Genomic DNA, 104,333 nt, shown 5'->3' on the forward strand with positions numbered 1-104,333 from the left:
GCCAACATAGAAATAAACAACCTAGATTACCCACCCTAGTCACACCCCGACCTAACCAAAATAGAGAATTAAAAGCTCTCTCAGGTCAGGGCGTGACAGTACCCCCCGCCCAAAGGTGCGGACTCCGACAGCAAAACCTAACTGTATAGGTGAGGGTCCGGGTGGGCATTCAGCATCGGTGGCGGCTCCGGTGCGGGGCAAAGAACCCACTCAGCTCGCGAATCCGCCAGCATCGGTGGCGGCTCTGGTGCGGGACGAAGAACCCGCTCAGCTCGTGGATCCACCAGCATCGGTGGCGTCCCTGATGCGGGACGAAGAACCCACACAGCTCGTGGATCCACCAGCATCGGTGGTAGCTCTGGTGCGGGACGTAGTGCCCGATCATCCCGCGGATCCTGCTATGGACCCGGGCTGAACACTGTGCCTGTGACTGGAAGCTTCGGGCCATGGATCATTACTGAAGGCTCCGGGCCATGGATCATCACTGGAGGCTCCGGACTGCGAACCGTCGCTGGAGGTTCCGGACTGCAAACCATCGCTGGAGGTTCCGGACTGCAGACCGTCGCTGGAGACTCTGGACTGCAGACCGTCGCTGGCGGCTCTGGACTGTGAACTGGAACGATGACACACTTCACACGGAGTGTGGGAGCTGGCACAGAACGTACTGGGCTGTGAACCATACCAGGCCAACATAGAAATAAACAACCTAGATTACCCACCCTAGTCACACCCCGACCTAACCAAAATAGAGAATAAAAAGCTCTCTCAGGTCAGGGTGTGACATGTAGGTCTACCAGAGTTGCCTGACATAAAAAAATACGGAGAAAATGCATTTCAACATGGAAAAAGCTGTTCTGTCATTCAGCCTACATTAGCAGCCAATGTGTGGTGTTCAATGTACATGCCATGATACATTTGAAAAACACAAGCAGGGTTCAAATCAAATTGTATTTGTCACATGGGCTGAATACAACAGTGAAATACTTATTTACAGAAAAATAAGAGTTAATGCAAATAGTCCGGGTAGCTATTTGATTAGATGTTCAGCAGTCTTATGGCTTGGGGGTAGAAGCTGTTCAGAAGCCTCTTGGTCCTAGACTTGGTTCTCCGGTACCGCTTGTCGTGCGATAGCAGAGAGAACCGTCTATGACTAGGGTGGCTGGAGTCTTTGACCATTTGTAGGGCCTTCCTCTGACACCGCCTGGTATAGAGGTCCTGGATAGCAGGAGGCATGGCCCGAGTGATGTACTGGGCCGTACGCACTACCCTCTGTAGTACCTTGCGGTTGGAGGCCGAGCAGTTGCCATACCAAGCGTTGATGCAACCATGCTATCGATGGTGCAGCTGTATAATGTTTTGAAGATCTGAGGACCCATGCCAGATCTTTTCAGTCTCCTGAGAGAGAATAGGTGTTGTCGTGCCCTCTTCATGACTGTCTTGGTGTATTTGGACCATGATAGTTCATTGGTTATGTGGACACTAAGGAACTTGAAGCTCTCAACCTGCCCCACTACAGCCCTGTTGATGAGAATGGGAGCGTGCTCGGTCCTCCTTTTCCTGTAGTCCACAATACAGGACGGGACTGAGAACGCACCTCTGAGGGGCCCTCGTTTTGAGGAACAGCATTGCAGATGTGTTGTTCCCTATCCTTACCCCCTGGGGGCGGCCCATCAGGAAGTTCTGAATCCAGTTGCAGAGGAAGGTGTTTTGTCCCAGGGTCCTTAGGAATGAGCTTGTCCTCAACTGGCAGCTTCATTAAATAGTATCTGCAAACCTCCAATCTCAACGTCAACAGTGAAGAGGCGACTCCGGGATGCTGGCCTTCTAGGCAGAGTTGCAAAGAAAAAGCAATTTTTTACTTGCCAATAAAAATAAAAGATTAAGATGGGCAAAAGAACACAGACACTGGACAGAGGAACTCTGCCTAGAAGGCCAGCATCCCGGAGTCGCCTCTTCATTGTTGACGTTGAGACTGTTGTTTTGCGGGTACTATTTAATGAAGCTGCCATTTGAGGACTTGTGAGGCATCTGTTTCTCAAACTAGATACTCTAATGTAATTGTCTTCTTGCTCAGTTGTGCACCGGGGCCTCCCACTCCTCTTTCTATTCTGGTTAGAGTCAGTTTGCTCTGTTCTGTGAAGGGAGTAGTACACAGCGTTGTACGAGATCTTCAGTATCTTGGCAATTTCTCTCATGGAATAGCCTTTATTTCTCAGAACAAGAATAGACTGACGAGTTTCAGAAGAAAGTTATTTGTTTCTGGCCATTTTGAGCCTGTAATCGAACTCACAAATGCTGATGCTACAGATACTCAACAAGTCTAAAGAAGGCCAGTTGTATTGCTTCTTTGATCAGAACCACAGTTTTCAGCTGTGCTAACATAATTGCAAAAGGGTTTTATAATGATCAATTAGCCTTTTAAAATTATAAACTTGGATTAGCTAACACAACGTGCCATTGGTAATGGGCCTCTGTACGCCTATGTAGATATTCCATAAAAAATATCTACAGTTTCCAGCTACAATAGTCATTTACAACATTAACAATGTCTATACTGTATTTCTGATAAATGTTATGTTATTTTAATGGACAAAAAAATGTGCTTTTCTTTCAAAAAAAGGACATTTCTAAGTGACCCCAAACTTTTGAATGGTAGTGTATGTATTTATCACAAGTAGATTTTTTTCTATTTACAGTCATTTATTTTCTATTTTATTTTATTGTAATATTAGAGGCCATATGTTATGTACAGTAAAATGACTAGTTAAATACTCTCATGTGTCCCAAAGCTACAGGGATGCCTGTTACTCAAGGATTAGGCTTCAAAATAAGTGATTGTGTGTGGTTTTTGTAATCTGTTGAAAAAAATTATAATATACAGAATTTTAAGAAATTGATCATTGTTTACCTTTGGACAGCCCTGTCCTGCTTTTTTTTAAAGGTTAACCCCGCTTTTAAACTTTTTGCCTCACAGTGACTCCATAATACAGGATGCAAACAAGTTGAACAGAAATCCCGATTTACACCCGGAGATTCTTAAATTAGCAGTTTAGCTAACTGTGTTAATACTCTGTTTACCAAATTCCTAAATCCTTTATTAGTGAGTTGCTCTTCTTATTGGTGGGATGAAGTGAGCATTCCCCTCACAATATGTCTGTCTGGTTTGGCACCCTGTGACAGAGTGAGTGAGTGAGTGAGTGAGTGAGTGAGTGAGTGAGTGAGTGAGTGAGTGAGTGAGTGAGTGAGTGAGTGAGTGAGTGAGTGAGTGAGTGAGTGACAGACAGACAGACAGACCAATGATATACACATCATTGAGACAGACAGACCTGATGTTCAAAACTATATTTTGGGATTTAAACCCAATTTTCTTACAGTAAAATACATACTGTGAATGTTGTTGTTTTTTGTGTTTCTCAAATATATGACAAATGTTCAAATACTACTGATATATTTGTGGTAAATGTCAGCATTGGTGTGCATTGTTGTTTTGCATATCTTGAGGAATATGACTTATTTACATGCTTTGTGAGTGTGTGCGCCTGTCTGTGTGTGTGCATAAGCATAGCAACAGCGTAATGACCCTGAGTCTACTTAGCTCTGCCCGATCCTCATGCTCACTCCTAGACTGGGGTGAGAGAGAGAGAGGGGGGGGGGGGGGGATGCAAAAACACCCCCACCCCGGACCTCAATACAGCACACCTAGCTGTAGACTAATCCCACTTTATCCTTCCAGCATAAAAAAAAAACGTAATTCGAGGGGCCTCTGCTGTAAGCGGGTGGTGAGCACAAACTGTCAGATTAAGAAGTCTGAGAGGATGATCCCGGTCACACATTTAGCAGGATTTTATTTCCTACCAAATGACCAGCTTGCATGTTTTGCCAGAATCAACGTATTGAACTACGGGGAGTCTTAACAGTTGTGCCAAACCCAGAAACCTCACCAAAAAAAAACCATGGTTGTTCTTCCACATAACACAGTCCACATGGGCAACCTTCCCTGTACTGTTACTGGTCACCGAGTGGTAGTGACCAGTAACAGGCCTCGCCATCTGAAAAAAAGGAAGCTAAAGCATTTAGGTGTCTTAACTGCGGCCTAAAGTGCTAACAAGGGCTTAGTGGGGTAAATGTTAAAAGAGGTTTAGCTGCCCAACGCTTAAGGCAGAACTCCTGGGAGTAATTACTGTGTAGCGCCTGGTCCAGCCGGTGCGTAGTTGGACGAGAAGATCACCTCGATTTCAGTAAAGGGGGGGGGGGGGGGGGGCTTAACACTGGAGATAAATCCAGACTAATGGAGATGAGGCGAAGCAGTATTTAAAGTTATTTTTTGGTTAAGGCCTTTAGTTAGTCGTTAGCTATTGACACAGAACAAGGGTGTGGCTGATTGGCTGACCAGTTTGAGTTGTCACTTAATTTATCAGAGGTGTCTAGCTAGGCTACTATACCAAGGCACTAAGGAGTCTGTCACCATCAGATATTGTGAACTCCTGACCTGAAGATCGAGTGTAGCTTTAAGGTTTTGTACTGCTTTTTATTGAAATTCTATTCAGATTACCTTCTCGTACTGTCTACTTCGTTGGGACAAGCCAGTCACAAGCTCTTCTCATTGGTAGGAACTTGAAGGTGAGTTAATTGAACTTCTCTTTGTGTCCCCTTTCTCTCTGTTACTCTATTCTCTATTCTACTCTCTCATTCATTCATTCTAATGTGTTGCAAGAGCTAAACACTTTGAAATAAGATTTTATAGCATTTCATCATGTAAAGAACAGCAAATACCATTAAAAAAAAATATATATATATGTATACATACATACACACAGTATATTGATTCTATCTACGTTGACTCTACGTATTTCAAATTGGTCAAATGTCTACATCAACTTTGTATCCCCGAAATGTTATCCTTAAAGGGATAGTTCAGCAATTTATCAAAATACATGAGGTTTGGGTCCAAAATTGCTAGCTTTAGCATTTGTTGACAATGGCTAGTCTAAGCGTGGGTAACAAGTGTGGATTGCAGTCACTCCTTGTCTGTAGACTGCTTTCAAAGTAAGAAAATACATATCAAAATGACAAATTCGCTGAACTATCCCTTTAACTTGTTGCCTGTTTAGTTCATTTATGAGATTTTGGTAAAATATTTAGGTAATGATGCTTTGAACTATGCACCTGTCTGTAGCTCCGACACTTTCAAACATTTTCAAAAAATGTGAAACTTTATTTCTCAAACCTACCCAGTACTCTCACGTGTTAAATCTAAATTAAAATCTAACTAAATCCAAATGTAATTAAAATCTAAAGCTAATTGGTATCAAAATGGCTCAGGTTCATTCAAACATAATTACAAGGTATTTACGGTCTCAGCAAAAGTACGTCTAGCACTTGTTTGTCACTTAGAGGGATTAAAACGTTTCAGACAATTCTTCTGTCTTGTCTGATATGACCTCCCCAAATGCAAGGCTTCATGTAAGTCGTCAGCAATTTTCCCTTAGCTCATTCTTGTAATGAGATTAGCCCGGGCAGCCGCAAGTTCAGGTACCCAGAGCTCTAGGCTTAGATGCAGTATGGCTTCCACTTGTCACATGCATGCCAAAATCCCACTTGTTGTGTGGAAATATGCCAGACTGGATGGGGAGACTCCTAAGTCTCACTGTTTGAAACCTCAAGCTTTCTAATGTTTTAAAAAGGTAAGTGTTCATCCAATTGAATGGCGTTACTCTGATTGGCTACTGGGTAAAGTGGCCTGATTTCAAATATACCATAGAATCAGCTAGGTGCTTAGTTAGCAGAGATATAAAAAGTACTAAAATATCCTACTCAAGTAGAAGTATTGTTACTATAATGACATTTTACTCAAGTAGAAGTAAAACTACTACACTCAAGTTAAAGTCAAAAGTAGCTCATTTAAAAAGTACTCAAGAGTAAAAAGCAATTGAGTTACTTTTAAAATAAAACACTGACCTTGATAATTAGCTAATTTCCCTAAGGGTACCTGAACATTGTTACACGTGAATGAGAAAACCTTTAAGACACCGCTATAGATGTTGCAATAGATTGATAAACTACAGGCTTCATGTACAGAATACATTAGGTTATGTAGTGTTCCTTCAGCAAAAACAAAGGAGTTCTGTTCTACTGCCTTCACTTCTCTCTGAGCTTGCTGTTCAGATTCAGCAGGTGCTGATTTTCAAAGAGAATCAAGTCTATCCTGGCTCGCTTTGCAGTGAATAGAGGTCCAGCACAGCTAAAAAAGATTCTCACAGGTGGCAGAGGCAGGCAGGCCTGTGCTCAGTTTGAGAGACAGCTTGTTATGTATGGAAAGGAATGAAGCAAGTCCATCTTGTCTGACACACAGGAAAGGTACCCATCAAGGTCCCCTTTACCTTGTGACCTTTTGGGCATCAGTTATGAGAAGAAATCATCTTCATCAGATAAATACTCCCTCTGTTGCTCTGTCTCGTCTATACATTATGTTAACCTGTATAGTGGCAAATACACAATGAGTATTTCTGAAAATTCTGCTTTGTGGCAACTTAGTTCATCATATCACTGACATTACAATAACCCACGCAAACACAGACTTTCCATACTTGTTTTCAGTGGTGGTCACAGTCGTTTAATTTTTTTACATGAACATGGCCTTTTCTATTTCTATTTACAGCATATTGGATGACTGTCATTCATATTACATTCACCCAGCTCAATGTAACATCGATAGGTTTAGGCTACTACATGATACACACATTTTTCTCTGTATCAATAATGAGGTTGCTACAACCTAGCCTATGAATGTACTGTAGGTGCACAGGTCAAGAGAATTTTGAGTAATCAAGGTGACAGACAGTGACACATTCAATACCGCCTTGCACACTCTTGCCTGCATCCAGTTGATCTAGGGTGTAATCATTATTCCAACAGTTGCAAACTAGAGTTTCTATTGGACAAAGTCAGGTATATTTATCCCTGTTTTGTTACGTTTTTCAACTGAATCGGTGCAATGAATACACCCCTGATTACACGCAAACATAGTACACTTTAAAAGCAGCCACATACAAACAGCTCGTTGTATATTGTGGCGTACAGCAGGTTAGCCACCGGGGGAGACTTGTCGAGACCTGGTGACAGACGAGGTATACATCACGCGGCGATGGCACCCTCTGCTGAACGTTTCAGGTCTCAACGGGATCTCCGGTCAGGACTAATTGGGACTGATTGTGGTTGGTGAGTAATCAAGAGGCTGATTGCTCACCAGCTGGACGAGTCCCATAAAGCTGCCCGAAGGGCAGCACACGGGAGTGGGGACTGGGGGATAGGAGGTTATTCCCATATAGTCGTGCTCAGTACCAGAGATAATGGCGGGATCTCAGTTTTGTTCCCCATAGGATACAGCAAGACCCCGGAGCCCAGAAGACGGTATCCTGGAGGAGGTCTCCTTATTCTTTTTTCTTTGTTTGTTATTTAAATAAACACCCTTGAAACCGAGCTAATACAATTCTGTCCGTGTCTGATCTGTGTAAACGTCTTGACCAAACCACCTGGTCTGCCACAATATATAATTCCCTCTCGCATCTATCTCCGCGCTATTCTCCTCTCACCCTTTCCCTTCGCTTGTGGACTTCAGTGCACAACACATCAGCTGTCTGTGACCAGGTGAAAAAAATCTTTCCAAGCCAAACCTTCATATCATGACTGCTAACCGCTACACACAGCCTACATCGTTGTCACATCATGGTCAACATGTATTTAACATGTATTTTTAACCTCACACTTGACGTTAAGGAAATCCCCAAGTTAAGGAAATCTGCTTTTGTACGGCCTCTCCTGAAAGGTGGAGATCCTTCGCTACTTGACAACTATCGACCCATATCAAAACTGTCTGTACTGTCTAAGGTAATGGAATCCTTAGTTAGTAGGCAGCTGAAGGCCTACCTCCAAGAAGACAACATCTTAAATGGAATGCAATCGGGTTTTAGGTCTGGCCACAGCACTGTTTCAGCAACATTGAAGGTTTTAAATGACATCCACTGTGCTCTTGACAAGAAGTTACATTTTGTGTCTGACATTATTGATTTGTCAAAGCCATTTGACACCGTGGACCATGCTGTGTTGGTACAAAGGTTCAAATGTTGTGGTATAACTGGTCATGCTTTAGATTGGTTTATACCTATCAAAACGTACATAATGTGTAATGGTAGATGGTTATAAATCTGAGTCAATAGAGTTGTGCTCAGGTGTTCTGCAAGGTTCTATTTTGGGCCCACTGTTGTTCATTTTGTATATAAACAACATTGGGGATCATAGTCAAACAGTGGATGTTCATTTCTATGCAGGTGACACTGTTCTTTATTCAAGTGGTAGTAGTTTATCTTTAGAGCATCTTAAAGAGCATTTAACACCATACCACAGAATCTGTATGATTTGAAGCTGGTTCTGAATTCGGGTAAAACAAAATGCACAGTAATTTCAAATGCCAGGCATGTTACTAGTCATGTCATTGCTACATTGGATGGACATACCATAGAGCAAGTCAAAGTGTACAAATATTTGGGAGTGAGGGTGGATGACAAGCTGAGCTTCACTGTTCATGTGGAGAACTTGATAAGGAAGCTCAAGCTGAAAATGTGTATTTATTACCTGCATAAAGCTTATTTTTCTCTGGAAGCCAGGTAGGAGCTGGTTCGATTTACATTACTGGCGGCTTTAGATTTTAGTGATGTCATATAAACTCAGCAAAAAAAGAAACGTCCCTTTTTTAGGACCCTGTCTTTCAACGATAATTCATAAAAATCCAAATAACTTCACAGATCTTCCTTGTAAAGGGTTTGAACACTGTTTCCCATGCATGTTCAATGAACTATAAACAATTAATGAACATACACCCGTGGAACAGTCGTTAAGACACCCATTCTTATTTGCTTTTAACAATACCAAGAATTAGAACAGGACACGGTAGAAATAATTTTAGTTACTCAGCTCCGTGGTCCTGGAATTCTCTCCTCAACATTTTAAAATGTTATGATCTAGTCATGTTGGTGGAGTTTAAACACTTGGTCGATGTAAATATCATAGAAGAGTGTAATTGTCTTTAGGAGAGCTGTTTTTTAGTTATGACATTTGTGTTTCTTTACGTAATATGTAATTGTTGTACTGTATGTGTGTCTATAATTTTGTTCAATGTTGTGTTAGTGTATGAAAGTTGTTTCCCCTGCTGCTGTTGGACCAGGTGTCTCTTGAAAAACAGATTTAATCTCAATGAGAAAAATAAGATGTTAAATAAAACATTTAAACAAAGCTACTCGAACTAACGTGTTAGTAAACCCGCTACAATCATGTAGTACCATGAACAGTCAGCAGCAAGCAGTTTAGCAGTTACACCATCGGGCTCCGGTGGCAATAAATTCATAAAACCAAAGTTCCATTGTTGGAAAGCCACCTAGCTAACATGACACCCCTCTCTGTTTGAGCTGGGTGTTTGACTAGGCTAAACTAGCTAGCTGCATTCGACGCTAGCTAAGTAAGTAAAAGTGAAAAAATATATAGTACCAGTCAAAAGTTTGGACACACCTACTCATTCAAGGGTTTTGCTTTATTTTTTACAATTTTCTACATTGCAGAATAGTAGTGAAGACATCAATACTATGAAGTAACACATATGGAATCATGTAGTAAACAAAAAAGTGTTAAACAAATCAAAATCTATTTTATATTTGAGATTCTTCAAAGTCGAATACAATTTTATACAAGAATACAATTTTTCCCTTTCTATCTGATACTGGCTTTTAGGTGAATTCCTAATTTACATGGAGAAAGTACATAGCTAAAAATCCTAGCCAGGTCTCTCTAAATACTGTGTCATGACCATGCAAGCTAGCATTAGCAAGCTAGCATTAGCAAGCTAGCATAAGCCTAGCTAATGTTCTTAGCTAGCCCAGATGTCGTGCGTCACCACACATAGTGACAATGTCTTGCTAGCCACAATAACGGCTATTATGTAGCTAGCTAACTTAGTTGCAAGGATAGTTAGCTAACATTAGCATGCTAGACATGAAGCTGTTAAAGACATCCAGTTCAACATTTTTTATGATTTATATCTAGTTATCTTACCTCTACATGTTTCCTCAAGTTCGAGACAAGAGTTTTTGTATGAAGCCACCTCCGCCATTCTGGGTAAGGGTAGGGTTGACTAACTTTTTGTTTTTGCTTTCGGGAGGGTTGTGTGTTCTTTTATTGGGCACACGGTGCATTTTACTCCTTCTAGCCAAATTTCCTAAACCGCTTGCATGCATCTCCCCTATATCAAGGTGTTTTGATACTTTCCGTATGCACTACGCTTTTCCATGTGCTAAATTTGACTATACCACAGGTCAATATACTATAGTCTACCAGTCTTTCTATTCTGCCCTCTATCCACAATTCATAGTGACAATAGGGCTAGGTGGATCATTTGTCCAGATCTTAAATAGGCTAACTAGCAATCATACTGCACATAAAAGGATTGAAAGCTGCATCAATTTTCAATATGAGTCCAAAACAACAAAATAGCAATAGCTGATAGGCAGCAGAGAGGCCAGGTTCATAATTGCACATGAAAGAACAGTGAAGACATGAGACAGCTCAAAAAGCTCCCCTATTGTTTAGGGACAAAACAGTGACACTATCGAGATTAGCCTACAATGCAATAACTAATTGCGTTATTGTTTTCAAGTCCAAAATTCAACTCTAGGCTGCAGTGAAAATGTAATTTGAATAACTGTGCAAAAGCCCTATGATTTCAATGTTTGATTCCCTTTGGATCAGTTGTGGGTCCACTCTCAGCAGTTTATAAGGTCCAAAAAAAGGCACAGTAGCAGTTCAGTCTGGCTGTACTTCTGTTTTTACTTCTGATACTGAGATGTGCTGTATGTTGCGGATCATCATTATCCCAAGTCATTGCACCTAGTACCTAACGCGTCAATATAGCCTAAATATTTGTCATTGTAAAAAATAAATGTATTACGTTAAGCATGTGGCATAAACACAACCAGTATAGAACAAGAAGGACCGCACACTGTTAAAGCTCCCAATTCACCGCTTTATTGACAACGTTAAACACAACCAGTCACACATTCGTCCAAAATATAATTCCAACATACTAAAAATGGCTTGACATTAACCAGGTTCCCATTCAACCTTTTTATGCAAGTGAAGTACAGGAAAGTTGGTAAACTTTCCAAATGTCGACAAAACAAAATATGCTAGACAAGGTGGGATCATTTTGTGTCTGTAAAATTAATTATGCGAGAAATAGCGCTGAAAACGTTTTTTTATGCAAAAATATTGATATAATAACCATCATATTGAAGTCACGAGATGAAATAAATTATGATGAACTTCACAGGGTGGTGAAAGTGCACGGGGATGAGCTTGATGCTTCTATCAATAAATATGTAGTGTCTTATTCTGGTGATATGATGATCGATGCTTAGCTGCCGTTCGACAAATAAAAATGTGTCTTTTGCACTTTTGTCCATAATAAATCATGTAGGCTATACCTGCAATGTATCTGCTAGCTGTTGGCTAGAGCACATTTGCCAATACCAGAGTAGGCACATGTTTTCTTGTGACAAAAACACCAGTAGGCCTAGAGCTGAAAATGTGATTTAAACCCATTTAATTTATATTTTTTTATTCAGTACATGGGAATTTAACAACAAAAGTTATTTTTATGTGCAGTGCTTATTTACTCGCAGACTTTTATGCGCAACAAGCCAATTTGATGAAAACACAACAGTGATGAGCAAATGCGCATATTGTTTTCATGCAGATTTTTTTATATTCTTGTGAATTGGATGGAAACCTGGCTATAGACACCCTAAAGCGGGGTTCCAGCTCCCTGACCATCTGTTCGAGAACAAATTGGTCCACATCTGAATCTAGTTGATGATCCCTGCCTTAAAGATTCTGGCAAGTGCGAGAGTCCAGTGTCACTTTGATTATGCTTGCACATCATGGTTAACCAGCAGCCTCAAACATCTAAAAAAAGAACCTACAGACCAGCTAAAACAAGCTTGTAAGAATTGTACTCCCACCTCATACTCATCTGGGGGTCGAGCATCTGTGGAGTAGTATTAATTCAACTTGGTCTGGTCTACAGAATTATCAAGGATTTAGCCCCCAGGTACCAATCCAACTATTTTTAATTTGATAGAGATGTCCACCAGCATAAAACTAGAGCCAGAGAACACATTTTTATATACATGTGCTGTTGAGTGGAACAAACCACCACAGCAACTCAAAAGCCATATCAACCCTAACTACTTTTAAAAAATAATGTCAAAAGCTGGCTAATGTGTGAACGGTACAACCTTTTTTTGTATGTATCTATGTAATTGTATATGTATCAATGTAAAAATAAGGACCACAATGGAAATAAGACCTCAACTTCATTGTGAAATCCCGGTCACTTTTTAAATATGGCATCAAAATTTTGAAAATCTGATTTCCCCTAAGCTGATCATTGTCTGCAGCTGGCTCTAATCGTAGTGTGGGCCTAATGAAAGAAGCAGTGAGAGTGAGCTCGTCTGTGGCGGTCGGCAAACCATCAACCTTCTGGCCCATAGCCCTGCATGGCACCAACTGTGCCACAAAAGCATGCTGAAGTGGTAAAGTCAATTTCCACTTTTCTTAACATAGGTTCACTACAGTTGTTGTTATTTGTTGTCGTAAACATTATTTTGAGTTCATTCTGAGGGTGGAGGGAGTGCTTTTTTTCAGTAAAGTATTTTTTATGTTGTGGAAGTGATAAAAGAAATGCATCTTGATTGGACTGCCTTTAATTTCAAACTGTCCCTAAGCAGCTTTTATTGCATGATTACACTGTCACCTCTCCTATGCTTGAAGGAGAGCCAGTCACTGAAATGCGGCCAGGAATCAGTGTTGCCAGCTATTTTTCAGTGAGAAAAGCTATTGGCTCCTTGATTTGACGCTAGAAGAAGCTAATTGATGTTTTGCCGTTGCGGCGACAACGTCACATCACCAATTTGCCTTGCAGCGGCATAGCTGCTGTTCCCAACGTAGCGATTTCGCCTCCTCTCCTCTCCCACCACACACCCCCTTCCCTTCTGCGTCTCTGTCTGTCTGTTGCACAGACAGCTTCTCACACTCCTGTTTGCAGCAAAACTGAGTTGGAAAAGTCACTAAATGCTATCAAAACTGTAGAAACTAGTTGGAAAAACTCCCCGAATGCAGCCCGAAAAGTAGCAGAATTTGTCGCTAGCCTCTTTTAACAATTAAAGTTGCTGGATCGGTCTGAAAACTTGCTAAATAGAATGACAAGTGGCTAAATTGACAACACTACCAGGGATTCTCCTCCCCGTCCTCTTCAGAAGATGCAGACACTGGGGGATTTTCTTGTTTGGGGAACGTCCTCAACCCTCTCTCCTCCATGACCCGGAAACCGATACGCGAGTATGTTAATTGACAAGAAGTCGAGACGAGAGTATGCCACTGCTTATGCTACCATGCTGGAGTTATGCCAAGATGCCACCGGGCTGCTAGCAAATAAAATAAAATACAATTGTATTAGTCACATGCGCCAAATACAACAGGTGTAGACCTTACAGTGAAATGCTTACTTTCAAACCCCTTTTGAGAATCTGAGGACCAATGCCAAATCTTTCCTGAGGAGGAATAGGTTTTGTTGTTCCCTCTTTAGGACTGTCTTAGTGTGCATGGACCATGTTAGTTTGTTGGTGATGTGGACACCAAGGAACTTGAAGCTCTCAATCTGCTCCATTGCAGCCCTGTCAATGAGAATGGGCGCGTGCTCGGTCCTCTTTTTCCTGTAGTTCACAATCTTCTCCTTTGTCTTGATCACGTTGAGGGAGAGGTTGTTGTCTTGGCACCACATGGCCAGGTCTCTAACCTCTTCCCTATAGGCTGTCTCGTCGTTGGTGGTGATCAGGCCTACCACTGTTGTGTCATCGGCTAATTTAATGATGACAGCCCGTCACGATGTCCAGGATCCAGTTGCAGAGGGAGGTGTTTAGTCCCAGGGTCCTTAGCTTATTGATGAGCTTTGAGGGCACTATGGTGTTGAACGCTGCGCTGTAGTCAATGAATAGCATTCTCACATAGGTGTTCCTTTTTTCTAGGTGGGAAAGGGCAGTGTGGAGATTGCATCATCTGTGATTCTGTTGCAAATTGGAGTGGGTCTAGGGTTTCTGGGATAATGGTGTTGAAGTGAGCCATGATCAGCCTTTCAAAGCACTTCATGGCTACAGACGTGAGTGCTACGGGTTGGTAATCATTTACGCAGGTTACCTTCGTGTTCTTGGGCACAGGGACTATGGTGATCTGCTTAAAACATGTTGGTATCACAGACTTGGAAAGGGAAAGGTTGAAAATGTCAGTGAAGACATTTGCAGGTTGGTCAGCGCATACTCGCAGTACACGTCCTGGTAATCTGTCTGGCCCTGCGGCCTTGTGAATGTTGACCTGTTTAAAGGTCTTACTCACATCGGTTGCAGAGAGCATAATCACACAGTCTTCCGGAACAGCTGGTCCTCTCATGCGTGTTTCAGTGTTACTTGCCTCGAAGCGAGCATAGAAGTAGTTTAGCTCGTTTGGTAGGCTCGTGTCACTGGGCAGCTCTTGGCTGTGCTTCCCTTTCTAGTCTGTAATGGTGTGCAAGCCCTGCCACATCTGACAAGCTTCAGAGCCGGTGTAGTGCGATCCGATCTTAGTCCTGTATTGATACATTGCCTGTTTGATGGTTTGTCGGAGGGCATAGCAGGATTTCTTATAAGCTTCTGGTTTAGAGTGGCTTCTGGTTGGGGTATGTAAAGTACGGTCACTGTGAGGATGACGTCATCGATGCTCTTATTGATGAAGCCAATGACTGATGTGGTGTACTCCTCAATGCCATCGGAGGAATCCCGGAACATATTCCAGTCTGTGCTAGCAAAACAGTCCTGTAGCTTAGCATCTGCTTCATCTGACCACTTTTTTATTGATCAAGTCACTGGCATTTCCGGAGGATAGAATTATGGTCAGATTTGCCAAATGGAGGGTGAGGGAGAACTTTGTATGCGTCTCTGTGTGTGGAGTAAAGGTGGTCCAGAGTTGTTTTCTCTCTGGTTGCACATTTAACATACTGGTAGAAATTTGGTCAAACGGATTTAAGTTTCCCTGTATTAAAGTCCTCGGATACTTGGAGCGCCACCTCTGGGTGAGCGTTTTCTTGTTTGCTTATGGCGGAATACAGCTCATTCAATGCGGTATTAGTGCCAGCCTCTGTCTGTGGTGGTATGTACTGTAAACAGCTACAAAAAATACAGATTAAAACTCTCTAGGTAGATAGTGTGGTCTACAGCTTATCATGAGATACTCTACCCCAGGCAAGCAATAGCTTGAGACTTCCTTCGATATCTTGCACCAGCTGTTATTTACAAATATACATAGTCCACCGCCCCTTGTCTTACCAGATGCCACTGTTCTATACTGCCGGTACAGTGTATAACCAGCCAGCTGTATGTTCATAGTGTCTTTGTTCAGCCACGACGCCGTGAAGCATGAGATATTACAGTTTTGAATGTCTCGTTGGCAGCCACGACTCCATGAAGGACGGGAGAAGAGTAATATTGGGACAGGGACACTGAAAGGTTGATTTCAGTGGAGTAATGGAGGAGAAAAAATAGGAAGAAGAGAATGAGCAGAGGTTGAAGGTTGAGGTTGAAAGCAGAGATTGAATCTGAATTTGATGAAGATTAAAAAGGACATGGTGTGTCGAAGCAGACTGGGGTCAAGTACAAAAAGAGTGAGATGTCCGCCAGACCGAGCTTTGGAGGTGAAATGGAAGTGAATGAGGGAGATTTAAGTGAAGTGGAATTTGTGGTGAGGAGCTTCGAGCCCGAGCCTTGCATGGATGGACATGGTTATGATAAAGATGAGTTTGGTCAAGTGAGAGTGAGATTCTTAGAGAGAGTGGATATTTTGGCTGATTCATATGTGGTATCAGGTCGGGTGGAAAAGTACTGTAGGTGTGCCCATGTTTCTGAGGATCGGAAGTGTCCGGTGTGAGGGAGGCAGGTGTTGTTGTCACCAGAATCAGAGTAGTGCAGAAGGTGTCATATGCTGAGGCAGTGAAGATGGTAGATGAGGATGGGTCAAGGGTGAGGGATCCTGAGAGGATCCCTGTGAGTTGAAGATCTGTGCCACCACAGAGGTTGGCTTCTTAGTATTCATAGCAATGGCTATCAACGGTGCTGCATAAATGGAAAGTAAATCACAGAATATAGATGCTGTGGTGGCAGCTGCAGAGATGTACTTGGATGTACGAGATTTGACTTCGGAAGAGTTACAGGTTGTGTTGAGTGGTGGTGCCCCGTCGTCTAGGGTTAGTTGGAAGAGTGTTTTTTACCCCATTTTGTATCACAAGGTATAATTTATACTAAAGTCCAGTTGGGGACAGTGATGCAACATATTGAATGGCAACTGCCTTTAAACCCAGAAGAATAATAATAATAAGAAAGTCCTCAATAGCCTCCTTTGGGCGAGAAAGCACAAGTGTATCCTACCTGAGTCCTTTGCAGAAGAGTTTTGAAATCTGTCACGCACTCTTTGAATCAGCTATTGTTTTCAGGAAGGAGAAAGGCATGCCAACATTGAACAATGATGATATGCTACTTATCATCATTTATCCATAACATTTCTTGCACAACTAGCTTTAAAAAAAATCACTTTATACATTTATTTTGAGATTCCACCCTGTAAACGTAATTTGCCAGATAACACGCGATTGGAGAAGGAGAGTCTAATTTCATACCGCATTTTCAGCAACTTTCACTCTCCACCGCAACCTTTCTTAGATTACCTTTGACCTTTGTCAAAACGAGGCAAGTGAGGACGAAGGAGAGGATGCAGGAGTTTCTAATTGAGAAAAGTCCTGGGTCTGTGTCTCGATTGTTTCCTGACTCTTCAGTCTCCTCCGTCTCAATTGTTTTTCAGACACACCGCTTTGATGAAAAACCTTTCCCGATGCATCTCTCTCACAAAGTTATTTTTTTTTGTGGACAGCTTGATTTGATTGGCCTGTATGCGAGTGATGCAGCCCACAGAACCTTCCGTAGACTACTATTATGGATAGCTTACAAAATTGTACTCTGTAGTGGATGGTTTTAAAAGGTAGCGAAGTACAATACTTCATTAAAAATATACTTAGGTAAAATTACTGACTTTGAAAAATTCTCTGCAAAAGTACAAGTACTCGGAAAAGCTACTCAATTACATTAATGAGAGTATTTATAATTCATTACTTCCACCCATGTTAGTTAGTTAGTTAGTTAATTAGTAAATGAGGATTGACTAATTGTATCATTAGTCAGAAGTTACCCATTTAGGACTCAAGCTAAAGGTCATCTGCTACTCTGCTGGAATCAAACCCACAACCCTGGTGTTGCCGCCATTGTAACCAAAATGAAACAGGCATTTTACTGAATCAGAAGGTTGTACAGTAGTAGCTGCTTTGATATCAGGCAATTCTTACAGTCTGTGTTGCAATAGAGGCCAGGCCTTTCGGACTTACCCCAAACTTTTGGTTCAAGTTCATGCAAGCTCTACTCTTCCTGTATAAGATTAATTACTGAGTACAAGTAGTTTTTCCAGTTGAACTCTGTACCACAAAGACTAGGATTCCGTTCCTCTTCTGACTGGTAGTGCAGTAATGATATAGGTGTAACAGGCTTGAATGTACATTAGTCTGTTTGTTGTTTTGAAGCGTTGGTCTGGTCACTAACTGGGTGAGTTTTCATTTATTTATACACGCATAGACAAACATACATTGACATTCACACAGGCAAAATGACACAATGAAGCAACAGATTTTCTCACACCCATATTTGGTTGAATAGAGACATTTGACACACAAACTCCTAATACACAAAGTAAAGACTTGTGCAAATATACAGTCAGGCAACCTGAGGACATAAAAAACCTTGAACCACATCTTTTACAGTAATCCGGTATGGTTTATCTAATCTTTTTTAAATGTTCTCTCTTCTTACCTCTATCCGCCCCTGTGTATAATTGCTTAGTATAGTAGAAGAAAGATAAAATGTCGTGTGTAGAGTGCCATTGGTGGCAGGTACCAGGGTGACTATGCAGCCAGATATTTCCCCCATAAACTGTTTCTCTCACAGGTTTATCCCCCAAGGTGTTTTCAGGACATCTCAAGGGGCTGATGGAGGCTAATAGGTTTATCACTCAGGGTGTTTTGTCCGGTGTGCTTACAGACAAGGTTTTCTGAGGGTAAAACTCCTAAACGCCCGGATTACCTCCAACACATCCCTTTAAAAATGCTGTATAGCCAGGATTTAGGCTAATCGGATAGTAGGGGAGAGAGGGGGAGGATAAGGTGTTGGATCCTGCTGGCCCTGCCAATGCCCCCAGACCGGGTTGGAAGACATGCGGGTCAGCAGATGTTCTCTGGGCCTGGCAGACTGGGTGGGACTAACAGGAGGATTACTGGAGCCCAGATTAGATGTGTCTGAGGTAACTTTAGGGGACTGTGGGGTAATAACTGACTAAGGCTACGGGCTGCTAACGGTTAGGGTGAGGCTGGACCTTATGGCCGCAGATGAGAGGGGGGAGAGGGGGTAATAAACTCAGGGTGTATGGTTGGAGGGTATACTATATATGTATCTAGACATAGAGACATGCACACACACACACACATACCACACACAAAGTAAGAGAGACACCTAGTGATTTCAGTTCCCCCATGACCACGTTTATTTCTAAGTGCCCTCTGCTATTTCCCTTCATCTCCCATTTAGTTAGTGTTGTAATCTATATCTCCAATGTTGTGTAAATCTACTGCCCATACTGGCCCAGGATTATTATCCCTGGATTAAAGCACTGCCTGTTCTGTCTAATATTTAATAATGGGATTTATTCATAAGAGGCTAATCAGAGGTGTCTAAGTCAATCGGGTGTAATGACAATCTGCAGCGACGGCCAATGATATGCACTGTGTGTGCGTGTAATATAATGACATGGTCTGTTTGTTTACAATGACTGTAGAAGTGAGAAGGAGGTACTGGAGACAGTATTTTCCATTTGTGGAGTTCTCCTGTTCTCCTGTTCTGAGGTGAATGTTGAGACAGTATTCCTCGATATAGATTTGGTCCCTCCGCCAACTTAAATTCAGCCAACAGGTTTTTAAATCTCCACAGGAACACTTCATCTGTGGCTCTCTCCCTTAAATACTATTGATGAGCACATGCTTAGCAATGCCTAGTTATGTTTACATGCTCAACCTATTAATAAGTATAGTTATAGTGTAGTGGAGGGGTTTGTCGAACAGGCAAACGCTCATGTGATTACTGATGAGTAGCCTAATCTTTCTGAGACATGTAGACTAATGCTGCATCCCTCGTTGGCTATAGCTTTGCTCATTAGGCTAACACAGTCTTGTGTGAGACCAACAACCCAGGTTTGATATCTATCTGTTCAGTTACATTAGCGCTAGTCTCGCGCAACCATACCTCCAAATCGCGTTGTTGTCATGCCTCCTTTGGAGGCCTGGAGGATATTGTTGGCATTTTTATTGGCTGTTTTTATTGGCTGTTACATTTTTTTTGTTACAACCCTCCCCCCACATGCCCGTAGAAGGGGTGCTGCGTGTTATGTTCACTGTTATGTTCACTGTTTTCCAGGTCGATGAATGCATTACTGCTCCTCTGCTTGAACAGAAAACAACGTTATGGCGTGTCTACCTAAGGGCTATGGTATAAGTTTAGTGTATCAAGTGTGGCCGACAGTCTGCGATTTATTGAAATTGAAAGTCAGCACAAACATGGCATACATTAACACATTTTCAAGGGGTTTTAATCAGTGATTTCTTGTCCATCCTCTCGCACTCTTGCTTCTACGGCACTAATAGGCACATTTTGAACTCTGCCCAATCAAGGCATTTGACTTCACCGGGCTTTCAGATTAGGGAAGCCTGGTTCTCGAAGAGGCTACATTCGTGCATACAGTATTAACTGTGTAGCATCATCATCGTCATTGAGGGCCTTTGAATTTACAAGTCATGGGTGACTCCTAGTGGTGAAAGAGGAAAATTACAAGCCATTTAAAGAGGGTTGCCCTCTCCGAGCAAACAATAATCTGCTCACCACCACTCAACTGTTTTTGTTCCCGGGCAAATGTGATCTTTCCTGTACCAGGGATACGTAAGCTAGAGTGCTTCAGACCGATTTAAAACTAGTACTTGAAAACAGACTAAATTGCTGTCAGCTAACCAAGCCGAGATCCAGTCAGCAACATCCCAGAGACAGGTGCCGGTCCATGGACCACAGATTGAGAAACACTGGTCTGATATACTAATCTATACACTAATCTCCTCATCTCGGTTCCACAGAAAGGCCGGGTCATGACCCCAAGGGAGCAGCTGAGGAAGATGTCAGTGATGGGGGAGCAGGGGGCTCTTGACGAGAAACATTGGTACCGCCTGGTCAACGGCATGTCTGCTGGAGGTAAGGCTGACCCGCCTGGTTTGAATCTGTATGCTTCAAGACTTTGTTCGTCTGCTGAGTTAAAGCCATAGGTATTAGCTTGCAAATCCGTAGCCTTGCTTAGAAAATTCACTCTATATTTTTATGCTTTACAATCTTGGAGTCAGGAACTTTTCCTTAACCAAGTTAATTACTGGGGCCCAGAGCTTTTCCTGGTCAAGTCACATAGTCAGTAGAAACTTAGTAGTCTGTACGGCCCTAGTTCTGTAGACTTGTAACACATCTAACATTGTGTTTACTGTGTTGCGTTTCAGAGCTATGTCAGAGGCAGGAGATGATGATGAGGAACCAGATAGCCATGGCTCCTCAGATCCTGGCCCAAGGACAGCAGAGGGCACAGGGGGTGCCCACCCAGTTTGAGCCTCGCTTCATGGAACGAGAGCTAGTTCCACCCTCAGAGATGGTATCTTCCGAGGCCAGGCAGATGCACATTGGGGGTCACCTGGGTCCGCCCATGCCCCCACACCCTGGAATTTCTGTCAGGGGCTTCCCTGGAGTTGGTTACAGTTTCATGCCCTCAGAGCCCATGGAGACAGTTGCCCGGCGACAGGAGCTCATCCACAAGCAGAATATCGCCAGGTATTGTCTGACATTTACCTGCAGCTGCTTGTCACGGGGCTTGTCAAAGTACACGTCATGGACTATAGGGCTTTGGATATCCCAGCCTTCCTTTTATAGCCCCCTTCAACCTGATACCAAGGGTCTGTTCTATGCACTATGTTACAGAGCAGTTGGCAGATACGATTTGAATATATACAGAGCCCATATTCAGAGCCCATGTGACCTAGATAAGTTTATTGTTATGTCCTGTTGGTGTATTGCTATATCTAACTGGTTTATTTTGTTATGTCTTGATGTATTGTGTCTTATTGGTGTACATTGGTTGTTTTTCAGGATGGAGATGAATGCCATCCTCCACCAGAAGGAGATGGAGAACGCCCATCAGAAGGGTCTGATGGGTATGGATGCGCCCATGATTTACCAGTCCAACGCTATGGCACTCCGGGGGCGCCAGCGCCTCCCAGACGGCCACGACTTCTTTGTCCACCGTACCACCCTGGAGGAAATGCAGGCCAACAACCTCCTGATGTCCTCCAGCCCCTATCCACCAATCAGCACGCTGCAGAGGGAGAGGGGCCGCAGGGCTGGTCGCAGGGCAACTAATCACAAGAGTGCAGAGAGCCATGCGTCTGGACACAAGGGCCAATCGGAGGACAAGAGCGTGGAGCAGAGTCCCGGGGGTGCCTCTGGAGATGAGAAAGAGGCAGAGGGGAAAATGGACATGGGAGGGGAGGCAGTCGGCAAACAACATCAAGCCAAAATGGGCACAGAGCTCTCGTCGAATGGCAGAAAGAGCTACAAGGAGGCGACACAGGGCCTGCGAAAAGCCTGCATAAACAGTCAAGATGGCTGCCCTGACGTCACCAACTGCAACAGTGGCGCCAGCGACAAAGACAGGCCCAGTCAATGCTCTGCGTTCCAGTATCCCTCCGCCAGTGGACCTATCCCAGGCATGCCTTACATGTACCCTCCTGGTGAGGGTCTACTTTCTACAGTCTTGTTTTGATCAAACCATTCAGGGGATATGCTGCTGTCTTTGATTTGATTTCTATAATGTATATGAACAAGGACAGATGTGACAGATGTGAGCCGTATGTGTGCTAACACATTTTGTCTTTTGTTTTGATCAGGGCCACCCAATCTCTTTCTTAACGGACAAGATATGTCCTCTGTTGAAGACCTTAGGAAGTGGACAGTGAATGACGTGTACATCTTCATCAAAAACATGCCCAGCTGCTCTGAATATGCTCAGGTTGGTGTCATTTCCTAATAATTATCAAACAGAAGTGATTTCGTGCTTACAAATATACACTCATCTTTCCATGACATAGACTGACATAGCAACTCAATATTAAGGTGTTCCTAATGTTTTGTACACTAAGTGTAAATCAGCAACAAAATTCAAATTGGCTAGGACTGCCACTATTGACTCTTTCCAATTTGCACCCTACCTTGAGGCATTCGAACTTTGGAAGAGAGCATATAGAGGCCATGTTGGCAGATTTGAATTCTGTTGATAATTTATATAAGCAGGAAGTTGCATTGCTGTCATACTCCTGCGTCTGTCTTTAAGGAAATTGTCTTATGGATATGCATTACTATACTACTCCTCATCATACCTGATTATTCCCTGCAGACGTTCAAGGACCACATGATAGATGGAGAGACATTGCCATTCCTGACAGAAGACCATCTATTGGACACGATGGGACTGAAGCTGGGCCCGGCACTCAAGATACGATCACAGGTATACAAACCATCAAAAACAGTTAGCCTCACAAATTCGGACAGCAGACCAAAATCTTCTGGAGTGCTGTCTATTTAATTTCCAATGGATTATATTTACTATAACCTAGCACACAACCGTTTTCAGAAAAGAGTAATAATGAAATCAGCACATTGCTTATTAGAATATCTCATGGTATCGCTCTTTCTGTCCCACTCACCAGGTCTCGAGCCGGCTAGGCAGCATGTTCTACATGATGAGTCTCCCACTCTCCGCTGCCGCCACCCTACAGGCCACATCTGAGAAGGCAGGAGGAGACAGATCGTCAGAGATCAGCTCCCCTGTATACTGTAACAGTGTGGAGATGATGGGCAGCCCCTGTACCAGAGACCCAGAAGGACGGAAACCCACAGACCCCCTCCCAGAGACTGACAACCCCTCTCCCCCCTCGGCCAGCAGTGAAACTGCCTGAGGCATCAGTGAGGGAGGTACGAGTCCTCGGGCCAGTGACTCAGTTCCAAGTCGACCCCTAGCTCCTACCACATACTGTACATATAGACACAAACCCCCTAAGGACTTAATGTAGATCTTTAAGCATTGGGTGGGTATAAGTAATGGATGCATCTTGCCCTCTGATTGGCAAGGTGGATTGTTAATTTCATCTGTCCAATCCTTGCAAACAGTCAGAAGTGCATAGGTAGTAGGAAGTAGGGGTCAATTTGGAATTCAGCAAGTGTTTCAGCCCTAAGAGCTGTTTTTAAGCTGCTTACCATATCCATCAAGCTATTGTGTTCAAATCTAAATCAAATTGTATTTGTTACGTGCGCCGAATACAACAGGTATTACAGTGAAATGCTTACTTACAAGCCCTTAAACAACAATGCAGTTTTTAGAAAATACCTATAAAAACCGTAAGAATTAGAATAACAAATCATTAAAGAGCAGCAGTAAATAACAATAGCGGGGCTATATACAGGGGGTACCGGTACAGAGTCAATGTCAATGTGCGGGGGCAGGTGTCGAGGTAATTAAGATAATATGTACATGTAGGTAGAGTTATTAAAGTGACTATACATAGATAATAACAGAGTGTAGCAGGAGTGTTCCAATGCAAATAGTCTGGGTAGCCATTTGATTATCTGTTCAGGAGTCTTATGGCTTGAAGGTGGAAGCTATTTAGGAGCCTCTTGGACCTAGACTTGGCGCTCTGGTACCACTTACCGTGCGGTAGCAAAGAGAACAGTCTATGACTAGGGTGGCTGGAGTCTTTGACAATTTTTCGGGCCTTCCTCTGACCCCGCCTGGTATAGAGGTCCTGGATGGCAGGAAGCTTGGCCCCAGTGATTTACTGGACTGTATGCACTACCCTCTGTAGTGCCTTGCGGTCGGAGGCCGAGCAGTTGCCATACCAGGCAATGATGCACCCATGCTCTCGATGGTGCAGCTGTTGAACCTTTTGAGGATCTGAGGACCCATGCCAAATATTTTCAGTCTCCTGAGTGGGAATAGGTTTTAATGTGCCCTCTTCACGACTGTCTTGATGTGCTTGGACCATGTTAGTTTGTTGGTGATGTGGATGCCAAGGAACGTGTAGCTCTCAACCTGCTCCACTACAGCCCTGTCGATGAGAATGGGGGCGTGCCCGGTTCAGTTTTCTAGTGTGTGTCATACAGTGTTTAAACTGCTAAGAATATGATGGAATTGTTTTGTATGTACAGTATTTAGTTCTAGTTCAAATGTTTGGGACTTTTTTTTTTTCATCAACCAATGGTTGACTGTGCTGTTGGGAACCAGATTGCTATAACATATGATGTCGTTAGCTGATACGTAAAATACCTATCCAGGCGTTATAAGATCTGGCATGCGTCAGCAAAGTCTGAGCAGGGGAATACAACCCATGGGTCAGCTCCAGACTGTCTAGGCGCCTGCGCAGGTAGCCCTCCCTCGCATGCTGCCTGCCTCACCTAGAGATTCTTGTTTTTCTACAGTAAAAAGACTACAATAGCCACAAGGCTGTTGACAACCAAAGCAACCATTACTACAATTGTTTAACATAGCAGTCAACATATTTCCTATTGTCTCAAAATGATTAAATGTTTTGTTTCACGTGTTAAAGTTTACAAAGCACACAAGGAGCAGTGCAGTTAAATACGTTTTTTTTAAATGATATTTCCACACTTATAACCAGGTTTCCATCCAACCATTTAACGTGAGTAAAGTACATGTCGGATAGAAATGTTTATGACGGAAACATACAATTTGTCAGTAAACTTTCCAAATGTCGACATAACAAAATACGCTAGACAAGGTGGGATCTTTTTGTGTCTGTAAAATGAATTATGTGAGAAGTTTAGGTGGAAACGCTCTTATGCACATATATTGATAGAATAACCTTCATATCAAAGTAAAATTGGATTTGCACGATGACATGTGTGGTCCTCTCACTCCAACTCGTCAGGAAAGCATGCAGTTTATTAGGATACAGATTAAATAACTGATGATGAACTTCATAGTTTGGTGAAAGTGCAAGGTGATGAGCTTGATTCTCATTTCCCATAAATATCGAGGGTATTATTCTGGTGAAATGATCATCGATGCTTGGCTGCGTTTGACAAATAAAATAATCTCACTCTTTTGTCCATAATAATCTCATCATGTAGGCTATACTAGCACTGTATCTGTGAGCTGTCGACTAGAGAGCATGTGCCAATTGTCACGCCCTGACCTTAGAGATCCTTTTTATGTCTCTATTTTGGTTTGGTCAGGGCGTGAGTTGGGGTGGGCATTCTATGTTTTGTGTTCTATGTTTTTTATTTCTGTGTGTTTGGCCGGGTAAGGTTCTCAATCAGAGGCAGCTGCCTATCGTTGTCTCTGATTGAGAACCATACTTAGGTAGCTTTTTCCCACCTGTGTTTTGTGGGTAGTTATTTTCTGTCTGCACCAGACAGAACTGTTTCGTTCGTTCTCTTTGTTATTTCAGTGTTCAGTTTAATAAAAATTTAACACGTACCACGCTACATCTTGGTCCTCGTCTTCAAACAGTCGTTACACCAATACCAGAGTGGACACACTTGGTATATATAGTGTAATGGAAAAGTGTTTTGTGAGAACCATCAGTGAAGTAAAAAATGCGAATGAAACACATTTGACTTGTATTTTCTATATTCGGTACATGGGAATTGAACCGCAAAATGTATTTATGTGCACTACATCATATACACACAGCCTTTTATCCCTTTTATCAGGTGGGAAAATGCACATATTGTTTTCATGTGGATTTTAGAGTATTTGCATGAAAATCTGTCACCAAAATCTGAAACCTAGCTAGTGAGTTCGAAATAACGTTCTGAAATTGTGAAAATTATGAAAAAAATGCCTGGATTTTCAGCCTGTTCAGATGGGATGGAACTTTTGGCCCACCTCATGTCACAATGTGATCTGAATATAATAGAATAATGACTGTTCCTCTGGTTAAGGGGGTGGGCTCTAGATCATCCTTTCAACCAATCAGGGCTGTATATGTAAATATATTTACATTTGTTTTCTAAAGCCCAGAAGATTAGACCCGAGCATTTCAAAGGCCAAAGGAGGCTCAGCGAAATAAATGACAAAAAAATATATTTTGGACTTATTTTCCTTAAATAAACACACAGTGATTTATTTATTCGACATTCAGTAAACAAAGACTGCATGGGGGCTTTAATGACATGCATTAAATCATGTGAAATTATGTTATTAAAATAAGTTGACTCAGCCACAAAAGTATACCTGGATGCACATGTATCAACTTTGAAAGTTGAAACTTTCAACTCTCTGTTCATTATATATGCATAGTCACTTTAACCATATCTACAGTACATGTACATACGACCTCAATCAGCCCGACTAACCGGTGCCTGTATGTAGCCTCGCTACTGTATATAGCCTCGCTACTGTTATTTTTCACTGTCTTTTTACTGTTTTTATTTATTTAATTACCTGTTCACCTAATACCTTTTTTGCACTATTGGTTAGAGCCTGTAAGTAAGCATTTCACTGTAAAGGTCTACACCTGTTGTATTCGGCGCACGTGACAAATAAACTTTGATTTGATTTGATTTTGTTTTCTTTGTTTGGGCTAATGGCTAGGCTAATGTGGCTTCTACCTGACCACTTGGAAAGTGGTAACAGCCTGCAATTCACACCTCCCATGTAGATTGTGAAAATTAGAATAACTTTCAGTGCTCGGCCCCTCTTTCCTGTCAAACATTCCTTTGTTGATTGAGCAGCGTTGCAGTGCAGACCAACTAGTAGTGATGGGGAAACTAAGCTTCCTGAAGCATTGAGCTTTCCAGCCAATTGTGTCGAAAATAGGTACATTACTCAAGGCTTTGATCAACACAGTGTACACTAGTGGCACCTGCTGGTCAAAAGAATTTAGAGCAACCAAATTATTATAGATGACGTCCCACACGCTGCAGCGCGTGTAGAGAGTAGCCTTTCTATCTTCTACTGAAACCAATACAAAACCAATCAGGTGGTTGTTGGAAGAAACAAAACTTTGGACGTCATTGCTCACGTTCTTCTGATGAAGTGATAAAAGCACACTGCTTCGGCACACTGCTTCGATGTAAACTTCTTAGCGATTTCACCACATGCCCCGGAGCTCTGGTATTAAACATAACATCACTACCAACTACAGCGCTGTGCAAGTCGCTGCCATTTTGCCGATGCAGGCAGTGACTCTACTTCCGACGGTGGCGTCCACACAGCAGCCAAATTCTGATATTTTTTCCAATAATTGGTCTTTTGACCAAACACATCAGATCTTTTCGCACTCGATTTTTTCCGAGATGGTCTGATTTGTCAAAAAAACAACTGTAAGAATCAATGCAAGAGATGAGAAGCAGGTACAGGGATGGAAGTTTTAATAGCTGACGGACACGAAAAGGAACAGTAACAGCGTCTGGATAGGAACACAACAACAACTAATGCGGACACAGGGAACACCACCGAGGAACAAACAGATATACAGGGGTTAATCAACAACGTGTAGGAGTCCAGGTGAGTCCAATGAGCACTGTTGAGCGTAATGATGGTGACAGGTGCATGTAAAGAAGGGTAGCCTGGCGCCCTCGCGCGCCAGGGAGGGGGACGGGAGCAGGCGTGACACCAACTAGTGAAAAAGATATCCGAATTGGGCTGCCTGTCTAAATGCAGCCAATGAAATGTAGAACCTGTTTGGGAAAGATTAAAGAGTATTATTTAAATGCTAATACATTAATTTTGTTTTAGTAAAATCATTATTTCCAATGAATATTGCCCCTTTTTATGATTGAATATGAATGATTGATTTTAATTTCACAACAAAGTCTATCAAATCACAACTTTTGCACAAAAAAATCAGGAACATTCCTGGTCACTACGGGGACAGTTGTTACTCAATTTTGATGTAGCAATGGACACTGAATATCAATGATATAAATAATTTCTAGATAGCTACACATGATCTAAAAGTATTCAGTAAGCCTCCAGTTTATCTAGATTAGAATGAACCCTCTTTATCCATTTGAGATAAAGTGGTAAGGCTATTTTTAAAACACATAACAGTAGCCATATATTGGATTAAACATTATTACTACAAGGTGTTTAATTCGATTACATTTTTTGAAGATGGGTCTGTTGTTGAAAAAACTTAATCTTGGGTATTTGGGAATGTAGTGCTTTGATCCATTTTGCTCGCTCAAGGAGGATCATGGCGGAAGTGGATGTCGAGAGTGAAACGAGAAGCGAGGCGAGTGGAGTTAGAGAAGAGGAATGGAGAACGGTAGTATCAAAGAAGGGAATGAAAAAGAAGAAAACTTGAAGGGGATGATAAGTGTATGTCGGACAAGGACCACCTGAAGTGTCATGCTTCGAACTCTTGAGTAGGGCACCTGTTAAAGGAGTCATCTCTGGGGTGTTGGTGGAAATAAAGGAGGAAATCCTTGCAATGAGAATCCCAGGTGTGGTTAGGCCCATTGATTGACCCGCATAGTGAATGGAGGAATGGAAGAAAGTTTGTCAGTGCTATTGTTTTTGATAATGAATACCTCCCTACGCATGTAAGAGAACCAGACATGCTGTATGTAAATAAAGTGGATTTTGTGCCGTTCATTTGCAAATGTGAAACTACACGGATCAAGTAGCAAGGAAGTCAAAGAAATTGGCCATCATTGTGGCTGCGGCAGGAAAGTATCTGGGGCATCAGGAATTCACAGCGGAAGAGTTGGGTGATATGCAACGGAAGATGTGTGCCCCCCCCCCCCCCCCCCCATCAGACATGGATCATTCATTTTAACAGTAGAGGCAAGGAGAATATTGAGGGACTTTCTGGTAGTCAGTATGAGTATTTTATCCACATATTTTTTGTCTTTTGTGATCTTTTATTTTAATCCCGAACAGTAGGTGGCAGCAATACAACTTTAAGATGTAGTCCGTTGTAAAACCCTAACGAATATAATTTTTGCTATCGCGATACTACCCGTACGTGAACACACGTCAGACGAGCAGTGTTGGAGGATCATGGCGGAGCGCAGGAGGCATAAGAAACGGATCCAGGTAAAGTCATTTTAACGCTAACTGGCAGAAGATAATATTTGGTTTGATATATTACAGAGTTGAAAACCGTTCTCATTTCGGACATGGCAATATGTATACGTTTCAGCAAAAGGCTAGTTTTATATGAAGGGAATCTTGCTGGTGAATCGATGCAGTTGATTGGCGAAAAGCTGCTAGTAGCAGGTAGCTAGCTAACGTTAGCTTGCTAGCCACTGAAATATTTTATTTTGCAGGAAGTAATGTTCTATGTAGACCGTTATCTGTAACCCGAATATTTCACTGTGTCAGGGTATCACAGAAACCAGGGGTGTAGTTTCGATTTCCGTTGCAAAACGTTTTGAACGAATTTATTGGGCAAATTCAGGTACGTCCCCCCCGTTACGTTTACTCTGTATGCTTCCGTTTTTCATCGGAAACATACTAATGAATACACCTCATGTATTGAACGCTCGCGCAAAACACGTAACCTACTTAACATCTTTTAGCGAAACTCGGTATCTTACTAGCTACCATCACCAATGACCGTAGCTAGCTGACTAAAAGCAGGCAAAGTTGCGGTTTTAACCAAATGTGCAGGCGTGTTTGAGTGTTTTGGTATGCATAAATACTGTTTAGCAAGCCAGTACATCCTCATTCATTAATGTTTGATGGCTGCACGAAAATAGCCAATTTCTAATTTTCCAATCGATGCCGTAACTTAACGTAGATAGTATCAGGATTTATTTTGAGATGTATTGGTCATTTGCTCAAATTGCAATACTTTTACCAGCAAGACTTGACAAGTGTACTGTGGGGGGTGAGTCCCTCTCAATTTTGTTTGAGACAAACTCATAACATGCTTCAACGCGACAAACCTGATGATGACGATAAAATACCACACAAACCTGATGATGACTATGAAATACCTCACTGCAGTGCTAAGATTACAAGCAAAATTTCATAAAATTGCAGCCCCATATCTCATTTATTTATGGCAGTTTTCTCCTGAAAGAACAGGACATGTCGTTATTATGCAACAGCTAGAATGCTATCAATTCCTTTACCACCGGTTTGCGTGCTCTCTCACTCATGGTATGGTAATAATATTCAGGAATAACTGCTTGTAATGTTGCTTTACCATGATGAGTGAAGTGAACGTAAAGCGAGCATAGCCAAAACAAACACACACGGTGATTTATTTGACATACAGTGAGCAAAAGCTGCACGGGGCTTTAATAACATGTATTAAATAATGTTATTAAAAATAAATTGACTCAGCCGCAAATGTATACCTGGATGCACATGTATCAACTTTGAAACATGGCTTCCTTTGTTTGTTGGGCTAATGGCTATGCTAATCTGGCTTCTATCTGATTATCCTCACCTGATTGTTCAGATTTGGACCTTTATTTATGTGGTCTGATAGACTTTTGTTTGGCTAGCTAGCAGGCAGATTACTGGGACTTGGCCAAGACGTTGGCTAGGGTTAGGCGGTATCCAGATTTTCATATCGTCATACCGTTTCTGTACCATACCAAGGTACATAGTATTACTGAATATGCACACAAGCGGAGCTATAAAAATAACGTGTGTGTATATATATATATATATATAGTACCAGTCAAAAGTTTGGACACATACTCATTCAAAGGTTTTGCTTTATTTGTACTATTTTCTACATTGTAGAATAATAGTGAAGACACCAAATCTATGTAATAACACATGAAATCATGTAGTAACCAAAAAAGTGTTAAACCCCTTAGAGCTACCCCCCTACTTTTTTCAATTCCCGCCTGAAGACATACCCAAATCTAACTGCCTGTAGCTCTGGCCCAGAAACAAGGATATGCATATTCTTGGTACCATTTGAAAGAAAACACTCTGAAGTTTGTGAAAATGTTAATTGAATGTAGGAGAATATAACACAATAGGTCTGGTTTAGATAATACAATGAAAAAAAACATATGTTTTTTTCTTATTGTTGTATCATCATCTTTAAAATGAACAAGATAAAACAAACATTCAGATAGGATGATGGGGACAATTTCAGTGAAAAACATAAGAGGACCAGTACTTGTGCAAAGTTTCAGAATGATAACTTCCAAAATGAGTGTGCTTATGTGACATTTATCATGAAGTCACCCAGGTGTCCCACACAAGTAGCCCAAATGTGGCCAAATTGGTGAAGTTATACATTTTGAAACAAGTAAATATAATGTATTCTAACATTATTTACAAAATAATATGGGTAACTATTTACACACTTTCAATATTTGGAAGACCCTCAGTCCTCTATCAAATCTAATTTATTTATATGGCCCTTCGTACATCAGCTAATATCTCAGAAACCCAGCCTAAAACCCCAAACAGCAAGCAATGCAGGTGTAGAAGCACAGTGGCTAGGAACAACTCCCTAGAAAGGAAGAAACCTAGAGAGGAACCAGGCTGTGAGGGGTGGCCAGTCCTCTTCTGGCTGTGCCGGGTGGAGATTGTAACAGAACATGGCCGAGATTTTCAAACGTTCATAGATGACCAGCAGGGTCAAATAATAATAATCACAGTAGTTGTAGAGGATGCAACAGGACAGCACCTCTAGAGTAAATATGAACAGTTTAGGGTTCCATTGCCGCAGGCTGAACAGTTGAAACTGGAACAGCAGCCAGGCCAGGTGGACTGGGGATAGCAAGGAGTCATCATGCCAGGTAGTCCTGACGCATGGTCCTAGGGCTCAGGTCCTCCGAGAGAGAGAAATAAAACTTCAATAGCGAATTACTCTCTTTACGCTGGAGTTTACGACATCGGTTGGTCTTCCAACACACAACCATTGCATATTGCATCTTTTTGCCCCATTCTCAAAACCCATTGGAGGAGAAGGTCAGAGAGGAGGGACCTCTGGCTTTCTCATCCAATAGGTTTTGAGAAGGGAGAAATTTTCCTGCTATGTGATCAGTAACGTTACCTTCTCTGGTGGCTGTGTCATCACTCACTGCACTTAACAAACTTTGTTCCTGATTTGGAATTTGGAATGCAACTCGGTAAGCATCCTGTGTTTGCAATAATGCTGCGGTTTATTGTTAAGAAGTGAAGTATAGTACCTGTCAAGTTTGGACACGTACTCATTCCAGGGTTTTTTACCATTCTCCATTGTAGAATAATAGTGAAGACATCAAAACAAAAATAACACATGGCATCAAATCAAAATATATTTTATATTCTTGAAAGTAGCTACACTTTGCCTTCACTCTTTTCCTACAGTCTTGAAGGAGTTCCCTCATATGCTGTGCACTTGTTGGCTGCTTTATCTTCACTCGGCGATCCAACTCATCCCAAACCATCACAATTGGGTTGAGGTCGGGTGATTGTGGAGGCCAGGCCATCTGCTGCAGCGCTCCATCATTCTCCTTCTTGGTCAAATAGCCCTTACACAGCCTGGAGTAGAGGTCGACCGATTAATCGGAATGGACGATTAATTAGGGCCTATTTCAAGTTTTCATAACAATCGGAAATCGGTATTTTTGGACACCGATTTGGCCGAATTAAAAATAAAAATATAGATTTTTTTACACCTTTATTTAACGAGGCAAGTCAGTTAAGAACACATTCTTATTTTCAATGACGGCCTAGGAATAGTGGGTTAACTGCCTTGTTCAGGGGCAGAACGACAGATTTTTACCATGTCAGCTCGGGGATTCAATCTTGCAACCTTACAGTTAACTAGTCCAATGCTCTAACCACCTGATTACATTGCACTCCACGAGGAGCCTGCCTGTTACGCGAATGCTAGCATTAAACTTATCTTATAAAATCAATCAATCATAATCACTAGTTAACTACACATGGTTGATGATATTACTAGTTTATCAAGCGTGTCCTGCGTTGCATATATGCGGTGCGTATTCGTGAAAAAGGACTGTCGTTGCTCCAACATGTACCTAACCATAAACATCAATGCCTTTCTTAAAATCAATAGACAGAAGTATGTATTTTTAAACCTACATATTTAGCTAAAAGAAATCTAGGTTAGCAGGCAATATTAACCAGGTGAAATTGTCACTTCTCTTGCTTTCATTGCACGCAGAGTCAGTGTATATGCAACAATTTGGGCCACCTAATTTGCCAGAATTTTACGTAATTATGACAACATTGAAGGTTGTGCAATGAACAAGAATATTTAGACTTATGGATGCCACCCGTTAGATAAAATACGGAACGGTTCCGTATTTCACTGAAAGAATAAACGTCTTGTTTTTGAGATGATAGTTTCCGGATTCGACCATATTAATGACCTAAGTCTCGTATTTCTGTGTGTTATTATGTTATAACTAAGTCTATGATTTGATAGAGCAGTCTGACTGAGCGGTGGTAGGCACCAGCAGGCTCGTAAGCATTCATTCAAACAGCACTTTCGTGCGTTTTGCCAGCAGCTGTTCACAATGCTTCAAGCATTGAGCTGTTTATGACTTCAAGCCTATCAACTCCCGAGATTAGGCTGGTGTAACCGATGTGAAATGTCTAGCTAGTTAGCGGGGTGCGCGCTAATAGCGTTTCAAACGTCACTCGCTCTGCGACTTGGAGTGGTTGTTCCCCTTGCTCTGCATGGGTAACGCTGTTTTGAGGGTGGCTGTTGTGGTTGTGTTCCTGGTTCGAGCCCAGGTAGGAGCGAGGACAGGGACGGAAGCTATACTGTTACACTGGCAATACTAAAGTGCCTATAAGAACATCCAATAGTCAAAGGTTAATGAAATACAAATGGTATAGAGAGAAATAGTCCTATAATTCCTATAACAACTACAACCTAAAACTTCTTACCTGGGAATATTGAAGACTCATGTTAAAAAGAACCACCAGCTTTCATATGTTCTCATGTTCTGAGCAAGGAACTTAAACGTTAGCTTTCTTACATGGCACACATTGCACTTTTACTTTCTTCTCCAACACTTTGTTTTTGCATTATTTAAACCAAATTGAACATGTTTTATTATTTATTTGAGGCTAAATTGAATTTATTGATGTATTATATTAAGTTAAAAGAAGTGTTAATTCAGTATTGTTGTAATTGTCATTATTACAAATAAATAAAGAAAATCATCCGATTAACCGGTATCGTCTTTTTTTGGTCCTCCAATTATCGGTATCGGCATTGAAAAATCATAATCGGTCGACCTCTAGCCTGGAGGTGTGTTGGGTCATTGTCCTGTTGAAAAACAAATGCAAACCAGATGGGATGGTGGGATACTGGTTAAGTTGCCTTGAATTCTAAATAAATCAGTGTCACCAGCAAAGCACCATCACACCTCCTCCATGCTTCACGGTGGGAACCACAGATGCAGAGATCTGTTCTCCTACTCTGTGTCTCGCAGCGGTTGGAACCAAACATCTCAAATTCAGACCCATCAGACCAAAGGACAGATTTCCACCAGTCTAATGTCCATTGTGAGTGTTTCTTGGCCCAAGCAAGGCTGTTCTTATTGGTTTCCTTTAGTAGTGGTTTCTTTGCAGGAATTTTACCATGGAGACCTGATTCTCATCTGAACAGTTGATGTTGAGATGTCTGTTACTTGAACACTGATGCATTTATTTGGGCTGCATTCTGAGGTGCAGTTAATTCTACTGAACTTATCCTCTGCTGCAGAGGTATCTCTGGGTTTTCCTTTCCTGTGGCGGTCCTCATGGGAGACAGTTTCATCATAGCGCTTGATGATGTCTTAAAGTAATGGACTGTTATTTCTCTTTGCTTATTTGTGCTGTTCTTGCCATAATATGGACTTGGTCTTTTACCAAATAGGGTTATGTTCTGTATACCACCCGTACCATGTCACAACACAACTGATTGGCTCAAAAGCATTCAGAAGGAAAGTTAATTCCACAAATTAACTTTTAACAAGGCACACCTGTTAATTGAAATGCATTCCAGGTGACTACCTCATGAAGTGTGTTGAGAAAAAGGCCACGAGTGTGCAAAGCGGTCATCAAGGCAAAGGGTGACTACTTTGAAGAATCTAAAATATATTTTGATTTGTTTAATACTTTTTTGGTTACTACATGATTTCATGTGTTATTTTGTTGTTTAGATGTCTTCGCTATTATTCTACAATGTATAAAATAATAAAATAAAGGCAAAACCCTGGAATGAGTAGGTGTGTCAACTTTTGACTGGTACTGTGTGTTTCAATAGCGCAAATTATTACACACACAATGTACGTTAGTTAGCAAGCATCTAAGTTGGCAATCTAACATTACCACCCCCAAATGGATAATTGTGTAAATTTCTCATATCGAAATGAATGACTGAGCACAGAATGCATTCTTACGAATCCTAAAAATAGAATATCAGACCAAGTCCAGAGTGTGATGTCCTATCAGAACGAGTTCTTCATCCAATATCACGCGTTCCCAAACCAGCCATTATCCTACCCAGCTGCTTCTCTCCGTCCGTTCGCATCTCCATCGGTTTTAAAATGTTATTTTGCCGCAATGGCGAGCTGAGGTGTGCAGACAGTGATGGGGTTCCTGTTTCTCTCAAGCCTATGTTTGTTATACTCTGGGTGTATTTGCATATATGCAACGTGGTGGAACAGGGCTGCAACCACAAACTTCCTCTGTGTAGGCCTACCGGCACTCACCTGCGCTGTCTAGACTGCCTCATTAATTACGGTTGTCACATTCTGTTGCATAATTCAACGTGTGTCAATAGCAGGATATCACCTGTGATATCCCAATACTACTCATTATCGTGATACTTGCTCTGGTATCACATCTTTAGTGAAATGTTGATATTGTGACAGCCTCATTCTGAAATGCAGTTTACACTTACGTTCCGCATGTTTCTGTGAAAAATCATTGTTACCTTTTTGGGCCCTCGCCAGCTTGCATATAACTCCAAACTAAGACTGTCTATAATGTTGACTAGATAGACAAGTAAGCGCTCTAACAATGGAAATACATGCCCTCAAAGATGGATCGCAGGCGGGAGGGGTCGAGATCAGATGGGACCATTCTAGCCAATGAAAGGGCAGATATTCGTGTGAACAGGCCATAGAGCTAGAGAACGCATATTTGGATGAGTGCCATTATAGTGTCCATTACGAAGCTTCTATTAGATTAAATAAGACTCGCGTAGCAAATGAGCAATTCTATTTTTTGTTGCCCAAATTCGACACTCATTGACCTCCATAAAAAAATCCTCACTTCGTGGGCATAATTTCGTGGATAGATTTTGGGATGAGTAAAACCTCTCGCTTCATCTCTTCCTCTTTGGTTCCACAAATGAGGATAATACAAAGAAGGAATCAACTGATTAGGGTGCAGGTGAGTCCAGTTAAGGTGTGCTGGGGAAGGAAGTCCCGACCCTGCAGGAACCTGGAAATGTATGCAACTGGTACTGGGTTGCGTGTGAGGAAGTGAGTGGGAGTTTCCTTCAACTTGACCTAAAGCCCACCCCTGCCCTGGGTTAACTGGCTGATCTGCTTCACTGGTCTGATATAGAAGTTATTTACTATGCTCTGTAGAAGTAGTGAAAGGACAACATTTAGGCCTACTTTATTTTGTGCCTTCCTCACGTGTCTGTGTGTGTGTGTGTAGGAGGTGAGCGAGCCCACCAAGGAGGAGAAGGCAGTGGCCAAGTTCCTCCGTTTCAACTGCCCCACCAAATCCACTAACATGATGGGCCATCGGGTGGACTACTTCATCGGTCAGTAAATATGTTTTCCATAAGCTTTTTTTGGTCGACATTTAGGAAGTTGGCATAGAAAATAGATGCGACTACTGCCTACTTGGTTGCGTTTCCATGTAACGATCTTGTCGATTTAAAACCAGCTGGACGTGATGAGCGCCACAAACACCCAGTGTCGCGAAAACCTAGCGTTGAATAAAAAGTAATGGTTGAAGTGTTTCCATTACCCATTTAGGCAAATTGCGCTTTAATAAATTGGCGACAGCCTGTATGCCCTCCCACCTATCTGTTTCATGTCTCAGGTATAGCCCGCGAAAACCAGCATGTATAGAATACAATAGACAAATATTTGCCTTAAGGTTACCGTGGCGATCTTGGGCACAGGGACTATGTGGTCTGCTTTAAACATTTAGGCATTACAGAGAGAGGTTGAAAATGTTGGAGGTCTTAGCGGGTTTTCTTAATGGCTTTGCCAACTTCCGTCTCTCTTGTCAGAACAGTTTGGGCTACACAATAGACTCTCACGAACACGTACATGTCGGTTGTTTTGCTCTAGGAAGCCCACAGGTCTCACAAGACTCGTCTGAAGGTCTCCCCGGTATCAGTTGAAAAAATTACTAGAAGTACAGTGCATTCAGAAAGTATTCAGACCCCTTCAATTTTTCAAAAATAGATTAATAATAAAAAAATACATCCTCATCAATCTACACACAATATCCTATATAGAAAAAGCAAAAACTGTTTTTTAGAAATTGTTGCAAATGTATTAAAAATAAACTGATACCTAAATAAGGTAAGTATTCAGACCCTTTGCTATGAGACTCTAAATTGAGCTCAGGCGCATCCAGTTTCCATTGATCATCCTTGATGTTTTTACAACTTGATTGGAGTCCACCTGTGGTAAATTCAATTGATTGGACATGATTTGGAAAGGCGCACCTTGTCTATATAAGGTCCCGCAGTTGACAGTGCATGTCACAGCAAAAACCATGTCGAAGCAATTGTCGGTAGACCTCAGAGACAGGATTGTGTTGATGCCAAGGTGCCAAAAAATGTCTACAGCATTGAAGGTCCCCAAGAACACAGTGGCCTCCTTCCTTCTTAAATGGTGGTTCAAAACGTTTTCCAACTCTTCCTAGAGCTGGCAACCCAGCCAAACTGAGCGATTAGGGGAGAAGTGCCTTGGTCAGAGAGCACTCCACTAATCAGGCTTTTATGGTAGAGTAGCCAGACGGAAGCCACTCCTCAGCAAAAAGCCCATGACCGCCCGCTTGGAGTTTGCCAAAAGGCACCTCAAGGGCTCTGGGCATGAGAAACAAGATTCTCTGCTCTGATGAAACCAAGATTGAGCACTTTGGCCTGAATGCCAAGCTTCATGTCTGGAGGAAACCAGGCACCGCTCATCACCTGGCCAATACCATCCCTACGGTGAAGCATGGTGGTGGCAGCATCGCGCTGTGGGGGTGTTTTTCAGCGGCAGGGACTGGGAGTCTAGTCAGGATCGAGGGCAAAGTACAGAGATCCTTGATGAAAACCTGCTCCAGAGCGCTCAGGACCTCAGCCTCGGGACCTGGAAATAGCTGTGCAGTGACGGTCCCCATCCAACCTGACATAGCTTGAGAGGATATGCAGAGAATAATGGGAGAAACTCTCCAAATACAGGTATGCCAAGCTTGTAGCGCAATACCCAAGAAGACTCGAGGCTGTAATCGCTGCCAAAGGTGCTTCAACAAGTACTGAGTAAAGGGTCTGAATACTTATGTAAATGTTATTTCAGTTTTTATTTCTAATAAATTAGCAAAACATTCTAAAAACCTGTTTTTGCTTTGTCATTATGGGGGTATTGTGTGTAGATTGAGGGGGGGGGGGCAATTTAATCCATTTTAGAATAAGGCTGTAATGTAAGAAAATGTGGAAAAAGTCAAAGGATCTGAATACTTTCCGAATGCACTGTTTTATATATTTTATATGACATACATGAGTTTTTGTTAACTAGTGAATAGTAGCCTACAGAAAAGTCCAATCAATCAAATGTATTTATAAAGCCCTTCTTACATCAGCAGATGTCACAAAGTGCTGTACAGAAACCCATGCTAAAACCCCAAACAGCAAGCAATGCAGGTGTAGAAGCATGGTGGCTAGGAAAAACTCCCTAGGAAGAAACCCAGAGAGGAACCAGGCTATGAGGGGTGGCCAGTACACTTCTGGCTGTGCCGGGTGGAGATTATAACAGAACATGGCCAAGATGTTTCTGATATTTCTGAATGTTCTTCGCCCAGCATACACCCCTCCAACCAGACATGCTCTATCTACTCATTTGCTGGATGCAGAGTTCAACAGAGTTCAAGTGAAGGTTAAGCAAATCATAGAGAAAGCAGACTGTATTGCAATCATCTCTGATGGGTGGTCAAATGTTTGTGGGCAAGGAATAATGAACTACATCTCCACCCCTCAACCAGTATTCTACAAGAGCACAGACACACTGGTCTCTACATTGCAGATGAGTTGAAGGCAGTCATCAATGACCTTGGACCACAGAAGGTATTTGCACTGGTGACAGACAATGCTGTGAACATCGAGGCTGCTTTTTCTAAAGTGGAGGGATCTTACCCTCACATCACACTCATTAGCAGCGCTGCTCATGCATTGAATCTGCTCCTCAAGGACGTCATGGCACTGAAAACAATGGATACACTCTACAAGAGAGCCAAGGAAATGGTTAGGCGTGTGAAGTGTCATCAAGTTATAGCAGCAATCTACCTCATCAAGCAGAGTGAGAAGAATAAGAGCACCGCATTGAAGCTGCCCAGCAACACCTGTTTTGGTGGTGTTGTCATCGTGTTTGACAGTTTCCTGGAGGGAAAGGAGTCTCTCCAATAAATGGCCATATCACAGTCTGCCGATATGGACAGCCCCATCAAGAGGATCCTCCTGGATCTTGTATTTTGGGAGAGCGTGGTAAGCCGCCTGAAGCTCCGGAAACCTATAGCAGTAGCCTTTGCAGGGATTGAGGGTGACAATCGCATCCTGTCTGATGTTCAGATTCTGCTTGTAAGAGAATATAAGAGAATAAATCTGTACTGCCCTGCCCACTTCACTGTTGCTCCAGTTCTGAAATACATCAAAAAGCGTGAAGACTTCTGCCTGAAGCCCTTACACGCCGCAGCGTACATGTTGGACCCCAAGTATGCTGGCAAGAGCATCCTGTCTGGTGCAGAGATCAACAAGGCCTATGGTGTCATCACTACCGTGTCTCGCCACCTTGGCCTGGCTGAGGGCAAGGTTCTTGGCAGTCTGGCGAAGGACACTTCCAAGCAAGGGCATTGGGATGGACATGCAATATGGCAGTCATGCTAACATATCTCATCAGCCACCTGATGGAAGGGACTTTGTGGATCTGAGGCTCTTTCCCCTGTTGCCTCCATCATCCTCCAAATCCCACCAACATCAGCCGCCTCAGTGCGCAACTGGTCCTTGTTTGGGAACACACACACCAAAGCATGCACCAGGCTGACCAATACAAGGGTTGAAAAATTGGTGGCCATCCGGGCAAATTTGAGGCTTTTTTGAGCCTGACAACGAAGTCATCCTCAACAAGGTTGGAAAGTGACAGTGAAGATGAGGCCTCAGTCTGTTCAAGAGGTGGACATTGAGGCGGTCCAGGGAGAAGCCTGAGAGGAAGACAACCCAAGCTTTAGTTTCCAGACTATCATTTTACAGATGATAGTCTGTTTTTGGGGAGATGCGATGGGGTCATTGGGGATCATTCAATATTCCCTTTTGTTGTTCAGTAAAATCATCCCATGTGAATAGTCAACTCATTTAATTAAAGTTCAATTCGTAACTAAATTGTTTTGTTTTTTATTGGTATTGGAAGGATTTAATCATTTGCAATTGTCTACTCACAAGGTAAAAGGTTAATGTTTCTGTCTCCATGTAATATGGTAAATATATCCAATACAAAAAACATATACATTTAAATGATATTAATTGCATATATTCCCGTTAATTCCCATATACTCCCGTTAATTCCCACAAAGTTTCCACCTGAATATTCCTCAAAATGTTCATCCCTAGTGTCCACATACTTTTGGTCAGTCTGTTTCCTCCTAATTAAGGAGAGGCATGATCTATTTATATAAAAGAAGCCTACTTTTAAATCTCATCATAACTAGCTAATTTGTTTTGGGGTTTTTTAAACATCAAATTATTGTAAATTAAAAAGCACATATATGTAGGTGGAACCTGCTCTATGAAAGAACCATCCAATGCATAAATGGGTAAGCCATCTGAAATATTTCTACAAGAATTAGACAAGAACAGCATACATTTATTTTTTCCCACATTAAGTACTAATTTGTAAAACAAGAAGGGCTTTCTGCAGGGCGACAAAATTGGTAGGGGCAATAGAGTACATAAATGTAATCTACATATAGATGAATGTTACACTTTTTGCAGATAGACCAATATTATTTATAATATAAATAGTAAAGAGGGCAGGTCCCAAAATTGACTCCTGCGGGACACCTTTAGTAATATCGAGGTGACTTGACACCATCAGAAAGCTCACATTGTGTCCTTTCTGACAGATGGCTCCCAAACCACTTGCAAGACACCTGGTCGAGGCCCATTTCAGACAACCTTTGAATGAGTAGGGGATGGTTGACAGTATTGAAGGCATTGGATAGGTCTATAAATATGGCAACATAGTGATTCTTATGATCTAAGCAATTTAATGTCATTTAAGACTGACACAGTGCTATGTCCAGTTCTAAAAACCAGACTGGTACACATTAAGAATATCATTTGAAGTTAAAAAGTTCTTAGCTGAGAGTTTGCAAGTGATTCCAATATTTTTGCAGGATAGTTTAGAAATTTGGGTGGTAGATGTCTAGGTCAGAAGCCTCTCAACCTTTTGTAAAAAGGGAGGACATGTAACCCCTTCCAGATATTATGGATTGCACCAGAGGCAATTGTTAAATAAAAAATGCGGGTCAAAGGTTCTACAAATATCTATTTGAATGAGGCAAAATGGTTAAGCAAAGCACCACAAATGTGGTCTATTTAGTCTGTTATATGGGACCAGAGGCTGTCTTAACCAATTTGAGGCCTCTCAGATACACAATTCAAGAGGTATGTTCACTTTGCTTTTCTGAACAGAGTAAGACATCTATTTCTTGAATATCTGAAGGACTGCCTTTGAAGTAGAATGTCAGTCTAGCCTTGGCCCAAGCTAAGTTTTTTTTTTCATGAAATCTTTCAGGCCAGTCATGTGTGAACCAAGGGTTATAGCGGTCTTTTACCCTTAATCTCTTATGGGGCATGCTTATCTGCATCAGAGTTAAACAGAGAGGTAAAACATTTCAGGGCCTGTTCCGAATCGGAGATAGAGGACAACACACCCTCCCGACCATGTCATACAGGAAATGTTGGTCATTGAAATGTCTCTTTGTAATAATGCATGGACACAATTTTAGATCGCTTAGTATCTTTAATTCAGGCAATGGGACAATGGTCACTGAGCTCGTTAAGCAAAGACTCCATTGGCTGTATACTTTTATAAGGGGTGTTTGTCAGAATGATTTCCAAAAGAGTAGATTTTTCATGGTGTTTTTAAGTTGGGGCGGGTTGGTTTAGTTATCAGTTGAGTTAATTTAGTTCAGTACAAATAGATTTTTGTCTGTCTGATACCGGCATCAACCAATCCAGGTTAAGATCACTTAATGTTAATCATTCAGATTCAGCGTAGTTAGACAGCAAGTCAGACAATTTGCTAAGATCTATTGGGAAGGGCGATAAATTGCCACTAATGTTAGTTGGGCACGAATACCCAGGCCTACATTTAGGACAAGATATTAAAATTGTTTGTGGACTGAGGTGGATGTACACACCGCAACATGCAAGTTGTTCTTTATGAATATGGTGACACCCACACCTCTGTCAGATCTATAAACATTGTATCCATTACAGAGACACATCAGCGCCCGGCACAGACTTTAACCAAGTATCAGTAGTTATCTAAATGTCTGGGTTAGTTTGAAAAGCCAGAATTACAATAAGATCTATTTTCAAAATCAAACTTGACATTTACATGAATCAGTTCATGGCCTCAGCTGTGGGATTTCAGATCAGACCGTCTCCAACACAAACATGCAATAATCAGTAGGTAACCCTCTACACTAAAAACATTAGGAACACCTGCTCTTTCCATGACAGATTGAACCAATGAATCCAGGTGACAGCTATGATCCCTTATTGATAAATCCACTTCAGTCAGTGTAGATGAATGGGGGAGGCAGGTTAAAGAAGGATTTTTAAGCCTGGACATGGATTGTCTATCTGCCATTCAGAGGGCGAATGGACAAGACAAAATATTTTAAGTGCCTTTGAACAGGGTCTGGTAGGAGGTGCCAGGCGCACCGGTTTGAGAGTCAAGAACTGCACCCCTGCTGGGCTTTTCACACTTAACAGTTTCTCCTGTTTATCACAAATGGTCCACCACCCAAAGGGCATTCAGCCAACTTCACACAACTGTGGGAAGCATGGGCCAGCATCCCTGTGGAAGGTTTTCGACACCCTGTAGTCTTATGCGCCAATGAATTGAGGCTGTTCTGAGAGTAAAAGGGGGTGCAACTCAATATTCGTAAGGTGTTCCTAATGTTTTGTACATTCAAGCCATGGGTTTAGATACAAGATGGCTTAGAACTGTGCCATGTGGTCTGCCTCAAATGAAGATGTGGATGAATACAATATTCAATGAGGGTTACTTGTTTTTGCCAAAGACTGATATCCAAGCACATTTTAGTACCTTTTCAATGTTAGCCCCATAGCAGAGCTGCTGCTCTCAGTAAATGTTGTTTGCACAGTTGTGGGTTAAATGTCTGTGTGAGCTTCTGTATCTGTTGGAGAGTAGTTTTTGTACACATCATATCCCCAGGGGCCAGGATTTCAGAATGTTCACCCAGAACAAAATAATTGTTTTCAGTGAGCCTATGCCCCCCCACCTTGCTTTTGGATGAGTCTTGACGACAAAACTAGACCAAAGCTCTATATACCACATCACATGCTACAACCAAGATATTGTCTATGATCCCACAACAATTGTTTGGAATATTTAATCATTGTCTCTTTATAAACAGAATTGAGACAACAAAGGATACTTTTGACCTGGATTGAGCCTTCTGATAACTGGTCCCACACATCAGCGTTTGACATGGCATGATAGCCATTGAGCTTCAACACTCCGTATCTCCATGTCTGTATGTTTGAACATGTTATCGGTTTCCCCATGTCAGCCTCCAAGGCAGTAGACTCTCTGCTGGACTCCAAGTGGGCCAAGGCCAAGAAGGGAGAGGAGGCTGTGTTCACCACCAGAGACTCTGTGGTGGACTACTGCAATAGGTGGGACCTGCAAATTAACGCTTTGAATGATCATTATATGGAAAATACCTTCAACAACATACCACACCAGACTAACTACCATCACTACCACTGTATACTAGACTAACTAATATCACTACCACGCTACACCACACTTACTACCACATTGACTATACACTTCACTATTTACCGTTAACTACCACCCTACCCTGACTAGCTAACGACAACTTTACACTAGACTAACTATCTACCACACTGTTTCTGCTCTCCTTGTTCAGGCTGCTGAAGAAACAGTTCTTCCACCGCGCTCTGAAAGTCATGAAGAAGAAGCCAGAGAAGGACATCAAGAAAGAGAAAGAGAAAGAAAAAGAGAAGGCTAAGGGCGACAGCGGCAAGGAGGAGGAGAAGAAGGGGAAGAAAGAGAAGAAGGATGCCAAGGATGCCGAGGCTTCAGATGCAAAGAAGGAGAAGAGTGTAAGTAAATTCTGTGAATATGTAGGCCATATGCATGTTATAAGTAGACCACTAAAGCAGTCTCATCATAGACATGGATCAGTCATATTTCTATAAAGACCATGGATCTGATCTTGCAGTCTATTTTTGTTCAGGATGATAGCCCCGGAATGCCAAAGAAGAAGAAAGATGCCAAGAAGAAGTTCAAACTGGAGCCTCATGAGGACCAGCTGTTCCTGGATGGGAATGAGGTGAGTTGGAACACAGGGTAACCTTAGAAAACAGGTTAGGTTAGGGAAATATGAAGGCAAGAATTTCTGGAAAAGTGAGCATGTTTCAGTTGACATGTAGATGAGAAACCTCTTTAGCCAGAGGTATTTGTAATATCCGCTTTGAAGGAAGGGGAAAGGGGGATACCTAGTCAGTTGTCCAACAATGTATTCAGCCGAAATGTGTCTTCTGCATTTAACCCAACCCCTCTGAATCAGAGAAATTGTACAGTTTGAGCGTTTTCGTATGTACAGTTTAGTCGGAAGTTTACATACACCTTAGCCAAATACATTTAAACTCAGTTTTTCACCATTCCTAACATTTAATCCCAGTAAAAATTCCTTGTCTTAGGTCAGTTAGGATCCCCACTTTATTTTAAGAATGTGAAATGTCAGAATGATAGTAGAGACAGTGATTTATTTCAGCTTGTATTTCTTTCATCACATTCCCAGTGGGTCACACGTTAACATACTCTCAATTAGTATTTGGTAGCATTGCCTTTAAATGGTTTAACTTGGGTCAAATGTTTTGGGTAGCCTTCCACAAGCTTCCCACAATAAGTTGGGTGAATTTTGGCCCATTCCTCCTGACATAGCTGGTGTAACTGAGTTAGGTTTGTAGGCCTCCTTGCTCGCACACACTTTTTCAGTTCTGCCCACACATTTTCTATGGGATTGAGGTCAGGACTTTGTGATGGCCACTCCAATACCTTGACTTTGTTGTCCTTAAGCCATTTTGCCACAACTTTGGAAGTTTGCTTGGTTTCGTTGTCCATTTGGAAGACCCATAGGCGGCCAAGCTTTAACTTCCTGCCTGATGTCTTGAGATCAAATCAAATGTATTTATATAGCCCTTTGTACATCAGCTGATATCTCAAAGTGCTGTACAGAAACCCAGCCTAAAACCCCAAACAGCAAGCAATGCAGGTGTAGAAGCACGGTTGAGATGTTGTTTTAATATATCCACATAATTTTATTTTCTCATGAAGCCATCTATTTTGTGCACCAGCCCCTCCTGCAGCAAAGCACTCCCACAACATGATGCTGCCACCCCGTGCTTCACAGTTGGGATGGTGTTCTTTGGCTTGCAAGCCTCCCCCTTTTTCCTTCAAACATAACGACAGTCATTATGGCCCAAAAGTTCCATTTTTGTTTCATTAGACCAGAGGACATTTCTCCAAAAAGTGCAATCTTTGTCCCCATGTGAAATTGCAAACTGTAGTCTGGCTTTTCTTTTATGGCGGTTTGGAGCAGTGGCTTCTTCCTTGCTGAGCGGCCATTCAGGTTATGTCGATATAGGACTCGTTTTACTGTGGATATAGATACCTTTGTACCTGTTTCCTCCAGCATCCTTTGCTGTTGTTCTGGGATTGATTTCCACTTTTCGCACCAAAGTACGTTCATCTCCAGGAGACAGAACGCGTCTCCTTCCTGAGCGGTATGACTGTTGCGTGGTCCCATGGTGTTTATACTTGCGTACTATTGTTTGTACAGATGAACGTGGTACCTTCAGGTGTTTATAAATTGCTCCCAAGGATGAACCAGACTTGTGGAGGTCTACAGTTTTTTTTCCTGATGTCTTTGCTGATTTCTTTTGATTTTCCCATGATGTCAAGCAAAGAGCCACTGAGTTTGAAGGTAGGCCTTGAAATACATCCACATGTACACCTCCAATTGACTCAAATTATGTCAATTAGCCTATTATCAGAAGCTTCTAAAGCCATGACATCATTTTCTGGAATTTTCCAAGCTGTTTAAAGGCACAGTCAACTTAGTGTATGTCAACTTCTGACCCACTGGAATTGTGATACAGTGAATTATAAGTGAAATAATCTGTCTGTAAACAATTGTTGGAAAAATTACTTGTCATGCACAAGGTAATGTCCTCACCGAATTGCCAAACTATAGTTTGTTAACAATAAATTTGTGGTGGTTGAAAAACAAGTTTTAATGACTCCAACCTAAGTGCATGTAAACTTCCGACTTCAACTGTGCATGAATTCAGCACTTTGGTGTTCGTGTTTCCATGTGGCATTTGAGAGAATTCCAAGAAAAAAGGTTATTTCACAAAATAACTGTGAGGGTGCACTTTACGAGACAAATTCTCCATGACATGTCATGATAAGACCCAAATTCTTTGCGGCGTCAGTTTGCCAGGCTAGCTTGTTTCCATATGATGGCAGATGGTTCAATGTGACATGCGCTGACTACACCATGTAATATCTGAAAATGGTGAATTGTGGTGCATTCAGATTTTCTTTCCCAAATAAACAAATATTTAAGGTGAAATGTAAAATTGACATTTACTCCACTTCCCAGGTGTTTGTTTGGATCTATGATCCGGTCCATTTTAAAACCTTTGCTATGGGACTGATTCTGGGTGAGTGGCATTGTAGTGTTAATTACCCAGAATATTTCATTTTGTTGACATTTTTTTAACTACCTGATTAAACAGTCATTCACACAAATGACTGAACTGCAACTGAATTGGTGAAGAAGAGAATAACAATGGTTATTTTGCACTCTACTAAGGCGTGTCTGTCTCTGTGTTTGTAGTAATTGCAGTGATTGCGGCCACTCTTTTCCCACTGTGGCCGGCTGAGATGCGTGTGGGTGTGTACTACCTGAGCGTGGCAGCAGGCTGTTTCGTGGCCAGTATACTGCTGTTAGCTGTTGGTAAGTGACAGAAAGAAAACACGCCTTTGAGGGGGGGGAGATTGGGCCTCAGCAGTTTCTCTTGTCAGTCACTCAATTAACCCATTTCAGCAGCAAAAAAAACAACATTTTGGATTCGTATTCACAGAATTCTCCAGTGTAAAAATTTACTCGCCTGAACTCATGCAATTCACTTTGAACCAAAACCACACCCATCATATTTCCCAGCAAGCTCTATTGCAGGTAGATGTTTTTATTGTTTCAATATCTGTTTGTGTTGACTGATGTAATTAATTAATCTTGTGCTACTCAAATATAAGGACCGAGTGTCTGCGGGTTTTCATTCCAGCCTTGATTGAACAACATTCCGCTTAATGCCCCCAACAGGCTAAGGCAGACTCTTGACTGCACGAGCCAATGAGCCCCCACCCGCATCAAAGTTGCCCATCCCTGCTCTAGACACTCGTGTACTCCCTGAAAAGATTGGTTAGTTTCAATCAATATGGTACTTTCAACATGTTCTCCTAATATGCTAGGTAGAATAAATCACAATCACACCTATCCAACCCTTTAATTAAATTCCAATAAAAAAATTGTTTTTTGTTCTTTACCCTTTTAATAGTTGATCTGGGCCCAATGGAACTTAGTGGAACCGACACCGTTTTAAGTACTTTACAGAAATGAAAAGCATAGATGATCACAATATCCGTCTAAAATATCATTCACAGTTTATGCCTTGACAACAAAAAAACATTACATACAATAAGGCACCGTTGGCAGAATTAAATGGATGCAGTCAATGCATGATTAACAAAATTCACCCATAAATCGTTAAGTAGTCTAAATATTGCTAACAGGTTGTAAATCACACCTAGTATATTGTCTGCTGCCTTCAGTCATTCAGGGGATGAACTGTTTCGCCCAATCTTTTGGTTAAAAACGGAGGTGATTGGGAGTCAACACAATCATATGCATTAACACTATATTTTATCTACAGTGCCTTCAGAAAGTATTCATACCCCTTTACATTTTGTTGTTACAACAAAATTCAAAATTGATTCAAGATGATTTCTCACCCATTACACAAATTACCCCATAATGACAAAATGAAAACATGATTTTAGTTATTTTTTTGCAAATGTATTGAAAATGAAATGCCTCATTTATACAAGTGTTCACACCCTTGAGTCAATACATGTTACAATCACCTTTGGCAGTGATTACAGCTGTGAGTCTTTCTGGGTAAGTCTCGAAGAGCTTTGCAGACTTGGATTGTAAATATTTGCCCATTTATTATTTTCAACATTCTTCAAGCTCTGTCAAATTGGTTGTTGATCATTGCAAGAGAACCATTTTCAGGTTTTGCCGTAGATTTAAGTCAAAACTGTAACTCGGACACTCAGGAATATTCATTGTCTTCTTGGTAGGCAACTCCAGTGTAGATTTGGTCATGCGTTTTTGGTTATTGTCCTGCTGAAACGTGAATTAATCTCCCAATGTCTGGTGGAAAGCCGACTGAACCAGTTTTTCCTCTAGGATTTTGCCTGTGCTTAGTTCTATTCCGTTTCTTTTTTTATCCTGAAACTCGCCGATCCGTAACGATTACAAGCATACTGATAACATGATGCAGCCACCGCTATGCTTGAAAATATGGAGAGTGGTACTCAGTAATGTGTTGTATTAGATTTGCCCCAAACACAACTATTTGTATTCAGAACAAAACGTGAATTTCTTTGCCACATTTTTTGCAGTATTACTTTAGTGCTTTATTGCAATCGGGATGCATGTTTTTGGAATAGTTTTATTCTGTACAGGCTTCCTTTCACTCTGTCAATTAGGTTATTATTGTGGAGTGAACTACAATGTTGTTGATCCATCCTCAGTTTTCTTCTATCTCAGCCATTTAAACCCTGTAACTGTTTTAACGTCACCATTGGCCTCATGGTGAAATCCCTGAGTGGTTTTCTTCCTCTCTTGAGCTAGGAAGGACGGCAGTATCTTTGTAGTGACTGGGTGTATTGATACAAAGTGTAGTTAATAACTTCACCATACTCAAAGGGATGTTCATAGTTTTTTTTGTTTTTTGTACCCATCTATCAATAGGTCCCCTTCTTTGCAAGGCTTTGGTAAAACATCCCTGGTGTTTGTGGTTGAATCTGTGTTTGAAATTCGCTGCTCAACTGAGGGACCTTACAGATAATTGTACTGGATGTGTGGGGTACAGAGATGAGGTCATTCAAAAATTATGTTAAAGCCTGTTACTGAGTGAGTCCATGCAACTTATTATGTGTTTTGTTCAGCAAATGTTTATTATTGGAAGTTGTTAGGCTTGCCATAACAAAGGGGATGAATACTTATACTCATTTTCATTTGTAATTCATTTTTTGAAAAACATAATTCCACTTTGACATTATCGCTATTTAATCCATTTTAAATTCAGGCTGTAACAACAATGTGAAACACGTCAAAGGGTGTGAATACTTTCTGAAGGCACTGTATTTACGCTAACTTTTGTGATATATATATATATATATATGTATATGTAGATATTTAATAAAAAATCATCCATTTCCAGCTACAATAGTCATTTACGACATTAACAATGTCTACACTGTATTTCTGATCAATTTGATGTTATTTTAATGGACCAAAAATTTGCTTTTCTTTCAAAAACAAGGACGTTTCTAAGTGACCCCAAACTTTTGAATAGTAGTGTACACACAAGTGTGGACAACCCTTGACAGGTGTAAAATTGAGCACACAGGCATCAAATATCCATAGACAAACATTGGCAGTAAAATGGCCTTACTGAAGGGCCTAGTGACTTTCAACGTGGCACCGTCATAGGATGCCACCTTTCCAACAAGTCAGTTCGTCAAGTTTCTGCCCTGCTAGAGCTGCCCCGGTCAACTGTAAGTGCTGTTATTGTTAAGTGGAAATGTCTAGGAGCAACACCGGCTCAGCTGTGAAGTGGTAGGCCTCACAAGCTCACAGAAAGGGAACGCTGAGTCCTGTAGTGCGTAAAAATAGTTTGTCCTCGGTTGCAACACTCATTACCGAGTTCCATAATTCCTCTGGAAGCAACGTCGGCACAAAAACTGTTAGTTGAAATTGAAATTCATGAAATTGTTTTTTATGGCCGTGTAGCCGCACACAAGCCTGAGATCACAATGCCAAGCGTTGGCTGTAGGGGTGTAAAGCTCGCCACCTTTGGACTCTGGAGCAGTGGAAACGCGTTCCCTGGAGTGCTGAATCACGCTTCACCATCTGTCAGTCCAACGGACTAATCTGGATTTGGTGGATGCCAGGAGAACGTTACCTGCCTCAGTGCATAGTGCCAACTGTAAAGTTTGGTGGAGGAGGAATAATGGTCTGGGAGTGTTTTTCATGATTCGGGCTAGGCCCCTTAGTTCCAGTGAAGGGAAATCTTGACGCTAAGCATACAATGACATTCTAGACAATTCCAACTTTGTGGCTACAGTTTGGGGAAGGCCTTTCCTGTTTCAGCATGACAATGCCCCCGTGCACAAAGTGAGGTTCATACAGAAATGGTTTGTTGAGATCTGTGTGGAAGAACTTGACTGGCTGGCTCAGAGCCCTAACCTCAACCTTATGGAACACATTTGGGATGGCTGACTGCAAAACAGGCATAATCGCCCACATCAGTGCTGGACCTCTCTAATGCTCTTGTGGCTGAATGGAAGCAAGTTCCGCAGCAATGTTCTAACGTCTAGTGGAAAGCCTTCCCAGAAGAGTGGAGGCTGTTATAGCAGCAAAGATGGGACCAACTCTATATTAATGCCCATGGTTTTGGATTGAGATGTTCGATGAGTAGGTGTCCACATACTTTTGGTAATGTAGTGTATATTATCAACCATATTGCTGCAAATATTGAGGCGGCTTATTCTCATGCTTACCCTATAATAATGCACTAAATTGTAGATTTGGCAAGTCATTGCGCATGTTACACATTATATACACACGCATATCGTTCTGAAGTTATCGGCGGTCACAAAAAGACCGATAAACATCTTGATTCTGTTTAGCGGAGGTCTTCTGTGAACAAAGGCAAATGATCTAACTTCTCGCTTAGCTATTGTACGAGTGGCCTGAGACAGTCGGTAAATAACGAGCGTTTTTAAGTGCAACTTCAGTAACAATGATTTTGGGGAACAGCTCGGAGATTTAGAAAGGTTCTTGCAACGAAGTTAGCCCTAAGATGCTTTTGGGAAACCCAGCCCTGGTAAGTTTACCACTTGTTTACCCTAGTCAAAACTGGTAACAATGCACCAAAGTTGACGTCATAGGACTTCATTACCTCCCCTCAGAACCAATGATGTTACTTCCAGGCTTTTACCTTAACATTACAATGCCATTTGACATGGTTTTTGTTTGTCTCCCATCAGCTCGCTGCATCCTGTTCCTGATCATCTGGCTGGTGACGGGCGGTCGCCACCACTTCTGGTTCCTGCCCAACCTGACTGCCGACGTGGGCTTCATCGACTCCTTCCGCCCGCTCTACACGCACGAGTACAAGGGCCCACGGGGCTACAGCAAGAAGAGCCCGGACAAGACGGAAGGCAAATCCACCGATGCAGACGCAGCCAAGGCCCAGAAGTCGGATAGCGAGGAGAAGGGTGATGGTGGGGAGGAAGAGGAGGAAGGAGAGGTGGAACAAGAAGATGAGGGCACAGCGCCGAAAGGGACGGAAGAAAGCGAGGTGACTGAGGCGGCGGGGACGTTGACGAGCGCCGCCGAGCGCCACTCAGACACGGACAGCGACCGCCGGGAGGACGAGGGCTCGCAGCACAGCAACGGAAACGACTTTGAGATGATCACCCGCGAAGAGCTGGAGCAGCACACGGAAGGGGAAGGACAGGGGGAAAGAGGAGTGGAGGAGAAGGGAGACGATGAGGCAAAGCCCTTGTCTGTTCAAACATAAACATTATCACTACCACCACCTCCTTCTCCTCCTCTGAAGGATCTCCTCCAGGTCCTCTCTCAACCTCGCTGAGGAGACACCTCCCCATCTTGTCTGCTCCGATCTTCCACTAACTATACTGTACCACGTCTGTCTTGGTATTGACACCGGTGAAACGAAGCAAACGGCTATGACAATGGAAAAGAGAAGAGAAAAAAAAAACGCCTTATTGTGGTTCTGAAATTATTTCAACTGAGAAATGCAAACTAACTTAACAGATGTGCTTGTCTGAGGAAGTTGTCACGATTGTTCTCCCCGATGTTTTCCCAATTTTTTGGTACTTATGTTATGACTTTATCCCATATCATCCTAGTTCAGAAAGACTCATCTGCTCTACATGTTATGTGTACAATGGTCCCTTGTATGTCTTGTTTTTGTACGTGAGGCAAAGATTTTAGTCAATCTCCACAGATGAGGGAATTATAGATCAATGGAATCCTTGTTTTGCCAGGATAAATACTGCCATCTTCTCTACCTGTCCCTCAAATCCTGACTTGTGGTCTTATGAAAGATGTGTGATTGGTACAATCAAAGTAAAGTTAAGCCCAGTGTTGTGTCCAGTAGGCACGTTTTCCCTACTCAAACCAAACCTTTCCTTTGGACCATTGTCACACAACTGGGTCAAGTGTCCTAGCAGCGGCAACTGGCCCTCTGTACACAGTTCAGCTCTTGTATTTGGACTAAAGCCAGAATCTGATCTCTCGTAGGCAGCCATCACGTTACAATTGACCAACCGCTGGCTGCGCCAATATAACTAATCTGGATGGACCAGAATCTGTAGTTTCTCCCCCAGCCTTGTTTTTTTTGCAGTGCTTTCTATTTTCAATGAGAAATGCTTGTTTGTATGGTTGATAATGATCATTGTGCAGTTCTGCACACACATAAAATCAGAGTTTCGCAAGAGTCATGTCCATTACATAAGAGTAGTGTCCATGAGCAGTGGCACTCATTTTAAGTGTAAAACTGATCATCTAAAATATTCCTTACTAGAATAACTTTATTTGAGGCCACACATGTGCAGGCAGCAAAGATAGAATGGGAAAACGGTTTGAGGTTTGTATGCACCATTTAGAAGGAGGCGTCAAAATGAAATAGTGCCAAACACGTAAATTGTTGTTGCAATGCATGCTGTTTTCATACGAGAAGACATGTCAAAAGTGTCAGCAAGGGATTTTGGTACAATTACTCTTTTTTTTAAAACTAGTGTCAAATTCCTAACCTTTTGAATGCAGAGCAGTATAGGAGCCAGGGCATTGGTTTGTAGACTTCGATCTCATTCTCTCTTCAGTTCTATTTAAGCCATGCAAAGCAGACAGTGTACTTAATACTATTATAACAAACTATCGTATAATGAAGATGGTAGGCTTGTTGTCAGTTCAACTCGGATGCCCATCCTTTCATGATTGCGTTTGTTGTGTTGCCTTCATTGGTATTCTAGTCAAGCTAACAGATGACGATGAAGACCCCTGTGAATGCATGGAGACTCGATTTGAAACCAAACGGGGTCGTGGTCCAATTCTACTCAATTGTTGCAATACGTGGGCTGTGGTCCAAGACTGTCCATTCGTACGGTCACATTTTTTACTCATAGTGAGGATAAAATAGATAAATGTATCATTTATATAATGATATCTATTGATATATCAAGTGTATGTATGTGTGTGTGTGTGTGTGTGTATATATATACATACATACATACATACATACATACATACATACATGCATACACACACACAAACTTAGTCTGAGAAATTCTGAACCTACTTTGTTCAACCTGAACAGAAACATTTTTGTTTAGGTTTTTGGTATCAAGACTTATTTTCATAATTTATTTGTATTTTTATTCAACTTTTTTTGCTATAATTTTGACCTCTAATAGGCATATTGTCAAGAGTGTACTGTACTCATTATTGGGTACCTTCAAACACTAGAAATGTGGATTATGTTATGTGTGGATCAGATGGGCTACCTAATTTTGTTTTATTTTCTATTGATCGATTTTACACTGTCATTTCTTTGAATGTGTGAAGAGTAATGTAGCTAGTTTGTCCATTTGGCTACTTACTGTAAGTCATGTAAGAATAGTGAATGATTAACTAGTGGTTGAGAAACTCATTGGCAGTGGTTTGCATAACATTTATATTGCTCTTCCACACAAAATGTTCTGAGTGGAATGTTCTCGACAGATCGACCCAATGTAGTCGACTGAGGAGTATCTTCGAGACACTCATATCACACTATTTTGTAGTGCCGTCTTGTTCCTGGAACTATGCTGGATGTGTAACCAGACAGGCGGCAGTACATCTCTGTTCAGGCTCACTAGTGTGAAAAGGGGTACAAGTACTCAGTCTTGCTTTCCTCTTCAAAGAGCATGTTAACCTCCGATTTTTAGGCCTCCAGCTGGTTTCTTCATCGACGTGTTTCCCTGAACTCTTCTCAACAGCGTGTAGCTCTTCTACAGGACACGTATACTACTAACAACTGCACAGCGTGTAGCTCTTCTACAGGACACGTATACTACTAACAACTGCACAGCGTGTAGCTCTTCTACAGGACACGTATACTACTAACAACTGCACATCGTGTAGCTTTTTTTGTCTTTTTCTAAGTATGTTTGTTTTAATTGCTTTTCTGTTTCCTGATGTCTTCTGGAAAGCGAGGTGCCAGTAGGTGTATTATGAATTTGGGCTTTTTCATGAAAATCTCTAATTGTTCTTTTGAGTGTTCTTCGTGCCCAGTCTGTTGTATATTGTAGTATTAAACTATGCTGCTTTTCCCCCATCAAAATACATGTTCTATCTGGTCAAAATGTCTTTAGTCATGTAGTTGTCCATATTTGGATCAATATCAGAGAGACTGTCTGTTGCAATATTGGAATATAATTTAATTGTATATCTGTATCTTATCATTGCAATAAATATAGAACGCAATTGAGTTTCCTGGCTTATTTGTATTAATTGTTAGTGCATGAAATTATGCATTTAAAAAAAAGTTTTTCATCTGCAGGTAACCCCAGGCTTCGAAAGAGCTCGCCAAAACTCGACTTGAAGTTAAGTACCTTCTCAAGTCGAAAAGCAGTACCTTCTCAAGTCGAAAAGCAGTACCTTCTCAAGTCGAAAAGCAGCTATCCCGTAATATTTGCATCGCTGTGACGAACCAGAGATATGGCTTGAAAACATACCTCAATCCAGGGATGAAAGGTGTCATTTGCTGCTGGGTTAATTATATCATTAGAAGATTGAAATTCTGTTAGTTTTTAATTAAAGGTCCAATGCAGCCAGTTTTCTCATTATCAAATTATTTCTGGTAACAATGAAGTACCTTACTGCGATTTGTTTTAAATTAAAATGGTAAAAAACAATAGCTTCTTAGCAAACACCAATTTCTCAAGCAATAATTTTGCTAGGACTGTCTGACAGTGGTTTGAGTGGGGAGGGGAAAATGGAAAACTAGCTGTTATTGGCAGAGTGGTTTGGAACTCTTTCTTATTGGTGTATTTACTAGTTTTACTGCCTGGTGATGTACCCAGGCAGACCAAAACAGGCTTAAAATTCAATCTGTCTTAATTCCCTTTTAGTGTAAGCTGTATCATAAAAAAAATAACATTTTTAAATCCACAGTATTATTCCAACTTCAGTGTGGAAATATATAAAACAAGGAAATCATGTTTGGCTGCACTTGGTCTTTAATCTGCCTTTTTGGTCAGCATGCTAGGCTAGCTATAGTCCGATTAATCAGGCTGTAATACAGAATGAATTGGTGTGTATGTACAGCCTGAGACATTTATTCCTTACAACCCATAATGTTGAATACAAATACATGTAGACTTACTCAACTGGTTGTCTGTGAAGTTTGTCCTTCTGCTGCTTGAAATTTGAGACAAAATATCCAGAGGGAAATATTTTCTACCCAACTTTTTATTAAGCCGGTAGGTATATGGTTCGGTTCGGGACCAAGGTAAAGTTGGTTGATATTGGACATTTGAATTTCAATCTTTAAAAGCTGTCATAAAGGCAAAGGGTGGATATTTGAAGAATCTCAAATATAAAATATATTTTGATTTGTTTAATACTTTTTTGGTTACTAAATGATTCCATACGTGTTATTTCATATTTTTGATGTCACTATTATTATACAATACAGAAAATAGTACAAATAATGAAAAACCCTTGAATGAGTAGGTGTGTTCAAACTTTTGACTGGTACTGTATAACAAGCTGGTCCAGGTGTCGTGGCATTTAGGTGCTTCCCTATTTGGCCACTAGATGGAGCCAACGCACAGTCACATATTGGTCTTCCAGCACTGTTGCCATAGCCTTTAGTGTGTACTGCTGAAATATAAATATAAATATTGGCCCCGTCGAAAAACTTGCTGCTTTGTCCAATACCTTCTCTCTCCAGTGCTGCCAGGTGCATTGTGGAGCCATGTCCGTGACATGCACACAGAAGTCAGCTTGTCAATATTGTATGCCTTGAGGGGAGAAAGAAGTTCAGGAGTAATATTACAGGTACAATCCGTAGCCTCAATTACTTGTCAACAGTTTGGCCAAATAACACTCGTTTGTTTGGGGGGACTGAGGGGGAGGGTCATTCCAAGTGAAAAATCAAAGAAGAGAGATATTGGAGGTTTTTCCTTTGATTCAGCCATGATTGTGTATGTGCTTGTACTGTATTTTTGTCTCGAAACAAGGAAAAGCTACTGAGTGAGTGCAGCCCTAAGGCTACGCGCTATATAGCTGCTCTTATACTACTGCTGCTGCTTCTGCTGATGATGGTAATCTTTACTGACCTTCAGGAGGAAATATGTTCCACAGCTACACAACAAGCATAACTCCCCCACCCCCCATTACTGATTGTAAAGACATATAGGTCAACAACGAAATCAAGGACATCTTCATACCACCATTTAACTCAACACGCAGAATATTTTCTATCATTGGTGGCCAATTTCTTTTTGACAATTTGAACAAGATATACCACGGGAAAAAAAACTGACTCTCTCAAATTACTTTTGAAAGATATTTTCACAGGTGCAATGTACTGTAGACATATTGGTGCTAACCTTTTGGATCAATGTACTGTAGACATATTGGTGCAAACCTTTTGGATCAATGTACTGTAGACATATTGGTGCAAACCTTTTGGATCAATGTACTGTAGACATATTGGTGCAAACCTTTTGGATCAATGTACTGTAGACATATTGGTGCAAACCATTTGGATCAATGTACTGTAGACATATTGGTGCAAACCATTTGGATCAATGTACTGTAGACATATTGGTGCAAACCTTTTGGATCAATGTACTGTAGACATATTGGTGCAAACCTTTTGGATCAAAAGACAAAGATGAGATCTGTGTTATGTCTGCACATCAAGCCTTCAGTCATGGTGAGTCAAAACATCACCTTCGTAAACAAATCCTGAGCAGAGAAAAACATCATGCATCAAAGTTGGGATCAAATGACTAAATCAAAGCATCTAGATACAGTCAGGTACAGTATGTTACAACAAGTGATGTATATAAACCCTGGTTTGCTGATGCTATGTATTGGCCATAGCCATTGTGGGCAGTAGTGTTCTGGTCTGCATCATCCCCCTGGAGTTTCTGTTATGGTAGTGATAAAGGATGTATGTTTACCAATGGCTAATTTGGGAAGAAGCGTGGACATATCAATAACTTTGCTCACTACTCGTGTGTTTGTTTGTTTGTTTGTTTCCGGGCATACAGTGCATATCATAAGTATTCACCACCTTGGGTTTTTTCACATTGTTGCATTACAAAGTGGGATTGAAATGTCAAATTTCTTGGTTACATAAGTATTTCGCCCCTTTGTTATAGCAAGCCTAAATAAGTTCAGGAGTCAACTTGTGCTTAAAAGATGATATAATAAGTTGCATGGACTCAATCTGTGTGCAATGATAGGGGTTAACAGCATTTTTTTTTATACCCCAGACATACAATTATCATTGTCGAGAAGGAACATACAAGTAAGCATTTCGTTGGACGATGTATACCATGTGTATCCTGTAAATAGGACTAATAAAACTTTACATTTGTAACCTTGAAACTATCTGAGGTCCCTCAATCAGGTAGTGTATTTGAAGCACAAATTCAACCGCAAAGGCCAGGGGGCTTTTCCAATGCATGGTAAAGTTATTGATTAGGCTTTTGATGGTGTATCAATACACCCAGTTACTATAAAGGGGCCAGCTGAGTATAAGACAGTATAATCTGTATATAAATGGATGAGAGAGCTTCCTACTGCCTGAGCTATGTTGTTGATGAAAATTGAGAAGAGCGTGGGGCCTAAGATTGAGCCTTGGGGTACTCCCTTGGTGACAGGCAGTGGCTGAGACAGTAGATTTTCTAACTTTATACACTGCACTCTTTGAGAGAGGTAGTTAGCAAACCAGGCCAAAGACCCCTCAGAGACACCAATATTCCTTAGCCGGCCCACAAGAATGGAATGGTCTACCGTATCAAAAGCTTTGGCCAAGTCAATAAAAATAGCAGCACAACATTGCTTATAATTAAGGGCAATGGTGACATCATTGAGGACCTTTAATGTTGCATTAACGCATCCATAACCTGAGCAGAAACCAGATTGCATACCAGAGAGAATACTATAGACATCAAGAAAGCCAGTCAGTTGATTTTTCCAACATGTTTGATAAACAGGGCAAAATAGAAATAGGCCAATAACAGTTAGGATCAGCTTGATCTCCCCATTTAAATAAAGGACGAACCGCAGCTGCCTTCCAAGCAATGGGAACCTCCCCAGAAAGGAGAGATGGGTTAAAGAGGTCGGAGATAGGCTTGGCGATGATAGGGCAGCAACCTTAAAGAAGAAAGGGTCTAAACCATCTGACCCACATGGTTTTATGGGGTCAAGTTTCAAGAGCTCCTCTAGCACATCAGACTCAGTGACTGCCTGCAGGGAGAAACTTTGTAACGGGGCAGGGGAAAAAGAGGGAGAAGCATCTGGGATAGTCGCATTAAAAGGGGTGGGAGATGAGGAAATGTTGGACGGGCAAGTAGGCATGGCTGAGTCAAATAGGAATCCTGACTTAATGATAGGGTGATTAGTGAGCTCAGCCATGTGCTTCTTGTCAGTAACAACCACATCCTCAACTTTAAGGGACATGGGCAGCTGTGAGGAGGGTTTATTGTCCAGGTCTTTAACTGTTTTCCAGAACTTCTTCGGGTTATACCCACAGAGAGAGAACTGCTCCTTAAAGTAACTAACTTTGGCCTTCCGGATAGCCTGAGTGCACTTATTTCTCATTTGCCTGAATGAGAGCCAGTCAGCCTGAGTATGCGTGTGCCGAGCCTTTCGCCAAATGCAATTCTTGCGGTGGAGTAACTCTGCAAGATCACGGTCAAACCTGTTTTTAATTATCTTTTTCTTTATGGGGGCGTGTTTAACAATAACACAGAAAATATCAAAAAAGAAAGTCCAAGCGGATCAAGTTGACTCTGTACCATTTTACAGAGACCAGTTCATGAAGGAAGGCTTGCTCATGAAAGTTTCTTAGCAAGCGTCTATGTCAAAGACATAGCTGCAGTTGTCACTGACTAGTTAGATATTCATTCCCCGGTGCACAAATCATTTTTGTACTTACAGCATTCATATAAATACATTTTTATCAGGTTTTTGCTTTTGGCAGAACTTATTTTTTTATTGTAATTTTTCCACAAAACTCAAGAATGCAACCGTTTATATGTCAAATTGTTTTGTGTTCTGGTAAAAGACTTCATTGGAAGGCTAAATATAAGGGTTGGACATGCAGATAAATGAAAGTCAGATAAATTAAAAGCCGATTTTTGCTGGGATCTCTGGACTGATAGAACAAGTCAACTCTGTGTCCCTTCTGGGGTGTACTGATTTAGAGGGTATGGAATGATAGAAAAAGACGGGGGTGTCTTGTAACATGTAATAGGTACGTCGTCATTTAAGCTAAATCTGGGCATATTCTCCGACATAAACAAACCTACTCATGTTTTGAGTCATTTTCACCCAATAACACGGACATTCCTAGCCTTGACAAGCAGGTATTTATTTAGCTTACCATCATGGTATTTTACCCCCTTTTCCTCCTCAATTTCGATCTTGTCTCATTGCTACAACTCCCCAATGAGCTCAGGAGGTGAAGGTCGAGTCATGCGTCCTCCAAAACAAGACCCGCCAAACCACGCTTCTTAAACTTCTTATGGCTGGGGGCAGTATTGAGTAGCTTGGATGAATAAGGTGCCCAGAGTAAACTGCCTGCTACTCAGGCCCAGTTGCTAATATATGCATATTATTAGTAGATTTGGATAGAAAACAATCTGAAGTTTCTAAAACTGTTTGAATGATGTCTGTGAGTATAACAGACCTCATATCCCATTTTACCTACATGACAGTTGGAAGGTGAACGTTGGCCCCAGTCTGAGGTCCTGAGCTCTCTGGAGTAGGTTTTCATCAAGGATCTCTCTGTACTTTGCTCTGTTAATCTTTCCCTCAATCCTGACAAGTCTCCCAGTCCATGCCACTGAAGAATCTGCACAGGATGATGCTGCCACCACCATGCTTCACCGTAGGGATGGTGCCAGGTTTCCTAGACGTGACAATTGGCATTCAGACCAAAGAGTTCAATATTGGTTCCATCAGACCTGAGAACCCTTTAGGTGCCTTTTGTCAAACTCAAAGCGGGCTATCATGTGCCTTTTACTGAGGAGTGGCTTCCGTCTGGCCACTCTACCATAAAGGCCTGATTGGTGGAGTGCTGCAGAGATGGTTGTCCTTCTGGAACATTCTCCCATCTCCACAGAGGAACTCTAGTGCTCTGTCAGAGTGACCATTGGGTTCTTGTTCACCTCCCTGACCAAGGCCCTTTTCCCCCAATTGTTCAGTTTGTCCGGATGGCCAGCTCTATGGAGAGTCTTGGTGGTTCCAAACTTCTTCCATTTAAGCATAATGGAGGCCACAGTGTTATTGGGGACCTTCAATGCTGCAGAAATCTTTGGGTACTCTTCCCCAGATCTGTGCCTCGACACAATCCTGTCTCGTAGCTCTTCGGGCAATTTCGTCCACGTCATGGTTTGATTTTGCTCTGCCATGCACGGTCAATTGTGGAACCTTATATAGACCGGTGTGTGCCTTTCCAAATCATGTCCAATCAATTGAATTGACCACAAGTGGACTCCAATGAAGTTGTAGAAACAGCTCAAGGATGATCAATGGAAACAGGATGCACCTGAGGTCAATTTCAAGTCTCATAGCAAAGGGTCTGAATACTTATGTAAATAAGGTATTTCTGAATAGTTTTTTTTTTTATACATTTGCAAAAAATTCTATAAAACGTTTTTTGTTTCGTCATTATGGGGTATTGAGTGTAATTGATGAGTGAAATGTTTTTATGTCATCCATTTTAGAATAAGGCTGTAACGTAACAAAATGTGGAAAAAGTCAAGGGGTCTGAATGCACTGTACCTATTATTGACACTCCATTTGAACCATCTCAAATGAATTCAAGGCATACAGAAATGGGTGCTTCAGCCAGCAAGTAATTTCCAAGGAAAATACTACTACTCTCCCCACTGAATCCATTATTATATATTTTTGTTATTGTACTTTCCCCCCCAAGTCCGTGATATCCAATTGGTAGTTACAGTCTTGTCCCATTGCCACAACTCCCCTATGGATTTGGGAGAGGCGAAGGTCCATGCGTCCTCCGAAACACGCTTCTTGACACTGCTCGCTTTACCCGGAAGCCAGCTGCGCCAATATGTTGGAGGAACACTGTCCAGCTGGCGACCGCTGTCAGCTTGCAGGCGCACGGCCCGCCACAAGGAGTCGCTAGAGCGTGATGGGACAAGGAAATGCCGGCCGGCCAAACCCTCCCCTACCCTAACGATACTGTGCCAATTGTGTGCCGCCTCATGGGTCTCTTGGTCACTGCCGGCTTTGACACAGCCTGGGATTGAACCCGGGTCTGTAGTGACGCCTCAAGACCGCTGCGTCACTCGAGAGCCCCACTGAATCCATTTAATACATTACAAAGCCAATTACCAGCACATTGTTGAGCCTTAAATAGCTGACTGAATTAAGGGACAGAGATAGGAATTAAGGAATGAATGACAAACCAAACCCAGTAATAAAGTTACTTATTAACTTTCTCTTTCTTAAGGCTATGTATGGAGCAGTCAGTGACACGTCCTTTAACCTTTAGCACAAGTCACAGTAGGCTATTTAAAGGCTAAACAAGGGGACAAAACACCTGTAAATCTTGAAGCTTCTGTAATCCACTTGGATATCAACAAATATTGTTTGTCAGGTATGTAATATAAATGATGTGTTAATATTAGTATGGAGAGGGAGTTAGCTATACTTTTGAGTCATGTCAGTTATAGGCATGCAGTGGTCATATGACCACGGTATATTGTTGACCTAGAAAGGACTTGATGTACCCTGTCTGTATCACGAGACTCAACATTTAATCTGGAGATTCCCTCTTTTATTTTCAGAATTTGTTTTGGAAAATGTTTATGAGCAATATTAAGATAATCAAAACAATACTTGTGGTGACAACCTTGATATAATGTAATTGTTACTGTCAACCTTGGTTGATTGTGGGTTGTTATTGAAAATGTGTCACCCCAGTGGTTGTTTTGTCACTGTGTTGAATATCATATTATTACTCTCATCTTGTTTTTATCAACAGGTGTAGTTGGTGCATTAGAATGAGTGTTAATTATGGATTGGACAGTATTGTGTAAATCCCATACTTTTCCTTAATTTTGTTAACTCTCATTCTTATGCATTAACTGTTTACGCTATTGAGTCCAAGAGACAACCCTTCAGTCTATCAATGTGTCCAATCCAAGAGCTAGAGTGGAACAGGGCAGATGAGTTTAGTATCTCTGTGTAACATGTAATATGACCATTTTTGTCCCACCTGACCAAATTCACTAAGAAATGTGTGTTATAGATCTGCCATATTCTTTGAAAGCAAGTCTAAGAAGCGGTAGATATTTTCTATGTGCGCAATTTCTATGCTTCCTGTTCTTAAGTTTTGATTTAGCAAATTTTACTTTCGGTAAAATACCAGATTCTAATAGCGTGCAACTGCAGCCTAAAATTTGAGATGTTACTGCATGTGGCCATCCCCACGCCCCCCACCCCCACTGAGCACCCCATTGATCCTGCATGAGCACGACATCTTCATGCTTGTGTGACAGTTTTGAATTTGGGTAAAAAGGGAAATAAAAGTATTATCTGGGGACGAAGGACACTAGTTAGCTAGCTAGCACACAGTGTCGCCCCTGCCCGACAGACGGGTAGACAGTGTCCTTCGGGCGCAGTTTTCTCCGGTACACAGCAGAGTGGAGACTAGGGCAACACCATGTGCTAGTTAGCGACACTGTATGCTAGCTTGCAAGTTAGCTAGCTAGCATGGTTTCACCACCGCCTGCTGTGTACTAGTCTACCAGTCGTCCCCGCTTCCCGCTAGCACAGCAGACTGGAGGCTAGGGTGACATCGTGTACTAGCTAACTGTGTACCGGCGTCCTCCTTAAGACTAGCTGGATAAGCTAGCACACAGTGTCCTTCACTCCCACCTGCCGAACACCTGCCCTCACAGTCATCAACAGAACTGTAGGAAAACAGTGCCTGACAGTCGAGGGCAATGGACACTGTCTACCACTTGTGTATGGCTAGCTAGTTACCGTTGTCGCCCCTTCTTCTGAGGGGTTTATCACGGCTGGCATCCAACGTTATTGTGCATTAACGCCCCCCCCCCACCTGTCCTAACTTAAAAATGTACCAATAGAAGTATAGAGAGGGGTTCCTGCATGAGCAGGAATGCCCACATGCAGGACGCCCTGAATTGTGGGCCACAATTCCACCCTTCTCCCAGCTTCCAATGGCAGAAATTACTATATTTTTGGTTATAGAAAATATATTTCACAGCGGTTTAGATGGTACAATGATTCTCTAAAGTACACTTGCTCAACATGTCACTCAAATCTTCTTGTTTCTGTAGGATCATCATGGAACATCTGGGCTGCAGTGCGATCCTGGCCTTTTGTTTCTGGATGGCACTTATTACAGGTGCACATCCTCCTCGATCAGTCCTGGGAGAAAGTCAAGCATTTCAAAGCAACTTCCCGATGGAAGGTGATGAGAACCTTGCCTCAACAAACAGTAAATAATTCACTGTCAACAGACAAATACATGCATTTCATTCGTGTCATTTTCACAGCAAATTCACCTGTATCTTTAATTCGAAGAGTGTTAAATTCAGGGCCGGCGCCAGAACGAATCAGTTGGACGGGCCTGTGATGTCCGTAGGCGGGTACGTTTTTTCACAAGACCCCGTAGGTGTTCACGCGCTTGGGCGTTCATCTTTTTTTAAATTACCGTTTTAGTAAAGACCATAGGCGAAGTTTACAATTTATCCTATTATTTCTATCGATCTGCGTGAAAATTATGATTATTTTGTATGCGCATTTTCGTGGAACAGTTTCATTTCAATAATAATGTTTTCGTTTCTCAAAAGCATTGACACATGGTAAATAATAACAATTTGAAGTAAAATGATAAAAATCTCAAAGTTAAAATTCAAATAAGGGGAGATCACCAGTCTCTGCCATATGGACACATTAGCTAGGTTTCCATCCAATTGGCGCTATATTTTCATGAGAATATTCTAAAATCTGCATAAAAACAATTTGTGAATTTTCCCACCAGAGATGTTTCCATCAAATGTACTTGTTGCAGATAAAAGGCTGTGCGTGATGGCGTAGGGATCAATATACAGTTTGCCGTAAATTCCCATGTACCAAATAAAAAATACAAATTAAATGGGTTTCATTCGCATTTTCAACTCTACTGATGGTTTTCTTTTTAAAAAATGGGGGAAAAAACAGTATAAAATATCCTGATGAAAATTATCGCTATTTCAATCACATTCTACTCCGTCTGTCTGCCTCCCTTTCTATCCGTTTGACTTTAGCTATTCCTCCGCCCTGTCTCTAGCGAAGTTGCAACATTGTATCAACTAGCCTATTCTGGGCCATCAGTTTCCCACGCCAGTGACGTTTCCACTGGATATATGGGATCATGATGTTTTGCTCTTTCACACCGAGGCTTGGTGTTTATCAAGGCCGTGAGTGTTGGACATATTTATCAAATACCGAGGAACTATAATTTGCAATGTATGTTAGAACAAATACTTAATTTACAATATGTGAGGTGAATAAAAATGACTGAGAAGCTCCGTTTATTAGTGGTGGATGTGGTGAGTTAAGACAATCAGAAATCAGACATTGCCAAATCGGCACCAGATAGGCCTACTTTTATGCATACACGCAGGCCCGTACTTCCTCGGTGTTATCAGGATGGTGAAACCAGACACATGCTCATTGCTCACGAAGCACTCTAAACAAAAGACAATGACAAGATTGACAAAACGCGTAATGGTTATGAAATCAACCAAAACGTTTTACTCACAAGTGTAGCATGTTGGGAACTCTGCAAACAATGTTTCCCCTCCGAGAATGAGAATGGTAAATTACTGTAATTAATGCTTTAACAGAAATGTATGTAACCAAATGAAGTGGGATTAATAGTACATTTACTAGGCCACTGGTGACATATGTGATGTAGAATTGATCAACAATAAACCACCAAAGGGCAAATAATTCACACAAGGAAACAATGAATGGGCAATAATTGGCGGGAGACAGCTGAGCGCATTCTGGAGACGCCATATCTTCGTCACACACCCCTCCCACTTGTTGCAGCATTTGAAGTTATACTCAAGGCACATTATCTTCACACATATTTTAGATGCTTTTCACTGACAGCCGCAACTTAATTGGCTAGACATTTTGCCATGTGCGCTGCTCAAATGGCTAGATTCCCAAATAGGCCTACATACAAATGATTTGAAACAATCCACAGCTATATTAAAATAAGCTAATGGTCCTCTGGTTAAGTTATGCTCTCTGGTGTATTTTGGATGTTTTTAGTTAGACAGGAGTAATTACATAATTCTGGCAAAACATTTATTTACTTTAGGGGAAGCCAGCATCTTAACAGTGCCCTGTGCACATGCCAACTTTCCTTTCCAATTAGCGAGAGGCTGAAACCGGAGATCTGTATATAATGACGAGATGCTCATGTCTCAACCCTAACAATGGGAGCTGTTGTCCCAAAGGCGGGAAGGCTAGTGACGATCTTAGGTCTGCATATTATGTCCATAGCAACCCATTGTGCTTATTCTGGACGTATTCGTGTGAGAGTGAGTCCTCTCGCTTCTCCTCTTCTTCTCTGCTGAAACTCTCACCAGAGAATGCATCCTAGTGAGCGAAACAGCGCCACTGTTTTACTACATGTAGTCTATGTATCTGATGCTGTCTGGACAGATAAATGATTAATATTTCAGTATTTTATTTCGATGTGCGAGGTAGGTACGGAACACTAGTCACTTTAATAATGTTTACATATCTGGCATTACTCATCTGATATGTATATATTGTATTCTATACTATTCTACAGTATCTTAGTCACTTAATAATGTTTACATATCTTGCATTTTCTCATCTCATATGTATATACTGTTTTATATACTATTCTATGGTATCTCATTCACTTAATAATGTTTACATATCTTGCATTACTCATCTCATAAGTGTATACGGTGTTCTATACTATTCTACTGTATCTTAGTCCGTTCCGCTCTGGCATCGCTCGTCAATATGTATATAGTCTTAATTCATTCCTACTTAGATTTGTGTGTATTGGGTTTATGTTGTGTAATATGTTAGATATTACTGCACTGTCGGAGCTAGAAGCACAAGCATTTTGCTACACTCGCAATAACATCTGCTAATCATGTGTATGTGACCAATACAATTTGAGTTGGTAGGGCAGGCCAGGCCCCCTATGTCCCGCCCATAACGCCAGCCCAGGTAACATTAAACACCTTCCCAGACTACATATAAAGCTCACTAATCCAGTGCTAAATTATAACACTGTTATCTTTGGTTTGGTATAGGCTAAATACAGTATTAGTTTGGACAAAGTGAACAAATAACCATGTTCAGTAACTCTTTAATAATCATTCAATTACTATAAATATGCTTATGTTCCAATTTTCACACTAGCATACCACCTAGGGTGCTTGCTCAATACATTGCTTCAATCTATGTAGTATGCTAGTGTGGTGGGTATTTGGTAAATTCTCAGGATATTCTCAGAATTTACCCCATTCTCCTGTCCCCTGCATCCCACAGCTGTCAACTTCACCAAGGCTGTTCCCCCTGGTGAGGACGTTAGCTCCCAGACCTGGCCCTACATGGCTGCAGCGCTGGCCTCCGCCCTGACCGTCTCCCTGTTCATTGTGGTGGCCATCAAGTGCCGCCTTTTCCACCGCTACCTAGCCAGCTACCACCACTCCTTGCTCCCCGAGGGGGACACAGCCAGCCAGCAGAGCCCAGACGAGGTGACCTTCCCTGGGCACGGCATGGTGGGCCGAGGACGTGGAGGTAATGGGACCCATCGAGGGTTGGATACTGATGACGACGATGGCTTCATAGAGGATAATTACATCCAGGCCAGCGAGAGGGCGAGGGCAGAGAGTCACGAGGACGAAGGAATGGAAGGAGAGGTGGTGGAGGATAGTGATGATGATCTTCAGTTCACCATTGGGTGATTTCAGGACTGGTTGAAAATTATTATTTACTGTTGATTGGGTGACAGAGGTGGGTTCACTTCACAGAGCAGATGCTGCCCAGGATTCAAATAAAAGTTGTTTTCTTTCAGATGCTTCAGCTGTGCTTAATTGAGCTTGTGTGGCACCCTAAAGTGGAAAAATCCGCCCTCCAGGTGAAACAGGCACTTCAGGCAGTCTCAATCAAACACTCAACGTATTTGAAAGAAAACTATTTGTATTTGAATCCAGGTCTGGTCAGAATACGTTGATAGATGAAAGATACTGAGAAATTATCATGGTCCCATTTTAAACAAACAACAACCTATTAAGGCTTTATAGAACATTCATCAAGTCTTCATAAATACTACATTGAACAAAAATATAAACGCAACATGCAAAAATGTCAAAGCTTTTACTGAGTTACAGTTCATATAAGGAAATCAGTCAATTGAAATAAATTCATTAGGCCCTAATCTGTAGATTTCACATTAATGGGAATAGCTCATACAGCGGGACATTTCCTTCGGAGAGAGTTGATCAGGCTGTTGATTTTGGCCTGTGGAATGTTGTCCCACTCCGCTTCAATGGCTGTACAAAGTTGCTGGATATTGGCGGGAATTGGAACATGCTGTCGTACACATCGATCCAGAGCATCCCAAACATGCTTAATGGGCAACGTGTCTGGCGAGTTTGCAGGCCATGGAAGAACTGGGACATTTTCAGCTTCCAGGAATTGTGTACAGATCCTTGCAACATGGGGCCGTAAATTATCATGGTGAAATATGAGGTGATGGCGGTGGATGAATGGCATGACAATGGGCCCCATGATCTTGTCACATTATCTCAAATTGTCATTGATAAAATGTAATTGTGTTCATTTTCCGTAGCTTATGCTTGCCCATACCATAACCCCACCACCAGCTTGCAGCACTCTGTTCACAATGTTGACATCGGCAAACCGCTCACTCACACGACACAATTACACGCCATCTGCCCAGTACAGTTGAAACCGGGATTCATCCCTGAAGAGCACACTTTGTGCACTGAGTGTACCAAACATTAGGAACACCTTCCTAATATTGAGTTGCAACCACTTTTGCCCTCATAACAGCCTAAACAGCCTTGGCATGACATGGACTCTACAAGATGTGTCAAGTTGGCTGGATGTCCTTTGATAGTTGAACATGAAAAACCCAGCAGCATTGCAGTTCTGGACACACTCAAACCAGTGCCCTTGGCACCTACTACCATACAACATCTGAATGGCACACATACAATGTGTATGTCTCAATTGTTTTAAGGTGTAAAAATCCTAATTTAACCTCTCCTCTCCTTCATCTACACTACTCGAAAGTGTATTTAAGTGAAATCACTAAGGGATCAAATCTTTCAGCTGGGTTCACCTGGTTAGTCTGTCATGGAAATAACAGGTGTTCCTAATGTTTTGTTCCACTGAAATAATTTGTAAGCAAACACATACATAAATTATGATATAAATGGTAATTACATCTAATTATGCCTAATAACAGTTTAGAAAAGCACAGGACCCAGAATAGAACCTTGGGGGACACCAACTATACATTGTTGGATTTAACACAATCCAAACTTATATGGCATGATGTTTGCTTATGAATGATTTAAATGTCATCCTTATAAAGGTTTTCTGACGGCTTCATTAAGACTTAAGAGTTATGTTTAGTTTAAAGTTGGACTTTTCTCAGGTGTGGGACTAAATGAGCCACCCTTTATTAAGGGTGGCTCATCGAATGAGAAGTTCTTTTAAATGTAGTTTATTATTAGGATGATAAGGATATTGCATATTGAAGATGAGTAATGATGATGCAAATTGTTATAGTTGCAATGATTTTCATTTTCTGAAGACGCTCTGCAATGCTGATGATCTGTTTGTAAAAACAACATATACTTTTTTAAAGAATGTACAGTGCCTTCAGAAAGTATTCACAACCCTTGACTTTTTCCACATTTTGTTGTGTTACAGCCTCAATTTAAAATGGTTCAAATTTATATTTATTTGTCTCAGGCCTACACACAATACTCCATAATGTCAAAGTGGAATTATGTTTTTCAAAATGTTTACAAATGATTAAAAAAATTAAAAGCTGAAATGTCCTGAGTCAATAAGTATTCAACCCGTTTATTATGGCATGCCTAAATACGTTCAGGAGTAAAAATGTGCTTAGCAAGTACCATAATACAAAGCAGACATTGAATATCCCTTTGAGCATGGTGAAGTTATTAATTACAGTTTGGATGGTGTATCAATACACATCAATACACATCAATACACAAAGGACATCCAGCCAACTACAATACAGGGGGTCTTCCTAACTCAGTTTCCGGAGAGGAAGGAAACCACTCAGGGATTTTGAATTTAAAACAGTTATTGAGTTTAATGGCTATAATAGGAGAAAATTGAGGATGGATCAACAACATTGTAGTTAATACACAATGCTAACCTAATTGATTGAGTGAAAATAAAGAAGCCTGAACAGAATAAAAATATTTCAAAACATGCTTCCTGTTTGCAACAAGGCACTAAAGTAATATAGCAAAAAATGTGGCAAAGCAATTAACTTTTATTCCTGTATACACAAAGAGTTATGTTTGGGGAAAATCCAATACAACACATTACTGAGTACCACTCTCCATATTTTCAAGCATAGTGGTGGCTGCATCATGTTACGGGTATGCTTGTAATCGTTACGAACTGGGGAGTTTTTCAGGACAAAAAAGAAAAGGTATGGAGCTACAGTTGAAGTCGGAAGTTTACATACACTTAGGTTGGAGTCATTAAAACTTGTTTAACAACCACTCCACAAATTTCTCGTTAACAAACTATAGTTTTGGCTAGTCGGTTAGGACATCTACTTTGTGCATGACACAAGTAATTTTTCCAACAATTGTTTATGGACCGATTATTTCACTATTATTTACTGTATCACAATTCAAGTGGGTCAGAAGTTTACATATACAAAGTTGACTGTGCCTTTAAACAGCTTGGAAAATTCCAGAAAATTATGTCATGGCATTAGAAACTTCTGATAGGCTGATTGACATAATTTGAGGCAATCGGAGGGGAACCTGTGGATGTATTTTGAGGCTTACCTTCAAACTCAGTGCCTCTTTGCTTGACATCATGGGAAAATCAAAAGAAATCAGCCAAGACCTCAGAAAAAAAATTGTAGACCTCCACAAGTCTGGTTCATCCTTGGGAGCAATTTCCAAACGCATGAAGGTACCACGTTCATCTGTACAAACAATAGTACACAAGTATAAACACCATGGGACCATGCAGCCGTCATACCGCTCAGGAAGGAGATGAGTTCTGTCTCCTGGTGATCAACGTACTTTGGTGCGAAAAGTGCAAATCAATCCCAGAACAACATCAAAGGACCTTGTGAAGATGCTGGAGGAAACAGGTACAAAGGTATCTATATCCACAGTAAAACGAGTCCTATATAGACATAACCTGAAAGGCCGGTCAGCAAGGACGAAGCCACTCCTCCAATACCGCCATGAAAAAGCCAGACTACGGTTTGCAACTGCACATGGGGACAAAGATCGTACTTTTTGGAGAAATGTTCTCTGGTCTAATGAAACAAAAATAGAAGTGTTTGGCAATAATGACTATCGTTATGTTTGGAGGAAAAAGAGAGGTGCTTGCAAGCCGAAGAATCCCATCACAACCGTGAAGCACATGGGTGGCAGCATCATGTTGTGGGTGTGCTTTGCTGCAGGAGGGACTGGTGCACTTCACAAAATAGATGGCTTCATGAGAAAGGAAAATTGCGTGGATATATTGAAGCAACATCTCAAGACATCAGTCAGGAAGCAAAAGCTTGGTCGCAAATGGGTATTCCAAATGGACAATGACCCCAAGCATACTTCCAAAGTTGTGGCAAAATGACTTAAGTACAACAAAGTCAAGGTATTGGAGTGGTCATCACAAAGCCCTAACCTCAATTCCATAGAACATTTGTGGGCAGAACTGAAAAAGCGTGTGCGAGCAAGGAGGCCTACAAACCTGACTCAGTTACACCAGCTCTGTCAGGAGGAATGGGCCAAAATTCACCCATCTTACTGAGGGAAGATTGTGGAAGTCTACCCAAAACATTTGTCCCAAGTTAAACAATTTAAAGGCAATGCTACCAAATAATAATTGAGTGTATGTAAACTTCTGACCCACTGGGAATGTGATGAAAGAAATACAAGCTGAAATAAATCATTCTCTCTACTATTATTCTGACATTTCACATTCTTAAAATAAAGTGGTGATCCTAACTGACCTAAGACAGGGAATTTTTACTAGGATTAAATGTCAGGAATTGTGAAAAACTGAGTTTAAATGTATTTGGCTAAGGCGTATGTAAACTTCCGACTCCAACTGTAAACACAGGCAAAATCCTAGAGGAATCCCTGGTTCAGTCTGCTTTGAGCCATTCACTGGGAGATGGAGTCACCTTTCAGCAGGACAATAACATAAAACACAAGGCTAAATCTGCACTGGAGTTGCTTACCAAGAAGACAGTGAATGTTCCTGAGTGGCCAAGTTCCAGTTTTGACTTGAAAATGGCAAGACTTGAAAATGGTTGTCTAGTAATGATCAGCAACCAATTTGTCAGAACTTGAAAAGAATAATGGGCAAATATTGTACAATCCAGGTATGAAAAACTCTTCGAAACTTACCCAGAAAGACTCACAGCTGTAATCACTTCCAAATGTCATTCTAACATGTATTGACTCAGGGGTGTGAATACTTATGTAAATTGGATATTTCTGTATTTTATTTTCAATAAATGTGCAAACTTTTCTAAACGCATGTTTTCACTTTGTTATTATGGGGTATTGTGTCTAGATCGGTGAGACAATTTATCAATGTAATCCATTTTGAATTCAGGCTGTAATTAATCAAAATGTGAAATAAGTCCAGGGGTATAAATACTTTCTGAAGGCAGTTTGTGTAGTCTTTTGACACTTTTTATATGATGTAAAAATTGTATTATGTTCAAGATGCGAGATCCATCAAACACTATGCTGAAGTGATGTTGTTTTGTCAATCCTTAAAAATGAACAACACTTCCATGTAACCATTGATATTGATACATTTATTATAATCTACTTGGTAATAAATTATTGAAATGCGGCTCTTGTACAAAAAAAAACATATTTTCAGTCATTTTCTTTGCCACTTTATCATAATTGATGAAGAATTAAGACAATAAGTCTCATGGAGAAAAGATTAACCTTAGTTTGTTCTCATCAATTGTTTACAGTTCTCAGGTTTATATACACTGTCACTTTTTTTCTCAGCATTTAGGTAAACAGTAGAATATACAATCTATACAGACAGATTGACCTGTAGCTGTTGAGTCCATATCATCATATTAGTAAAAAAGTTGATATTCATCTGATACAGTACATACAAAATAAGTGTGCGGTGTCCATATTAGGACAGCTTAGAACAAGTGCTGCTGAGACTGTCCTAATATGGACCTTGCAACCATCCCTGCGTTTGTTTTTTAGTTTTTGTTTTACACATAACTGTTAATTAGAAAGACTACCCGTGCTTAATTTAAACAGGATCCGGCACCTCTAATTTTTGGACTGTTCCTTTCCGGGAAACCTATTTGGTAGGATCCGGTACCTCTTGTGGCACGATAAATAACTTTCACTGTTTGCAATGTAAAAATGTGAATAAAAGCGATCAAAGTTAATTTGAGTTGCCTTGCCATTCATTTTCCTGCCCCCTAAAAAAAGTTGATTGAGGTTTGCGCAACACTGTAGCCTATATTTGAGACCAACGAATGGCCGTTGCTGTGGTGCGAGAGAAAAGCACGCTTGTCTCTTACAGAACTAGAATGAGAGTCACTTTCTATGCTCTCTCGCCCTCTCTCTGCTCTGAAAGACAATGATCCTGCAACTCTCATTTCTCCAGCATTGCACTTCATCACATTTGTTTGTTCAGTTATTTAATATGCCAGCACCCCTGATACATTGAAATACATTTGCCAAAGTTATAGAATTACTGCTGTCTCTACAAAAATAAAGGAAATAATTCAGAATACTACTCCATTTAAAAGAGAAGACTAATCTGTCTGTAGGCTACCAACATATTTGATCAACTTCCAAATAGGTCTATTGAGCGAACAGCATTGTTTGACAATGTTTTACAAAGTATAACAAGAAAGTGATAGGCTTTTGCCACAAGTGCGCTGCACATCATTGGGTGAGTCAGTGAAACTGGAAAGCTATTTTAGGAGTGTAGTTTCTTCCTCATACTGTACAATATGTGTCTCCACACATCTAGGCCTAGGCTATTGATGGATTCAAGACTAGGTTGTTTTTTAATGAATTCAGATTCCCAGTTAGTCAGTGTCAAACCAGCCTGTCATTTCAATCATCTGTATGGTATTAAAAAAGATTCTTCCAAAGTCTGCAGTCGTAAAAGTACGTAGAGTTGCATGCGTTTATAAAAGGGCACATTTTCCCCACATCCTAGGCTACTAAGGGTTCTACTTAAGTCGTTTTTTTAGGTATCTGTACTTTACTTTACTATTTACATTTTGGACAACTTTTACTTCACTACATTCCCAAAGAAAATAATGTACTTTTTACTCCGTACGTTTTTCCCTGACACCCAAATGTTCTAGTTCCATTTTGAATGCTTAGCAGGTCCAATTCACACACTTATCAAGAGAACATCCCTTGTCATCCCTACTGCCTCTGATCTGGCAGACTCATTAAACACAAATGCTTAGTTTGTAAATAATGTCTGAGTGTGGGAGTGTGCCCCTGGCTATCCGTTAATTAAAATGTTTAAAATAACATAGTGCCGTCTGATTTGCTTAATAAACAAGAATTTTAAATGATTTGTACTTTGATACTTAAGTATATTTTAGCAATTAAATGTGCTTTTGATACTTAACTATATTGAAAACCAAATACTTTTACTCAAGTAGTATTTTACTGGGTGACTTTCACTTTTACTTGAGTTATCTTCCATTAAGGTATCTTTACTTTTACTCAAGTATGACAATTGAGTACTTTTTCCACCACTGCCCATGTTTGCAACTTCTGTAAGCGCCTCTACTCTATGCCACTAGCTGAATGCGACGATATGCACGTTATGCTTTATTATAAAGGTGCATCTATTTTGTCATGTTTTCCAGTACCTCTGAGCCCCCCAGGTCACCCGATGACATGCAAAAAAAAGTGTTCCTGCACCTTCCGATCTACAAATTAAGCACTGATAAGACTACCAAATTTGGGTCAATATAATAACATCAAATAGGACAAGTGAGTCAAAACAACACAGAGGAACTAGAACAATGTGACTTGGTCGGGTCTCCCCCAATGCGAGTGGCTTGTTTGTGACGACGGCAGTGTAGCGCTCATTCTGCCACTGATAGAAACAATGGCCAGTGTGACTGAGGGTCCTGGGGGTCCGTGGGGCTGGTGTCACCCTGCACAGCCTGGTTCCCACAACACAGCAGTGGTGAATGGCATAGTTGGCATAGTGGGCACGGTCTGCAATGGGCATTAGTCAACAGGATGACGCAGTCACAGTGCCAGCAAAAAACACAGGACTCTGTTACAGACCCGGGAGAGTGAGTGGTGATACCCCTTTCCTATCTTTCCCTCCCCTCAAGTCCCTTCATCTATTAAGTCCCCTAGTCTCGTCTCGTCTCTCCTCTCCTAACTTGCCTCCCTCACCCCTCCTCTTTTCACCTCCTGCTCTCCTCTCCTCACTTGTTTTCCTCTCCTCTTCAACAGACCTGGGATGTATACAGTGTCTATGGCTCTGGTCCCATTGCGCCAGGCAAGCTCAATCAAGCACAGCTCAAGTCTTTTAAAGAAATACAAATACTATTTCAACCAAGGGTAGTGTTCATTAGGGCAACGCCGTTTGTTGCCTAATGAACAAGACCCGGGTCTGCACTCTCAGATGAGGCTAGTTCTACTAGAGGAGACCGTAAACACCCTGACTGCCCTGCCCCGTAACCCTCTCCCTCCCCTCCTCCGCCTCTGCAACATCCTCCTCTCTCTCCTCTGCTGGAGGTGCACTACCAGCAAGTACCCAGCCACCGCCAACCCGGTGGTGCCCCCTACCCACAGTAGCACCACCCCGGACAGGAACATATCCCTGTGGCGCTGCCCGGGCCCATGGTGCCCGCTGGCCAGCGACATGTAGAGTAGGACCCCTCCGCAGAGTGCCAAAGCCATCCCGATGAAAATGATGACCACCGGGTCCGCCCGCCCACCGCTCTTCATTAACTCTATCCGCCTCCGGCTGTGAACGCAATTCATATCCTGGACGGCGGAGCTTAGGAGCTGTTTGAGGAGGACAGCCAGAGCTAGGAGGCAGAGCATGGTGCCCACTCCTAGGCGCCACTCCCCGGACAGGCTGGTGGTGGTGGAGAGGAGGCCTACGCCGCCCAGCCCCAAGCCCAGGACGAGGCACACTGAGATGCAGTAGCAGAGCAGGGAGCGCCGCGGCTCGCGGAACCACCACAGTTCCACCTGGTCCTCCAACACGCGCCGCTGGAGCAGGGCCGGGTCCAGGCGCAGCACACGGGGGGTGCGGCGTGGGGTGCGCCGCGAGGACATGGGGGAGAACTCCTCCATCTCAGCCATGGCTACTAGGGGAGCCCCCCTCGAGGTTGATCCAGCCAGCTCACAATAGGTACCTGAGGGGGTTAAGAGCAGTTTGGGTTAAATGTCATATTCAAATTCTATGCTTGTGTAACTAGCATTGAGCTATGTTGTGAACTCTATCAATGGTTAAAGATGTCATGCAAATCTCATCACATTCTACTTGTTCTCTTTTGTGCAACATAATATAAACAACATCCATTGTTTATATTAGCAATGCACAACTCAAAGTTCTCGAGGGATGCAGTCTATACTACAGTAGTTCTCCAGAGATTGTTATTGGAGTTGTACTGAAATGTGCACGTGATGGTGCTGGCGCCATAGTAACAAAGTCACATATAGATTACTTACCAGCGCAGACTAACGAGCCTGTTCCTCCAGCCTCTCTTTAGTCATCCCACCTGTCAGTCCTCCAATCAGATCGTCATAACAAAAACACATCATGATAGACATACACACTCCACAAAACTTCCTGGAGGCTGGTTGAGACAGTTGTGGTTCATAATTCCAAATCTGTGCATCTTGGTGGGTCTCAGAGTGGAGTCATCCTGGTTGTGTCATGGTCCATGTGCCCCAGCGTTGACTGTATGCTTGTTTGCAGTGGTGTCAGGTTATCTGAGGTAGTTTCCAGTCCTGAAGGAGATCCTCATGGCTGACTTGAGAGATATATGTCAACAGGTCCTCCCTCCTTAGTGTAATCTCTCTCTGGTCTGATAGTCTATCGCTCTCTCTCTCTCTCTCTGGTCTGCTCTCCTATCGCTCTCTCTCGCTCTGGTCTGTTCTCCTATCTCTCTCTCTCACACACACACATACACTTTCACTGTGAGTTGTGATAATTGTCAGGGTAGAGAATCAAGGATGATGACACACAGAAGGAGGGAGTCTAGGACAATCCATCATGAGTGGGGATGCTAGTGATGATAATGGTAGTGAGGGTTGGTAGGCAGAAGATTTGTATACGCTTCGCTCTCCCACAAGATGGTAAGCCTGATGACAGTGACACACTGCCCACTTATTTGACTTGGTTCTGTCAAAGCTGGCATCACGGGCTCGCTGGCACTGTGGGCACCAGCACCGGCACACACACACACACACACACACACACACACACACACACACACACACACACACACACACACACACACACACACACACACACACACACACACACACACACACACACACACACACACACACTCACGCACACACGCACACACAGCACCACCCACTCCACATGGGCAATGAGAGAGGACAACCGCACAATCACAATTCACAATAGATATGGTGGAAATAGGGGGGAGGGTGGGATTGTTATGGTGTGGCATTGGTGACATCGACCAGTGCTTCGCAGTGAGACGGCACGCGGACAGACAGACAATGGGGCAGCCGATGGACACAACGACTGAGAAGGAGACGGCTGGTGTGTTTGTGGAGGTGGCTCTGATGTCAGTGTCCCCAGATAATGCCCCCTCTGTCACTCCGAGCATGGCGTCATTGATTCACATGATCTAAGATTGCCTCTTGTGTTAGCCACAATGAAGGCTCTAACTGGCCCTTCCCTTACTGTTCAAACTCCAATGTCAGCTCCTAATGTGTAGGCATAATACTGCATATAGTTTATGCCAGAGCCAAACATGAAGATAAAGATAGGCTATGTGATTTATGCTATTGAAGAAAAATGGGAACACTTCATATGAATAGCCTCTTGGGTGGAGGTGTCCTTATTAGAGTAACTATGAACGGTGTATGCTCTCCCGTCAGTCCGTTTGAATTGTTTGTGTGCTCTGATTGGTTGATGGTGTGACTGGGCCTCCACTATTTTTTTTTTTGCACCCCCACCATAGACTTAGATGGACAATTCCACCCAGGTCATCAGGAGAGATCATCCATTGAATTATACTTGTGAGAAAACATTCCATAACTGCAGGTGGCAGTATATCACCAGTATATACAGTATATATCACCAGTATATATACATGTCCTAACAAAACACTCCTGGTGGCAGTATGCACCCTTTCAGTTTATTTACCAACTCATAAAAGTAGTAGAATAACAAATTGACTACTTTAAAATGGAGATGGTGCTGCCCATGCTGTCACAGACACAAAGTTGAGAAGTGTAACTAAGTCTATGATATCCAACTCGCGCCCACTCCTCCATCCTCTACTGCTTTTGAAAAAGTTGAAAGGTAATCGAAGACAGGAGGGGAGGAAACCTGGAAACAAATGTAGTTGTATGAAATGAGACTCACCTTCTCTGCTAGCATGTCACATGGGTGGAATCCTAAAATAAGTGTAAAGTAGTAAAAATAAATGTATTTTCGTGTGAGACATTGAATAGATAAGTAGCGTATTGTTTTTTAAATGTATGCATGCATGCTTTTCTCCTTCGAGTAACTGCTGACTCAAAGGGTGTGTGGCGGCTTTTAAAACACTTCTGCGCTAGCCATCGGAAGGATACACTTGTACTTCCTCTGCAGGAGGAGGCTATCAAGGAGAGGACACTTTCGTTCGCATATTAACAAATTGACACTCCTACATGTGGCAACTGCTTTTTGGTTTATGGAGGAGTCGAGGAGAGGACGTACTTTTTCCCAGTTGAGACAGTTGTTGCTTAATCCATGTCCCACACCAGAGGGCTATATTACAAAGCATAATCAATGAATTTGCCATTTGCCATCAATGAATTTGTTAACTTGCCTAAATATTGAAATGGGCATGGTCGAATTGACTCAAAAAAAAAAAAAACATATTGAAATGTAGCTTTATTAATGAACCTGAAAATCTGTAGATATTTTAGGTTGTTTATTATCAAAGTTAACTGGCTAACTCATTGACCCTGCTTTGAAGTACACCCTTCAGACCTACTGAACACTGCATATCAATGTTTATATAAAAAAATCCCCTCAATCAAATGTTGGCTAGGCTACTTTGAAGCAAGGTAAGCCTTGTCTATCTTGAATATGTAAAGTAGCCTAGGCATTCAGGTTTCAGGGGAGGTATCCTATTGACGATATTCAAGAATGTATCTGTTTGTAAGATATTTCTTTATTCAGATTATTTTGTATAATGTGTTGTATTTACCATGGATGGTATGATAACATTGTAAAACGTTCAAGTTAAATTTGGGCCTTAGAACAATGCATCATCTTAATTTAAAACCTGCCTTTCTATTGTACTTGTAAGTTTGAAAGCAGGTTTACTATTATTAGACAGTACTTGTTTTCAGTGAAAAACAAAACTGTTGAGGTAGTAAGAGGAAGGGGATACCTAGTCAGTTGCACAACTGAATGCATTCAACCTGAAATGTGTCTGCATTTAACCCATCCCCTCTGAAGTAGGTAAGGCAGGTGAGGGCCTCCCGAGTGGCACAGTTGTCTAAGGCTGTATTGCGGTGCTAGCTGTGCCACTAGAGATTCTGGAGTCCAGGCTCTATCGCAGATGGCCACGACCGGAAAACCTATGGGGCGGCACACAATTGGCCCAGCGTCGTCTGGGTTAGTGGAGGGTTTGCCCAGCAGGGATGTCCTTGTCCCATTGCGCACTAGCGACTCCTGTGGCGGGACGGGTGCAGTGCACGCTGACACGGTCGCCAGGTATACAGTGTTTCCTCCGACACATTGGTGTGGCTGGCTTCTGGGTTAAGCTTGTGTCAAGAAGCAGTGCGGCTTGGTTGGGTTGTGTTTCGAAGGACACACGGCTCTCGACCTTTGCCTCTCCCGAGTCCGTACGGGAGTTGCAGCGATGAGACAAGACTGTAACTACCAATTGGATACTACGGAATTGAGGAGAAAAAGGGGTAAAAAAAATAAAAGGCAGGTGAGGCTTCCTCTAAGGGAGGATGGGGAACACTACACCCATGAAACTGTTGACGTTGGAAAATACTTTCTTATCAGCAATGACCTGGTAGGTCCGAAAGACTGTGTCATCGATATCTCTGAGGTCAGGTGAGATCTAGTAAAGAACAGGAAGGCCTGCACACTCTGTTTATGCTCCCAATTAACCACTTTACTGACAACGTTTCAATCCCCCCAAAAATTTCAGCCTCAGTTATTAACAATATGTTATGAGATTTTTATGAATAATGACTAAATTATCTATACATTTAACTTAGAACTATAACTAAACAGTGCTTGAGCGTCACTTCAGACCCGGGTTCAATACCAGGCTGTCACAACCGGTCATGACATGGAGTTCCATAGGGTGGCGCACAATTGGCCCAGTGTCGTCCGGGTTAAAGGTGGGTTTGGCCAGGGGGGGCTTTACTTGGAAACACTGGTCACTTTAGTAATGTTTACATACTGTTTTACTCATTTCATATGTTTCTAGTCAATGCCACGCTGACATTGCTTGTCCTAATATTTATATATTTCTTAATTCCATTCTTTTACTTTGAGATTTTTGTGTATTGTTTTCAATTGCTAGATACTACTGCACTGCTAGAGCTAGGAACACAAGCATTTCGATACACCCACAATAACATCTGCTAAATATGTTTATGTGACCAATAAAATTTGATTTGGATCTCCCTGTCCCGGTCCTCCTTCATCTGCTTCTTTATCTCCTTGATGTTCTCCCAGGGCTCGATCTGTTTATTCAGTTCTTTGATCTTGTATTCCAGGACAAACTTGAACTTCTCTAGCTCCTGGTTCTTCTTCTTTAGGTCACAGATTATCTGCTTCTTATAACCCTTTTATATATAAAAAAGAAAACATGATGTTGTACTAATAGCTACTGTGTTAGTTGTTGACTTGAATGGCAGTGTCCATTCTACTAATTCCTACTCTATGCGGTAGCATGATGAACTACAGTGTATATAATACATTGTAAAACATATATGTGTACCGTATATCCTTCTGCACTGCCCTCCCAAGCAAAAAGGCAGTAACTGCTCATTTGGTCAACAATGAGTTAATGTCATTTTTGCTACATTAAATACATGCTTAATCATGTGGACAAGTATCCTGCCTCTATTGTATTGTGTTTTGGAGAGAATGGGGGTCATATTAGCAGTAACTGCAAAAAGTTACTGTGAAACCAAGGTAAATGGCATTAACCTACTGCCTTTTAGCTTGGTTTCAACCTGCCCTTGGCTGCAGTTACTTCGTTTTACCTTGGTATCATGTCATTTTATTCTGAAAGTGATGCAATCGAACCTGTATGACACTGACTGACAGCTACACACACATACATTGCTAATCTAGGGATACAACACCATGGTACAGCATTCCCAGGAGAAAATTATTGTTGAACTTGCTCTGAAACACCAACATCCAGACACTGGTAAGAACTAGCTAGCTAAGTAGATCTGAGATCAACATTTATTATCTAGCTAGAAAGCTAAGCTTTCTAACTATCTAGCGAGCATAGACTAACAATGCTACCTGCTCTCATAAGAGGAGATCTGCAATTGATACTAACTTTAATCTATTAGCCATATACAGCCACCTAGCTAAAACTAACGCGCCCCTACCAAAACATCAAAACGTACCTAGCTAGCATTAGCATGAAGCAATAGATTTGGGCTACATGCTCCCATAAGAAGCAGTCAGCAGTTTATACTAGCTTCAATCTATTATATGTACAATTAATATAATCCCTGTAGTTGTATTCTGACATTCCATGGGTTATTTGAATCAGTAATGTTACACCACACACACGATCTCTAGCCAGCTGGTGGTCAGTTGGACGTGCACCCCATACTGAATTGTCAAAAGTCACGCACACTCGTTTTCCGGATGAGCACACACACAGCAAAATCCCAAATTGTATCCATCACCTTTGTTGGTGGCATATGTAATTAGTACAACAAGCTTTGACATGCCAAATGTGTGCTCAATGTATCTGCTTCGGTGCCATCATTACATGAATGCGGAAAAGACAGTTTCGCCAAAATGACTTAAAAGTTACTTTGTGAAATGTCTTTCCTTCTTAATGCATTTGAGCCAATCAGTTGTGTTGTGACAACTAGGGGTGGTATACAGAAGTTAGCCTTATTTGGTAAAAGACCAAGTCCATATTATGGCAAGAACAGATAAAATAAGCAAAGATAAACAACAGTCCATCCTTACTTTAAGACATGAAGGTCAATGCGGAACATTTCAAGAACTTTGAACGTTTCTTCAAGTGCAGTCGCAAAAACCAGCAGGCGCTATATTCAAACTGGCTCTCATGAGGACCGCCACAGGAATGGAAGACCCAGAGATACCTCTACCTTTGAGATACCTCAGAAATTGCAGCCCCAAAAAATTATTCACCGAGTTCAAGTAACAGACACATCTCAACATCAATTGTTCAGAGGAGCCTGCGTGAATTAGGCCTTCATGGCCTCCAACGTAAGGCCTTTACTTCCGACCAGGTTGATGACTTCCGGACGAATTCTGCTATTGTTTTTATCATTAGCTTACTAGCTATCGTTGATGCATTTCTGACTGAAATAGTTCGCAATGACTACGTTTAAATTACAGCCCCGGCCTCCCGGGTGGCGCAGTGGTTAAGGGCTGTGCCACCAGAGACTCTGGGTTCGCGCCCAGGCTCTGTCGTAACCGGCCACGACCGGGAGGTCCGTGGGGCGATGCACAATTGGCCTAGCGTTGCCTGGGTTAGGGAGGGTTTGGCCGGTAGGGATATCCTTGTCTCATTGTGCACCAGCGACTCCTGTGGCTGGCCGGGCGCAGTGCGCGCTAACCAAGGTTGCCAGGTGCACAGTGTTTCCTCCGACACATTGGTGCGCCTGGCTTCCAGGTTGGATGCGTGCTGTGTTAAGAAGCAGTGCGGCTTGGTTGGGTTGTGTATCGGAGGACGCATGACTTTCAACCTTTGTCTCACCCGAGCCCGTACGGGTGGTCAAGCTTCTCTCTTTTAGTTTATGAAACCTGTAAATCTTTATATATCCTTTCAACTAGGATGTCCTCCTGTGCACAGATGACAAAGTCACACCAGCTACAACCTGTGAGAAGGATTTGACCTAGCACCTGCCAGTAGTAAGCATGAGATCTCTTCAACTTCAGCTCTCCACTCTGTATCTTCAGGTAAGGGCAGTCAACTTAACTTGGTATATTTGGGCACTTGACCTCTAAGAGTCCAAAGTGTGGTCTTACACTGGAATCAAATATGATGCCATCTGGAGAGGATCCTAACCACGGAGCATCTGGGTGCACTACGAAGCCACACGGAAAGAAGTTAACATTCTTCAGTGTGCAGTACTCCTGTACAGCCACTGGCTCCATGGCTAGTCCCCTCTTCATCGCCACGGTCTGCATACCAGATCCCTTGAACATCCGCTCAGCTAGGTGGTCAGTTGAGGTCTCTCCCTCGGACATGGCAAACCATGGCAAACCGTAAACAAGAGGATGTTATTCTCATTTTCCTGAGCTGATGCCATTCCGGGCTGCTGCTCTGCTCCCTTGTAGCAACCTCAACTTTGTGTGACATCTCGTAGGTTGTCTCTAATGCCTTGGGGTGGAACTGCTCCTGAAGGCTAAGGACGTAAGCACACTGGGAAGCCTGAAGCCTGTAGCCATCTAATGGAAGTATTGGTGGAGAAGGGGCATCGGCAAATCTTTACAATTTCACGGGTTTTTGGCTGTGGAAGCTGATAGGACAGAACACTGCCGGCTTGCACTGGCCCAAAGGCGGACTTAACCAGCGGCACGTCAGCTGACATTTCCATTGTTGTCACAAGAGGGGCAGTAAGTGGAGAAAAGTTGTCATAAGTTTCTGAGACGCGGAGAAAGTCCATGTCAGGCATGTATCCATCGAGTGCTTTGTAGAGAGAACTTCTGCAAAACATTTTAAAACCTTAACATCAGGTTGGAGCGAATACTATGACAAAGACTCATGTAATTTTTCCAGAAACAGCAAAAGCCCGAAAGTTCAAATAAAATGAATTAAAATATACAGATTTATAGATGATATATTTCCCCCCAGTCTTTGTCCCAAACATTTGTCATTACATCGTAAAGACGCCACTGTTACATAGGCTGAATACTTTTCAGGTGCATTTTTTTATCGATATTGATATATTCACAAGTGTTCTTGGCTTGTGCCAACGCTGTTCTGTGTCTGTGCAGTTGTGAACTGGTGGTGCAGCAGGAATGTTTAGTTGAGAGTAGTGCGCTGTCTGGTAAAGAAGGGCCACCAGATGATTGCACAGAGCACTTCCTGCAACACAGGAGCAGTGGCTTTGGACCACTATCACTGGTACGGAGTGCTTTAACCTGTTAAGTGGGCAATTCTAAATTGGGATTGGGACCCATCATTAATATCTACTGATAAGATTAAACGTTGACACTGTCTCTAACACATTTTGACCATGATGACAGTGTCTCACAGAAGATGTTTAACAAGGTCCCTAGTAGCTATCTATGGTGATCTCCCCTGTCAATTTATCTTTGCTAGATACTGTGTAGAAGACATGAATAACAATTATTTTTAGCTAGCAAATATAGCTAGCAAGCTAACTTAAACAAGCTAACGAAAATACACACATTCTCAGGTAGATTCTGTCAAAGTTACATAATTTTACGAAGTAACTAGCTATCTACACTTAATAGTTAAATTAGCTAGCTAATGATTGTAGCTAGCTAACATTACATCTGTCACTGACTTGGTACTCACTTTCATAGTTGTCTATGTAGCTTCCTATTTACATCTTGAACCCCTTTTCATTCTTGCTAGCTGATTTAACAATTCGATGTACATCATTAATATTAATTTGAGGCAAGTCCTGAAGACACCTAGTAAAAAACTGCGACATAGTGGTAGTAACGTTATTTCGTTCATAACAACTACACTGACCGGAAATTGCCAAACCGATAGGAAGTGTGTTTAGAACGTTCGATCATGGAATGTGCATAAGGGCTATTGCTGCAAAGAAACCACTAGTAAAGAACACCAATAAGAAAAAGAGACCGCACCAAGTTTATATGTTTATAAGGCTAATAAGAAAATATTTCAAATGACTTGAATAGCCTATGGGAAAGGTGTAAAAATGTATGTTTGCATCAGTAGGTTAAATGACTGAAATGCATTAGAAAAGTATTGGTAAAGAAAGTTCAGGTAAACATCAGGGAAGCTCATCAGGTAATAGGCCTAATTGTGTGTGTAGAGAAGACCTGCATTGTATTCAATTGTGGTTTTGTCACGGTCCCTTCTAACGTCTCCTATGCAGCTGGTGAGCTTTGTAGAGGGACACAGAAAACACGTAGGCCTATCCATGTCTTACCTTCAGGAATGGGATCATGGCTCCTACACAAGTAGGAGGGATGGCAGGTAGCCTAGTGGTTAGAGCATTGGGCCAGTAACCGAAAGGTTGCTAGATCGAATCCCTGAGCTGACAAGGTAAAAATATGCTGTTCTGCCCCTGAACAAGGCAGTTAACCCACTGTTCCTAGGCTGTTCCTACGATGGTAAATAAAAATTTCCCTTAACTGACATGCCTAGTTAAATTTAAAAAAGAGCAAAAGAATCCACTAACATGCTAGCTAAATGTTCCGATCAGTCCTGCTAAATAGATAGATGAGACAACGAGACTAATGATCATGACCCCTCACCTCAACTTTCCCATCCGAATGTTAAACGAATATCCAAACGGAGATTCAGTGAAAACAAGAAGCGGACATTGATTGATTTATCAAGATGAGTCTCAAAACGGTTCTGAAATGATCCTCTAGTTGACCACACATGGCAATGGCTTTTACTGCTCTAAGCGGCGCATTCAGTTGGCTACAATGTTTTTACACAGTCGCAGCGCAAATGATTCGGGATGACCCCAAATCAATGGCCCAGAAATATCATTGTCTCTTGGAAGAGGGTGATCTCCTCCAAATCGCCCCGTAGCCCCATATGACCACCACCAGACCCCCAGTCTCTACCCTCACCCCTCACCTGTCCCAACATGAGCATCTTCTCCTGGAGCTTGGCCTTGTAGAAGAGGTTGAGCTCCGCCAGGGTGCGGCCCTTGCTCTCCTCCATGGCCTGCACTTGATCTGCAGCTCCTGGCAGTTCTCGTACTCTAGCATCAGCTTCTGGTTACTGGTCGACTCTGGGGAATTAACAAGCAGATGATATATATGTTAATCTAACAGATACTTTTACCTTAAACCAAGTACAGAGTACACATATACTCATGAGGCCCACACAGAAATCAAACCCACCAAACTCTGATCTCCTCCCACCACCTCAACCCCTCAGTGTGTGGAGGGTGTCCCTGTATGTGTGCAAATGTTGCAGTAAAAAATGGGGCACAGTATGAAACCATTACAGTATTGTGTTCTCAATAGATGTAGGGTTATTGCATACAAAGTTGACTTGAAATCTGTTGGTTGAGATTTGTTGTAAAGTATTACGAGTTTACATTCAGTTAAGGTCAAACCGTTTCTAAGGGAGTGGGCACTAATGAGGCGTTTTTTTCTCTTACCTAAATCCTGCTGTTCTTTAGTGTTTCTAAGAGCACTCATGATAATAATCATGGATTTTTCCTAAATGATTTTCTTTCGCACTCAAGGTGATTATACAACATTACTAACAGTCCAATCTTTAGACTCATGTGGCGTTTCTGAACGTTGCTTTAAAAATATATATTTATTTTACCTAGCTAAATACTTAAGTTCTTTGAGAGTATTTTTTAGACTCAAGTTTCTCTTAGGAAATGGCACTCAAATGTGGTTACTTAGATTTTCTTCTTTCTCTTATCAAAATCCTGCTGTTCTTTGAAGTGTTTCTCCACAACCTCCCCCATAGCCACCTCATGAGCCAACTCCTGCTTCTCCTTCTTGGTTTTCAGGACCTACAACACAACAGATCAGACCTGGGTTCAAATACTATTTGACATTTTTCAAACACATTGAGCATTTGCTGCCAGGTGGACGGGATTTGTAATTTTGGGACATTTCTATTGGTTCCATTGAAACACAGGGAAGCTCTGCCAAGCCAAATATAGTATTTGACATGCTTTCAAATAGTATTTGAAGCCAGGTCTGCTACATATTATGTATATAAACATACAGTATATATATATGTATATATAGTTGAAGTCGGAAGTTAACAAACACTTAGGTTGGAGTCATTAAAACTCGTTTATTAACCACTCCACAATATTCTTGTTAACAAACTATAGTTTTGGCAAGTTGGTTAGGACATCTACTTTGTGCATGACAAGTAATTTTTCCAACAATTGTTTACAACAGATTATTTCACTTATAATTCACTGTATTACAATTCCAGTGGGTCAGAAGTTTACATACACTAAGTTGACTGTGCCTATAAACAGCTTGGAAAACTCCTGAAAATTATGTCATGGCTTTAGAAGCTTCTGATAATAAGCTAATTGACATCGTTTGAGTCAATTGGAGGTGTACCTGTGGATGTATTTCAAGATCTACCTTCCAACTCAGTGCCTCTAGGCTTGACATCATGGGAAAATCAAAAGAAATCAGCCAAGACCTCAGAAAAAAATTTGTAGACCTACAATTGGTTCATCCTTGGGAGCAATTTCCAAACCCTTGAAGGTACCACGTTCATCTGAACAAACAATGGTACACAAGATAAACACCATGAGACAACGCAGCCATCATACCGCTCAGGAAGGAGACGCGTTCTGTCTCCTAGAGATGAACATACTTTGGTGCAAATCAATCCCAGAACAACAGCAAAGGACCTTGTGAAGATGCTGGAGGAAACAGGTACAAAAGTATCTATATCACAGTAAAAACGAGTCCTATATCGACATAACCTGAAAGGCCGCTCAGCATGGAAGAAGCCAATGCTCCAAAACCTTCATAAAAAAGCCAGACTACGGTTTGCATCTGCACATGGGGACAAAGATCATACTTTTTGGAGAAATGTCCTTTGGTCTGATGAAACAAAAATAGAACTGTTTGTCCATAATGACCGTTGGAGGAAAAAAGGGGAGGCTTGCAAGCCGAAAAACACCATCCCAACCGTGACGCACGGGGGTGGCAGCATCATGTTGTGGGGGTGCTTTGCTGCAGGAGGGACTGGTACACTTCACAAAATAGATAGCTTCATGAGAAAGGAAAATTATGTGGATATATTGAAGCAACATCTCAAGACATCAGAAGTTAAAGCTTGGTCGCAAATTGGTCTTCCAAATGAACAATGACCCCAAGCATACTTCCAAAGTTGTGGCAAAATGGCTTAAGGACAACAAAGTCAAGGTATTGGAGTGGCCATCACAAGGCCCTGACCTCATCCTATAGAAAATGTGTGGGCAGAACTCAAAAAGTGTGTGCCAGCAAGGAGGCCTACAAACCTGACTCAGTTACACCTGCTCTGTCAGGAGGAATGGGCCAAAATTCACCCAGCTTATTGTGGGAAGCTTGTGGAAACGTTTGACCCAAGTTAAACAATTCTAAGGCAATGCTACCAAATACTAATTGAGTGTGTGTAAACTTCTGACCCACTGAGAATGTTATGAAAAAAACAAAAGCTGAAATAAATCACTCTCTCTACTATTATTCTGACATTTCACATTCTTAAAATAAAGTGGTGATACTAACTAACCTAAAATAGGGAATTTTTACTAGGATTAAATGTCAGGAATTGTGAAAAACTGAGTTTAAATGTATTTGACTAAGGTTTATGTAAACTCCCGACTTCAACTGTATATACTATGAATATGCGTGGCTCTTTAAGCACAACAGATGGACCATGACCCCGAGTAAAGGTTATCTAGAAGGATAATGTATTCATTGGATAATGCATATGTACATCCATAAAATGATCTGTGTCAACCAGGTGCTGATTTCAAGTAAATAGTCATGTTTGTTTGTAAGCAGTGGTTTTGTACAATGTTTTGTAAACTCAGTGTTTGTCCGCTCAAAAACACACTTTTATTTACAGTTGCAGACCTGCTAACCTTGATGAATCTGTATGAATAGCAATTTAGCGCAGCGGCGGCGCACTCCCTGCCTCGGACCCCGGGACGACTCACGTGCGACATCCACACACCGCTGGATAGTCTGGTGAAAATGTAAACTGCCTTCTTTTCGTGTAAAGTGCCTTCGTTTGCAGAACAGCTCTCTCTGCCATGTCTGTTTCCATCCATGCAACGACGCACACTAAACTACCACAACACCGCAAGTTTCCTTGCATGTGCTTGCGCCTACTACCATTGCAGAGATCAAAGCAACTTGTTATGGATTAAATCGAACATTCGGTGAAATGGCAGAGCGCGAAATTCAAAAAAATGTATTACAAATATTTAACTTTCATACATTCACAAGTGCAATGCACCAAATTAAGGCTTCACTTCTTGTTAATCTAGCCACCATGTCAGATTTCAAAAAGGCTTTACAGTGAAAGCAAACCATGCGATTATCTGAGAACAGCACCCCATCAAACAAACACATGACAATCATATTTCAACCCGCCAGGCACAACACAAAACTCAGAAATAACGATATAATTCTTGCCTTACCTTTGAAGAGCTTCTTCTGTTTGCACTCCAATATGTCCCATAAACATCACAAATGGTCCTTATGTTTGATTAATTCCGTCGTTATATCCCCAAAATGTCCATTTATTTGCCGCTTTTGATTCAGAAAAACACTGGTTCCAACTTGCCCAATATGACTAAACATTATCTAATAAATTACTTCTAATCTTGGTCCAAACATTTCAAACAACTTTCCTAATACAACTTTAGGTAATTCATACAGTAAATAATTGATCAAATTTAAGACGGAATAAACCGTGTTCAATAGCGGATAAAATGAAAGTGGAGTGAGCGCTAGGTCACGCGCCCCAAACACAACAGTACACTAGACTCGACCCTCATTCTGAACAGCCCTACTTCTTCATTACTCAAAAGAAAAACATCAACCAATTTCTAAAGGCTTCTGGTGGAAGCCATAGCAACTGCAAGCATATTTCTATTAAAACGGGCTTGCCATAGGAACCCATGGAAAACATATTGACCTCAAACAACATTTTCCCTGGATGGATTGTCCTCGGGGTTTCGCCTGCCAAATCAGTTCTGTTATACTCACAGACATTATTCAAACAGTTTTAGAAGTTTTTCCAGTTTTTTCTATCCAGATCTAATAATAATATGCATATCCTAGCTTCTGGGACTGAGTAGCAGGCAGTTTACGTTGGGCACGCTTTTCATCTGGACGTGAAAATACCGCCCCCTATCCCAGAGAGGTTTAATAAATACAAAAATACAAAACAAGTTTAGTAAAACAAAATATGCAATCACAACTGTAAGTCGCTTGGGATAAGAGCGTCTGCTGAATGACTAAAATGTAATGTAAAATGTAAATAGGCTACACAGATGCACTTGTTAAGGTACAGAATCGTCTTGACTCAAATGTGCGTAGTATCAAGCTTGATATCGTACCAGCGTACTTCGATCTCGAAATGTGTGTATGCTAACGCAAAATGCTTACAGATTGGCAGGTTTGCAGTTGTGTTAATTTGATTTGCTTTCACTTGAAAGGCAGAAAAGTCCTAGCCTGGTCGAAGATCTGTTTGTGCTGTACAGTGGCTTGTGAAAGTATTCACCCCCCTTGGTATTTTTCCTATTTTGTTGCCTTACAACCTGGAATTAAAATAGATTGTTTGGGGGTTTGTATCATTTGATTTACACAACATGCCTACCACTTTGAAGATGCAAAATATGTTTTATTGTGAAACAAAAGAGAAATAAGACAAAAAAGAGAGAGACACCTTCTTTTTTTTTTTACAGCAATTACAGCTGCAAGTCTCTTGGGGTATGTCTCTAAAAGTATGGCACACCTAGCCACTGGGATTCTTGCCCATTTTTAAAGGCAAAATTGCTCCAGCTCCTTCAAAATGGATGGGTTCTGCTGGTGTACAGCAATCTTTAATCAATACCACAGATTCTCAATTGGATTGAGGTCTGGGCTTTGACTAGGTCATTCTAAGACATTTAAATGTTTCCCCTTAAACCACTCTGTATGAGCAAGTGTTGCTGTATGCTTAGGGTCATTGTCCTACTGGAAGGTGAACCTCTGTCCCAGTTTCAAATCTCTGGAAGACTGAAACAGGTCTCCCCCAAGAATGTCCCTGTATTTAGCGCCATCCATCATTCCTTCAATTCTGACCCTGTTTCCCAGTCCCTGCCAATGAAAAACATCCCCACAGAATGATGGTGTTCTCGGGGTGATGCGAGGTGTTGGGTTTGCGTCAGACATAGCGTTTTCCTTGATGGACAAAAAACTACATTTTAGTCTCATCTGACCAGAGTACCTTCTTCCATATGTTTGGGGAGTCTCCCACATGCCTTTTGGCGAACACCAAACATGTTTCCTTATTTTTTTCTTTAAGCAATGGCTTTTTTTCTGGCACCCTTCCGTAAAGCCCAGCTCTGTGGAGTGTACGGCTTAAAGTGGTCCTATGGCCAGATACTCCAGTCTCCGCTGTGGAACTTTGCAGCTCCTTCGGGGTTATCTTTGGTCTCTTTGTTGCCTCTCTGATTAATGCCTTTGTTGCCTGGTCCGTGAATTTTTGTGGCTGGCCCGCTCTTGGCAGGTTTGTTGTGGTGCCATATTCGTTCCATTTTTTAGGAATGGCGCTCTGTGGGATGTTCAAAGTTTTCAGATATTTTTTTAGAACTCAACCCTGATCTGCAATTCTCCACAACTTTGTCCCTGACCTGTTTGGAGAGCTCTTTGGTCTTCATGGTGCCGCTTGCTTGGTATTGCCCCTTGCCTAGTGGTGTTGCAGACTCTGGGGCCTTTCAGAACAGGTGTATATATACTGAGATCATGTGACACTTAGATTGCACACAGGTGAACTTTATTTAACTAATTATGTGACTTCTGAAGGTAATTGGCTGCACCAGATCTTATTTAGGGGCTTCATAGACAAGGGATGAATACATACGCACGCACCACTTTTCAGTGTTTAATTTTTTAGAATTTTTTGAAACAAGTAATTTTTTTTCATTTCACTTCAGCAATTTGGACTATTTTGTGTAAGTCCATTACACGAAATCCAAATAAAAATCTATTTGAATTACAGGTTGTCAAATCCTATGGTAGTTTTTGATTGCATGGCAATGAGCAAAGAGCAAAGGAGTTGGCATGACAGCACAAACAGTTCTGGGAAAGTCCAAATCTTGCAGGTACATGTAAAGGGGTAAGGTGACTAGGCATCAGGATATATGATAAACAGAGTAGCAGCAGTGTAAATTATGATTGTGTGTGAGTGTAGTGTATATACATGTGTGCCTGCTGTGTGTTGGAGTGTCAGTGTGCGTGAGTGTGTAGAGTCCTGTGAGTGTACAGAGGGAAATAAATACAAGGGTCAACTTGGATAGTCCGTATATCCATTCTGTTAGCTATTTAGCACTCTTATGGCTTGGGAATAGAAGCAGTTGGTGTCAGAATTGATGTACCGGGACCACTTGCCATGCGGAAGCAGAGAGAACAGTCTATGCTTCATTGGTTGGAGTCTTTAATGACTTTCCGGGCCTTCCTTTCACACTGTTTGATATAGAGGTCCTGGATGGCAGGGAGCTCGGCCCAGTGATGGGAGAGAGAGAGAGAGAGAGAAGGGAGAGAAAGAGAGTGAGAGACACAGCTGCATGTGAGTTCTCACATTTTTCAACATGTCTTTTACAAAGGATAGATTTGGAGTTAGATAAACTTGGAGTTTTCGGCAGGGATATGTGCAGGATGCTACCCTCCACAGCATGCAGTTCGCTCCAGATCAAAACTGCAAACCTGCAACCTCATTATGGACAAAATTACCTGGAGGGATAACTGCTACCAAGGATATCTTTTTCCAAGCTATATGTGGATGGTGCTCTGGCAAACAAACAGCAGAGGCCTGAGGACACCATCCAACCTGGAACTGAGTGAGTAGTGTTTGGTCTGATGCTATTTTGAAAGCAAAGAAGAAGAAAAAAGGTACATTACAATGATATATTTTACTTTATGGTGACTGAATGCTACGTTATGGCTGCCAGGCTTGCTAGGACAGTCCAGATACAACTTCAATTAGCACTGAGGTGTGACGTGAGAGGTGTTCGAGGCCTTTGGGCCCAATAATTGTCAGGAGTCTCTGGCAGCCTGCCCCACCCAAATCCAGAGACCTTTGAAGCCCCCTCCCGCTGTTCAGACAGCATTGAATGAGCAGTATTACGCTATAAGCAAACAAAAAAAATTGAAATTTTGATAAGAGATATTCTTAATATTAAGTACTGAGTGAATGAGGTGCGTGCCTGAATGAATACCCCAACCAATTCTGTTTGAGCTACAACGTTATCTATGGGTTCCGTCCACTACTGCCCATCGTAGTCTGGGACTACCAACATGAGGTGTTATTGAGCATGGGGTGTTTTATATTTATAGGAAGTTACATAGGATGTAACGATAAAGTCTACTTGGTCTGAAAATCATTGATAATAGTACGAGGTTATTGTAGGCATTTAGGAATCGTTGAAGAATCACATGGAGTGGTGTGGATGTGAATACCTAAGCCCCAATGACAATTGTCTGTAAGCATTAATGTTGATTTATGAAGTTATATAGGGATTCTGTATGTGGATATATGAAATGAATGAATGGAACACTAGTGTAAATGAGGAATTTGTGAAGATGAGTATAATGGTTTACTAGGGATTTGATAAAGTAACTATAGGAATTATAATATACAACTTGTACACCCACACGTAGATGTACGTAAGTGGTGCAAAAAAAAAGTGAAGAGAAATGAATAGTAAAAATGGGTTGCTAGATTTGATAAAGTAACAATGTATGATGGGTTACTAGAGTTTGACTTGCTCTATAGAGACTTATTATGGACAGAGCACGCAATGTATAGGGGACTGATAGACAGTGCCAGCCCTGTTATAATGAAAGTTGATCCCAGAAAGAGACTCGTCTCAAGCTACCTTAAAAAAGGAAGCTCCCTCCGCTAGTCTGAATAAGAATCCATACATAATTTAATTAAGAAATACTGAGAGCAGTAAGCACACAGATCTGGCTAAAATGACCATGTCATCTTAAAACTATAAGCTATTCCTTATGTACAAATGGAATATTAGCAATGACACTGCACTACTGTTTTTGCAGTGTAACAATAATAGATTATCTTCTGGTCCAAAAAAGTCACTGTCATGCAAAGACATTGGAAGTGTTGAGTTTGACTGGTCCGACCATATGACATTCAACTGAGTCACAAGAAGCACCTAGAGGCTTTACAACAAGCCGGTATATGAGTAATATTCTTCTTATTTGTACTTTACACAAAAAATGCTTCAAATCACAGGCTTTTACATTAATTAAGGGCATCAACAGTTGTTACGAACAGGTAATAACAACAGCATTAATTTTCTGTTACAAATTAATTCATAAACACTGCAAAAAGAATTCTGTGAATGTAATACAGCTAAACCGATTGAGCAAGAACACATTTGTTCCTTATGAGTGGAGATAAACAAAAACATGAACAAATATGGGATTATATTTGAATTCAGAGCCAGTAAAGTGGAAAAATCTCCCATTCTGCCCTTGAACAAGGCAGTTAACCATCAACAACAACTGCTCCCCGGGTGCTTATGACGTGGACATTGATTAAGGCAGGCTCCCGCACCTCTCTGATTCTGAAGGGTTGGGTTAAATGCAGGAAAACACATTTCAGTTGAATGCATTGTTGTGCAACTGACTAGGTATTTCCTTTCCCTTCCCTTTTAAAAATAGGCATAATATTGCTTCATATTATTTTTATATACACATTTTTTTGTTTGTGAATTACCTTAATGAACCAAATTGACAGTTTTTCTAGAAATTATTAGATTATTATGTATTGTTGTTTGATAGTCCTTGTCACGTTCGTCGTAACGATGAGACCAAGGCGCAGCGTGATTGGAATTACATTCCTCTTTTTTTAACGAAGAACACTTAAACAAACTAACAAAACGAATGTGCTGCTATGCACCACGAGTGCTGACATGCAACTACACATAGACAATAACCCACAAAACCAAACTGGAAAATGGCAACGTAAATAGGATCCCCAATCAGAGACAACAATAAACAGCTGCCTCTGATTGGGAACCAATTCAGGCCACCATAGACATACAATAAACCTAGACATACCAAAACCCCATAGATCTACAAAAACCCTAGACACACATACCCACCCTCGTCACACAGGGCGTGACAGTCCTTTTATCAAATTGTTGTTAAAATGATGTTTTAGTGAACCCTGAATACAGAAAATAAATGGTGAAGTCGTGAAAATAAAGCTCAATCTGACTGGGAATGATAAAAAAAATGATATGAACAGTTGCAGTGATCTGTGAGCTGCACTGACAGCTGGTGCTTAAAGTTAGTGAGGGAGATATGAGTCTCCAGCTTCAGTGATTTTTGCAATTAGTTCCAGTCATTGGCAGCAGAGAACTGGAAGGAAAGGCGGCCAAATGAGGAATTGGCTTTGTGGGAGACCAGTGAAATATACCTGCTGGAGCACGTGCTATGGTTGGGTGCTGCTATGGTGACCAGTGAGCTGAGATAAGGCGGGGCTTTACCTAGCACAGTCTTATAGATGACCTGGAGCCAGTGGGTTTGGCGACAAATATGAAGCGAGGGCCAGCCAACGAGAGCATACAGGTCGCAGTGGTGGGTAGTATATGGGGCTTTGGTGACAAAAAGGATGGCACTGTGATAGACTGGATCCAATTCGCTGAGTAGAGTGTTGGAGGCTATTTTGTAAATGACATCGCCGAAGTCAAGGATCGGTAGGATAGTCAGTTTTACGACGGTATGTTTGGCAGCGTGAGTGAATGATGCTTTGTTGCGAAATAGGGAGCAGATTCTAGATTTAATTTTTGATTGGAGATGCTTAATGTGAGAGTTGCATGGCATTGAAGCTCGTCTGGAGGTTAGTTAACAATGTCCAAAGAAGAGCCAGAAGTATACAGAATGGTATCGACTGCGTAGAAGTGGATCAGAGAATCACCAGCAGCAAGAGCGACATCATTGATGTAAACAGAGAAATTCGGCCCGAGAATTGAACCCTGTGGCACCCCCATAGAGACTGCCAGAGGTCCGGAGAACAGGCCCTCCGATTTGACACACTGAACTCTGTATGAGAAGTAGTTTGTGAAGCGGGCGAGGCAGTCATTTGAGAAACCAAGGCTGTTGAGTCTGCCGATAAGAGTGTGGTGATTGACAGAGTCGAAAGCCTTGGCCAGGTAGATGAATACAGCTGCACAGTGTTGTCTCTTATTGATTGAGGTTATGATATCGTTTAGGACCTTGAGCGTGGCTGAGGTGCATCCATGACCAGCTTGGAAACCAGATTGCATAGCGGAGAAGATACGGTGGGATTCGATCTGTTTGTTAACTTGGGTTTCGAAGACCTTAGAAAGCCAGGGTAGAATAGATATAGGTCTGTAGCAGTTTGGGTCTTGAGTGTCTACCCCTTTTGAAGAGGGGGAGGACCGCAGCAGCTATCCAATCTTTGGGGATTTCAGACGATAGGAAAGAGGTTGAACAGGATAGTAATAGGGGTTGTAACAATTTAGGCTGATAATTTTAGAAAGAGAGGGTCCAGATTGTCTAGCCCTGCTGATTTGTAGGGGTCCAGATTTTGCAACTATTTCAGAAAATCTGGATTTGGGTGAAGGAGAAATGGGGAGGCTTGGGCAAGTTCCTGTGGGGGCAACAGGGCTGTTGACCAGGGTAGGGGTGGCCAGGTGGAAAGCATGGCCAGCCGTAGAAAAATACTTATTGAAAAGTTGCATATCGCGGGGGCCATTCGATGCTAATGCAGTACATTACAGGATGTTTTTGTGCTGGTCAAGGGCAGTCACGTCTGGAGAGAACCAAGGGCTACATCTGTTCCAGGTTCTACATTTTTTGAATGGTGCATGCTTTCAGATTGTGAGGAAAGCACTTTTAAAGAATAACCAGACATTTTCTACTGATGGAATGAGGTCAATATCCTTCCAGGATACTTGGCCAGTTCGATTAGAAAGGCCTGCACACTGAAGTGTTTTAGGGAGCATTTGTCAGTGATGAGGGGTGGTCTTTTGACCTCAGACCCATTACGAACGCAAGTAATGAGGCAGTGATCGCCGAGATCCTGGTTGAAGACAGCAGAGGTGTATTTGGAGGGCAGGTTGGTTAGGATGATATCGATGAGGGTGCCTGTGTTTACGGATTTGAGGTTGTACCTGGTAGGTTCGTTGATAATTTGTGTGAGATTGAGGGCATCAAGCTTAGATTGTATGATGGCCGGGGTGTCCCAGCATGTTCCAGTTTATAGCAAGCGGCAACGGTGAGAGACCTGTTTGTGGAAAGGTCGATTTTTTAAAGTAGAAGCTCAAATTGTTTGGGCACAGACCCGGATAGTAAGACAGAAGTAAGATTGCAACTCCGCCCCCTTTGGCAGTTCTATCTTGTTGGAAAATGTTATAGTTAGGGATGGAAATTTCAGGGGGTTTAGTGGCCTTCCTAAGCCAGGATTCAGACATGGCTAAGACATCCAGGTTAGCAGTGTGCTAAAGCAGTAAATAAAACAAACAAACTTGTGGATACATGTTTTTTTCATATTTCTATCTGTAAAACACTTGCACGTTTAAAAAAAAGTTTGACCTATACTGAACAAAAATAGAAACGCATCATGCAATAGTTTCAACCATTTTACTGAGTTACAGTTCATATCAGGAAATCCGTCAATTTAAGTAAATGTTTTAGAACAGAATCCATGGATTTCACATGACTGGGCAGCCAGGCTGAGGCAATTGCAAAAAGTTTTCTCCCACAAAAGGGCTTTATTACAGACAACAATTACTCCGTTTCCTCAGCTGTCCGGGTGGCTGGTCTCAGACAAACCTGCAGGTGAAGAAGTCGGATGTGGAGGTCCTGGGCTGGCATGGTTACTTACACTTCATCTGCAGTTGTGAGGTCGGTTGGACGTATTACCAAATTCTCTAAAATGAAGTTGGAGGTGGCTTATGGTAGAGAAATTAACATAAAACTATCTGGCAACAGCTCTGGTGGACATTCTTGCAGTCAGCATGCAAATTGCACGCTGTGGCATTGTGTTGTGTGACAAACCTGCACATTTTAGAGTGGCCTCTTATTGTCCCCAGCACAACTGCACCTGTGTAATGATAATGCTGTTTAATCAGCTTCTTGATATCCCACACCTGTCAGGTGGATGGATGATCTTGTCAAAGCAGAAATGCTAACTAACAGGGATGTAACATTTTTGTGCGTTCGAAACATTTCTGGGATCATGAAACATGAGCTAAAGCTAAACTTTATACATTGCATTTATATTTTTGTTCAGTATAGAATAAAAAATGTACAACATATCAACAATTCCCTCTGGGCAAGTCTCAAGAATATATTGAAGGATAACCACACAAAATTGAGATAACGAGATGCAGTATTTCCGGTATTTGGGTTTTTGTCACTGGTTGTATGGACATATCAGGATTGGGCAAAGGCAGTGCTTAAACTGCCTCGCTTCGAGTGCTTTGCGCATGTTCTTCGCTTCGAGTGCTTAGCAGAAATGTGAGCTTTGGCTGAGAGTTTCCTTTTGCAAGGGTGGAGAATTCGCAAACTGCCATAACTCTCAATTTCTACCAAAGTTAATCATGCAACTGACCAAATTACGTGACACTACTTTTTGGTTTACACAGATTAAGTGCATCCAAACTCATAACAACAGTTGCAGTTGTGCTGTGGATATGCTGCTGCTATTAAATCATGCGTTTCATGATATGGTACAGGGGCCCTGTTCCAGTACTCATCAATTAATCATTCCTTCTTTCCTTCATTGAAGTAATCTGATCTGACATACTGGATTGGTGTAAGTAAGCTTTCCATTTCCTAGTGTTCACCTATTATGTCATGTCAGGAAGGAAGGAAGCATTTTCAAAGTATTCAAACAGGACCCATGGTGTTCTCTGGCAGAATGGCACATCATTGATTGGATATGAGGTGACATATGCAGTGTAACTAATTGGCAACTCAGCTGAGAGAGGCATTGGCATTTCCAGCCTCTGCCACAATACTGTTGGTATAGGCTGTGGGAAGAGCTTTGTTATAGCTCCAGCCTACCCAGTTATTATTAATATTATGGCACTAGACAAGGTATAATTTCAAATCGGAATGTTTTTTTCCCCACGTAAGATGCTGTACTCATCTGAAGAGGTTTTTGCATTAGTATTATGTACACTGCCTTATTTTGGTTCCTGTCCAGTGATTTCGTTCAGGTTAATCCATTTGAGTGATTTGCCTTTGTCACCACTGAGAATCACAATGACCACACACTGTGTAGCCACAGACATATCCTTCTAATGTAACCAGACTGTCTTTATCTGTATGCAGCTCTGTCTTGTTAAATTAAACCTTCCCGGCTGCTATATTTAAATGCATTTTGTAAAAACAGTTTGTAACTCTTCCCTCTGGGAATTCTACATTGCTGGAATCGATTGACAAACATCTCTTTCACTCACACTTTCGCGCTCTCTCTTTCGTGCTCTCTCTTTCACTCTCCATATATATATATATACATGTGTATATATATATATATATATATATATATATATATATATATATATATATATATATACAGTGCCTTGCGAAAGTATTTGGCCCCCTTGAACTTTGCGGCCTTTTGCCACATTTCAGGCTTCAAACATAAAGATATAAAACTGTATTTTTTTGTGAAGAATCAACAACAAGTGGGACACAATCATGATGTGGAATGACATTTATTGGATATTTCAAACTTTTTTAACAAATCAAAAACTGAAAAATTGGGCGTGCAAAATTATTCAGCCCCCTTAAGTTAATACATTGTAGCGCCACCTTTTGCTGCGATTACAGCTGTAAGTCGCTTGGGGTATGTCTATATCAGTTTCCCATTCCTCCTTGCAAAACAGCTCGAGCTCAGTGAGGTTGGATGGAGAGCATTTGTGAACAGCAGTTTTCAGTTCTTTCCACAGATTCTCGATTGGATTCAGGTCTGGACTTAGAGCTCCGAGACAGGATTGTGTCGAGGCACAGTTCTGGGGAAGCGCCAGCCAAGACAACGCACGAGTGGCTTCGGGATAAGCCTTTGAGTGGCCCAGCCAGAGCCCGGACATGAACCCGATCAAACGTCTTTGGAGAGACCTGAAAATAGCTGTGCAGCGACACCCCCCATCCAACCTGACAGAGCTTGAGAGGATCTGCAGAGAAGAATGGGAGAAACACCACAAATACCGGTGTGCCAAGCTTGAAGCTTCATACCCAAGAAGACTCGAGGCTGTAATCGCTGCCAAAGGGGATTCAACAAAGTACTTAAAGGGTCTGAATACATGCAAATGTGATATGTTTTTTTCCCTTCATTTTAAAGCGTTTGCAAAAATTCAAAAAAATTGTTTTTGCTTTGTCGTTAGGGTGTATTGTTTGTAAAATGTTGAGGGGGGAAAAAACTATTTAGTCAATTTTATAGTAATGCTGTAACATAAGAAAATGTGGAAAAAGTGAAGGGGTCTGAATAATTTCCGAATGCACTGTATATATACTGTGTGTACAAAACATTAGAAACACCTTCCTAACATTGAGTTGCACCCCCTTTTGACTCTACAACATGTTGAAAGCGTTCCACTGGGATGCTGGTCCATATTGACTCCAACGCTTTGGGTGGTGGATCATTCTTGATACACACAGGAAACTGTTGATCTTGAAAATCCCAGCAGCATTGGAGTTATTGACACATTCATACCGGTGTACCTGGCACCCACCATACCCCGTTCAAAGGCACTTAAATATTTTGTCTTGCCCATTCACCCTCTGAATGGCACGCACACACACACACACACAATCTATGTCTCAATTGTCTTAAGGCTTAAAAATTCTTCTTTAACCTGTCTTCGCTCCTTCATCTACACCAGTGGTCACCAACCTTTTCTGTGTCAAGATAACTTTCTGAGTCAAAATGTAAGCCGAGATCTACCGCTCAGATTGTTTTTAAACATGACTTAAAAAACATAAGCCTGTCCTCCCGAGTGGCGTAGTGGTCTAAGGTACTGCTTTGCAGTGCTTGAGGCGTTACTACAGACACAGGGTAAAATACGTTTTTTAATTTTTTAAATAACGTGCCTATGCAACATTAACCAATTAACAGTTCTGTAGAACATTTGTGCAGTAGGCTATGGGGCCAATACATTATCACTGCATATCGGTTATGCTTGGAATTGCCCTGCCATTGTTGTTCTTCTCAGACCATTTGGAAATTATATTTTAAAAGAAATTGGTATATGATCACACTGGTAATAGATAATTTGTTATATTACTTGTGAGGCACTGCTGAGTGAGCATAATCATTTGTTTTTTTAGAGACCGATGGCCTGCATCTGATGGTCAGTCTGAGAGGAGGGCGGGAGCGACGCTGAGGCTGCCTCTCACCGTCTCTCCACTCTCCCTCCGCTGAGAAAATCGAATCAAGTCAAATCAAATTGTATTTGTTGTATGCACATATTTTGCAGATGTTATTGCGCGTGTAGTGAAATGCTTGTGTTCCTAGCTCCAACAATGCTGTAATATCTAACTATACACAACAATACTCACAAATCTAAAAGTAAAATAATGGAATTAAGAAATATAGAAATATTAGGACGATCAATGTCGTATATGTAAAAATTAGTTCCAGTCAAAATTTTGGACATGGTTTTACTTTACTTTGACTATTTTCTACATTGTAGAATAGTGAAGAAATCAAAACCATGAAATAACATTTTATATTCTTCAAAGTACCACCCTTTGCCTTGATGACAGTTTGATTCACTCTTGGCATTCTCTAAACCAGCTTCACCTGGAATGCTTTTCCAACGGTCTTGAAGGAGTTCCCACATATGCTGAGCACATGTTGGCTGCTTTTCCTTCGCTCTGCGGTCCAACTCATCCCAAACCATCTCAATTGGGTTGAGGTCGGAGGATTGTGGAGGCCAGGTCATCTGGTGCAGCATTCCATCACTCTCCTTGGTCAAATAGCCCTTACACAGCCTGGAGGTGTGTTGGGTCATTGTCAAATCAAATCAAATCAAATTGATTTATATAGCCCTTCTTACATCAGCTGATATCTCAAAGTGCTGTACAGAAACCCAGCCTAAAACCCCAAACGGCAAGCAATGCAGATGTAGAAGCACGGTGGCTAGGAAAAACTCCCTAGAAAGGCCAAAACCTAGGAAGAAACCTAGAGAGGAACCAGGCTATGAGGGGTGGCCAGTCCTCTTCTGGCTGTGCCAGGTGGAGATTATAACAGAAAATGGCAAAGATGTTCAAATGTTCATAAATGACCAGAATGGTCAAATAATAATAATCACAGTAGTTGTAGAGGGTGCAACAGGTCAGCACCTCGGGAGTAAATGTCAGTTGGCTTTTCATAGCCTATCATTGAGAGTGTCTCTACCGCTCCTGCTGTCTCTAGAGAGTTGAAAACAGCAGGTCTGGGACAGGTACCATGTCCGGTGAACAGGTCAGGGTTCCATAGCCGCAGGCAGAACAGTTGAAACTGGAGGAGCAGCATGGCCAGGTGGACTGGGCACAGCAAGGGATCATCATGCCAGGTAGTCCTGAGGCATGGTCCATGGGCTCAGGTCCTCCGAGAGAGAGAAAGAAAGAAAGAGAGAATTAGAGAGAGCATTCTTAAATTCACACAGGACACCGGATAAGACAGGAGAAATACTCCAGATATAACAGACTGACCCTAGCCCCCCCGAAACAAACTACTGCAGCATAAATACTGGAGGCTGAGACAAGAGGGGTCAGAAGACACTGTGGCCTCATCCGATGATACCCCCGGACAGGGCTAGACAGGCAGGTTATAACCTAACCCACTTTGCCAAAGCACAGCCGCCACACCACTAGAGGGATATCTTCAACCACCAACTTACCATCCTGAGACAAGGCAGAGTATAGCCCACAAAGATCTCTGCCACGGCACAACCCAAGGGGGGGGGGGCAACCCAGACAGGAAGACCACATCAGTGACGCACCTCTCCTAGGGAGGGCATGGAAGAGCACCAGTAAGCCAGTGACTCAGCCCCTGTAATAGGGTTAGAGGCAGAGAATCCCAGTGGAGAGAGGGGAACCGGCCAGGCAGCGACAGCAAGGGTGGTTCATTGCTCCAGTGCCTTTCCGTTCACCTT

At 41.8% G+C, this 104,333-nt stretch overlaps 3 protein-coding genes across 3 annotated transcripts; 2 read left to right on the plus strand and 1 right to left on the minus strand.

The window, feature by feature from the left end:
* Positions 1 to 20,404: 20,404 nt before the first annotated feature.
* Positions 20,405 to 28,125, plus strand: LOC109875386 (sterile alpha motif domain-containing protein 7-like). The gene is made up of 6 exons (XM_031810708.1): positions 20,405 to 20,513; positions 20,807 to 21,131; positions 21,447 to 22,087; positions 22,244 to 22,365; positions 22,750 to 22,860; positions 23,063 to 28,125. Exons 1-6 carry the CDS (start codon positions 20,411 to 20,413, stop codon positions 23,309 to 23,311), a joined length of 1,551 nt encoding a protein of 516 aa, XP_031666568.1. The 5' UTR covers positions 20,405 to 20,410; the 3' UTR covers positions 23,312 to 28,125.
* A 1,213-nt stretch (positions 28,126 to 29,338) lies between these two features.
* On the plus strand, positions 29,339 to 55,741 carry LOC109874672 (translocation protein SEC62). The gene is made up of 8 exons (XM_020466689.2): positions 29,339 to 29,418; positions 36,979 to 37,087; positions 44,365 to 44,470; positions 44,728 to 44,923; positions 45,058 to 45,153; positions 47,491 to 47,551; positions 47,728 to 47,847; positions 52,233 to 55,741. Exons 1-8 carry the CDS (start codon positions 29,383 to 29,385, stop codon positions 52,766 to 52,768), a joined length of 1,260 nt encoding a protein of 419 aa, XP_020322278.1. The 5' UTR covers positions 29,339 to 29,382; the 3' UTR covers positions 52,769 to 55,741.
* A 17,648-nt stretch (positions 55,742 to 73,389) lies between these two features.
* On the minus strand, positions 73,390 to 78,089 carry LOC109875387 (transmembrane protein 125-like). Its single transcript, XM_031810709.1, has 2 exons — positions 77,535 to 78,089; positions 73,390 to 77,218 (listed from the first exon to the last, which is right to left on the minus strand). The coding sequence occupies exon 2, from the start codon at positions 77,163 to 77,165 to the stop codon at positions 76,473 to 76,475; it is 693 nt and encodes a 230-aa protein (XP_031666569.1). The 5' UTR covers positions 77,166 to 77,218; positions 77,535 to 78,089; the 3' UTR covers positions 73,390 to 76,472.
* Positions 78,090 to 104,333: the final 26,244 nt, after the last annotated feature.

This window comes from Oncorhynchus kisutch, linkage group LG30 (assembly GCF_002021735.2).
Source record: "Oncorhynchus kisutch isolate 150728-3 linkage group LG30, Okis_V2, whole genome shotgun sequence".
In the NCBI taxonomy this organism is placed as follows: domain Eukaryota; kingdom Metazoa; phylum Chordata; class Actinopteri; order Salmoniformes; family Salmonidae; genus Oncorhynchus; species Oncorhynchus kisutch.

Excerpts from the sequence above, each read along its gene's own strand:
- LOC109875387 (XM_031810709.1), bottom strand. The coding sequence starts at position 77,165 with ATGGCTGAGATGGAGGAGTTCTCCCCCATGTCCTCGCGGCGCACCCCA.
- LOC109874672 (XM_020466689.2), top strand. The coding sequence starts at position 29,383 with ATGGCGGAGCGCAGGAGGCATAAGAAACGGATCCAG. Across the intron at positions 47,552-47,727 it reads TGCTATGGGACTGATTCTGG|TAATTGCAGTGATTGCGGCC; the intron begins GTGAGTGGCATT and ends CTGTGTTTGTAG. Across the intron at positions 47,848-52,232 it reads TATACTGCTGTTAGCTGTTG|CTCGCTGCATCCTGTTCCTG; the intron begins GTAAGTGACAGA and ends GTCTCCCATCAG.
- LOC109875386 (XM_031810708.1), top strand. The coding sequence starts at position 20,411 with ATGACCCCAAGGGAGCAGCTGAGGAAGATGTCAGTGATGGGGGAGCAG. Across the intron at positions 21,132-21,446 it reads CACAAGCAGAATATCGCCAG|GATGGAGATGAATGCCATCC; the intron begins GTATTGTCTGAC and ends GTTGTTTTTCAG. Across the intron at positions 22,861-23,062 it reads CACTCAAGATACGATCACAG|GTCTCGAGCCGGCTAGGCAG; the intron begins GTATACAAACCA and ends CCCACTCACCAG.